The sequence below is a fragment of the Cupressus sempervirens genome, chromosome 2, assembly GCF_028749045.1.
Source record: "Cupressus sempervirens isolate cs-2001-9-10 chromosome 2, ASM2874904v1, whole genome shotgun sequence".
Lineage (NCBI taxonomy): Eukaryota > Viridiplantae > Streptophyta > Pinopsida > Cupressales > Cupressaceae > Cupressus > Cupressus sempervirens.
In genome coordinates, this window is record NC_143119.1 from 91,678,136 (window position 1) to 91,822,314 (window position 144,179).

Genomic DNA, 144,179 nt, shown 5'->3' on the forward strand with positions numbered 1-144,179 from the left:
CCCTTGATCTATAAAGATCATATGCATCTCTATCTAAAGCTTTCTCTTTCCAACTACCAAAGGAAATGGTATTTGGTATTGAGAAAATGTCCTCCTCCAACATCTCATTTGATAAAGGGGGTTCATTTTGTAGAACCTAGTCTTTCTATCCCAAAAATCAAGTTTCCCCAACCCTTAAAGGAACTTAACTTTCTTCCATTAGAGCTTGGATAGAAAACCCAAACAGAAGGCCAACAAGTTTTGTTCCAACACTTCCATTTATTTCACCATCTTCCATCTCATTGACATGTTCCTTACTCACTTATTCAATCTATCCATAGGAACCTCCATGTTTAGCCATCTTAGGGGATATCTTGTTTTCACCACTCCTAATCCTCACCCGATCCACACCGTGTTGAGAAATAACAAAAGAGGTTTTAGAATTTGTTCCTTCCTTGTTTAGAATCTGACACTCCCCTTCAAGGTTGTTACATTGTTGAACATCTTAAAATAGTTCTTTAGCTAATTACTCCTTCTCTAGCACCTAGTCTTTCTATCCCAAAAATCAAGTTTCCTCAACCCTTAAAAGAAACATAACTTGCTTCCATCAGAGCTTGGATAGAAAAACCAAATAGAGGGTCATTGAGTTTGGTTCCAACACGTTCATTTATTTCACCATCTTCCATTTCATTGACATGTTCCTTACTTATTCAATTTGTCCATAGGAACCTCCATGTTTAGCCATTTGGGGATATCTTCTTTTCACCACTCTCTAAATCCTCACCTGATCCACACCCTGTTGGGAAATAACAAAAGGGGTTTTAGCATTTGCTCCTTCCTTTTTTAGAATCTAAAGATCCCTTCGTTTGCTAGATTTTCTCAGCCATTACAATATCATCCTTTATTTATTTCCAAATTTTCCTTACTTCTAGCTTTTGATTTTTATCCTAGGATCATCTTCTCGTATCGACTTTTTTAACTTTCTTTGGCTAATCTTATTGCAAACAAAGCATGCAGAGGGAAGGATTTCAAAGTCCACCTCTTATGTCTATTTCCCCAACTTAGAGTTAATATTAATAATCATGGGAGATTTTTAAACTGCCACACATTGATACAGATCCTAACAAACACCAATCACATCCTTGAAGTACCATAGGATCTATGGACACCATATGCCCAAAGGATGAAGCCAACACTTTGAACACCTCCTCATTCCAAAACCCAAGTGGGAGGTATGGAAGCCTAATTATCATTATAGTCCCATTTTGTACCCCATTCCCTGAAAGCCACTACCAATTTTCCAAACATCCAAGGACCCCTACATAGGACACAATATGTATCTTCTTTATTTAAAATATAAAGGAAAGATGCCTTCTTGGTAGGACAACAATATCCACTTGACCTTTTAGTTGCCATTTCTTTTTGGCATAAGACCTAACCAGCTCAGTATTTGGACGAGCCCCTAGAAATTTTCCCACTAACGATATATCCATAACAAACATAAAGTGATCAACCAAAGGATCCGGGACAAAAATTGAAAACATGCCCTTTTGTTGATCCACCTTAATAGTAACCTCTAGAAGGAAGACTTTCACAGGGTTTGACTCCAAATAGAGCAAACCATTTCTTAAGTTCATGCTACAGACCATTTGTCTTGGAAATCGCCAAAGGGTCATGAGACACATTATCTTGCAGTCCTCTCCCATCAAATGGGTCACCCGGGCAGATTTCCACCATCAACATCCTCCATGATCAGAGTACCCTCTCTTGTTCCCTAATGCAAACCTTAACCGGACACTTGTGTTAGCAACCCTTGTGCATATCACAAATTTTCCACCAGGGTTGGTTTTCATGTTTGCTCTCTCAATTCATAAAAGTTTGGTCCTCGTAAGTGATAAAAAAAAATGTATTCATGATGTAATTTTTTTTTTTGTTGTAAGAGGCCGAAGCTATGATTCATTATTATTGTGTATTGTGATTAATTATTATTTATTCATCTCAAGTAGATTCAAACCCAAGACCTCCCAGATAAGAGGCTCACAATTTACCATTGTGTTGTAGGCTCTTGTGTGATATAAATGTTATTTTGTTATACTATCTTTAATAGAAAAAAAATACCAAATCACATGACATAAACTAGAACCACTTATTATCCCACATAAAAATACTACCACATTTTCACTTCTCAAAAAAGTATAATAAAAACTTAATTTATTCACAAATATAACAAAAAGAAGAATGGAATAAGATTGCTCATTCATTAAATTTATTACTCCACTATAACTAACTCTCTACAAATGAAGGCTTCTTTTAATCCAACCTCCACACAATATGTAAGTAAACTTTTGCTTCTTTTGTATCTAAAATGTGATGAATAGAAGAAAGTGTGGGGAAGGAAACAAAGGGGTGTCCCTCCAACTTCAAGATTTCCAATGGATGAAAATGGTTTTTTTCTCTTCCAAAAATTTTGAGATTCCAAACACGAGAGATCTCTCCAAAACTCCATTATAAAAATGCTAAAATGACATGCTTGGATTCCAATGTCAAAGGAAAGACTTAAAAAGAGTGTAGTTTTGCTCAACCAATTGGTTAGAACCATATGACATTCCAAAGTTCCATACACTCAAACCTCTTACAAACTAAGGCCCCCTTGCACAAGTTGTGTATCATAACTCATTAAATCAATTACCTGAGACCCATTACACAAATTGTATACCATAACTCATTAAATCAATTATCTAGCACAATAATAAAACTTGAATTCTAATGAATCACAAAAGGTCAAATATTCAACTAACATAATCTACCCTAATGACACCTTGGAACCAAAAATAGAAGTTGGGTAACAAGTGACTAAGTATAAAAGGTGTGATGGAGATTGTAAAATAGACGAGCCTTACAAATGTGTTCTATCATGAGCCACTCGAATGAAGTATTTCAATAAATTTAAAGAGTATACTAAATGAACTTTATAAACAAATTTTGAGCCTGACATATTTACATTCTAATTTTTTGATATAATTCTAAAATTGAACACCATTCTTTTCCTCTTTTACTTTGTGTGTGTGTCCTCTTTGCTCTCCACATCATGAATATTGAACTTCTAGCAAAGCAATCCAAATGGCATTCTCGAAACAACAAGTAAATAATTTCAATTAAGAATCATTTTTTCTTCTCTCTTTTCCAAACTACTAGATGCCTCTCGACAATCACCTCCACTAATTAAATTGTGATTGATATATGCTTTTTTTACTTCCTCGCCTCTAAACACTGCATATTTATGCCTCTCTTTTAACTTTTGTTGTTCAATACATGTCTCAAACTTATGCTTATATTGTTCTTCCAATGGTTATGTTCCAACACTTGGGTGTTCAACTACGTGACAATTTGTAAGAAAAATACATCAATTTTGTTTTATACAATTAGTTGATTGTGTTTCTTTGGAATGAAATCTTATCTTTTTAAGCTTATATATCAATTATTTACACGAGTGTTGAAGCCACCCAATAACACAATATTTTAGGTTTATATAATTAAATTTACAATGCACTAACTTATTTACATATTGTAGAATCAAAATTTGCACACCTCCATTTGCAATTTAGGCCACACTTTGGTATCCACTTTAGTGTTTGTTCCCCTAGCATTTGTGTAGGTCCATTTCAACCCTACATCATCATTTTCCCTCTCAAGATGCTTAGAGTCCTTGTCAACAACTATATTTTAGTGCCACCCTTTGCATTAATCATGTATTATCCTTGCCACCTATCATGTTTGAGTGTGATTTGTTTGGACATTAGCGCACTATGCAAATGTTTGTGTGTTGTGCATTAGTCCACTAACATCTTAATGTTCAAATATCAATCTTGTGCATGTCTTCCACTTGCCATTTTCCTTTGTCAATGGGAATCTTCTATATCTACTCAAAAACCTCTTCTTCCTCCTCTTCTTGCCTTCAAATTCAAGCTTGCATCTCCATTCAAGCTCTATAGAAATTCTCTACTCTAGAATCTTTCAAAGTTATTTCTCTCAATATTTCATCACAGGGCTTCTGGTAGCTGCACAGATCAGTCATTGTTGGACTTTTTCCCTGTCAAGACGGATACCTAATCTTTTCCATGATGTTTCCTTCTTTCTTCTTCTTTTGTTGTGCTTGTTCTTTCCTTTTTCGACACAGTTTGGTGCTCCGTTTGTCTGCTTTTTCCTTGTTGTAAGCTTCCAGTCCCATAGACCCACGTTGTGGTCTTTTGTTGGATATTAATAAATTTATCTTATCTTATCTTGCATTGTCTCAACTTTCACAAAACACTTTTTTTTCCTCCCATGCTTGCTACAATGATCTCTTACAACATATGCGGTAATGTCTATCTATCTCACTTGTGTCTTTAAGCATCTTGAGATTCACCACATCCATTTCTATCTATACTATTATTTCATGCAATATGGGTTTTCCTTCACTGTGAGGGTTTGTTTCTATTTTCTTATCTCATGTAATAAGGGTTCTCCTCCATCTAGCGAGATTTGTTTCTATTATGTTGTCAATTATTTATCATTGTATATATATATATATATATATTTGTTGTTATGGAGGTGCAAACACCAAAGCAAGGAATTAACTAAAGCAAGTCTCCAAACAACCCTAAATAATTTTCCCTCTTTTGTATGTGTATAGGTTTATGGAAGCGTTCAACCGCATGGAAGTCTTCTTATATTTAAACATATTATTCATTTATTTTATTTATATTATATAGTGTTTATCATCAAATTTCTAATTTTATGATTTGTAGGTTGTCTGAAGTGTTCATACCTAGGTTTTGTCTACATAATACGCACATTTTTTCATAGTTTGTATAGGGCTACGATGCATTGCACAAACGTATGTGCATTGCATTGGCATACTTGGCTGAGACACCTAGGTTTGGACTAAAGACTCTTTGTCATTTGGTCTTTCTATTTCTAGAACCAAAATGTTTCTTCACCTTATCAATACTAAGATGTTTCCACTGGTTTATCTAGTTTGGAGATATCTTAATGTATGTTGTGATCTTGGTTCTCAAGGGAACCTAGTCTTCCTTTGGCAAGGTCAAATTTATGACATCACATGTATTCACCATTTAACTACACTATACTAATTATAATCTAGTAGCTTACAACATTTACATCATTTGACTATGGTACAATAACTATAATCTACTAGCTTGTAACTTAAAAATAATATATTGTTTAATAATTCCAAACATTTACATTACAAACACGGCATGACTACTACCAAAGTAGTCTCTAATGCTTCTTCAATCTATAGACCCTCATATGTGCTTCTTGGAAAACATTAAGTTTCAAATGTGGATATAATTACAGGGGGCAAATTTGTCAAATCAACAATTGAGGGGAAAACTACAAAACTTATACTACATTTTTTTATATGATCTACTCCCTAAAATAAGTTGTAAGCACAATTCCATCCCAAGGATCAATAACAATATAATATATTTGGGTCATGATCTCTATATAATACTAGATCTATGTTTCTAGCCTTTCGCTCCAATGTGTTAGTCAATCAAAATCAACATTTCTTCATAATCCAAATAAGTATTCTTTCTTAGCTATTTTTTCCCCTCTGTCTTAAGTACTCAAATCATTTTCTTTAAGCTTGATACTTCTTTGTTTAAGTTTAATTGATTAAGGCTAGAAAGATGTTTTCATTATATAAGGTGATCTGTTTTATTTTCATACAATAATCAATCATATTTGTCTATTATCTTAGATCTTCAATAAATTATTTCTTTTAATAAGTAGTTGTTGATTTGGAAAACCTTGACCCCTTATTCTCTCATATATTTAATCCATACAATTTCATATATGTTTTTGATATTAATAGCAACCAAAACAAGGGGCTAGCACTTAGTACATTACCATGGACAAACCATTCACTGACAACACATTAACAACAAGACCTTACCAACACATTGATTACTCATTTCTTAATATCAAAAATAGATTACTTAACGCAACAATATCGAACTAGATGCTAGTAAACATGTTATCCCATCTACTAGTAACAGACACAAAATTAGTAGTAGATGACATATAGTTATTATCCCATCTACAAGTAATAGAAACAAAATTACTAACAGATGACATAATGTTCTTCTAGCTTAAAAACATATTAACTATACTACTACCAATATATCTATTAAAATGTTTTAACCAAAATAATAACTAGTCTTTAAGGCCTAGCAGCTAGATCAGAAAAGTAAAGGTTGGATAATTCCAACAACAGAGGTCCATAAAGAAACATAAAATAAAAGCAAAGGCTTAAACTTTGGCCTCTTCCTTTACCTTCTTGGCCAGCAAAGTTTTGGCCCCGTCGCCAACCAAAAAACCATAGCGTTTCCCATAGTCCTCTGCACCAATATCATCCTCTGCATTCTCTTGATGCAATAACTGGAGAGTAGTGGTAGCGACATGAGCCAATTTTAGAGAAAACTTGGATAGAGTCGGGAAGCTCTGATTCAAAGCATTAAGTGCCTCCTCCCACTTCTTGTCCTTAACCAAATCAAAAAACTCCTAACACTCAGCACAATTCTCTTTCATTGTCTCCATCGTCTGCACATGTATCAACATAGGGTTAGTGGAAACCATTTTCTTTTCTTTTTTCTCTGCTCGCAATGGGGAAGTACTTTTCATTGGTGAATTATCTTTTGGTTTCTCCAAAGAAGGAACAAAATTACTAATAGATGACATAATGTTCTTCTAGCTTAAAAACATATTAACTATACTACTACCAATATATCTATTAAAATGTTTTAACCAAAATAATAACGAGTCTTGAAGGCCTAGTAGCTAGATCAGAAAAGTAAAGGTTGGATAATTCCAGCAACAAAGGTCCATAAAGAAACATAAAATAAAGGCAAAGGCTTAAACTTTGGCCTTTTCCTTTAAGGCTTAAACTTTGGCCTTTTCCTTTACCTTCTTGGCCGGCAGAGTTTTGGCCCAATCGCCAGCCAAAAAACCATAGAGTTTCCTAGAGTCCTTTGCACCAATATCATTCTATACATTCTCTTGAAGAATAACTAGAGAGTAGTGGTAGCCACATGAGCCAATTTTAGAAAAAACTTGGATAGAGTCACGAAGCTCTAATTCAAAGCATTAAGTGCCTCCTCCCACTTCGTGTCCTTAACCAAATTAGACAACTCCTAACACTCAACACAATTCTCTTTCATTGTCTCCATCATTTGCACCTGTATCACCATAGGGTTAGTGGAAACCATTTTCATTTTATTTTTCTCTGCTCGCAGTGGGGAAGTACTTGTCATTGGCAAATTATCTTTTGGTTTCTCCAAAGAAGGATAGCTTTGGAGGTGAAATCCATCGTATTCATTGTAAAGCTTGCAGAGACATTGGTTGTGTCTTGACTAACATTTATCTTCTTTTTCTTATTTGCTTTAATCTCCGCTGAAAAAAAGCTATTATACTCAATCGTCATCCCCACATCTTCTTCCTCCTTCCCCATCATTTTCTTCTCCTTACTCCCTTTTTTCTCACCAGCTTCCGATTTTGTCTCCTCAATCATCTCAATTTCTACAAGCTTTTTGTTTCATTCTAGCCCTACTTTTGGCTATTCTCCCTGATCTCCTTCGACCCCCATCATTATCATCCCCAAAGTCAACAAGGTCAATTTCCTCCATTTTTTTCATTTTCAATTTTTGCATTTTTTTGGGCCCCATTCAAAATTTTGGCATGGAAGAGGGAGAAGGTTGAGGAATGGGTCACAAAGCAACCCCCACTATTACCAGCAAGATTGGACAAGGCCTGGTTATTATCTAAGGCAACGCAATGAAGAGTAGGGGCCAAGTGGAAATTATAGAGCCGGAGGATAAGATCCTGGTGTAAAATAGTATAACTTTTCTGTTTTTTCCTTCTATCCAACATCAGCAACAATAGCTTCTAAATCATGTAAAAGAAAGAACAGAATGGAAACCTCATTATGGTGCCTAAAATGGTTTAATAGTGGAAAATGGTAGTAATAGCAGACACCAAATCTACCCTCTAGAATCAAATATTTCATGAGCACAAAACATACTTCATTCTAATAAGACGGGAAGCTATCACGGCTAAACCCGCCTCTAAATCTCACGACAGAGAGGAGGTCTGAGCTTCAGGTGGTGTGCGTGGTTCTGGTGGAGTTGCTTGTTTGATTAGAGATGATCTGTTCAGTAATACCACATTGGTTCTTTCTAACACTTATGCCAGATTTATGTGGATCCAAGTTGGAGGTACTAGTCACCGTCAAAAAGATATCTTCATTGTTGTTTGTTACTTCCCACCGATTAGCTCACCTTACGCCATTCATAGTGTTAAGGATGGGAACCCTTTTTCAGACCTATTCGAGAGCACCTCCAAGTTTGGGGCTACGGGCGACATCATCATCTTAGGAGATTTTAATGCACGGACTAAAGATCTCCAGACCCCCCAATATGATCGTGGGTCTGATTTGATTTGTACTACTGAGAGGGATCTTACTAGTATGGGGCTTCAGCGTTTATCCGAGGATCACAGTGGACCTCTAAGTCGCCACCTTCTCCAACTCTGTGAGTCCTCCAACTTGGTGATTCTGAATGACCTCTCTTGTTTCCCAGGCTCTGAGCTTTTTATGTGTTGGCCTCATAGTGGGGGTGGGAGCGTGGTGGATTACATCCTCGTTGTTGCTTCCTTCCTCCCCTCCATCCAAAATTTTACTATCTCCCATCTTCCCTTGGCTGATCATGCCCTTATTAGCCTTTCGGTCCATGTTTCTTCCCACCCTTTATCACCCATCTCTACTCACCCTGCCCGATTTCGCCCCCACACTCGTTGTTGTTTCGAGGATAGTGATCAAGACCTCTTCATTTTCCATTTGAGAAGATTCCTCTGCCCAGCTAGCTTCACGAATCACAGTCAGGTGTCCACCATGTTTCACTCACTAGCTAACGCAATTTGGGAGTCGGCTCTCCTCTCTATCCCTCACCGCTCCATTTCCAGCACTCACAGATCGGCTCGACGAAATACTTGTCCCATGAATCAGTGGTTTGATGATGATTGTAAAACTTTCCACCGCTCCTTGCGCTTAGCTTTTGATACTCATTCCCCCGCTTTCACCAATTTACGGCTCTCTTATAAACGCTTTCTTCGCAATAAGAAGCGATTATTTATTGCTTCACAGGGCAGATCCCTCCGAGACACGCTTATTCAGTATCCCAAGTTGTTTTGGCGCATCATGTTCCCCAGGCGTAGCCAACCCCAGTCCACCCCCGACCTTCATCTCCTTGCTTCCCATATCTCCACGTTGTATGACATCCCGAGTCAGCTCGCCCCCCTTTCCAACCCGCTCCCCCATTGTCACTTATTCTCCACCTCCAGCATTTACGAGGCCATCAAACTTTTGAGATGCAGCAGGGCGGTTGATGAGGAGGATTTTCAGGCGGAGCTCTTCAAACTCGGTACCACGATCTAGGGCCCTTATCTCTCTACGCTCTTTAATAGAATGGTTTGTTTTGGTTTTTCGGACTCTTGGTCGAGACACGTTATTCACTCGATCCATAAGTTTGGGTTGACCTCTGATCCCGAAAACTATAGGACCATCATGATTGGGCATACATTTGCCAAACTTTATGCTACAGCTTTGAATACTATTTTATCCACTGAGCTTGATAGGAGGAATTGCAGGGCTAAGGGTCAAGCAGGATTCAAGACAGACTACCAGACCATAGATCATATCTTTACACTACGAGCTATTATCGAGGAGGCTTGACATCACTCGGAAAAAGTCTACTATTGTTTTGTGGATTTTCGTAAGGCTTTTGATTCCATCCCCAGAGCAGCCCTTTTTCAGAGACTGAGAGATATTGGTATTTCTGAGATCTTATTGACGGCTATTATGAGGTTATATGAGACTATGATTTGTAGACTCGGGACCACAGAGGGCCTCTCTGATCCTATCCAGAGCACCATTGGGGTGAAGCAGGGTTGCCCTCTCTTGCCCACCTTGTTCGGGATCTACATTGATGAACTCGAGGCTTTTCTTAGTGACTCCTCGCTTCCAGGTGATGGTTGTCATCTACACCAGGTATTGATCTCCATCCTTCTCTTTGCTGATGATGTGGTTCTTCTTGCTTCCTCTCCTGAGGGTCTTCAGAGGCTTTTAGATAGACTTGCATTTTTTTGTGATATGAGACAGTTGGTTGTGAACCTTGAGAAGACTCAGGTTATGGTCTTCAATGGTCTGAAGACTTCACATCTCCATTTTCACTTCCAGGGTTGGCAAGTTGAGATTACATCATCTTACACATACCTTGGGGTTAAGTTTTTTGGATCTCGTTTCAGCTTGAGATCAGCTATTCAGCCTCGGATCAGTAAAGGGTTGGGTTCCCTCGCCATACTCGAGAGACAGTGCTTCAGACACCACTTTTAGGGTACATCGTCTAAGCTATCCCTCCTGGATTCCTTAGTAAGACCAACAGTGCTCTATGGTTCAGTGGTTTGGGGTCCTTCTCTTTTACACTCGAATTGGGCCATGATCGAGCGTACCCAAATTATGCTCCTCTGTCGGATTACTAGATGTCACGGTTCTGCCCCCCACAATATTATTTTGGCCAAGTTCGGTGCTCACCCATTCAAACTTGCAACCATTTTTGACTTGATCTAGTTTCTCCACCGTCTTCGTGGCTTTGTTGACTCAAAGGAAGGCCAACACAGATACCCTTATTTAGTCTACTACTCCTCAGTTGCTATTGTTGACGTCGATCCTGCCACTAGAGCCCGCGGTTGGTATGCTCAGGCTACTATCCTACTGAGTTCAGTGGGGATCGACATTGATCATCTTCCTCCCTACCAGTTCTCATTGGATGCCCCTGCTCATCTACTCCCTTCTCGGCAGGAGTTGAACGGGCATGTCAGACTTGACATTTACAAGAAGTATATCACACGGACTTGGGTGGATCCTCTAGGGGGACTACGTCCAAGGATGGCTTTCTACGCTGAGCACTTCTTAGTTATCCGAGATGGAATTATTGTACGCCCTTAGTACTTACATAGATACTGGACTCATGCCCTGCGTATCTCCCTTGGCTCCTTTAGGGTGGGCTCACACAGACTTCGGATTCAGGTTGATCACCATATTGCTAGAGAGGATCGAGTGTGTACACTTTGTACCTTAGCAGAGGCGGAATCTGAGATTCATTTTCTTTTCAAATGCCCGATATACTACGAGATTAGAGGGAGATTTTACTGTCTATTTAGAGATTGCAGATCCCTCTCAAATTTTTTCAAGTACACCGATCAGCGTTGCATTGCACTCTATCTCCGCAAGTCCTTACAACTTCGTGACCATACTTTACAGCTTTCATTTCCCAGGAGTCAGACCTAGGCATAGCTTATTACGACCTTCTTCTCGCCCTTAACTCCAGCTCGGGGTGTGAAGCGACCGTACAGTTTCCCTAACACGAGCTGTTCCAGATCGGTGAGACCCCGCAGGGGACCTTTTTGCCAACGACACTCCTCTCGTGGCACTCAGCTTCATCACAGGGCTTCTGGTAGCCGCACAAATCAGTCACTATTGGACTTTTTCCTTGTGAAGATGGATAACTAATCTTTTCCGTGATGTTTCCTGCTTTCTTCTTCTTTTGTTGTGCTTGTTCTTTTTTGGACACCGTTTGGTGCTCCGTTTGTCTACTTTTTCCTTGTTGTAAGCTTTCAGTCCCATAGACTCACGTTATGGTCTTTTGTTGGACATTAATAAATTTACCTTATCTTATCTTATCACCCTTTTTAAAGAGTCTATTCATATATGTTTCCACACTATTCCACACTATCTCCCACTATTTCTTCTTTACATAACCTCTTTATGCTTCATACCACCTTTGCATCACATCACACACATCCCACTTAATTAACTTGGTCTCACGAACTCCCACTTAATTAAGACTCGCGAATTTACCTTGTATAATTATTTGTTCTTTTATAGCTTATTTAGACATGGTAGGGGAGTTTTAAGGCTATTTAAAGGGTATAAACTGAATATATAGCCTATTTAGACATGGTAGGGGAGTTTTAAGGGTATTTAAAGGGTATAAACTGGATATATAGTCCATAAATGAGCCAAATGACCTCTTAGTGCCTCACAACCCTATTTCCTTAAAATAAAATAAAAATTGGTTTTATCTTTTTTTATTAGTTTATAAACACGTGTTATTTGAAAAAAAAAAGTTGGTTTTGGATTGTGTCAATCTGCACTACTTAAGATATGGATCCGTTGATCTCAGTTTTGGGTGACTCAATATGGGTTGGTTGCCAATGTTGAAAATCTTAAAAGATATAACTGTTACTTTAAAAACAAATCGTAATACCGTTTTAAAATTATGTTTTCCTTAGGTCGATTGTCTAATTATATTCAGAGAATGCTTTGGACAAAGAAACGACTTAGGTTGGAATCTGATTTGAATTTTCTTTAACGAGGGCGTGTAAATAATTGAAATTTGGTATTTGAAGAGACCTGATTAATATCAGAAAGGAGATAATTAATAATATTAGAGGCAACTTCACAGAGCCATGCCAATGAAATTGCTAGTTCTTTTATTTGAGATTTCATAGCATGTGCGAATTGTTTGAAAAGATATATATGTATTATCAAGCGCTGGATTACAAAGCAAATCCTGTTGGATAGTAAATTTCAGCTTCCACGCATGCTCCCGTCAAGTCCTTAGAGCATCGTACTCTTTAGGGAACGTGGAGAATCATGGGGCATTATAAAGCGCCACTGAACCCAATTGATCTTCCATGGAAGGAAGCTAAGGACGGTAGATGAGAACGGAATCTTGATTGCACCTTGACCTTCACAGTTTGCTCAAATGTCATAATCAGAGGTCCTGCTTATAATAGTCCACATTAAGTACATGCCACCCAAGTATAATCTACAAGAGTTCATACCATCCAGTGATTGTGAGAAAATTTTCAATAATCTACTTACGTTAGATGTACAATATGCTTGTTTTGTTTCCTTTTACAATTAAAACAAGCATAACAAAGAAACTAAGAAATAAAAAAACTTTATAAGAAATTAATTCTGTATTTGCTACTTCGAAAAATTCCAATGGCCAAGAGCCACAACAAATATACACGAGAGTAAATCCCCTCTAAATAGAAACTGCCCCTGCATAATGTTATGTACATCTCTCGATCTTCGAACTTTTACTAATGAGGAACAAACAATCCATAAACTGACCAATAGTTATGGATTAATGTAGCCTAAATAAGTATGACCAATGATATTTGAATCCATGATGAGTAAAATGAATTTTAAAGATGATACTCGGAAAGTGAAATATGCTGCAATTTTAACAAGATACATAGTCAAATCATATGTACAAAGCAGCAGCTTAAGCCTCGTTTGAACCGAAGGAAGAATAAATTTATAGCCTCAAAATAATACCTGCTATTTATTCAGTTAAAGAGAAATCTAGGTACATGCTTGTCAAGGACTTTCACTAAACACCATTTCCTGGACCATGGTAGCAAAAGATGATTATCAGTAACCGCTGAAAGAATAAAGAAAGTGCATTTCTTCTAAATTTTAGAAATGAACATGAAAGTGCAAAAGCAGGATGTAAATTTTGGAAAATAATGTCGAGTACTTCAATCCAAACAGGCACACACATTATATGAATAGTCCTTCCAACATCTATCGAAAGATATCAACTCCAAATATTACAAATTAAGGACAAGCTTAGCTGACCTTATGCAATATCTTTGAACATTATGATATCATGAATGTCGCCATTTATGGGACAAAAAAAGAATGTCGCTTTGAGATGCTACTGGTATAAAAAGAAAAGCCCCAAAAATATTTCACCAAAATAGGTCAAATCAGAATGTATATGGAGAAGAAAACATTCTGATCTTATTTGTAGCAAATAATACTTCAAATCACCACCAAAATAACCAGGAATCCTATTTCACTGTTTACAATCTTCTTCTCAAATCAGACTTTAAAGTGAATAATCACCATGAAAATATCTCAAACTGTAGAGAGCACTCAAAACCCACATTTTACACCAAAGAAAAAATCTTTACCCCAATTGCTTCAATAGATTAATGTTTTTCAAATAGCTTTTAGACAAACAAATATATAGATTAGCAATGCATCAAAGAACACGATTGAATACCCATCATAAAAAATGCAAAATAGAGTAATGGATAATAAGCACTTCAATGTGGTTAATCAATTACACTTGAATAACTTGCTATATTTATCAAACCACTTGAATAAAGCTAATCTGAGTTTTCTTTCTAATATTATTCTAAATTTTATATTCCATTATAACATTTGGGGCTTTCATAGTGAACCTTAAGTTTCATGTGGACAAGTGGATTGGTCATCTATGTTGCTTGGAAAGATAATATTGACTTAGAAGTTGGGACTGAGAAAACACATTTATCAACATGCATGCATGTTGAAAGTTAGCATATAGTGCCTAATGGGATAACACCATAATGGTGATCTTTGAAGTTAACAATTACTTACTTTGATTGTTTCTTTCAATCACTGAGTACCACAGCCAAAGTTTTTCCCTTTTAAAATAATCTTAGGTCCACAATAAAAATCTAGTTCGTCTTCTGTCATGATCCCACCCTTCAAATACAAGTATACTTCATGAGCATGTGCTCTAAAATTGTTATGGTACACAATTGCTGTCATATTCAACTCTTAGTCTGCAATTCCACAACTCAAACAGAAACTTTGGACCTAACAAATTTTATGGCACCTACAACCCTGGAATCAGATGTGATTTGTTTTGAATTCAGAATTAGGTTTGTTTCCTGTGGGTGTGGCCTAGTTTCTGCTAATTCAGGGCACAAACATTTGAGTACATCCATGGACGTACCTAGGTGATTTTGTGCTCCATGGGTCTGTTTATTCTTGTTGGAGTAAAGTATTATTTACTCTCACGCTCAAGTTTACCTAGGGATAATTAGGTGCATATTTTAGTTACTAGCAGTTGTATGGTTACTCCCATATACCAGATTATTCCTCATCTTTATAGGCAAGGTCCTGTATATTATTTTGTGTAATATCTCGGTCTGGATATTCTCTCGCAAAACTTCCCAAATAATTTTCAAACTGTAACATATAAATTATGCATTATAAATGAGCAATAGAATAACTTCATAACACCAAAAGCAATCTTACATGCGGTATTACAGTCAGATTAGAATACTAAGAAAAAAAACCTGGAAAGCAAGGTGAACTTCATCACAAGTCCACTCTAAAGATGAACAGAGTTTTTGTCCAATCCACCAAGAATCCTGAAGGTGTCCATCCTCAGGCTTCAGCAAGAGACAGCAAGAAGCTTCCCAAAATTCTCCAAAGGGAAATCAAAAAATCAATCACAAATCCAGGAATGCTGAAAATGAGCTCCCTCTCTTTTTTTAGCACAACCAAGTGATTTCCTATTCCCTTGCTTGTCTCTTCATTTTCATTCTCTTTTTCTTTTAATTGTCCTTATTTCACATAAGAAAATAATATGGCCTTATAAAGATAAAGGGACATTAATTTTTTCAATTGAACCAAAACTCAGAATCGGCAAGGCTGACTTAACTCATGAATCACCTACAAATCGGCTATGAATCGGCGAAGTGAAAAAACCCTTGAAATTTAGAGATTTTAACGATTTTAAACTTATTTCAAGCACCCTATATTGAACATAACTTAAAAACACTATAACATCATCAAATGGGAGCTAACATACATAAACAAAGAACATTAATGATAAATCCATCACATACATAAAATGTAAATTGTAATTTGTAGCTGAACTAAATAGAAAATATAGGATCATATGACATAGATATATCGAATTATATATGTGGTCATCTCATAAATGTATGTAAGATGAAGATCCATGAAACATATGTCTATCTGGAAACAAAATGTTAAAAAGAAAGTCTTATCTGCTTTATAGCTCTAGCTCAAGTCTATCTCTCACTTTTCCTGTCTTTTTGTCATACTCAACAAATAGAAGGCCTTTAGGGTTATAAGAAAGTTAACTGTTATAAAAAAATATTGAAAAAAGTTGCTTTTAATTTTTTAAGGTTGCCCAATTGGGCTGCCCAATTTTTTGAGTCGATTCATGCAGTTAATGGCCAAAAATTGGTGATATGATTCAATGGCTTGTCAAAAATCGCCCAGCATGTTTCCCGAATCACATGAATCGCTGTGATTTTTGGTTCTCTGATTTTTTCCCTTTAAACAAGTCACTTTATTAAAAGAATTTAATCTTTAGGGATTAAAATAGATAATCGATTGGACTCAGATAACCATGTATAATTATTTGTCAGAAAGATCTCAGCAAGATGCTCCAAGTCCAACACTGCAAAACCAGAAACAAACCCTTATTGACCTACTATAAATAGTAAGTATCTGGAAACCCCAGCTGTATCAACTCCAATTGGCCTGAATCTGATGGTGCCGAGGCAAAATCTCATACTAATCCCTCTAATAATGTATCAGAAAATAATAGCTAGAAAAAGGGGATATTAAATCTGTATCTCGATGTAATCATCTATTTCATGAATTAACATATTCTTGTGTGATGGTATACTTTTCATTTGCAAGTTTTGGAAGGTTGATCTTTCCTACATGGTATCGGAGCCATCTTACAGTAACTCCTTCCACATCTGAGAATCTTCATCAATGTTTGATTGAGCAGTATCCACTGTTTTTTGGAAATAAATGCAAGCATTTGATCAGAGCTATATTTCTTCCCTGACAATGATTTCATTGAAGGACGATTTTCTTCATTTTTCTGAAAAAGCTATCACATCCAAAACAACACTAATCTGTTTTGACTAGAAATCAGCAATATTTCTAAGGAGCGATAGACAAAGCCATCATATCTCCACCGATAGTTTTCAGGCAATGGCATGTAGCTGATAAAAGAGTGCTATGCTCTTTTTACCAGCGATTTGATGCTCAAATCAGCAATAGATATATCTTTGGCAACGGCATATCTGTTACAAAACAGCCATAGTTTTCTTGGCTCGTGCTTCCTTTGATTGGTTGCTTGGGAGTTTTTTAATCTCTGCTCACAGTCTAAGCTTGGAGGTCCTGAAATTTATTTCTTCTCACAGTTAATGATGATTTATTTTTCCCTGGATATTGGAAGCAGCTTCATTCTTCATTGGCAGTGACCTCACTGATGGTGATATTTATTTGATTGCCTTTGACAGCATTTTTCTACATTGTTCCTTGTAGCTGTGCCAGACTTTTTATTTCCAGTAGTCAGCTCTCATTGTTTTATGGTAGAGTTCAGCTTTCATTGGTATCTGGATCTCCACACTCATCTGCAACTTCCTCTTGTGCAGACTTTTGATCTTTGTTTGTTATATTTTTTATAAAAAAGTTAATGCAAAACATTTTGGTAGTTTAGTTAATTCTAATGCCTTTCAGGTTTGATTCATATTTTGGAGTTGTTAAGGTGGGCCCATAGAAGATCTGAAGGCTTCCATTAGACTTTTAATTCCACATGTACCTCTGCCTAAGGATTTCATGTTTTAAAGTAGCTCAATCCGTGGTTATGGGGTGACCAGGAGGTTGCAGGAACAGTGTCATTCTCTCCCTTGTGAGTGGAGGTATGCATTGAAGAAAATTGAGTTGTGGTGAGAAGACTTATGCTTTGGTTGTCTCTTGCACTTGTAGTGTGGTTTCTTGGTACTAGCTGATATTTAACTTGCATGCCTAACCGCCAAAATATCCTTCTTAAGGGCCCCACATTATTTTTGCTGCAAAATTAGGTTTTTAGCCTTTAGAATATTATTGTTTGGAAGATTTATTTTTATGTGATGGCATATCTCCGATTTTGTTTGAAGAATTATTGTTGAAAATGGGTTTTCCTTTTATTTTGGAGAAAGAGAATTATAAAGAATGGAATGATTTCATAATCACTCATTTGAATGAGCTCCATTTATTGTCCTATTTGTAAGAGGTTATTGAGGTCAAATACACTTGATACACTCAGATAAACAAAAATGCACCACAAGAACCATTATCACAACATAATCTATCCTTTACTCTAACTTAGTCTTAATGCATTATACAATAAAGTCTACCATCATATCACCATGACTAATGTAGGTTCATGAGAAACATATATTGGAACCAATTGTAAATCTATGCACTGGTCCCCAACAGTGGTTGATTATGCCACCTAACCATGAGGTACCCTCAGGCCCTGCCCATCGTGCTCATGGAGATAATCATATAACCCCACCAATCACACTGATCAAACATGCAGTTAGGCTTACAATACACAAGTCCACATCTACTCACACCATATACAAGTCATACGAAGACCAAGGTCATATCACAGGTAAGAACATGTAAGAGGTCATACAATCACTCAAGGTCATGCCATGCAACCCAAGACGACGAGACCTCAACATAAGAAAGCCATGGCTACACAACGAAATCATCCATAGACCAAGTATACAACAATCCAAGTATTTCTAACCTCACAAGTACCAAGAGTTTCCAAGGCACTAACCCAAGGATCGTAATTCTCAACTACATGGGCTAGGGATGGATACATAGTATGGAAATGAGAGTATCATCAAATGGCCATGATGTGGGTAGTGGAATGTGTGATCGCATAACCACATCATGACTCATGTGGAGCGGAGCATACCTCTCGTGGCAACAAGGATGCTTGACTTGCTTATTATGTCAACCCTTCTACCAATGTCTCCTTAGTCTATGGGAGCACAAAAAGCAACAAGGAATCATACTTTTAATTATTTTTGTTATGTTATATCCATTCATTTAAAATTATGTTTTTGCTTGATTAACCAATTCTTCGATGGGCTACCTTCATGGCCACTTTGTGCCTTGGTCCTTGCATTGAGAACCACTCCCAAAGTTGGCCCTACGCCCACCAGAGGTACAAATCCATGGAAATGTATGCCACAATAAAAAATGTGCTACCAAACACATTCAAGGCTAATAGGCATTGTCAGCCGACTGGATTGTCGTTGGTGTTTCTGTAGCCAACGGGATGATTGTCGTCGGTGTTTCTGTAGCCGACGGAGTGATTGTTGTCGGTGTTTCTGTAGCCGACGAGATGATTTTCGTCGGTGTTTGTGTATGCTGTAGTTGATAGGTAAATAGTTTGTAGCGGACATAATAGTTGTGGCCGACGAACTCCTTCGGGAAGGTTCGGCGGATAGTATTTATATCCCGTCTAGGATCATTGTAATTCATCTTCTATCATTCATCTTATCAAGCATAATGTATGTCTGGCATATGCGAATATAATTCTGCTATTCTGTTCCATTGTCTGTATACATTGATTTCTTTACCAGTACGGTAAACATTTGGCGCCGTTGCCCTATGGACCTGGAAAGATAGGAAAATCAAGAGTAGTGCTGAATCAACTACAGAAGAATAAGGGCAACCTGAAGGACAAGGACGAAATACGCACGGCACAAGCAGATCTAATTTTAGCGCAGCAAGCTAAGCGCCGAAGGAGGTTCCAGAAGATTATTGCCAACGCACGCAGAAGCACAAAAGAATTGTTGGAGGAGACTCGACAGCGGGTGGAGTTGGTGGAAGAAGCACGGGAGGAGTTCTTGAATTTTTGTTCGCCGAGGGAAGACAATTCTAACGAAAGAGCATCGACTCGCACGGCTCGGAGTGTTGAAGGAGCACGAGCGTAGAGTGACCTCTTCATCCTGGATACACTTCCGCGGGAAACAACTTCAAAAGATCCTTCTTCTTCACCAAGGTTCGCAGCTATTGAGTCTGCCGGTGTGGGAGTGCAGTCCGCCGGTGTGGGAGAACAGACCGCCAATGTGGGAGTGCAGTCCGCTGGTGTGGGAGACCAATCCGCCAGTGTGGGAGTACAGAACGCCGGTGTGGGAGTGCAGTCCGCCGGTGTGGGAGACCAATCCGTCGGTGTGGGAGTGCAGTCCGCCGGTGTGGGAGTACAAACCACCAGTGTGGGAGTGAAGATTGTCGGTGGGGGAGTGAAGAGCGTCAGTGTTGCAGGACCGAGCAACGCCTATTTACAAAAACCAATCATGATGGCGAGACCAAAAGAGAAATTGCCGAAGTTCAATGGCGATGGTACGGCCGATCCCATTCGACATTGCAAAACATGTGAAACGATCTGGAAGGCAAATGGGATAACTGATGAAGACGACTGGATGAGGCAATTTCCGGCCACCCTACGAGGCGTAGCAATTGATTGTTTCACTGATACGGATCCACAAAAGCTAAACAGTTGGGATAACATTAAAAAGGAGTTTTTGGCAGAATTTAAACTGTTGCGGGATGATAATGAAATTGTAGCAGAAATCTTCAATACTAAGCAGGGGAAGAACGAAACCATCCGCGTTTACGCCAGGAAATTAAAAGACTTGATAAACAAAATGGAAAGTAAGTCGGCAGACGGACTTCAGAAAAGATGGTTCGTGGAAGGCCTACGCTCGAAGTTGCGGAGGAAAATGAAAATTGTGCCACCGTCATCATATACGGAAGCTTATAACAGAGCATTGGACCTCGAAAGTGAGCTGAAGACAAAGAAGAAGAAGAACACTAACTCATCTGATTCTGATGACGATGAGCCTGCCAGAGAAGATAGCAGGGATGATGAAGGCGGTAGCAAGAAGGTTCGTGCCCTACAGAAGGACATGATCCACATGATGAAGGAGTTTAAAAACATGCAAAAGGAGCCAAAAGGCAGTGAGCTATGGTGCACGGAGTGTAAGACTGACGGTCATACTAAAGGATCGTGTCCAAAGAACCAATTCTGTGACATTTGTCAGATCATGGGCCATTCGACAAAAGAGTGCCCCTTTAACATGAAGACAAGAGGATCTTCGCAAGTGCTTCTTACACAGGAGGCTTCACCGTCGAGCAGTAGCGAAAATACGAATAGCGCAGGTGCCACATCCGGAGGGTTCAAGAATAATAACAGAGGGCATAATAACAACAATGCGAACAATAACAATAATAATGGGAGCCGAAGTCGAACCCAGTATGATGCAAACAGACGGCCGATCGTTCAATGTCGACCATGTAATTTGTGGGGTCATTTTGCGCGGGATTGTACAGCGGCAAACACACTAAAATTATTATGCACATGGTGCGGACCCGGCAACCATGAAGATGCCAAGTGTCCAAAGTCTGGAGTAAGCTTGATCACTGTCAGCACGTATGAAGAGGAAGTTCTAGCAATTACGCGGAGGCAAGCAAAATTGCTAGCGGAGGAAAAAAGAAACTTGGGGGAAGCACAAGCAGAAATTGGAAAGGCATCGTCAGCAGGGACATCTCAGTTGAAGGACATCACCGGCACCTTGGCAAGGAATTTCGCAAAACAAAACATTGTATGACAAATCTTACAAACAGAGATACCGGTCAAGATAAGTGACCTCCTTCTCACAATGCGCCAGTTACGGACGGCCATTCTAAATCATACACCATTTCCGAAAGCAACAGAGGACACAGGAAGGGATAGTAGTTCAACGACGGCAACAGACCCAATGCTGTTGGCACTCACATCTGGATGGCATCCGGCGGTCGTCGAGATGGGGATTTTGGGGAATGTTCTGACAAACACAATTGTCGACGGAGGGTCCAACGTGAATGTATTGCCGAAGGATACTTGGAAGAAGTTGGGAAAGCCGACGCTGTGGCCACCTACATTCCAATTGCTCACGGCGGACCAGCATGGGATCAAACCGTTAGGAACCTTGAGGGCGCAACCAGTAACCATTGGTACGCAACCATTTTTATTGGATTTTGTGGTCATTCCATTGAAAAGAAAAGGACATGATGCTATTCTCGGACGGACTTGGTTGGTGCAAGCAAAAGTAAAACATGATTGGAAACGAAATACCCTATCAATGGAGCGTGGAGGCAAAAGATTCATAATTGACCTGCACACACAAATGGTAGGTGAGGAGGCAGCATTGTCAGACTCAGAAGGTGAAGGCGACAGTGATGACGAAAGAAGTCACGACGAAGGAAAGCAGAGAATGGAACTGGATGAAGGAATATTAAGACTAGAAGGGGGATCAAATGATGACGACCTAGACTTGGTGAATGGCCTTTTACCACTGGCAAATAGAAGACTACGAACTCTTTTCGAGTTGTAATATGCTAAGGGTCGACGAAGGTGAGGAAAAGGAGAAAAATGAGTGTCTGAAGGAATACAGAGAAGCAGATGACGCAAAGGAGGTTATGGCTAAAGAAGGGAAGGACATACAATACAAACCTAGAAAAAAGAAAAATTCCACCGTCTGGTACACGGTGAACGGACCGCACAAGAAGAAAAAAATGCATCGCACCATAAAATTGGTTGAAGGGTGCCAATAGCAAGGAAATAATCTAGATGCACGACGACCACAAGAACAGTGGGCAATGGAAGTGACACAGAACAGGCATAAGGCGTGGCATGACAAACTCAACAGGTTTTAGCCGAGGCAGTTGGTACTCAAGTACGACGATCGGAATGAAAGCAAACAGGAAAGGTTTAAGGCAAGATGGGTTGGACCATATCAGATCCGGAAGGTTGGCAACAATTGAGTGGTAAAGTGTAATGGGCACCCCTAGATGTCCCAAAAAACTAAACCAATTTGCTGAAAGGAATTTTGTCAAACAGTTTGCATTCAACCTCTTATTTCTCCGTTTAATGTTTTAAACCCTTTATAACTCCAAAAATCAAACGTTTATTTGTTTATTGTGTTTTGTGCATGGAATTGGTATCATACAACATAAACAAGAAAGAAACTACAATAATATGCAGATTTATCAACTCACTAATTACTTCAGCAGTATTGACATAATACTCCAGCCCATGCTTTCGAACTTGCTGCTACAGTGCTTTGTCCTTCAATCAATCCACTACTTTCGTAATATCATTCCCTCAAAGCAGCATAAGCGTCAGAAAACTAGTGAAGAAGATATGAGCAAAATACCAAATCTGCCTGTAGCTAGAAATGCCACTAAATTGCCTGATAATGAAGCCAATAACAAAGAATTCCAAAGGCCAAACCCCAAGGGAATGACGTCTAGAATGTTACAAGAGAGGATAGACGTCCTCAAATGCCAAGAACGGAGCTACAACTCACACACCAATTTCTTCTCATATTCAACCTGGCTAATGAAGCCACAAATGCTTCCTTTTATTCTATTTCCAAGGGTCCGCTCAACTCATATAGGCAATGTGGGATAAAAGATGTGTAGTATATAAAACATATATTAAAATACCCCTTATGTCTCCCTTGGGTACACATCTCCATAAAATAAATATTAAAGTAACACTTTAATATTTTACAATTAAATTAGACGTTACTTTAATAAAACTTCAGGCATTAAAATATATTAGCAATCGGACTCCGAATAATGCGAGTGATAGCTCATCGAAAAGCTCTCACCGAGGAGTATCAAATCCAATCACCAAAATTGACCTGCACTGTGTCCTGCCGACTTACTAAAAATAGTAAGTATGCCTAAAACTGAGTAAATCAACTTCGTTTTGGCCCAAACTGGATATGACTAGGCCAAAACACTCCAGGATCCCATTAAACCCTTCGTTAGCCCTCGGGATCATGTAGAACAAGGCTAACGCACACACACTTGGTCAACTGCTAAAATGGGGACATTACATAAAGTTGGGGACGTTGGATGCGCAAGAGGTACCTCACACAGTCAACGGATCCTACCGTGCCAGGAAGATGCTGTTGCCGTCGCCGTCACAGAATGATCAGATGATTCCCTTGTCGTCGTCGTTGCAGAATGGCGACGCCTAGAGGCAAAATTGAGGTGCTGTCTTTTTATTTTATTTTATTTTTGTCAAAAAAAAAAAAAGAATTAGAAAAAAAACAAAAATTTGTAAAAAAACAAAAACCAAAAAAAAAAAATCTGCGGGAGGTGCTCCGCAGGCATTTGTCCGTGGGCACCTGTCCGCGGGAGGTGTTCTGCGGGGTTGTCAAGCAGCAAATTCTATATCTTCCGCGAGTTTCTCTTCGTTGCATTTGGTGGACCTGTTCCTGCGGCATTATTTGGAGGCCGCAGATTTCAATCTAATTGCAGCAAGTGAAAAACAATATACCGTCGTTGTTATTATTCCATGCCATCTTCGCTGCAAGAAAACTTCACATGGGGGAACATTCACAGATTGTTGGATGAAAGTTTTTGTTCCAGTTCAGGAAGGGTTTGTTTGTATGTCAAGAGATCCAAAGCTCAGGTTTCAGCGAAAGATTATTGGAGTTCTGTTTCTCATTTGCGGAGGAGAGATTATTGGAGTTTGTGTAGAAGATGGGTGTGAGGGGTTTTCTTACCAAAAAAAAAAAAACGATGACAGATTCAAGTTGTTCGGAATGAATAGCAGATGATGCCAAAGGGAAGGGGAAGCATCAGTGGTTGCCAAAAAGAGAGTAGAATCGGCAGAAATAAATTCGAACAGTTCGAAATGAGTAACGCATGATGCCGGAGGGAAGGGAAACACATAAAAGGTAGTAAAACATTAGTAGTTGCCAGAGGGAGTGTGGGATTGATAGAAAATCACGAAAATGGTGTTTTGTGTGGCTTCGAAAGTGCTAATTTGGTCTTGGCGCTGCCCCAGGACCCCGCGGGGGCGCTGCCCCTCGACCCCGCCGGGGGCGTTGCCCCCTGGACCCCCAATCGTTGCAGATATCAGTCGTGGGAGTCTGACCAGTTGAGAAGAGCTGAAGTTGCTGCAGGCATGGACTTTCTGTGTACCAAAGGCACTGGGAGTAGGTGTTGACCAGGAGGCTGTCTTGGTGGATGTGTAGAGAGCTCAGGAGGAGCTAATCATCCAGTTGGAGGCAGTGCAGCGACACTTGGCTCAGGGTACCGAGGAATTGAAAATAGAGAAAGCAACACAGGTGGCTATCAAGGTCAGCTTCATTAAGGAGGCAGTGTTGTGTTAGCAGAGGCTACAGGCACGGGACGAAGGTGACAGTGATGTGTCAGAAGCAAATTTATCTTGTTGTAATTAGTCCATTAATGTATTTTGCTTGTTAATTTGTCTCAGATATTTTGTTAGTCGTCAAGAGATGACTTTTCTTTTTGGGGGGGATGGTGTCAGCCGACTGGATTGTCGTCGGTGTCTTTGTAGCCAATGGGATGATTGCCGTCGATGTTTCTGTAGCCGACGAAGTGATTGTCGTCAATGTTTTTGTAGCCGACGGGATGATTGTCATCGGTGTTTATGTATTCTGTAGCTGACAAGTAAATAGTTTGTAGCGGACATAATGGTTGTGGCCAACGGACTCCTTCGGGAAGGTTCGGTGGATACTATTCATATCTCGTCTGGGATCATTGTAATTCATCTTCTATCATTCATCTTATCAAGCATAATGTATGTCTGGCATATGCGAATATAATTCTGCTATTCTGTTCCATTGTCTGTATGCGTTGATTTCTTTACCAGTACGATAAACAGGCATAACATATTGCAGGCACATTCCTTGGAAACCATGCAATGATCCCAATCTTGTATTCAACCAAAGGCAGCTTCATAAAGGAATTCATGAGTCTCATCGTTGTCACGCAATCACAATCAAGCACATAGATTAGGCTACATCACAATACTGTGATTTATTCATCATCACAATCTGCTCAACCATATACCAAAGAAACATTAAGAGCAGCATATTACATTCCACATTGTGGTTCTCAAACAATGGTGCATTTACCTAAAACCCAAACTTTGAAAACCATTGAATCAAAAACTACTAAAATTTCAAACTCGATTAATTGAAAATCTTGAAAATGAGATTTTCCCTCATGCCCATCTCATCTCAAGAACACATTTATTTATTCAAAACACTCATGCAATAAAACCCTAGCACTCATATAAGTAAAATAAAACCCCTCATTTCTCAAGTCTCCTAAAAAACCATCAATTTTTCATCAAGTTGTTTCAAACAAGTTTTGCAAAAGACTTAGATTCATAAAAGAATGCTATTCCATTTATTCCTCGACCAGTAAATCCAACTTTCAAGAGTGAAAGAAGAGAAAATGTCAAGAACATACCTTTACCAACAAAAAGAGTAAAACAAAGGGAAGATTGCAAATCACCACCGAACAAAATGAGATTTTGGAGACAAGAAGATTTTGACGTGGAGAAACCAATGATCAAATACCCACAAAAAGATTCTTCCTCAAAATTCCTCTACGAGCTAATTTCAAATTTCTAAGGGTTTTTCTGGAAAAGAACTTAGAGAATTTGAAAGACCAAAATTGTTAAAAATGAATGAATTTGCACTTTTCATTAAAGTTGCACTTTGGAAAGGGAGACAAGCCCCATTTTCATCAAAGAAGGGTTAGCAAAGTTGGTTGAGGATTTGAAAGGTCCTTTAGGATTAGGGGTCACCCTCCCAAGTACGGGAGGTCCCGATTGTGCGAAAGTATTAAGGAAGCGAGGGCAGAAATCCTTGCAAGAACTACACCTAAAAGATGGGAGAGCTAAGGGTAGAATTAAATTAACCAATATTATTAATGTTGGGAAAGGGAAGTTCCTTCCCCAGGCACCATGAATGTCTTAACTTGGAATGTTAGGGGCCTCAATGCCCCTAACACGCAGCGGCTCCTAAAATGCGGCAATACTAACACTAAAGTTGACATAATTATTCTTCAAGAAACAAAACTTAATAGTGAAGAAATGAATAAGTTCAGAAGATCACTAGGTTGTAGGGAGATAAAAGATTCCCCTGCTGAAGGGACTTCTAGAGGTCTTGCCATAATATGGGATCCTAGAAATGTATCGATTTCATCTATAGAATTTCATAAAAATTGGATGAGTGATATGGTGAAAGGAATTAGATCTTAAATTCGCTATAGGTTGTTTAATGTCTATGGTCCAATTCATAATGGAGATTAAGCCAAGTTATGGAAAGAGTTGGAAGACGGGCTAACATTAGAAAATGAAGGTCTATCTATTCTAGGAGGATATTTTAATGCTATTCTTCGATCTTCAAAAAAGAGAGGAGGCAGCAACACCTGTCCCATTAGCATCAAAATAATTTTTTAATTGGGTAAATAAGTTAGTTCTTCTAGAGTTGGCTAGATCGGATCACTATCATCGGTATCAATTTCATTTCAATCTAAAGTTAAACCAATATCAGGATGGGATCACTATCTTGTGGAGCTTAAAATTCTAGAAAATAAATGGCCTAGCAATTGTCCTTTCAAATTCAAGCAAATGTGGCTCAAAAATGATAATTGTATCAATTTTCTTATGAAATGGTGGGAGGAAACTTAAGTCTCAGGATACAAGATGTTCCAGGAGTTAAAATAGTGGATCTTCGATAGATAAACAATTACAAATAATGCTTGTAGATAAGTTCTGAATTAAATTATGCAGAATATAAGTACTTGTCTCTAACTATGACTTGCAGCAAAATCTTTAACAGTCTTCCTCCTTCAGCAATGGTTAAAGCTCTGGATCACTGTATAACAAAAATGGTGAAGGTGATAACAATAATATTAAACAATACTGATATTTTCCTGCAGGTACTCGGATGCCTTGAATTGATGCTTTTCCCTGCGGCAGTGAATGAGTATATATATATATATATATATATATATATATATATATATATATATATATATATATATATATGCGGTGAAAGACATGACTCCGAAGAGTCATGTCTCTACGTGGCCCAAAAGCCACGTAGGGACATGCCTCTTCGGAGGCATGTTAGTTAATAACAACTGCCCAAAACATGTTTATAAGCCGTCACCCGATAACAACTCAAGGGCCCGATAATGATCAATACATAATAAAGGCAAAGCATGGGGTATGAAACCCGATACAAGCAATATAATAAGTCATTGATAATATGAAGCCCGACCAATATAAGTTGGTCAACAATATGCTTACTTAACTATCAATAATTCAAATGTATGATAGAGATATATGTATGCATACGTCAGTATGTATATATGTACGTATGCATATATCTCTGTAATGCATATCAGATAGTGGTAGCATAATTCTGATGTTTATATCTTTGTAATGTATAGCAGATAGCAGTAACAAAATACAGACGCTTATATCTCTGTGATGCATAACAAACAGTGGTAGCATAAGCGATTCATGTTTTGCTTCTTTTGATGTTAAACATTAACACTCCCTCTTTAGCTAGCGAGAAGTAAAACATTAATTAAATCAGAGTCATCATATAAGCAACACAATATAAACAGTAAATGATATCTACTTGCACTTAAGCAATGTCTAGAGATAGCACATATAATCTCTACTTGCACTTAAGCAATGTCTAGAGATTGCTCATATAATCTCTATTTGCACTTAAGCAATGTCTAGAGAAGACTCACATAATCTCTACTTGCACTTAAGCAAAGTCTAGAGAAGCCCAAAAATAATCTCTACTTGCACTTAAGCAATGTCTAGAGAAGCCCAGAAATAATCTCTACTTGCACTTAAGCAATGTCTAGACAAGCCCAGAAATAATCTCTACTTGCACTTAAGCAATGTCTAGAGATGCTTATACCTTGTTTTGTTATTCATGACTTCTGATAACATAGTCATAATAACAAGCCTATCATTTGTAAGATCGTCACCTTACAAAGATTACCTTTTATTTGTTTGTTATCATGGTGTCCGGCAAATTCCGGCCCAAAGAACCATGATAACAGGCCTATCATATGTAAGATCGTCACCTTACAATGATTACCTTCTAATTATATATGCCAATGAAAGATCGTCACCTTTCATTACATATCTAAAGCAATAATTATATAATCACATATAAATTGAAATTAAATACAATATTCAACATTACAATTTGATCATATCAAGTTTACCTGAAATATTCCAATATAACATTGACAAGGGGTTCAATAAGAATATATGTTGTTTGCTCATTTGTTAATCAATCTTGATATACCATATCTCTGATTGAAAAACTGAATCAACATTGCATATGTCACTAATGTATTTGGAAATGTATCATTCTCCCTCTGATTCCTCACTTTGGGATCTTATCTCTGTTTAACAACTTAAAATGCATGATTTTCATCCTTTTCATACTCAACTTCTGCTAGGGCTGCTTGTATTTTCTCTCATTCTGGACTTATGTTATGAATGTGACCGAATTTGTCACATTTAAATTGGTACTGACTTGAAGAGCTTGAAATTCTCCCTCTTGATTTGAAATGATTCCCCTCATAATTAATCTTGATTCTTCTTGAGTACATTCATTTTTAAGAGACTCAAACTTGGGTAACTCAGGTCGGGAGCTTAAACCTCGAATAAAACTTTCCCATGAAAGAGGAAGACCTCTTAAAGCGATCATGCTTAGCTCCTTGTCATCAACTTGATTTTTCGTAGATGTGAGTTGATCCTTTAGTTCAGTAATCCTCAAGAAATACGAGGTTATGGATTCTTCATTTTTAATTTTTATGTAAAGTAGATCTTGTTTTAAACTTAATAATCTACTTGTATTGTTAATTTCAAATGTATTTTGAATGGAGAAGAACATTTCAAATGCAGTTTTAAGATTAGCTATAGATGGAAGTATATGATCCTTTACTGACTCTATGATGATTTTCATTGCTTTATTATTATGCCTTTTCCATGTTACTTTCTCGGATTCATTTTCAAGCATGGGTAAATTTGATTCAATGTAATTTTCTAATTCCATCTCTCTTAGAACTATTAATAGCTTGGTTTTCCAAGATGAGAAATTTGATGCTCCATCTAGCCTGTCTTCTATTCTTACATGATTCACCATTTTTAATGCTAGATAAAAAACTTTTCCTTCCTTTAACTTTGACTCAGTTTTATAATGAGTATTTTGTAAGAGTTTTCTTATCAATACTGCTCTGATACAATGTTAAAATAGTGGATCTCTGATAGATAAACAATTACAAATAATGCTTGTAGATAAGTTATGAATTAAATTATGTAGAATATAAATACTTATCTCTAACTGTGACTTGCAGCAAAATCCTTAACAGTCTTCCTCCTCAAGCAATGGTTAAAGCTCTGGATCACTGTATAACAAAAATGGTGAAGGTGATAACAATAATATTAAACAATACTGATATTTTCCTGCAAGTACTCGGATGCCGTGAATTGATGCTTTTTCCTGAGGCAGTGAATGAGAATATATATATATATATGCAGTGAGAGGCATGACTCCAAAGAGTCATGTCTCTACGTGGCCCAAAAGCCATGTAGGGACATGCCTCTTCGGAGGCATGTTAGTTAATAACAACTGCCCAAAACATGTTTATAAGCCGTCACCCAATAACAACTCAAGGGCCCAATAATGATCAATACATAATAAAGGCAAAGCACGGGGTATGAAACCCGATACAAGCAATATAATAAGTCATTGATAATATGAAGCCCAACCAATATAAGTTGGTCAACAATATGCTTACTTAACTGTCAATAATTCAGATGTGTGACAGAGATATATGTATACGTATATGTATGCATACGTCAGTATGGATATATGCACGTATGCATATATCTCTGTGATGCATATCAAACAGTGGTAGCATAATTCTGATGTTTATATCTTTGTAATGTATAGCAGATAGCAGTAACAAAATATAGATGCTTATATCTCTGTGATGCATAGCAAAGAGCGGTAGCATAAGAGATTCATGTTTTGCTTCTTCTGACGCTAAACATTAACACCAGGTAGTAAATTGAAAGTAATTAAACGCAAGTTAAAAGAGTGGAACTCAAGATTCTTTGGAAATATCTTTGAGAAAAAGATAACTTAGAAAGACAAACTAGAATTGTTAAACAAGGAAGTTATGGAAAATGGAATGGGAGAGGCTTAATTCCTTGAAGAAAGAAAGCTTATGCAACAATATGAAGAAGTTCTAGCTAAAGAAGAACTTTTCTGGAGACAAAAGTCGAGAGAAACATGGTTAGAAGCACAAAATAATAACACCAAATATTTTCATAATAGCTCTAAACAAAGAAGAGCTATTAACTGAATTACTTCTATTAAAGGAATGGATGGGAATCCAAAGAAATCGGCTGAGGATATCAACTTAGAAGCCATTTCTTACTTTGAAGGTATTTATAATGACGGTGTAAGTTCTAGTTTAACAACTCAAAGGAGTGTTCTCTCTAACATTTCAATATTAGTCTCTATGGAACAAAACAAAATCTTGCTGCAGAAGATCACCAAACCAAAGGTTGAAGAAGTCCTCAAAAATATGAATCCGGACAAGGCTCTAAGTCATGGTTTTCCAAACTTTTTTTTTCAAATATGTTGGGACTTCATAGAAGAAGATGTAACGAAAGCCTTGGAAGGAGTCAGGAACTCTGGCAAACTACTGAGAGAAGTCAATAATACTTTTATAGCCCTTAATTCCAAAAAGGATAAGGTAGAATCTTTCAATGATTTCAGACCCATAGCTTTATATAATACTCTCTACAAGCTCTTTACTAAAATTTTGGCCAGTATACTTCAAAAGATACTGTCTAATCTTATAAGTGAGGAACAAACAGGTTTTGTCCTAGGAAGATTGATATATGATGGCTTCATTCTAGCCTAGGAGGCTATTCAATCGGTTCATAATAATAAGTTACCCAGTATGCTCATCAAATTGGATATTATGAAAGCATATGCCAAGGTAGACTGGGGCTTTTTATGCAAATGTCTTGAAGCTTGTGTTTTCTCTAAACAATGAATAGAGTTAATCTTTGAATGTATATATACTCTGAAAATGTTTGTTTTGATAAATAGCAGTTTTTCAGTATTTCTCATGGACTAAGATAGTGAGACACTATTTCTCCCTTTCTATTTATTCTAATGGTTGATGTGTTAGGGAGGTCAATTACGCAAGCAAGAATGGAAGGAGCCATCAAAGGTGTCCCAATAACCAACGGGGAGGAACCATCTACACATCAGCATTTTGTAGATGATACAATGTTATTTGGAGAAGGATCAGGTACAAAGGCCTATGCCTGTAAGGATATTCTGGGTAACTATACCAAGGCATCAGGTCAGGAGATTAATAAATATAAATCTGAGATCTTTTTCTTCAACACTTCCTCCAATTCGGAAGCACAAGTTTGTGCCATTTTAAACTTTAACAAAGGTATTTTGGCTTACAGTACTTGGGTCCCTCTCAATTTGGGTCACAATGTCTCTAAACTATAGGATCCCCTAGTAGAAAAATTGAAAGTTAAAATGGTTGGATGGAAAGGTAAGTGGCTTTCCTTAGCAGGTAGACAGACTATTGTTTCTGTTGTTTTGTTAGCGTAGCCTATTTACCAGCTTTCATGTATGGATCTCCCAAATAGCAAATTGTTTGAAATTGAAGGTCTTCTTAGAACCTTTTTTTGGTAGGGTAATGCAGATCAGCATAAGTTTTCCTTTCTTTCCTAGGACCAAATATGTAGGTCTAAAAGTCTAGGTGGAGCTAGTATCAAAAATATCAGACTTCAAGGAATAGCCTTAGGAGCAAGGTTACTATGGAGGATGGTTAGGTTCCCAACCTCAAATGGGTTAGAATTCTTTCCCACAAATACCTTTCATCCCCCAATCCAGTCAATATCATTAGGGAGGTCAACCCTATTGAATTATCTAGGATCGTCTTCTGCAAATGTAATAACATTGCCATTGTAACTGGTGTGTTCCAAATGCATATTTGAAGACTTATACATATGAGAGGAAGAGACATGTCTCAATGGTTAATCATCATTAGATAATAATAATATATTAACAATAATATGAATAACTATATATATAATATAATATATCATATATATATATATATAGGAATATTTGTCTAAATGATGATTTACCATCAACAATGTATCTCATGATCAAATCAATCCTACTGAAGCTACAAACTTGACACTCCCTCTTAGCTAGGGAGGATTGTTATAGAACACATTATGTTGTCAAGTATATGAAGAGATATCATGTCAATATGATATTCCTAGAATGACATATTTAAGGAAATCAACATATCCATCAACTTAGATGTTATTTTTTTCAATATAATCCGAAGTATGTTTCAACAAGAAATATCAATCATATGATATTCATCATACTTATATTCTTTTGGTATGTGCACTGGCATCAAATCCTTGATGCCTACCAAAAGATTATGTTATATCCTAGTAGGATATGAGTTATCTGATTTCCGACACTCTGGGACAACAACTTAATAAAGTCGATCAGACAACTAGTCATCAACATGTCATGAAATCTATCATGACAAGTATCATGATCTCTAGCACTCTAGGACAGCAAGTTAATGTAGTTTGATCATGATATCTTCGTTATCATTACTACCGACACTCCAGGACAGCAACTTAATGTAGTCTATCATGATAACAGGTCAAGCTATTGATAAGATTGTCAACTTAAAATAGCAACCCTCCAAATATATATATCATTAAAAGATCATCACCTTTCATGACATAATCCACATATGCAAAATAGTAACCACCATGAACCAAGTCAGAGAGTGGAACAAAGCCTTTCACCTCAACTTCTCTTTCATAGAGAAGAATGCATTACAAGGAATTTCAATTACAACTTCTCCCTCATAGAGAAGATAGCATTAACAAGGGATTACATTTCAAAATTCTCCCTTTGAACAATGATCCTGAGAAGTCAGGTCATGTAGTTACTCCCTTAGAGGCTCTCTTCACCCAAGGATGCCTATCGGACTCCCTTTGGATCTAATATCGATCTTCCAACTTTCTAGTGATAAGTCATTACTTCCTCATGATGTACACAGGAGTGGGCACATCAAAATCATGCAGTCACACACATGTATTCCTAGACTCCCTCTGAATATCAATCTTCTCAACTCGTACATTGCCTTTGCAGAAGTGTTAGACTCCCTCTTAATATAGAAGGATACTCATAATTTCAATCATCGTGGATATTTTCTTCAAGAGTCTCACCTTATCCAGCCTTCTTTTTTTACAAGAACATCCCCAGACACAAAGAAAAAGATCAAGGCAAATAACTCTTATAGTATGTGTAGAATTACAAATAAGAGAGAGACTACAATAAGTAAATGTAAAAGATAAGAACACTTATCTGCACATGAGCATCCTTCATACAAGTTGCTCAAATGAAGATCCATGTGTATAAAATCAAAGGATGATTAAAATGCAAATGCAACATCGGTTATTATTCCCCACCACAATGTGAAATTCTCACTCATTCCATTTTATAGATTTTTTAGTCACTTTCAAGACCCGAATTGATTTAAAACTAATGATCACAAATTTATTGATGGAGGAAACAGTGAGCAGCCCATCTGCAGAAAACTCAAACTACGCAAAGACTTTATCTGTTTCACTACAAGACTTGGCTTTTAGAGAAGTGGAAACGATGATCAGAGAGATCATGTGATTTATGTGTAGGACCTCTAAGTCTTTGTTTCTACCATTTACAAGAACACCAAGAATTGGAGCAAAATTTCTTATAGAATTCCCCTTCTACTTCTCCATGCATTTTAGCTTCAACTGTATTGTTCAAGACATTTGATGTGCCTTTACAAATTCATTATTCAAATATATATGGTTGAATGATCTCATTGATATCCCTTGAGTTTGTGTTATTTCCTGCCAGCCCATGAAATGAAATGCTCTGGTGAATGCCCAAACCATCTGTATATTCGACAGTCTATAGAAGACCATTGCCTTAATACCTCACTTTCATTGTAGATAATATATATGTCTCCTTTGATAAATTTATATAATTGATTAATTTAGGATTGATAAGGGGCTTTCTAATGAATGGTTCATAAGGCACAACACTTGGTGAAGGTTTTGCAAATGGGGTTGCAAGCTTTGGGTTTAACCATGGAGGAAACTCTGTAGTTAAGCGCGCTCAGGCTGGAGTAGTACTGAGATGGGTGACCTCCCGGGAAGTCCCGGTGCTTCACCCCTGCGAGCATCACCTAGATCCAATGAGTGCTAAGTGTTCCATTTATTCTCATGAGAGATGGATTCATGTTGAATCACTACTCATGAAACATGGGTCAATGAGTTTGACTCAAAAATATCACAGTTAAATCCTGATAGCAATATCATAATTTAGGATTCCCATAATCCGGATCTTGAAGTCAATCTACTTATGAACCTTGTAAATATTGATGTCTCTGCACCAAACTACCTAACATTGTAAGACTATATCGGCATATATCTGGTAAATGAATGGCTAAATTTCATGCAGCTAAACTATGGAATTAATTCACTAATATAGGTGTTGACACACTATTCCATGTGCGATAAAATATTGCTCTTCAACAAGGGAATGATTGCATATTGTTCTTAATCATCCAACACTCCTTGTGCAGCTTTTGGATCTTTTACAGCCTGTCATATTAAGTACTGCTAGATTTCTATGCAACCTGTAACACGTATAGCTATTGCCCTCTCTTGGCTCTTTTCTGGCCATATTTTCATCATATTATTTTTATTTTATTTATAATTATATCACCTACTGGTGAACATAAGCTCCACTGGTCATATCATTTTCAAACCAGAACTTATATAATTATAAAGAAAATATCAATGCCACTGGACTTCCTGACATCCAACATACTCCCTAGCATTTTTGCTTCATTCTGAGTTAACATATTTTGGGAGTATGATGTGCCTCAATATTCCAAAAAAATGATACAACCACTACGCATTTCTATATATTGAATAATGTCATCTATGGTGATTCTGAATGCCTTCACTAACACAAGCGATTGGAATTGGTCCAAGCTAGGATGACTGCAATCTTGTTTGTGCGATACAAACTGGTTAATAAATGTGTTACCAATGATTCTGGGTGATGCCCATTTGTTCGGCTCATTATATTCTCATGTGTTGATGTCTTTCTATGACTATAGTGAACGTTTGTAATCATTCTTTCTTTCTCCACAGTAATTCCACCAATTGGTATTAACTCTTATCTGTTGATGCCTTATTCGATTCAATGGATTTCTTATAAATTCGTTCAATACTCCTTTGATGGTGGATGTGTTCCTTCCTATTTGATTCTTACCGTAATCTTCACCTTGGTGCCATCTGTTGTGCCAGTAGGCCACGGTGACCAGTGGTTGAATGGATTCATCATATATCTATATCTTCCTTCTGTGCTAGTCGATGTGGAGGAGAGTGATTCTATTTTCTTTGGTGCTTGTGTTTGTATCTGCTGTGAAGAATATGTTATATGCTGATTAGCTTGTGTTATATGCATCTTCACGATTTTTCCCAGATCAATGTCCAAAGTCTATCTCTATTTCCTAATATGGAGCTTAGCATGAAATCTCCAGTAATATATGTATCAAATGATTTTTCATTTATGAAATTTTCTAATGAAGTCACTCCTTATTTCCGAGTGTACTTGTCATCCCTGTCCAAGAAAATCTCTACAGAATATTGCTAGACACCCAAAATATCTCAAAAGTCTTTCAAATGATGACCTAGATATCTCTGACCACAAATGTCGTACCACAATCAAATGCCAAAGCCTCAAATATAAATTTGAAAGCCAAACACATAACCAAGATCCAAATTCAACATATTTTCAAGATAATTTATAACAACTCCAAGCAGGTGAACTAAAATTTCTTTGTTATCGATGGATCAAACCAAGACACCATGCGTCTACACAAGTTGGATTTTGGTGCTCCTTGTGCCAAATCCTCGCTCAATTATCCTATTGCAATTATCAGTCGTTTATCTGCCTAAATATATTCCCATTCTTATTCCATTCATTCCTACCTTTGTCCATATCTCCATCATATAAAATGGCAGAATAGATAAAAGAGATGAGCATCCGCAATATGGAAGAGGGTTAAATCAATAACAACTATAATATTGACTTTCTGGTCCAATAGATGTTTTGTAGTAAATGTCTGCTTTGCATTCCTCATTGGCATAGCACCTTTCTCATGATCGTTGATCGGTTTGTTAACTCTTGACTGAGATAAAACTGTCTTTTCCATATAGTCGCTTCTTGTATTTCTTTCTCAAACTTTCTTACTAATCCATTTTTTACACTTGCAGCGTCGCTCTAATACCATGTTGAATTATCTAGGATCATTTTCTGCAAATGTAATAATACTGTCATTGTAATCGGTGTGTTCTAAATGCATATTTGAAGATAAATATGAGAAGAGGAGAGATGTCTCATGAAGAGACATGTCTCTATGTTTAATCATCATTAGATAATAATAATATATAAACAATAATATAAATAACTATATATATTATATATTATTTATTTATTATACATTATATATATAATAATATTTGTCTAAATTATGATTTACCATCAACAATGTATCTCATGATCGAATCAATCCTATTGAAGCTATAAACTTAACAAACCCTCCCAAAGGCTTAAGATTCTAAAATTTCCTCTTGAAATGTAGAAATATTTTTTGGAATAAGCTCTCATGGAATCTAGGGGATGGTAAGGAGGCTTTTTTTGGGGAAGACTCTTGGGGTGGCTATAAGCCCCTTGTTTGTTATCCTTCCCTTCTAAAAGGAAAATCTTATTTGGTAGAAAGATGGGGAACAAAGGCGAAGGACATTGTGATTTTTGGAGAAGATGGACTGCATTGGAAGTGGAGAGATCTTGATGATGAAGACATTCCCTTAGAAGAGAAAATTCTTCTTCAGTCAATCCTAAGATCCAAAGTGATCTCCTTTAAGGGAGGGGAGGACATTCTCATATGGGATTAGAGCAAAAATGGAGAGTACAACTCAAAAATGGGCTATTTGTATCTTGAATCTCTTCAAGGTTTCTCTCCATCTCCTTTCCCTCTTCGTCTGTGTTGGGATAAGTTTTGCCTTCCCAAGGCCGGATTTTGCTTGGATTATCTTTCATCAAAGGGCCCTTATAGCATAAAGGCTTAAGAAGTTTGGGATTTAGGAGCCTAGCAAATGCCCATTATGTGAGTCTGATGAGGAAACTGCAGACCACCTCTTTCTTAATTGCCCTTACTCAAGCTCATGTTGGCATTGGCTATGTCCACAATTGGGAATCATGTTGGCTTTTCCAAATTCAATCAGGAGTATGTTGACTTATTGACCTCTGCTGAGAACAGATAGTATATATAATAGCCTTTGGATTACGTCTCCTTCCATAATTTTATGGGAACTATGGAAGGAGAGGAATCGTAAAATCTTCCAAGATAAGTAGATGCATGTTGACCAACTAAAGAAAAAGATTGAAGTCTCTATCATTGAATTAACTAATAACACATTGCTTAATTCTCTCGCAAAACACACTACGATGACTTTTTGGGATGAAAGGATGAGAGGTAGATGGATTGATCTGAAAATTCCTCCCTTTCTGGGTGATGGAGGGACTATAGGTAAATTAAAGAGATTAGAATGTGTTTCGCAAGCTACGAAGGATGGTTGGTCCAAGCTCAATTTCAATGGAGCCTCCAAAGGAAATCTGGGTCAAGCAGGCATAGGCTGTTGCATTCAAAATGATCAAGGGGCATAGGGTGTTGCATTCACAATGATCAAGGGATTCAAGTAGCTAACTTGGCCAAATACATAGGTGAACCTACTAACAACTGGGCAGAGATTTCTGATCTAGTGGAGAGCCTTTGGTTGTGTAAATCCTTAAATGTTAAACTTTTAGAAGTTGAGGGGGATTCCACCATTATAATTAATGCCCTTAGAAAAGGTTCCCTACCTAATTGGCGAATAGATACTAAATTGGCTATAGCTTTAGAACTTTGCAAATATTTTGACACAATTATTTTCAATCATATCTATCGGGAAGGTAATAAGCGAGCAGATGAGTTAGCAAATATTGGGATTAATGCCTTTCTAGCATTGAATGTTTAATAATTGACTCATCCTCCTTATTAATTATTAGTTGCAAGGCTTGATTTAGTTGGTACGTACAAGTTGTCTTTTAAGTATGAAATGAGAGATATCTTTAGTTTTTGTCTTTTATCCCAATGGCGGTGGATGAAGTCTTGGAGGTGGAGGATCCACCATCACATGTTCAAATGTAGGCGGATTGATTCCCCCTCTCTCCCCTCTTTCAAGCTTCTTGCCTTTCTTACTCTTTGTCTAGTCGGATTTTTAGATATATCGATCTGATTAATTTCTATTAGTATTTAAGATGGTATTATGTGATGATATTAATCAGGTCTGGGTCTGTTGATGTTTATTCGATTCGATGTCTTGCTTTTTTGTTTAAATGCTCCTTTAAGACTTATGAGTTTCTTCTCTTCAATCTCTAGCTGATGACCTCTTACAGTTTCATGCTTTTATCTTTTCAATTGTATCTTTATTTAAGTTTTTCTAACCCCTAACAAAGAAATATGGAGTTGTCTATTTTGGTTAGTGTTTTTGTGTTGTTTCAGGTAATTTAATACACGAGCGGATCTCTTTGGAGAATATGGAAAATTACAACCATTGGATGTGGAATAAAGGTTATCTTTTTTAAAATTTAGGCTAAACTGAGGGACCATCACCCAACTCCGTGCTTTCAATACCTCATGAGTTGGGTTGTACTCTTTTTATATTTAATATATGGCTTCGGCCTCTTGCTTATCAAAAAAAAAATGTAAAATGACTTGAACAAAACATTAGAATACCATCAAACTTTTAAAATATTAAAGCCAAGATAAATAATGAAAATCCCAATTAATTAAAAACCTTTGCCAATACTTGCCAACAACAATAGAAAATAGCATATAATACCAACTATCGACATTGACTATCAAGCACATATATATATATATATATATATAGAGAGAGAGAGAGAGAGATAGAGAGAGAGAGAGAGTTAATAAATCAGTTCTTTGTCGTTTCATCACTTGCTTGAGCCTCACTCAAGAATATAGATAGATAGATAACGCACCGACTGGCATCTGTTACAAACGACAAGAGCAAATGACATAAACACTAGTCTCTTTTGTTGGAATATATAATTTTCCCAACTTGTTACTATAGCGATTACAAAGGTAGCAAGTTCTAACTCTATGCACCAACTCCACTTTGAAACATACCAAAGTTCTATTGACAAGTGGACAGATATGAATGTATGGATGTTGTCATTTATGGAAACACTATCAGAAGGTAAGGTCACATGGATCAAAGTATAGTTTTGGTTTTGATTTAAGATGAAAACTGCCTAAGTATGATCGAGGAAAACTGTCAAGAGAGGTATTGTTTTCATCAACGAAGTTAGTTGGGTTATGATCATTGGCCACAATTTTGGATACTAATAGCATAGAGTCTATATATGAGTTAACTATGTTCGCCAAAGTTAATATGATAGTTAGCATATATTCTGGATGGACGAATTGAATTGCCTTGTCGATTCAATTACTTGGCAATGTAGAGAAGACATCCTAGATGTTACCCCTCAATTAGCAAGTTTTGGTAAAAAAATTGGATAAGTGTTTACACATTTCATCATCAAGGCCAACTAGATAGAATTATCAAATAGGGATATAATAAGGATATTTTGATGATGCGTACTATGGTTATGTTATGCAAATGATATGCAAGCTTCATGTATGTTAGTATAGCAATGTTTTGATGGTCTTGCAAACAGTTGTTGCATGGGCATAATCAAATGCGAGATACACAAAGGACTAATTGGATATTGAAGATATCAATACAGTTAGTTTTGTTATAGTATCTATAACTCATTGTATAGATTATATATCATTGCAAAAGCAGTGAACTCTTGTGTATTACAACTACTAACAGGGTTGAGACCTCTAACAAGGTCTACTCTCGCAAGGACTCATGTACTAAATGTATGTAATAGACTCCTAACAAGCTCAATTCTCCTAACCGAGAACTTTCAAATTAGTGCATTGTTGTAGGTACCATCCCCATCGAGGTTTTCCCTTGGCCAGGGTTCCCTTGAAAACAAATCATCCTGTGCTTTACTTTTCAGTTTATTCACTTATGCATGCATCCGGTTAAGTGTTGAAATATATAGTTGGGCGAAAAGTGTTGGAATATTGATTCACCCTCCCCCCCTAGTATTCTCTATTTCTAACAAGTTTGCCCTTGTGAAGTATGCTGACATGATAAAGCAGGCTCTAGATGGTGGCTCATGTGTTTGAATTTGTTGTTGATGTGGTGTGAAACACTGAAATATACAAGCTCATGATGTTTGGTGAAAGCCCATTTGTGTTGATTCTTGGCAAGGGCATCAAATCTACACAAGCAAGAAGGATGCACCTAACCCAACATCAAGAGTCTTGGAATATATTTGAGAGCAAAAGAAAGCAAAAGTACTTGCCCCTAGATCAAGACATCACTTTCGAAGAGAGATTTTTTATTAAGAAAGCCCTCTCTTTCCCATCTCATAGTGATCTTGAAATTGCAAGTCTATATGGTGTCATTTTGGAGGTTAGAAAAATATGCACTCATACATTTTAAATTCTGATATCCGAAACAGCAGACTGAATTGTTTATTTCAGTTGTTTTTAGTTCTATAGAAAGAGAGCCAACTGTTTGTCAAAATACCTTAATAATCTATGAATGATTGTATGAATTTGAGATGAAATATGATTTATAATTTCAGCTACAACTAGTCTAAGTGATTCCAGTCAGGACTTCTTCATAATAGATTGCAAGAAAATTGTTTGATGAAATGTCTGCAAGCCAAAATCAGAAGTATTGTAGGCTTGTGACATAATTTTGTTGGCAGATAGTTGTCAGTAAAAAGTATTGTAGCCGACGGGTAGAGTTGTATCCGAAAGGGCGCATGACGGTTAAGTCACCCCTTCGGGAAAGTATATTATACATCGTCCGGATGGACTATTTGATATCATTATCCTTGTAATTGTTGCATATTGCTTATATGAATAAAGTATCCTGTTTTGTGTTACATTCTAATACCTTAATGCAATAAGTATGCGTTTACCCTGTACGGTAAACATTTGACATCGTTGCTAGTCAAACCTGGTATACAAGAGGTGTTATGAAGATTAATGCCAAATCTGCTCAATAAAGATAGGAATAAAATAAAAGACAAGGATGGTATACACACAACACATGAAGCATTAATATTAGCACAACAGGTGAAGCGTAGACAAAAAGTTTCAGCAGCTTATCGACAGACACCGAGGGGGTGAAGGAGCACTGACGAGGGAGTGCATTCACCTAGCAAACCAAGGAGTGCCAAGGAATTGCTCGAAGAAATGCGGCAAAGATTGAATTTGGTGGAAGATACAAGGGAGGAATTCCTTAACTTATATACGCCAAGGGTAGAGAACCCGAACAGAAGAGAATGTATCCACACAACTCAAAGTGCTGAAGGAGCACAAGCATGGGGTGAACTCTTTGTTCCGGAGACACCTGACGAATGGATACAGGTAGAGAGTCGAACAACTTCGCTTGAAGAAGATCCCTTCACACCGAGTAATGCGGTTGTCCAAAGTAGGGCGGTTGTCCGAAGTAGCACGGTTGTGCAGAATAGTATGGGTACTCAGAACAGCGCAAATACTCGGAACAACGCGGGTACACAGTGATGGAGCCCGAAAAATTAAATTCCATTTCTGTTAGATTTGAAATTTGAATGTAACATTAATGGCACAAATGAAATAGAGAATGTGAAATATCAGCATGCTGAAGGTGTTTATTTAAAGAGCAAAGGCTAGCCATCATTGAACTGACCATGACAGGGTATAAGTAGTCCATACTATTGTTTCAAGAGCCTTGCACCACAATGTTGTTGGCCATGGGTGAAAATCAAAATATATGAAAACAATGGGGATCGTGCACTCCTATCTACAATACACTTGCAACACAGATATAACTAAGTAACTATTGTGAGTCATCCTATGCAAAATATACAAAAGTTTGATGATCAAAAATAAGCACATGAAAGACATTAAATATATCTGTCGCATCCTTTTTTGATAAGGATTGATTTGATAAAGGTTGAAATATAATGTTCAGTAATACCACTGGAGGCAAACACTTGAGCAACATATATATTGTTCAAATTCGTTTTTATGAGGATGTAAAGGATTCTGATTTCTAGATTGATCACAATAGAAAATTTCACACTACAACTGCGAATATGCAAAAGTATCATACAACACTTCTCTGTACATACTCGATCTTTAGCAATCACCTGTGGAAGATAACATGATGATCATATCCGATAAGGGAATAACAAGCATACTGAAAGTCCCAGGATTTTGTTCTAGCCAGTATTTGTGATTGATGGAATATATCTTCAATTAGGATAATGTAAAGAACAAAGATGAGCGGATTTATACAGGATATATACAACTTTAATAAGGAAAGCTGAAGTTAAAAATCATAGCAGAGAAGATATGACTGGAGGTTCATATGTGTACCAAGATGTTTGAAGATCATAGTGAAAACAAATGTATATAGTATTGAGCACAGATCGAAAGATCATTGAGGGAACATTGGAACAACACTGTGTTCGAGAAATATATCATGAACTATGCTTCTTAAAGACTATTGAGAAGAATTTATGTCACCACCTTCTTGCGGCACTTGCTATGTTTTAATCTTTGCCTTGTTGTATCTTCAAAACCTTTTATCATAAATACGGCACAAAACGGTAGCACAGATATTTGATGAAAATGCAACAACCACTTAGATAGAACTAGAAGGATATATGGATTTCCGAGATGCTTAGAACCCAATACAGTGTGGGCGGGTTTTGCTGGAAGAGAGCCATTAAATGTTATTTTTTACCAATCATTGTCCAGCAGTTCATTTCTAATGTTTTCTTTTGTTTCATTGCAGGAGTTATGGATATGCGTGTTGGGAGGATTTCACATGAATTAGCATTATGCAAATTCAAAGCATTTCTATGTTTGAAGGAGCCCACGCTTATAGAGTTTGTCAGTTCTGGCTGTGATGTGATCCTCTGCAAGTAGAAGAAATGCGAAAATCTTTCTACAGGAACACGCTCACGAGAAATGAAGGAAATCACATCAAATATTACAAGGCAGGGGAGAGATATAACTGCCGGCTAAAATTTGAAATATATTACAAATTAATTAAACATTGTTTAATGAAGGAATTATAAAACCGCCAATTATAATACAGGTCATATTAAAAGAATTAAACATTGGTTAGTTGTATTATAAAGAGGTGCAAGGTTTGGTTGAATAACCGATGCCTTTTCAATCTCTACCAGTATCTAATGGAAAAATCAAAAAAAAAAAAAACTTACCATTGACACTTATTCTAAAATTTTCTGCATTCCTAAAGCATACAAGTTATTATAATTCCTTTGCTGGAAGAGATCAAATTTGAACTAAGCTCCTGGATGTTGAAATATTGAGCATACATTGCGATATTGTGTGAAATATAATTTTGTTGAGTGGAACATTTACATTTGAGTGTCCTCAACACAAACTTCTCCACAGTATAATCAGTAAGAATTTTATTTGTTTTAGAGTACAATTATTATATTGTTTGTCCTTTGTGATCATTTTAATTTTCTATCAATAATCTATTATTGGGATAAGTGGATTAAATTATTCATTGCTGTTTAAACCTAATAAATACTAATATTGTGGAATATTATAATTGTTTACTTATTTGTATCTATTTTGTTCTTCTAAAGGTTAAAACATTATAGACTGGTTTGAATATGCATAAAACAAAATAATTGGACGCATCTTGATAATTGAATTATTCATAGATTTAATATTCATAATATCATAAAGTTGTATGTGAAAACTTATAATATTGACTCTATCGCCCATTTAAATTTCAGCACTGATTCTTAACTCGCTCATTTTTCTCTATCTATTTGTTGGCAATATTCGGATCTTTTCTGTTAAGGGTTTAATATTTATTTGTTTTAGTAATTCATTTTTAATCTTATTACAGCGTTCTCAAACTTATTAAAGCAATCATAATTCGAAGAATAATATTCACCATTCGTAATCCAGAAGTTTTTCTTAAAATCTTGCCATTTAAGGAAATTGTCTTTGCATTACATCTATTCGCTATAAACGTCTTGGATCCAAATTTTGTTGTCCACGATCAAGTGTGCAGGCCTTGGTTTTGCAGAGCCAAAAGCGCAAAGGATCTAGATCGAATTGATCGATCCTATCAAGTTGGCCATAACCAATTAGAATTCCCAGCATCGAGCAGGCAAGGCTCATAAGATTCTAATCAATAGTTTCGATAACCAAAAGATTGGCAACTCTGTTGGGGAACTTACAAGTAAACTTTGCATACTTACTCCATCATACTGGTGTAGAGATTCATTTAAAACACGATTTTGTGAAAGAAACATTTTTCAAGTTCTAGTTATTATTGGCATTAACTCTGTTGGGTAAACACCTAGACATTTCTTTCTTTCTTTTTTAAAAGAAAAAGGCGACTCTATTATGTTTCATTAATATATTTTATTGAAGAGCATTTGTTTGCTTTTGAGGTGTATGTGGGGAAGAAGATCAGTGAATCCCCAACCTAAAAGGCTTGAGCAACTAACTTTTGAGAAAAAACCAAGAAATAAGAAATGCAAAAATCAAAAGTCAAAAATGTTTTACACAGGACACAAAAAATTTCAAGAAAGGACCAACAAATAAACTAAAATGAGAGAATCAAGTCATAATAGTCCTGAAAAGCAGGAAGAAAATTGTATCCATTTTTTCACATTCCTAGGGTAGATGAAGAGTCGGATTGCAAGATAACTCGTATTGAGGATGACGAAAAGCATGAACAGATAATGCAATGGGATATGATTATAAAGAAAATGGTTGAAACAACAAATAGCAGTGGTGCAATATTAGTAAAAACATTAAAAATGCAGCCAAATTAGATCCTTGAAAAATTAGGGATATCAAAGGATCTTATTGCTTCCCCACTTAGAAAAACTTTTAATGAAGATAAGTCAGATAGGTGGAGAGAAGAAAGGTCAGATCAAATGCAAAATGAAGTAAATATATCATCAAAGTATAATCCACCTCATAGAAAGAATCTAGAAACACAATTCGCCACTAGCCATGTTAATCTGTTATATGAGGACAAAAAGGATAATAATCAAAATAACAATTTTAATAGGCATTTCAACAATAACCAACGGGCTTGGAATGCTAGACAACATACGAGAGGAGTTCTGCAAAGCAGTGGAAACACCAAACAACCTTATGGTATGAATCAAAATAATAACAATCAAAACACCCAAGGTTATATGGTGCAAAATCAGGGCACTACGAATCAATAAATAAGGTAGCCAATGACAATTGAGAGATATAGGCGGCTTGATTTTGAAGGGATTGGAGGATATTCAAATCCAATATCTAATGATTTAAGGAATACTATTCCAAAGTTTTCAGGAAATGGGATAGAATCTACTGAGCGGCATGTGATTAATTTGAAAAATGTAATCAAAGATTTTGAGGAGGATCATGAGGATTTATTAATGAAACTTTTTGTACAATCATTAACTGAGGATGCCGCTGAATGGTATAAAAATTTGTCGGATGTATCCATTTCTGGATGGTGTGATTTTGCTGATCAATTTATTAAGCAATTTGGTGATCATAATGACACTCTTTTGCATCACATGAATTGACAAGTATTAAAAAGATTACAAATGGATCAGTGTCAGAATTTAATAAAAGATTTAACAAAGTTTTAAATAGAATCCCTAGAGAGACTAGACGGGTGGATTTGTTTCTGATTGATTTTTACTTAAGTGCATTTGATAGTAAAACTCATTATGAGATAAGATCTCAAAGACCCTCTTCACTGCCATAAGTTTTCAAAGTTGCTATGACAATTGAAAATGATAGGAAAGTAGGCGACAGAATCAACAAAGGGGATGACCCAAAATTATATAATCTTAAAAACCCTAAGAAGGATGAATTAAAAGAGATCATGGACATGCTCAAAGATATGAAGGTTAAACAAAATGGAAATTAAAGGCCATCATTCCACAGAAATGATAGAGTGAGACTTCAGGACATGCCTTACAATACAATTGGAAGGATGGGAAACCAGAAAGACCGAATTATGTTAAAGACACCCCTGATCCTTTAAAGAAAATCAATATTGTTGAAGATGGACCATGGTGTGATGTATGTAGGCTTCCCCATGATCCTAAATATTGCATTGTTGCACAATTTGTTTTTAAAGACGAAGACCAGGAAGGTGAAGGAAAACCTGTGGGTAACACCATATCATCAGAACCATTAAGGGGTAGAGATGAGGATGATTCTACAGACAAAGACCAAAATTCCGATTATCACTACAAGAGCTTTAATCATCAACGTTGTATCCAACAGATGCTTTCAAATGAGAAAGATATACCTATTTTATGGAAGTTGATAGCAGAAGAAAGGAAAGCTTACACTATTGCAGCTGTAGAACATGCTAAACACACATATCAAAGAAGAAATAAAGACAACACTGTTGATCAAGGTAATCTAGCTGGTATATTTGCAAAAAATCAGCAGCAAGTAGAAACATCCAAAAACTCTGGTAATCAAGCTCAAGCTAAGCAAAAAAAAATGTAATCAATCTCTTAAGCTAACCAAATGGCTAGTCAAGCACAATAGTGCGAGTTATGGCATGTTGTTATCAAGACTATAGTCGAATTTGGTTGGTGGTCATGTATAGCTAGATTTGTCTTATGCTACTATACTAGCAGGGGGCAAAGAAATCAGAATTGAGAGGGAACCCCAGTCATATTACTGGGTTGAGGATTACATTTTGAATCCTGAAGTCAACTTTTGCCATTTTGACATGGATAATTTCCAGGTAAGTATAACTAAACCTACTTTTGAAGTTATTAATCCAATTTCAATACATGCAAAAGAAGATTGTAATAACATTTGGCAAATGTTCTTTGACGATGCTTCTAGTAAGGAAGGAAATGGGGCCGGTGTTATATTTATTTCACCATCAGGTAAAAAAAATTAAATTTTCTTTTCTATTAAATTTTGAGTGTACTAACAAAATTGCTGAATATGAGGCTTTGATTATTTGGTCTTGATATTGCTAAGATTTATGAGATTAAATTACTCACTGTTTTAGGGGACTCAGATTTGATTGTTTCCCAAATTAGGCATAAGTTTTCAACTAGGAGGCCAAGATTAAAACAATATCGTAATTATGTATGGGATTTGTTAGAATTTTTTAATGCTTTTTTTATAAAATGGATTGATAGGTCAGCCAACTACTTGGCTGATATAATGGCTAACCTTGCTATTAGACAAATTGATCTTCCACTTGATGAGGTTATTCAAGTAGAAATGGAAAATAGACCTTCAGTACCAAAGAACGTACAAAACTGGCAAGTCTTTGAAGATGACAAAGATATTATTAGGTTTTTAACTTGTGAGGAGGATTATGAAAATTGGTTCATTGATTGGAACAGATGCGTGGAAGAAGAGGATGGCAAGGAAATGTCATTTGGAAAAGAAATAGTTCAATTAAAAACAAACAAAATACCTAAGGGTCTAGTAGCCTTAGAAAGAATCTTTGATGAAAGAGAAAGTGCAAAACCTAGCAGGTCCACTAAGATCTAAAACGATATTGAGGAAATAAACTTAGGAAGTGAAAACTCTCCAAAAAATGTTTATATAGGAAAGAAATTATCATCCAAAATAAGGGCTGAGTTGATCTCTTTGTTAAGGAAGTACAGACATGTTTTTGCTTGGAGTATGATGAACTTAAAGCTTATAGGGAAGACTTGTTTCAACATGAAATACCATTAAAACCCAATGCTAAGCCTTTTAGGCAGAGACAATGCCCAATCAATCCAACTCTATCCCCAAAGATGAAAGATGAACTAATTAAGCTGAGAGATGTTGGGATCATTAGGGTTTCAAATTTAGGACCAGTCAGAAAAAAGAACGGCGATATTCGATTATGTACAAATTTAAAAAATTTGAACATATCTTCCCTAAAATGCAATTGTGTTACCTAATATGGAAATCTTACTTCAGATGGTAACCGGTAATGAATTATTATCAATGATGGACGGATTTTTGGGTTATAATCAAGTTAAGGTTAAAGAGTCCGAACAGTATATGACTGCTTTCACAACTCCTTGGGGTACTTACATATATGCTAGGATGCCTTTCGAGTTAACAAATGTGGGAACCACTTTTCAAAGGGCAAGGGATGTCACCTTTGATGGACTAATTGACTTAATTATGGTAGTTTATCAGGATGACCTCACTCCCTATTCTAAAAGAGCGGAAGATCATTGTAAGCATTTGGAGAAAATTTTCATAAGAGCTCTTGAATTCGGAATTTCTTTAAACCCTAAAAAATGTCATTTTGGAGTCACTAAAGGGAAATTATTAGAGCATATTGTTTCTAAGGGGTGAGGATAGATCCAGAAAGGGTAGCAGTCACTGATAACATCTAGATGCCTAAAACAACTAAGGGTATCCAATCATTCTTTGGGAAAATTAACTTTGTGAGAATATTTGTTTCTAATTTCGCCAAGATTATTAAACCTATCACTAAAATGCTTAAAAAATGAGCAAAGATAACATGGGATAATGAAGCTATAGGAGCATTTGCTAAGATAAAGAAAGCAATAAAGGAAGCTCCAGTTCTTAAATTCCCTGACTTTAAAAAACCTTTTCAAATATTCTCATTTGCTTCTTATCATATTATAGCTGTCGTTATGTTGCAAAAAGAACGATGAAGTACATGAGCAGCCGATTGCATTCTTTAGTAAGAGTTTACACGCTGTTGAACTTAATTACGATATAAATGAAAAGCAGGCTTATGCTCTTGTTAATGCAGTTAAATCTTTTCGACCCTATTTAGTCGGAGCTGAAGTCATTGCTTATGTACCTAATGCTGCCATTAAGGATATATTTAGACAATCTAAAACTACCAAAAGAGGATGTCGTTGGATAAATCAAATCCAAGAATTTAATATAGAGTTTCAAATCACAAAATTAGCCAAAGGGCAGGGATTGGCTAAACTTATGGCAGAATCAAACTTGGAGGTTGTACAGGTCAATCAGATTACTGACAGTCGTACTAAAGTTAGTATTGAGAGATGTCCTTGGTCTACTGATATAGTTTACTATTTACAGCATACGAAATGTAGAGATAATCTGAGTGACAATCAAAAAAGAACTACTAAATTACAGGCCACTAAATATGTCTTAATTTAGGGAGATCTATATTGGAAAAATCAAGATGGAATTTTACTTTTTCTGTTTGGATATTGCTCAATCTGTAGTTATTCTTAGAGAGATGCATGAGGGGGTGTGCGGCGGTCATTTTTCAGCTAGGACCACAGTGCATAAAATATTGTGAGCAAGTTACTACTGGCCCCAGCTTTTTAAAGATTGTCATTCTTATGTGCGAAGGTGGAAAGGTTGTCAAAAAATCTCTGGTAAGTTAGAATATGATGGTGCCCTTCCCTTAAGAACATTACAAGCAAAAGAGTCTTTCCAAATGTGGGGAATTGATTTTATTGGAGAAATTAGTGATAAATCGAGCAGAGGACATAGTTGGTTTCTAGTGGCGACTAATTACTTTACCAAGTGGGTAGAGGCTATACCCACTCGACAGTCTACAAGTCAAGTAGTAATTTTCTTACTGATAATGTACTAACTAGATTCGGAGTCCCTAAAAAGATCATAGCAGATAATGGTATGTGTTATAGATATAATGAGTTTGCTGATTTTTGTAGGAAATATGGCATAACTATGTCATACTCATCTCCATATCATCCCCAAGGCAATGGACAAGCTGAGTCTAGTAACAAAAATATCTTGAAGATTATCAGAAGGATGCTAGATAATAACAAGCACGCTTGGGATTCAAAGCTGAATTTAGCATTGTGGGCAAATAGAATCACAGTGAAAAAGTTTGGTTTCTCTCCTTTTAACCTAGTTTATGGCAAAGAAGCAAAGCTTCTCGTAAGTAATTTACTACCTGTTTACAAATTTGTTACTAAGGAACAAATAGAGGATATCAACTTCATGGAAAATAGATTAAACGCATTAATTGAGTTGGATGAAGTAAGGAGACTTGCGCAGGAACAGAATATTAATAAACAGCAACAAGTTAAATTTCTTCATGACAAGAAAACTCTAAACCGATCTTTCAAAGTAGGTGATTGGGTCCTAAAATGAAACGCAAAAGATCAAGACAAAGGGAAGCATGGTAAGTTCAAGGCTTTATGGATAGGACCATTTATCATCTTTGAAAAGGCTTGGGAGCACTCTTATTTTTTGCAAGATACAGACGGTCGCATGCAAGATTTTTCAAAACATGGACAATACCTTAAGCCATTCTTTCAATGAGCATAAAAAGGGAGTTCTTTTTGCTTTCTTTATTGTATTCCGTTTTTTTTTTGTAGATTTTTTATCTGTATTATTTCATGAACTGATTACTCCTTATGTTTTGGCAGGTCTGCTCCTCCAGAGACAGCTAAGGTTCTCATTATGCCCTTAAGGGGCCTATGTCCCTAGCAAGAGTCACTGATGGAGCCCAAAAAATAAATTCCATTTGTGTTAGATTTGAAATTTGAATGTAACATTAATGACACAAATAAAATAGAGAATGTGAAATATCAGCATGTTGAAGGTGTTTATTTAAAGAGCAAAGGCTAGCCATCATTGAATTAACCATGACAGGGTATAAGCAGTCCATACTATTGTTTCAAGAGCCCTGCACCACGATGTTGTTGGCCATGGGTGAAATCCAATATATCAGAAAACAATGGGGATCATGCACTCCTATCTACAATACACTTGCAACACAAATATAAGTAACTACTGTGAGTCATCCTATGCAAAATATACAAAAGTTTTATGATCAAAAATAAGCACATGAAAGACACTAAATATATCTATCGCATCCTTTTTTGATAAGGATTGATTTGATAAAGGTTGAAATATAATGTTCAGTAATACCACTGGAGGCAAACACTTGAGCAACATATTTATTGTTTAAATTCGTTTTTATGAGGATGTAAAGGATTCTGATTTCTAGATTGATCACAATAGAAAATTTCACACTACAACTGCGAATATGCGAAAGTATCATACAGCACTTCTCTATACATATTCGATCTTTAGCAATCACCTATGGAAGATAACGTGGTGATCATATCCGATAAGGGAATAACAAGCATACTGAAAGTCCCAGGATTTTGTTCTAGCCAGTATTTGTGATTGATGGAATATATCTTCAATTAGGATAATGTAAAGAACAAAAATGAGCGGATTTATACAGGATATATACAACTTTAAAAAGGAAAGCTTAAGTTAAACATCATAGCAGAGAAGATATGAATGGAGGTTAATATGTGTACCAAGACATCTGAAGATCATAGTGAAAACAAATGTATATAGTATTGAGCACAGACCGAAAGATCATTGAGGGAACATTGGAACAACACTATGTTTGAGAAATATATCATGAAATGTGCTTGTTAAAGACTGTTGAAAAGAATTTATGTCACCACCTTCTTGCGGCACCTGCTATGTTTTAATCTTTTCCTTGTTGTATCTTTAAAACCTTTTATCACAAATACGATAGAAAACGGCAACAAAGATATTTGATGGAGACACATCAACCGCTTGGATAGAAGGATATATGGATTTCTGAGATGCTCAAAACCCAATATAGTGTGGGCAGTGATGGAGCCCAAAATTCTAGTCTCCGTTTTTAAATCTTAAAGAGTGAATATGAAGTCTGGAGAGAAAGAAGCAATGGTTGTATAACTTCTAAAGCTTTATTGATATCAGACATCATTGTATTCATAATAAGGATTAGATCAAAAATGTATTCAGCAGGACAAAATTAACAATCCAGAGAATCAGAGGATGCCTGAGGAAGTCTTTTCAGTGAATATACGAGAAATGTTTGGGGAATTGCATATTGATTATATTATATCAGGATTGGCTAATTGTTCTAAGATGTTGATTGGATGGATATAGTGCTGGATGTTTACAATGAAGTCGTCAAAGGTCATACAGTGACAAATTTAAAGCAGGATTTGCACACACAGCACATGCCTTCAATGGAGTGGCAGCAGTCATATACTGTGTCAAATGGCAATGAATTTTACACGCATAGATTCTAGTTTTTATGATTCTTGTATATACATTTGTAAGGAAATGGCAACCAGAAACTTTATATGTATATAAACTGCCACCCAGAAAGGGTTGTATCCAGCAACCAGTTCATACATCCAGTCTTTGTAAATTTTCAATCAAGCACTGGAGGAGATTGAACAATGAAATGGGTGTTTGCAAATTGTTAAGTTAATAAAATGGATGAACCTTATGCACAGTAGCCTAAGGAGGCACCAACAAACCTATGGAGAATTCATAAAACAGAGATAATATATCAGTAATGGGTCCTCTATAAGTTTGTATCAGATAGCAATAACCTATTCTGCAATCAATACTGCTAACCTGCAAGCGTGGTCAATCAAATACTTAGCTGTCGGTCTAGAAATCCAAAATTTATACTTCAGGCAGTCTTTGATGCAAAATGATGGAGTGTAAAACTTGCATTAGTGTGAACAGATGGCACAATTAATCAGTATCGCACTTATCATTTTCTGCACATCCAGATAGCGAATGATTAGAGAGATTTGTAGAATGGACCTTGTTTGCATTGTACAGACCTTTCAGTCATGCACGACATCAGAGTTATAAGCACAATCACAAGATTATGGTGATAGAGGAGCCTTCGAAATTCGGATGAAATAGATACCAAATTGCCAAATGTTTTTTACAGAGATTTTCGGTAAATATTTTCATAGGCTTACTATTGATATTGTTCACTTACGGTATTTCGTATGTTTGTGACAGGTGCGCGATTAAGGATATGGTCCATTCGCAAGAAGACTTGCGAGTTTTCTAGGGTTTGAAGATCGCGATTGGAACTAATTGCCGGCAGCTTCAGTTTAACCAAAATCATCTGAAACAGGATGAAGGCCTCCTCGCGTATGAGAAATGTCAAAGTTTCGGTCGCATGAGAGGGGTTCTGGGTCGTGAGCAGAATATATGCACGTATGTGTGAATGATGCCGTCTCTGTAGATAGTTAGGCGATTCAGAATGCAATCCGAGTCTCAGCGGCAGAAGCAAGTGTTGGAGTTTATCGGCATGGATGGAAATGTCCATATTCGAGTTTTAATGATTTAATCAGCAGGCAGGCAGTTGTAAAATGTTAGTGTTTTAATAAAAATTTATAACAATGGGCAGTTAGTCATTAGTTTTGAATAGTTGTGTTATTAAACATGACTTTTCAAAGAGACGTAACCTTTCAAAATATGACTCTTCGTAGTCTATATATATGTGCAATGTAAACCAAAGGGAGATGTAAAAAAAAAAAACAGGAACAAACTGGTCATTATTATTCGGCAGAGACATTACTGGTTTTCTTGTCTTTTTAAGGAGAAGCTAAAGTTACGAACTGGGCAAAGAATACTGTAAATTTCTGAGCATTAAGATAATCATTTTGTGGATCAGATTGTACTCAATAGATCATCAGATGGTTGAATGTCTTCAGCACGATGTGTTCAACAAATAAATCAGTAAGAAATTCTTTTTTATTTTGAGTTGGAGTGTATAGAACTTGTCCTTTATGGTTTTGTTGTCTGCTTGTTTCTAATTTAACAATTTGATAAGTACATTCAATTGTTTACTGTTATGCAGATTTGATCAATACAAATAGTGAAGGATATAGTTCCAATCCCATTGTTTGTAGCTATTGTGTCTGCATAATGGTTAAATCATAATAGACTAGTCTGAATACATTACAGCGTGGCAATTTGTGGCATCAAATTGGTTAAGTTGTTAACAAATGCTTCATCATCAGATACTATAAAGTTGTATGTAAGGGATATACATTTGACTCTATCACCCAATTGGAATTCAACACTGATCAAAAACTTGCTCATTTATTTTGGATTCAATGCTGGCGTATCTTTATCATTTTGCTTTGAAGATTTGAATTTATAGAATAACTCGTCTTAACTTTCCTGTTTCAGTATACAATTCTTATAAATTTTGAAGTTAATAATCACAATTCGAAGTCTGCTTTGATGCTTGCCAATTGAGGAGTTCATTTGAATGCAATAATCTGCTACAGATTATCTTGGAATTAAGTTTTGCCATCCAAGATTTAGGTAAACAGGCCTTGGTCCAGCAGAACCTAAAGCGCAGAGGATTTAATCCTGTCACGTTGGCCAAAATCAGTTAGATACCCAACATCGAGCAGGCAAGGCTCGTAGGTTTCTAACCTATGATTTTGATAACCAACAGGCAGGTTTTGCTGGAAGAAAGCCATTAAATGTTATTTTTTACCAATCATTGCCCAACAATTCATTTCTAATGTTTTCTTTTGTTTCATTGTAGGAATTATGCATATACGTGTTGGGAGGATTTCACATGGATTAGCGTTATGCAGATTCGAAGCATTTCTACGTTTGAAGGAGCCCATGCTTATAGAGTTTGTCAGTTATGGCTGTGATGTGATCCTCTGCGGGTAGAAGAAATGCAATGATCTTTCTACAAGAAGGTGCTCACGGGAAATGAAGGAAATCGCATAAAATATTACAAGCCAAGGGAGAGATATAACTGCCGACTGAAATTCGAATCCTATTACAAATTAATTAAACATTGTTTAATGAAGGAATGATACAACCGCCAGTTATAATACAGGTTATATTAAAAGAATTAAACATTGGTTAGTTGTATTATGACGTGGTGCAAGGTTTGGTTGAATAACCGATGCCTTTTCAGTCTCTCTAAGTATTTGATGGAAAAATAAAAAATAAAACAAAAACTTACCATTGACACTTATTCTAAAATTATCTGCATTCCTAAGGCATACAAGTTATTATAATTCCTTTGCTAGAAGAGATCGAATTTGAACTAAGCCCCTGGATGTTGAAATATTGAGCACAAATTGCGATATTGTGTGAAATATAATTGTGTTGAGTGGAGCATTTACATTTGAGTGTCCTCAACACGAACTTCTCCATAGTATAATCCTTAAGAATTTTATTTGCTTTATAGTACAATTATTATATTGTTCGTTGTTTGTGATCATTTTAATTTTCTATCAATAATCTATTATTAGGATAAGTGGAATAAATTATTCGTTGTTGTTTAAACCTGATAAATACAAATATTGTGGAATATTAGAATTGTTTCCTTATTTGTATCTATTTTGTCCTTCTAAAAGTTAAAACAATATAGATTGGTTTCAATACGCATAAAACAAAATAATTGGATGCGTCTTGATAATTGAATTATTCATAGATTTAATATTCATAATATCATAAAGTTGTATGTGAAAACTTATAATATTAACTCTATCACCCATTTAAATTTCAGCACCGATCCTTAACTCGCTCATTTTTCTCTATCTATTTGTTGGCAATATTCGGATCTTTTTTGTTAAGGGTTTAATATTTATTTGCTTTAGTAATTCATTTTTAATCTTATTACAGCGTTCTCAAACTTATTAAAGCAATCATAATTCAAAGAATAATATTCACCATTCGTAATCCAAAAGTTTTCCTTAAAATGTTGTCATTTAAGGAAATTGTCTTTGCATTACATCTATTCTCTATAAACATCTTGGTTCCAAGCTTTGTTGTCCAGGATCAGGTGTGCAGACCTTGCTTTTGCGTTGCCAAAAGCACAAAGGATCTAGATCGAATTGATCAATCCTGTCAAGTTGGCCATAACCAATTAGAAATCCTAGCATCGAGCAGGCAAGGCTCGTAGAATTCTAATCAACGGTTTTGATAACCAACACACAGCAAGTACCGTAGACTCAGAAGAAATTAACAATGGTAGGACTGAAAGAAAAACTACTGAAGTTTAATGGTGATGGGACGGTTGATCCAATGAGACACTGAAAAACATGTGAAACAATCTGAATAGCGAACAGTGTAACCGACTAAGATGACTGGATCTGACAGTTTCTATTACATCCCTAATTTTTCGCTGATTTTCAATCTAATCATAACTGTCGGTTTAACGATTTTTTTTTTCTTTCTTGATCATGTGAAATGAGTTAGTTATTTATATACGTTGTATCAACTGTTAACAAATTATTTCTTTTCCTGATCATGTGAAATGAGTTATTTATATACATTGATGAAATATCAGTAACCTATAACTGTTATTAGATGATTAGAAGTTGTTTGATTTGAATTAATGATCAATATTTTTTTTTTTGAAAAACTATGGAACTAATGTTTTGGCGAGAATGTTTTACATGGGTGATTGCTGGAAGAGATTGAAGAGAGGGGAAGCATTGCTAAACGTGATCATTGGAATGGGATGTTCATTTGGTTCAGTCATCAGAATTGGCAGGTATGACCTAAGACTTCCTTGAAAAGGATACGAAGACTTGTCTACAGGTTACATTATGGGACCGCATGAGCTATTAAGGAAACAATATAATAAAAACATAAAATAATCTAAATTAAAATATAATACACACCTTTTGAGATTGTTTATTAAATTTTATCTTATCATTATAATAAACACTTACATACGAACACATAAATATGAAAATGAAATGGCACCAATAAATTATAACAATATAATCTAATGATGTCACCTCATTAATATACTTATGTGAACGTATATAAGAACGTATTATAATAATAAAATAAAGTTTATAACTCTTCAACTCCTTATTTCTTTTCCCTCTATATTTCTCTTCTTTTCAAATCGAATTAATGTTTGAATTCGAATGGTCATCTTGGTAACCGATAGAAGCCAAGGAGTCTAGGCTAAGTCTTTAAGGGAGCCGTGAATCGACCATGCAACATCATTCTCTCCTTGTCTAATACGTTTCTCTTCTAAGCTGTGATAATAATTCTAAGCCGTGATACTCATTCCCAGCCTAGCCATTTTAAATCTGTTTGTTTAGTCAGTAATACAATGATCTATTCCTTATTCCAGCAAGAGACCAAGCTAGCAAGTGAAAAGAATTACCTACAGGAGTTCCAACCAAGGACGAGAGGAGCCACATCTCGACTGACTTCAGGCCAAACTCAGGTCATGATTTTTATGCATTGCATTTCCATATAATTTCTTCCTTCCATGAATATAAGACCGGCTACAGTTGGCCTTTACAATGCTAGGTGTATGAATTGTAAAACATATGTATTCGATTTTCATTCCTTTCTAGAGTAAAGGTCTGACTGCAACTGAACATAAATTGCTAGAACTGTGAATGAAACATTTCATGCAATTGAATATCATAAGTCTTCCTTCTTTAAGTAGCAGATTGAATGCAGCCAACATACTTATACCTTGCTGACAGTCTTATGCAATTCATTGAATCATTGAGATCTTTTAGTTTTTTGTAACATCATTATGAAATCGAATTGTACTTGTAATGAGTATTGAAATCAATATCAATAAACATGTTGTTATAATCTCCAAAACAATGAACAAAATACTCATGGATTCTGAACACCGCGGAATTCACTGGCAAGAAGCCATGAAATGGTGAAGAGGTGTATACAATAATATTAGAATGCTCATAATCTTACAAACACTAAGGAATTCACCGGCAAAGAAGCCATGGAATGGTGAAGAGGTGTAACTAATAACAGAATGATCATAATCTTTCAGGCACCTAGGATTCACCCGACATAGAAGCCATAAAATGGTAAAGAGGTGGAATTAACCTGCAAGAACCAATAATGAAATCAAACATGAACATCTAAATAATGAATAATTTGTAGCTCATGCTTGTTCTGGTAATGAAATATGTTGTCAAGTCGAGTGGTGGTGATCGGATCCATGAATTCATCTGAAATAATTGGCCAAGGTAGTTTATAGGCATATGTGTCAATCTTGAGATCACTTGTTTGTCCGTAGACATTAGTTATATAGGTATAACTGATTGGGCACTCAAACCACCCGATAGCTCAGAAGGCTAGATTGAAGAACATCCCAAGCCCGATCTCGAGGTAGGGAGGGTCATTCTAATAAGTTAGGATGTGTGGGGATAAGTATGGTCCGGGGTTGGGAGGTTAATCCTATGTTTGCTTCTCCCTCACCAATTCCAAAGCTTGAACAACCAGATAAAGAATTCTTCCGTTATTACTGTATGTTTCTTTTACACTTTTACTTTTTAATCCTTTAGTAGGAATAATTAGACAGTTTTATTTTTCAAAAAGAGTAAATATTTGTCATTTACATTGAATAAATGTTTATTTCAATTGATATAAATTCAATTAAGAAAGTTAGTTGTTACTTTATTCTTTCAGTTGAATATGTTGTCAGTTAGAAATGGTTAAATTGTTAGCAATGTATCTATATTTATTTTTCATTCTTGTTATATCAGCTGAACATGAAATACAGTTAGATTAGAAACAGTTACTTTTATCATAGTTATATTCAGTTAATAGAAGTCATTGTCATGTGAAATGGAATCAACTACTTATAAAATCAAATCATTAGGAGTTTTAAATTAGTTATGAAAATTCATTTGTTATATATGGTATCAAAGCGTTGGGCTCGACACTAAACCTAGGGCACACTACCTTCTATGAAAAACTAAAAGTTATAGACTGATTGCACAGGATGCAAGTACGTAAAACACCCCGCAAGAAGACTTGACATCCTATTTCTCCTTAATCAAAAACATGCCAAAATACGACTACACCTGTTGCTCCATACCCCAAGATAACGTAACTCTGAACCAAGCAATACAACGGATGAAGAAAGAAAGAGTCAAATGGACTCCTACTAGTAAGGCAGCATATAGAAACAAGTTGATTCAAACCTGAAACGCTCGACAGAGCAATCCTCTTTTGCAGTTTCACAGATCCTGGAGGATGCGAGATATGTACCAATCTGAGCCAAAATTAAGTGTTGTGAAGCAAGAATAAAATATTTTGATGTAAACATCCTCAATCAAGGAAAATATTGTAAATAAGGTTGCTCTAAGTGATGCAACAAAGTATTAAGGTTATTAATTCATATGTTCATGCATTTGCAAGACTTTTTTTTTTCTCTCTATTTGTGAATTTTTTTTTAAATCCACTTAATTGACACAAATTTGTAAATTAACAGGTCAAAATAATAAACATAAAATGAATAGCAACGAGAAGGTTGTAGATCAAGGCATAATTCGTCAGAACACTTAGTCTCCTAAGGACTTGTTCCTTCAAATCTTGCAAGAAACGCAACTGAAGTTGGAAAACATGGAAAGAAGAATGAACGAAATGGCAGCCCAAATGGGGCAGAACCACGAGTTAACTCAATCCTCACCTCCTCTTAGAGCAGAGATAGAAGTTTTCGAGCATAACAACAAAACCTCCTCACCCAAACAATCAAAAAAAAAAAAAAAAAAAAAACAAGAAATAGTGGCTGATTTGTCAACAGATATTAAGAAAATTAAACCACCCAAGTTTTCCGGTTCTGAGTCGGGGGAGGAAGTAGAAGCTTGGTTAACTAAAATGGCACAACATTTTGAAATTAGGAATTTCTCTGAAACCTCAAAAGTTGTTTGGGGAATATATCATTTCAACAGAAAAGCTGCAATATAAAAACCACTGAGATCACTTGGAAAAAATTTGTAAACATTTTCAGGAACCGCTGGCTGCATCAAACCTTTTATGATCAGAAACTTTTAGACTTCCAAAACTTAGAGCAAGGAGACCTGTCAATACATAAGTACTGGGAGAAGTTCACCCAACTGTTAAAGTATGTACCACCGTATCAACAGGATACTAATCTGAAAGTGAGAAAATTCATTATGGGTTTGAAAAATAGAATAGGTGGAGCTGTTGATGTTCTCACTCCTTAAACCATGGAAGAAGCTCTAAAGAAGGTTGTTTGGCAAGAACACAAAATCAAGAAGGATGACTCTATCCGAGACAATAAGAGAAAAACAACCTGGAATTCAAAGGGTGCTAATTTTTTAACCAAAAAAAGACAATTTAAGGATTTCAAGTACAACAAACCAAAGTCAAAGGGAAATGGGGTTAAGGATGTTAAAGGTAATTTCAATGCAAATAAGAATAACAAGAATAATGAAAAAAAGGGACCACTTGTAGGATGCTTCACCTGTGAAGGAGATAATTATGCTAGTAAGTGTCCCAATAAACCCAACACCAATCAGCCACAATGACCACCTCTTCCGCAACAACAGCAAGTCTTTCAGCAAAGGATTCATGCAGCCCTAGATAATAGGCAGGCAAAACAGCAGATAGGCTCTATTGAAACTCCGGGTAAGATCTACAGAAACCCTGTGTCCATTTTAATTGATACTGGAGCTTCTAAATGTTTTATATCACCTAGACTATTAAGTAGGTTTCTAAAAAAATCTAGCTTTATGGCAAAACCATGGATAGTCGAATATGTAAACCAATCAAGGGCTAAGGTAGAGTAGTACCTGTTTGAAGCTTGGGTTGACTTCCCAAATTTTTCAACAGAATTGAATTTGTATGTAGCACCTCTTGGGTCTTACAACATTATCATAGGAATCAATTGGCTCAGTGAACATAAGGCCAAGGTAGATTGTCTTGTCAAAACTCTAAACTATGTAGATGATAAATTAAAACAGATTTTTGCAATGCAACTTTAAAGATATGGAAGAAAGGGCTGTGAGATTTTTGCAGTCAGGATTGAGGACACAAGAGAATCTAAAACCACCACTTATGGAGACAACTATATTTATGAGGATGGGGAAATCAAAGAAAAGTTAAAAGAATCTTTCGAGGAAAAATATCCCTATTTAAAGAATTATCAAGATGTGTTTCCTAAAGAACTTCCTGGACTGCCCCCTTCCCGAGCCTTTGATTTTACCATAGATTTGATACCTAGAGCAGAACCCATATCTCGGACACCATATAGGATGACAACTACAGAATTAATGGAATTACAGATACAACTTCAGGACATGTTAGATAAAAAACTAATCCAGATCAGTGTCTCAACATGGGGAGCCCCAGTATTGTTTGTGAGAAAGAAGAATAGAACCATGAGATTATGTATAGATTACAGAATGCTCAATAAAGTTACTATCAAAAACCAGTACCAACTGCCTAGAATAGATGATCTCTTTGATCAAATGAAGGGCACGACAGTGTTTTCAAAACTTGATTTGAGGTCAGGTTACCACCAGCTTCGTATAAAGGACGAGGATATACATAAAACCGCATTCAGAACTAGGTATGGACATTACGAGTTTACAGTATTGCCATTCGGCTTAACCAATTCCCCAACAGCTTTTATGAACTTAGTGAACAACATATTTCAAGACTGCCTGGATAAGTTTGTATTGGTCTTTATAGATGATATTTTGATCTATTCTAAGAACGAGGAAGAACATCAAAGGCATTTAGAAATAGTTTTGCAAAGATTAAGAGAACATAAACTGTATGGGAAATTATCTAAGTGTGTTTTTTATCGAAAGGAAATTCAGTATTTAGGGTACATTATATCAGCTCAGGGCATAGCAGTAGATCCATAAAAAATAAAAGCAATTAAGGAATGGCCTATACCTAGAAATGTATCAGAGGTCAGAAGCTTTATGGGATTAGCAGGATTCTATATAAAATTTGTCAGAAATTTCTCAACGATAGCCTATCTGATCACATCGCTTCAGAGGAAGGGGAAGAAATTTATCTAGATAAAAAAATGTCAATCAGCCTTTGAGTTTTTGAAAGAAAAACTAACTACAGCACCCATATTAAAGGTACCTGATCCACAAAAGCAGTTCGTAGTTATAACAGATGCATCTGAAGAAGGATTAGGAGGTGTGTTAATGCAAGATGAATAGGTTATTGCTTATTAAATCTAGGAAACTGAAAAACTATGAACAGAATTACGCACCCCATGATCTTGAACTAGTAGCTATTGTGCATGCCTTGCAAATGTGGAGACATTACTTAATTGGAAAACCTTTTGAACTTAGATCTGATCATCATGATTTGAAATATATCTTCACCCAACTGAATCTAAATGCTAAAGAAAGGAGGTGGTTGGAATTTTTAGCAGATTACGAGTTCAACATAATATATTAAAGGCAAGGAAAACAATGTGGCAGATGCCTTAAGTCGGAGAAGGCGCATCTATTTGTCATTTACATTGAATAAATGTTTATTTTAGTTGATATAAATTCAGTTAAGAAAGTTAGTCGTTACTTTATTCTTTCAACTGAATATGTTATCAATTAGAAATGGTTAAATTGTTAGCAATGTATATTTATTTATTTTTCGTCCTCGTTATATTAGCTGAACATGAAATACAGTTAGATTAGAAACAGTTACTTTTATCATAGTTATATTCAGTTAATAGAAGTTATTGTCATGTGAAATGGAATCAACTACTTATAAAATCAAATCATTAGGAGTTTTAAATTGGTTATGAAAATTCGTTTGCTACAGTTTCCGGAGAGCCTATGGGATATAGCGATTGATTAGTTTTCACATACCAATCCTCAAAAATTAACATGGCCGAACGTCAAGAAAGAATTCATGGCAGAATTCTGACTACTGAGGGATGATAACGAAATAGTAGCAGAAATATATAGTACAAAACAGGGAAAGAATGAAACAATCCATGTATATGCAAGAAGGCTGAAGGAGCTGGTGCGGAAAATGGAAAGCCAACCAGCTGACGGATTAAAGAAAGGTGGTTTGTTGAAGCGCTATGAGCGACATTGAAGAAAAAGATGAAAATTATACCTCGAGCGTCATAAATAGATGCATATAATCGGGCATGGATATGGAGAGTGAGTAGAAAATGAGCAAAATGAAGAAAAACAAATCGTCAAACTCAGACGATTCATCTTCCGAAAGAAGCAGCAGTGATGAAGAGTCAAGTAAGAAGGTTTGAGCATTGCAGAAGTACATATCATAGATTATGAAGGAGTTCAAATATCTGAAAAAGAATCCTGACTCAGTGAAAGGGGAACTGTTGTGTATAGATTGTAAGGAGGGCCACACAAAGGGCTCCTACCCAAAGATACAATTTCGCAATATCTGCCAAATTGAGGGACATTCTACCAAGGAATGCCCATTCAATATAAAAAAGAAGGGACATCAGCAAGTGTTACTAATGCAGGAAGTGTCGACTACAAAAGCATGAACGAACATGAATAATGACGCAACCTCAGGAGGGTACTGTAACAATAACCAGCACGGACGGGGCAGTAATGTTGATGTCCGTTTTGTACCACTATATAACATATAGCAATTGAATACTTGATATGGAATATCAAACACTCAACCCTCTCTTGAAAAGTAAGTACTCATGAAGAACATGAGAAAACTCCAAGGTTCCTTACACTTGTGGATACTAACTCAGTTATATTAATGTGATTTGTTGGTTAATCATGTAGGCAAGCTTAATTATTCATTCGAAGATAACTTGGTGGTACCTCACTTTGCTTGACTTGTTCTTTTCTCCTTGATCACTTTCACTTTCAACTACTCCAACCACTAATTGCTTACTACTCTACTTCTACTCCTATGAATGGAAAGATTAGCAAATGAACGGAGATCAAATTTGATGAAAGCTTACTGGTGGCTCTACCTCCATAGATGCAATGATTCAAGGGGAAAAAAAATTGATTACCACACAAGGCTTTCTAACAAGCCATCAGGATGCTAGTGGCCTAGTTTATGGATCTCTATCAAACATCCACTAATATCACCATACAACTATCCATCTATTCTTACTCTTGCTTAACAACTTTCTTGAAAAGAAATCTACTTTAACAACTTCAAAGAAATTTAACTTTAACTATTGGAAGTAGAAACAATGCAATAACACCAAGTGTTCTTCTCACCATGCAAGTCACAATAATGATAAGAAAAGCAATTTTGGTATTATCTTAAGCAACAATTTTCTTTGACCTTTTACAAATAAGAGCAAATGGCCTTATATAGGGGCCAAAATTACAAACAATGGTAGAGATTAAGAGGCAAAATCAATGATCCAGATCAAATCCCAGAAACACTAATTAGGGTTGTCACACCATCGGCCAATGAGAAAATGCCACCTCATCAATGGACCAATTAAAAAAAGGAAAAGTGGCAACCAATGAGAAGGCACCAAAATGGTAGCCAATCAAAATCAAACACCTATCCTACCCAAGAAGGAGAATTTTCTACTTGAGCTTACATCAAATGATCCTCTAATATAATTCTACCCTTTTCTTTCATCTTTTTACCCAAGGCAATGAACTTGGCTAGCCTATCGTTAACTTCCTTCATGGGAGGGCAAGGCGTGTGCTTCATCCTGAGCTCAGTGAATTCATCATGTTGCTCGCTACTTGCAACGTCTTCTCATGATCCTTCTCATATTCTTTCACATATTCGATAAAGGCAATGAGGGAGGCAAGGGTGCCCAAATGCTTCTTCTTGATGGCAACCTTCCCAAACTTATCCAATCTTGATCCAAACTCTGTCTCATTGACATTCTCCTCTTTGATATCTTCAAAATCAAGTGCAACCCCAACATTGCACAACATGATTGAAATGGAAGTGTCAACGCTTGGGCTGTTCTGTGCAATCTCGTTCTGTATCTCCTCAAGTATCCTCAATCTGATGGTCAAGGCAACATACCAAGACTCCACCATCTCATTCCTCCTTGATCCCCCAACTTGGTTCTTTCCAAATATTTCTCCGGTAGCCCAATAAATGCTCGTAGCCCAAGAATGGCTAGTCCTTGACTGGAAGGAAATTCTTCCACTCCCCTTCAAATGTTCTGATTATGTCTCTAATAGCCACTAATGACCTGAATGTCGAGATAAAGGCAAGAAATTTTGCCCATCCTAAATTACATCACTGATCCAATCTTTGATTTCGTGCAACTGAGCCGATATCTCTTCTACGTTGCTCTCACTGTCTTGCGGAATGGCTGCCTAATGCAACTGTTGGATAAGCTAGCAATCTCTCCAATACTTGTTTTCGGCCTCCAACTTTACAATCCTCTCATTTGCCTTCCTCAACCTTTCTCTAATTGAAATCATGCCTTCCTGGATCTCCTCACACTCCATGTCATCTGTGATTCTTCCCAAGTTCTACTATCTCATACTCCTAAGCTACAATCTCATCCACTGCCTTACTAACCTTTGGTATAGCAATCTGAACTTTTCAGTGACTCTCATCATCGCTCTTGATTACCTTTGTCACCATTTTTGCAATTTGTTTTTGTTTCTCACTATCTTCCTTTGCCACTAACCCTTGAATATCTTCAACTGTTCGGACAATCACCACCTCGCCTCTGGGCATAAGCATTTGCCTTAACCATAGCGGTGCAGTGCATCTCCCCAAATCTGGATTCGGTTTGACTAACAAAGCATCACCAATGGTCTCAGGCGCCTGGCTTATTTCCTCAATATCAATTGGCCTATCCTCTTCTTCACTAATGACTGTCATACCATCTCCATGCTAGTTCTCCAAGAGAGGAGAGTACTCGATACTATCATTGTAACCACTTGATTATGAATCAGAACTCACCTCTACTGAGACCCTTTGTCCACTTGTAATAATCTCTTGGCTCCTAGCCTCAATCATGCTCTCCCCTAACGATGTTGCATTATGTCTCTTCGTTGGAGGCTCCTAATGTTCTTTACTTTCTCAACCTCCAAATTTATCTTCTTGCCCTTAATTGCTCTTTGTTGCTAGCTATTGCCCCCATCTTTCTGTCTGATTGACTCTACTGGACCTTCTTCTTTTGGTTTCATCTTCTCATAGGCAAGGTGTGTCTTCTGACTTTGCAATTGCCTTGACTTCTCATTATACCATGACTCGGTGTGTAGATCAATTGTCCTTGTAACTGCCTCTAAGGAAGGATCTTGATGATCATCCCAATCCACTAGACCCAACTCTATTCCATCCACTGTATCATAATCTTCTCTTAGCACATTTTCATCATCTTCCAGTTGATCAAGAATATCAAGGCCTCTCCATCTGATTGCCCTCATCATGCTCGCTAACAATCTTGAGAAAGCTAGTTTCCTCACATGAAAGTCATCCTGTGCATTAGCCCAAAAGTCTTCTATGGTAGAAATATGTTTGAATGTGTTTTTGTGAGATGTCTTGATAAGACCATTAGGATCAAATCCCCCTCTTGCTCTATACCATCCTAGATGATACCATTCTAACTCCTTTGCAACTATAAAGGCGACAAGATTGGGGCAAGTATCATTGCCTATTCCAAATGAGAAGGTAATCCCTATCTCACCTTTAAGTTTCATCATCTTGTCATAATGCTCAAGTTGCCTAGCCAACTCCATCAAAACTATCTTCTCGGGTGGGTACCTTGGAAGTCTCTTGGGACAAACTGTACTTCCTACCACTCTAATATATGTGAATTGGGGAAATTGGATGAACCAACTCCCATACTTCTAAACTTTTGCTTTCACTTCCAATGAGAGCCTCCTAGCAAGTGTCCCTTATAATATTCTTACCGACTACATGGCAAAGGTGTTGTAAAACATCTTATAATCTTTGGTGTTGTGCAAATGAAGCTGTGGATAACACTCATGCACCAAACATTGCCCCGGCCCATTGCCAATCACTCCTAAGGCCTTAAGTCCACGATTTTCATATAGTCTCGCAATCAGATAGAAAAGATAGGATCCCATATAGAATTGCTTTTGATTATGCACTGTCCTAAGTTGCAACTCTAAATTTTCACTTATAATTCTAGCCCAATCAAATTTTCTCTTTCCATTTTCAATCTCATCAATAAAATAATACATCTAGTTCTATAATTGCATACCTTGAGCCATGCCCATGATTCGGCTGAGAAGCACAATAAGGTTGTCATACTCTAATTTGAAATCTGACTTGGTGAGCTTTGACGACTTGGTAACTCCCTTCTTGCCTTCGTGTAACCAATTCTGCTTTAGATGAATGAAGTAGGCCTCCTGATTATCTTGAAAGAACTTGGTTGTCTGATCCATCATTACCACTGTCATGCCTTTATGCTGAGGAATATTGAATATTTCTTCGACCACTTGTCCATTGATGTCAGCCAACACTCTCTTCCCTTCATCAAACATGATGGACTTGGTAACAATAGCAAATCGGGAAGCACACTCCATTACCAATTTCGGACAAGGCAAGGTAGGAGGGAAAGTCGTCGAGTGTACAATTACGCTCTTGTAGATCTTCGCCATGGGGGATCGTCCTTCAATCTATTCTTCAACTATACCATGTTCACCGTGTCGATATTGGTCACTTATTTGCCTCACTTCCAAGAAGAAGGTGGTCTTAGGCATCATATCTTCCTTGTCTTTTTTGGTATTTGTTCCCTTTGGGTTCTTGCTTGCACTAACATCTACCATCCTAAACACTTATTTCTGCCCTTTCGTTCTAAATGATATAAACTACACTTATCAATCTCCAAACTTCTTTCTATCGATGGAATCTAGCTTATTTCTACCTCTCCAAATCGTATCTCTACCCTTATCAATCTCCAAACTTCAATCCTAGGGTAGTCTAGCTTTTTTCTGCCTCTCCATGTGACCTATCATGAAATCTACACTTATATCTCCCAACTTCAGCCTATCAATGGAAATGATGAAGTGGTGGATGAAAAGTTCAAGAAGAATATAAGGGAAATGAACCAAGTAGGAACAATGAATAAAATCTGCCTTTAAAACCAATCTTCACCTCTAAAAATGAATGAGAATCTTACCATAAATCTACCTTCTACCAATAATCGGGCCCCTTTAAATTCAGATCTCATCTCAGATATTTCAATCCTCCTTGCAAAATATGATGCCCTAGCAAATGAATTGCTTGCAAAATCTGCCCTAAATTAGAATTTCGACTTCCCAAACTCGCCCACAAATGCAAAAAATCAGATGTTATATTGCTTTGCCTCTTCACCAAATAAAAATTGCCATAGCTGGACGAAGAATTCGCAGCCAAAGGAAATCTCAGACCTCAAAAAAATCACCCAACCTTGCAAAAATCTGAACTACAACTCCAAAATCGCCTTAGGGCAGAAATCGTCCAACTTGAAGGAAGAAAATTGCTGCCAAAGAATGGAAAATCTGACCCCAAAAATCGCTGCTAAGGAAGAATTCGCCCAGCTAGAGGAGAAATTCACACAACCAAGGAAGAGGAGATGAAATGAATGAGGAAATAAGAGGAGGGAAGCCCATTCTTATATCCTCTAGTTGATCTCCAGAGTGGACCGACCTAGCTGGAGGGAAACAAAAATTAACTGAAACCTCCAAAGATGGCTCAGTTTTAAATAAAATGTGAAAATAACCAAGCCCCATAGTGAAATTAGCCCTTTTAATTGCCAGTTTGAGCCAAATTTGCAAAATAGAAACAAGGTAAGCCTAAGAGATGTCAAAATTTTCATTTCACAAAGTTTTGGCAGTTAAAATATCATTAAAATTGAATCTAGCAAGCCAAGATCAATTTTTAATTCCAAATTACCAATTTTCTTTAACATTTTTAAAATCTTCTAGGCAAAATTTCAACCCAATTAATGAGATTTTGCAATTTAATCCGATTTCAATTTCACAATGCAATTTCAATTTTTTAACAAACATAAATCCTTTTTCTGGCAATCGAAATTCAAACTCTAAATACAATTTCACTATCAAGACTTCTTTTCACCAAAAAATTTCAAGATTTCCAAAACAACTAAATTTAACAAATTCATTTTGAAAATGCTCAAGCTTATACAATTATATCAAATTTTCAAAAATTAGTCTAAGTGCAAAATTTGCAATTTTATCCTACCAATATCATTTTAACCATCGAAAAAATTGTTATTATATGAAACCTGTTAGGCCTAAGGACAAGATTACATGTTCACAAAAATCAAGTTTAGCACCAGGTAAAAACAAACTAAATCCCCTCCTAGCCTGAAGGCATCGAAGGTGTAAAAATTGTCAATTCAAAAAACTCTGGATCGCTCCAAATCTTGCTAATGCAACTGAAAAAATTCCAACACTCGTGAAAATTGCCAAGGCTTGCTCGAAAAGGGGTCCCCAAAAATTTTGGGGTAATGGTGTGAAAACCTCACAAGTAACAATAATAATAATAATAACAATAATGGGGGGCAAAGTCGGATACAATACGACTCAAGTGGATGGTCGATGATACAATGTAGTGCATGCAATCTCTAGGGACACTTCGCCAGAGACTGTACCACGAAGGAAACACCACAACTGTTGTGCAGATGGTGTGGTTCAGAAGACCACTAGGATTCAAAATGCCCTAAGCAAGAGGTGAACTTGTTAAGTATAGAAACATGTGAGGAGGAGACATTAGCCATCACTCACAAGAAAGCAAAGAAGGCAACGTATCCATATGCAAAAAAGAAAAAGAAAAGGTTGCAACAAGCACAAGCAGAATTAGAAAAACAAATGGAAGTCAAGAAATCACAAACAAAAGACATTGTCAACACCTCAAAGAGGAACTTGGCAGAACAAAATATTATGTGGAAGGTAATGCAAATGGAAGTTCCTATGAAACAAAATGACCTCCTTACAATGCCTCAGCTACAAATTGCGATACTAAAAATGACACTACTCCCGAAAGCAACAAAAGAGATAGCAAAAGATGGCAGCAGAATGACCGTGACAAACCCAATGCTACTGGCACTCACTAAGGGAAGACATCCTGCAGTAGTAGAGATGGGTATCAGGAGTAAATGTACTACCAGAAGATGTATGGAAGAAGTTGGAGCAACCTACATTGTGGCCACCTACATTTCAACTACTCACCGTCGATCAGCACGGGATCAAGCCTTTACAGACCTTGATGACGCAACCTGTAACCATCGGGACACAACCATTCTTATTGGATCTTGTGGTCATATCAGTAAAAAGAAAAGGGTACGACGCCAAAGATTTGTAATCGACCTACACACACAGATGGTAGGAGAGGTAGCATCGTCAAATTCCGAAGGCGAAGGCAAAGGCAAAGGTTACAACAAGGGGAAGAAAATAATGGAACCTGACGAAGAGGGAATATTGAGATTGGAAGGAGGGTCTAGCGATGACGACCTAGACTCGGTGAACGGCGTACTGCATTGGCAAATGGAGAACTACAAGCTCTTTCCAAGCTGTAACATGTTAGGGGTTGAAGAGGGAAATGAAGAGAATGAATTTCCAAAGGAGTATAGCGAAGTGAAGGAAGGAGAAGCACAGATAGATGAAACGCTTGTGCATACGTTTAGTGAAGAAAAACCTATTAAGCACGAAGAGCCTACAATAAAAATGATAAACTTAGGGGATGAGGCCAATCCGAAAAATATATTTGTGGGAGACGATTGGAATCCAGTCCTGAAAGAGGCAACATTCAAAATATTCATGGAATATAAGGACGTATTCGCGTGAACGCATAAGGACTTGAAAAGGGTACCGTTGAAACTATGCATCCACTATATACCACTAATAGAAGGAGCAATACCCGTATGGAAGTGGTTGTACTAGATGAACAAAAACTATGCTACACGGATTACTGATGAGATCAACTGAATGCTTGAAGCAGGCATTATTTTTAGGGTGCAGATGAGTGAGTGGGTATCACCGATTGTGATATCTCTGAAGAAGGACACCACTCAGACAAGAATATGTGTGGACTTTTGATGCCTAAATGCAGTAACGATGAAGGATATGTTCCCGAAACCATTCACCAATAGTATTTTGGAAGAAGTTACGAGGCATGAAATCTATTCATTTATGGATGGATTATCTGGATACAACCAGATATCTATCACGAAAGAAGATAGGCTTAAAACAACCCTAATAGTTGAAGATGGAGTATATGCCTACAATAGGATGTCATTTGGACTATGCAATGATCCAACAATATTTCAAAGAATTATCTTGCACATATTTGATAAGATGTCAGTTGGGAATTTCAAGGCATTTCTGGACGATTGGTCAACTTTTTAGTGCGGAGGACACGCATATAACCACACTCAGAGAATGCATAGAAAGATGCAACCACGTGAGACTGGCACTGAATCTGAAGAAGTGCAGATTCATGGTACCGCAAGGGAAGCTACTAGAGCACATAGTATGCAAAGCAAGATTAAAGACAGATCCTGACAAAGTCCGAGTAATCTTGGAAATGCCGCCGTCGACGGATGTAACAAAGGTAAAATCGTTCCTCAAACATATTGGATATTACCAAAGATTCATCAAGGGCTTTGCGAAAATATCCTACCTGCTTGACAAACTAACCTGCAAGGGAGAACCTTACAAATGGGATACAAAGCAAAATGAAGCTTTCGAAGGATTGAAAACAAGACTAGCTACAACGCCTATCCTAGCTTATCCGAACTAGGATAAAGAGTTTCATGTTCATGTCGACACATTGAATTATGCAATTGGAGCAACATTGGCATAGACAGGTGATCACGGATTGGATCATCCAGTGTACTTTGTGAGTAGACTACTATCTAAAGCAGAGAAGAATTACAATACAACAAAGCGACAAGCACTTGGAATGGTATACGTCGTACATAAATTTAGACATCTACTAGCGACGTTCGTATTTTATGTGGATCATCAAGCACTGCTATATCTCGTGAACAAGCCGATCATCCATGGAAGGATAAGCAGATGGCTATTACTATTACAGGAGTTCACATTCAAAATTGTGGTATGGCTTGGAAAAAGCCATGTGAGCACGGACCATTTATCAAGAATCAAATCAAGAGAACCACCGGAGGGAGTTAATGACGATTTCCCTGACACAACTATTCTAGATTGTCATACTACCATCCTGGTACACAAGTATCAGGGAATATCTTTCGATAGGACAGTTTCTTAGGGAAATGCTATCAAACAAAGTAGGAAACTAGTGCTGAGGAGTCAAACATTTCAGTTGATCAATGGGTTGCTATATAAGATGGGACTCTTCTAGATTTTAAGACGGTGTGTTCTAGAACAAGAAATACTAAAGGTTTTGAGGGAAGCACATGAAGGACCAAGAGGACACATGGGGTCAGATACAATTGCGCAGGAGATACTTTCAGCAAGTTTATGGTAGCCAACTGTACATGACACCAAGGAATGGGTTGTTGCATGCGACACATGTCAAAGGGATGGAAAATCACTAAAGAGGGATTTCATGCCTCAACCCTTCACACACACAGGAGTTATTTGAATGATGAGTGTTGGACTTTGTCGGACCCCTCAGAGTAAGTAAAACTAGAAGATGCAGGTACATCGTGGTAGCGACGAAATACCTTACCAAGTCGTAGAGGCACAGGCCCTACCTGACAACTCTACAGTAAGCACAACGAAATTCATTTACGAGCAAATCATCACAAGGTATGGAATTCCGCTACAATTCACAAGGGACCGTGGGGGACATTTTGTCAATCACGTCAATCGACTACTCACCACACAATTCAAGATATACCATTTCTTATCGAGCCTACACTATCCAAGAGAAAATGGACAAGCAGAAGCTACAAATAAAATCTTAATCAGAGTAATATATAAATCTTGCGCAGTAGAAGGAGAAGATTGGGAAGAAAAGATACCATCAGCGTTATGGGTGTACCATACTTTATACAAGGTAATCATGGGACACACTTTGTTTCCTTTGATGTATGGATAGGAGGCTAGGGTATTGAAGGTATTCATGGTACCAAGTTTAAGGATCGCAACCGAAAACAAACTAGGAGATATGGAAAGTCTGAGGGAAAGATTGTATACTTTAAATAAACTTAATGAGCGACGACTGCAGGCACAATGGGCCACGGAAGTTACACAGGACAGGCGTAAGGCATGGCATGACAAGCACTTGAAGTTGAACAAGTTTCAATCGAGCCAACTAGTGTTAAAGTATAATGGGTGCAACGAGATCAAACCAAGCAAATTTAAAGTGAAATGGGTCGGGCCATATAAAATTTGCAAAGTCAGTGATAATGGAACAATAAAACTGTAAATGATCGATTGGAAGGAAGTGCCCGATGCACTAAACGGGTCGAAGTTTAAAGTCTATCATGAAACAAATAGCATGCCTTGGCAAACAAACAACTCGGAGAGAGTATAAAAATAATAAGCAATAATGTATGTGTAAAATAAATGTAAATAATAAAGAATGTACAAGTAAAGCACATTCCCATAGTACGGCCATTCAAAAGACAAAAGGAGCCCATACGGTAGATAATGTATGTTAGAGCCTAAACGGTCATAGAGTCGTATGGCATAAAGTAATGTGACAAGAAACCACCGCACAACAAGAGAAACAAATGTGACCCGTACAATCAGAGGAAGCAACCCCGTATGGTCAGAGTAAGAAACCACGAGTTAAGCAACCACTATACGGTCTTCAAGACCCTACAAGAGATACTGTAAAGCCATTGGTTAGAAGAAAGATGGCATCATACGACTAGGAGAAGTATGGTTATAGAGGGCTATACATCATACCACTGTTCGAACTCGAAGAAGCAGGAATAACAATGTTGAATACTGTATAGCTTAGGAGAGAAGGATGAGATTTAAACAAAGAACCATAGAGAAACATAGGAAGCAAGATGGGTAGTCAAAATGACCACCATACGGCAAGATAGGAGAGGACGAAACCACCATCCAGCAAAGCAGGAGAACAGGAGTTCACCGTACAGCAAGCACAAATAGGAGTATACAGCATGGTTAAAAGGAAGAACAAAGTGGAATACCATACGGACTTGCACATTTAGAACAATATAGTACTATACTATACCGACTTAGCAAAGTAAGATAAGTCTACACCGTACAGCTACTAAGGAGATAAAAACCGTACGGTCATGAGATTAAGGAAGGAACATATAGAGTAAACATTAATAGTCACACATTGAAAGAGTACTTCCGTACACGGGCATGTAGATCTACAAAGTATAACCCTACTGTGCGGGATTGAAAAAAAGAGAGCCTAGACCAGCATCCACAAATCATTGTACACTGTACAGCCAAGGAAAGGGCCAAAAACAAAGTAGCATGGACACAAGTATAGATGCAAATAAAGTGAGGATTAAAGAGGTTATACAGCCATACCAACACAGAAGAAACAAATTTCAGAGGACTATCCCCAAGCCGTATGGCATCAAAAGAGCCATCAGGATAAGTTGTACGAAGGATTCCAAAAATTGACTTAACCGTTTTTGTATCCTTCACACAAAAAGACAAAAGAGGTAACAATATGCATTCAGCCAGAAAGAGAACATGGAAGAAGAAACTAGAAGAGGATTCATCAAGCAACACAATGAACAAGAATGTTCAATCTTTACCATCAGGTGTACGTATTGCAGGCAAACAAGCAAAAAGAAAGCTAAGGCATAGCCGGCTACAACAACACATCTCACACCTCAAAATGTGGCATTCGAGGGTTTGAACGGACTGGAGTGTAGAAAATGGTGGCAAGAGGCTCTAAATGATCACTTTGCAAAGGACAGCATACGGAGGGCATAGGTGGAATGGGTGTTGCGGATGCCAGTATTCTACATTTGTGACTTTGAGGGGTTTCTTTGTACCATGCTAGAAACCTACGACAGGTTCTCATGAATATGCTCATTTCCTTATCTAGGATAGAATTTGGTGATATCTTTTCGAGCCACAGGCTTCACCAGGATATTCGGCATACCAAGTCACGTGCAAGGAGGAAGGAAAATCAATAATAAACCAAAGAAACTCAACCGGAAAACTAAGGAGCAGTTGGTTGAATTAGTATGTGGGAAATGGCCGAAGGCAGAAAGCGAAGCATTAATGGATTCATCGAAGGCAAGAGGGTTAAAGAAATTTGATGTGCTAGAAGGACATTGGCGTTGTCTAATGAACTTAGCAAAAAGTAGACTCACTGGTCCGAGTAAGGCATCAGACATATCATTTCTGAAGGTGACCATAATGAACAATATCATGAATGGCATAGTGTATGATTGGACATCCTTACTAGCTGAGTGCATGCAGGAGTTTATATTGCTGCAACACAAAACATTTTGCATGCCACACTACGCCATCAACCTATTCCTCAATGCTACCACACGGATGATACCCAACGATAGGTTGGGGATCGAGCCAAGTCCAACAGAACTAGGGGAGCCACCGATTATGTAGTAGAGGCATCTTGGTACTCTCAGAGGGCAGAAGGACATCAGACAGAAAAGGATGCGACAGGAGGTAGAAAGTTCTGAACATGTGAACATGTATAGTGGGAGACAGGACACATCTTCCGAGGACACTAACGACTCAGAGGAGGAAGTGGAGGACAAGGATGATGAGGAGGAAGTCTAAGTTATTACAGCACTGCCACTACTATTTCTAAGGACCCTCACAGCTACCTCCCACTCGCACTTAGTTCCCGCAAGCATTCACATTCCTAGGTTCGAACAGTTTAGGCAGCTTGTTGTCATGACATTGGTCACCGTAGCACCCCAGCCATCAGCATGGCCAGCATCCCAGCCATCAGCACCTTTAGGGAGTACCGATCCTTCAGTCGATATAGCAATGCCTGATATAGTCGTATCGGAGGTAGCCATGGGGTTACCTAAAGGGGTTATCGGAGAGACTTTGCCAGTCGTACCAAAGGTAGGGGTTGAGATATACTGGATGAGGAGATGGACACTCTAGAGGGAGTGATGGAGATACCGGCAAGCAAGGGTTTGAGGAAGCCCGGTGTTCATTTGGATGTAGTGGACTTGGACGTAGTGGTTACGATAGATGCAACATTGCTAGCAATGCCTAAGGAGTTGAATATAGAAAGTAAATCTCAGAGGTTGAGCACATACTCAAGTACAAGGTTTAACCGTATACCAGCCCCACGGGCAACAGGCATCCTCACACCTGTCCAAGAAGTATCCCCAGAAGGAGATCCTCTACAGACACAGGTGGAAAAGAGTCACCCGACACAGACCAATGGAATACCACACTTCTCTATAGAGAGCACTATTGAGCGGATGGTAGAGGCAGTTAAGACGGCTATGGGCACCAAGTAGCCTATAGTGGGGCCAGATGCATCAATAGGAGAGGGTGTGGAGGCATTTATTACTAATATGGCAACTCAGGCTCGCCGAGCAATGGCCTCTGCATAGACACAGGCCTTGGATTCAGTAGTAAAGGAGCTAGAGCACGTCAAATCCCTCATGAGAGTAGGGTGCCCAACTACCTTTTCAATATACTTTGAGGAGCGCGAGTGGCCCAAAGTCGCGACTTCAGCAATGCAAAAGGATTGGGCCAACACGAGAGAGTCAGTTAGGGAGAGCCGCATAAAGGCTTTGACTCAAGAGTTAGCCCGGATATACAAGGATGCTTATTATGCCCTTCGGAGGAGCCAGGCAGACCAAGCAATGGCAGAAAGGGCTCGGGAGGAGTCAGCTACCAAGTTAGCAGCAATTAAAAAGCAAAACTAGCTGCAAAAAAAGGCAACTCGGGAGTTGGAGAGAGCGGCCTGGGAATCTAAGAGGACAACATTTTTGGCCCGGCAGAATCAGCTACAGCAAGTGGCAATAGAGGAGGAGACAGAATTTGGAGAGATTGTTGAGATGATGCAAACAACTTTGGAGATTCAAATGGCGGCTGAAGCAGATTTGAAGATACGGACTAGACAAGTGCGTGAGCTAGAGCAAAGCTAGAAGAGCTTAGAGCATGAATGTCTACTACACCAAGGATGCATCCCTCTTCTTAGTTGTCTAAATCTTGATGTAATTAGTTGTTTAGGTTATAGCTTGAGTTTTGTTGTAAAAGTTGTCTCTATTTTGTCGCCCAAAGACGACTTTACTTTTTGGGGGGACGATGTTGTCGATAAAAACTATTGTAGCTCATGTGTAGAGTTGTATCCGAAATGGAACGTGACAGTTGAGTCACCCCTTAGGGAAAGTATATGTCATAGTTCCAAGAATCACGGCGATTCATGCGATTCACGCGATTCGGCGATTCGATTCAAGCCAAACGATTTTTTGTGAATCGGTGAATCGAATCAGCGATAAAGGGTTTATGAAATAAGTTACTCACTAAATTTCAAGGGTTTTATAAATTTTCCGATTCATGGCCGATTCGATTCCGATTCATGGCCGATTCACGATTTGATTCGGCCTTGCTGATTCCGATCCGATTCCGATTCTTGTTACTTTGGTATATGTACATCGTCCGAATGGACTATTGGATATCATTATCATTGTAATTGTTGCATACTGCTTATATGAATAAAGTATTCTGTTTTGTGTTACATTTTAATAACTTAATGCGATAAGTATTCGTTTACCTTGTATGGTAAACACAGACTTTCTATGATGCCAGAGGACTTCATTTATTTAATACTCCTAAAGAGTTTATCAACAATTAAATCTTTCTAAAACCTTAGATACATTCCCCATTCTGTATAATTCAAAACACTCCTGTATTTATTTAGTGACACACATATCATGCCTCTTGCACTAGAAGGCTTGCGTATACTATGAGGCCCCTGAAAATTGGCAAATGGTATACATATTTACAAACATAGAATTAAGTGTACAGCTTTGTGTCCAAAACAAAGGCACCAAACCGCACTATGAGCCGCATCTTCTTTTATATTGTGAGAATTCTGAGATGTACCATTTTAATATGATTAAAATTCTGAGATGCATCTTAATATTTTTATTCATCTTTTATTATTTTCTCTTGCATGAAAGCATATAATATGAACCTTTTAGACAAAGCTTACAACACATGTTAAATGCATATCATATTGCCTGCAGCAGTTAACATATTTATTTGAAATTGAAAGAAAACTGTTCATAAATTGAGCATTTGCATATTTCTAGGACTTCTGTGTTGCTTGAATAAATAGTAACATTTTTTGAAACTGTTAATCTTTAAAAAACATGAAATAAAAATATGAAAACAATGCCCACGCCAGAAAGATACCTTATCACAGACAGGACAGTTTTTACTTCTTTCATTCCATTCATATATACAGCCAAGATGAAAATGGTGCCCACATTGAGTGGGAATTTTTGGATTTTCAGTATTATAGCCTGCAGACAACAAAATTTCAGTGATTGTGAGTGACCCCTTCCAAAAACTAACTTTACGTTATATTCATATGCTAATGTTTTCTAATTAAAGTTTTATAAAGTGTCACTAGGAATAGGACAAAAAATCAATGTTTATAAAAAAAAAATCTAGACCCATTCTAATCGAGTTTTGGAAGGAAATGGAACAAAAGAAAAAATAATATTAGATTCTTTCAAAAGGTTCTAAAAGGACCTAGATAAAGAAAAGGGCCATCTACTGTCTGTGAATAAAACCCAATTTATGAGATTGAACTCTTTATGTTCATTTTTCTGGCATAGGACGAAAAACTCTTTGACAAAATGGATTTGAAGAAGAAAACTCACCTATCTCCAAAGATAACTTGTTTGCCATAGAGTTTGGATTTGAGGGTAAAAAGTTAAAACCCTCATTACCATCAAAGTGATTCCATTCATGGACCACCAGTGTGCTGAAAAGATACGAGTTCTAGCCTTGAAGGTTTCTTCAGTGTTTAATATTCACATTTTCCCAGTGGTAGCAGTTGAGCAAATATTTCAAGTTTTTATAGATTTTATATTGATGAAGTTATCAGATATTTAGTTCTTAGAAAAAATTGAATTGCTACTAATATGATAATATGGCCACACGATTTGTATGTCAATCATCTGAGTAATCGTTAAGGGATGGTCATCGGGCAATATATACTGTTTTAGACTTTTTAATTCTAGCTGCCTAGTATGAAATCAATTATTTGCATTTATAATTTAGTCACAGCTATTTTATGCAGCCAATATATCTTCTTCCACCTACTGCATAAAAGGAATCACATTACTGGAATTTGTTACTAATCTTTGCTACCACATCATCCTTTATACCTAATTGTGTCAATCTGGGAAGAAATCGCTGCACATTTGGTTTGCATTGTCAGTTGTAATACCATCCATAACATTTCTAATAGATATAATGCAGTTTGGTGCAATATCCTAGGTTTGTTTTCAGCCACACCATTTATCGAAGAGGTCATACCTTTCTGTTTATAGCTTATCAGTTTTAACAGTTTTTCTGGTGATATTTGGACAGGCATTTGAGTCTGCAGATAGTGTTATTTCAATCTGGGCAGATTCTGTGTATTTGGTAGATCATTATCAGTATTTTGACCAGCCATTTGAGGATTACAGAAGAAGGTATATCAAACAGAGACAACTTCATTTAATATCAGTTATAGTTATAGTATATAATAATCGATTGGTTTCCATTTTGCCTCCACAGCTGGACACGTCCATTGGTAATTGACATTTCTTCATATCTTTGTTATTCAAAGCATTACCTTGATTTTAGCATTAACATTTTCGTTGTTTAGATCAGATTTATTACGATCATTTCAATATCACAATGATTTCTTATCAAAACTAGATGGTTCTCTGTCAATTCGATAAGAGTCGTTTCAATCTATAAGGCATAGCCAACATATTTTGCATTTGTATTGTCAGTATATATTGGAAGGTTTACCACCAGATCTCTGATCAATATTTACAGATTCTATACTGGCATTGTAACGTACATTGGATGGCAAAGCTGCCAGGATTTGCATTTCTTTATTCCAATTTAATACTTGCATGGTTGCTTTGAATGGCTTGCCAAAGCCAGCATATGTATCTTCCAATTTTTGCCCAAATTGTAAATTGTGCAGCTTTTTGTCATGCACCCGCCAGAAATAAGACTGATGAAAAAAAGAGGAAAAACTGAATTATATATATACAGCTCATCGCATCACAAGAAAAGCCAGCAGAAGGTTATGTTACACTAGTCGACCAGACAATAACAAGGTAAGGTGCACAAATACACAGCAATCCCAATAAATTGCGATTGCTACATACTAAAAAGGCTGACCAAGATAAAGTAAAGTGGTGATCAAAGTTGTATTAGAAAGGGCACTAATTATGTAATCAAACAGCAATTAATATATAAAGAACTCTGGCCAACTACCTTCCTGATATAAAGCAATTTGTATACCTGAACAAGGGTAGCAATAGCGATTTTGATAATGGTTGGCATTTCTTATCAAACAAAACAGTGATTAGGATGAAGGGTTGTAACAATTTCAAAAGAGCATTAGTGGTCAAAGAGTGTGATACCTCCACAAAGTGAGCTATAAAAAGAGAAAACTCAATTAAAAAAGGCATCAAATAATCAAGATATAGAGATCTGATCTGGATAATAAGGCAGTAAGAAATTGCAATTATAAAGAAATAATATACTGAATTATAAGACAGTAAGATACAGAAGACAATTATATTGTTGGAAGTAATTGGTACACCACATGTTTGATTCCAATATTTATTAGTTTGTGAAATAGGTAAAGAATAGATTTATTAACTTGCTCATCCATCAAGATTCTTAGAATTAGTAATCAATCAATTGATTTTCCTATAAGCAATCAGATATGGAATCAGTAAGGATCAGTGGTAGTGAGATGCAGTAGTACTGTTTGCCTCGATTAAGTGGACCACCCCAAGTTGATTTCCTTGTGGGCTAGAAGGTTGAATTGTCTTGGATGGATGTTGTGCGCCCTTAAGCTTAGTTGTGGGAACAGTGTCTTGGTTTGCCATCAAACCCCTAATATGGTTGGCTGTTGGAAAAACCTGTAAGGCAGACCCAAATGCATAGGAATCATTTTGATCATTTGTTTAATGTTAATTGATTATTTTCCTAGGTTCAATTGCTATTATGTAATTTAATGGAAGAATACTCTAGTTAATATATTATATCATTGGACACCCCAAAAGGGGACATTTCAGTGGTACGAGCCAAAGAACTTTAAGGGTACTAGACGGATTGAGAAAGAAACTTGCAGCAAACAATCACTCTACTCAAAATCATACAATGGGGGCACAACTAGGAGACGAATTGAGGGTTTCCATGGACCACAGTGAAAGAAAAACTTGAGCTTTCATGGAGAAAAATGAGAAGACGACTCAGTTACCCTACAAATCTTTCAAAATAGCAACAACTCAGTTAGCACTCCTAGAGTCAACCAAGCTAATGAGGGGGGTGCCACTTCCAATGATTCAGGAAATAATAATAGAGCTCAGCTATGGTCAGCACCTAGGATAACAAGACTGAACTTACCTATAAAGAAGGGCCAGCAAGAGAGGAAGAAGACATTGATACACCAATCCAAAGCTTAGATGAATATGTTGAAGCTTATTCAAGACTTGACCCTAAAGTCAGGAGAAATATTCCATTTAGTGAATATTGTGAGGTTGGAACAAGAAGCAACCCTAGAAGAGAGAGGGGTCAGCCTAATAAAGATTTACATCATAAATTGGATAAAATGGCTCTCCCTAACTTTGATGGATAAGGGAAAGTTGACGCCTATTCATGAACCCAAAACGTGGACACATATATGTCTCTTAGTCATCAAATTTGTCATCTAAAATTTGGAAGGGGTTGCAAACGAATGGTGGCACCATAGCTTGATTGCTCAATGTCACCAAAATATAACCATATACAACAAATTCACTCAAAGACTCATAGAAAGATTTGACGAAAAGCACTCCGCGATATTTTAAGGAATTGACTTAACTAAGACAAGGGTTCATAGAAGACAGTGGAGGAATTCCGAAGGATATTGGTCATGGACCCTAAGATTACCGAAAGAAGATTAAATTAACTATTTATTGAGGACTATTAGAATCTGTCCATGCCCTAGTAAGTGCCTTTGATCCACATCTCCTTGAGATAAAACCTTAAAGGCCCTATAACTTGAGACCACAGAAACAAGGGATAAAAGTTACTCCAAAATTATATCATCGCACGAAAAATGCTTCTATAACAAATATGGGCATCAAAAAACATTTCTTCCTAGAAATGATCAAGAAGAGCTTTGAAGAAAATTATGTCACCACTTGTTGTGAGGTTTTCGCACCATCGCCCCAAAACTTTGGGGAACCCCTTTTTCGGGCAAGCCTTGGCAATTTTCGCAAATTTTTTTGGAATTTTTTCAGTTGCCTTAGCGAATTTTTTGGGTTGGTCCAAAGGTTTTTGATTTGAAAATTTTACATCTTGGACGCCTTCGGGCCAGGAGGGATGCAGTTGCATTTATTTTTTCACCCAGTGCAAAACTTGTTTTCCAGAACATGTAATTTTATCCTTAGGCCAAACAAATTTCGAAGACAACATTTTTCGGTGGTTAGAACAAAATTCGGTAGAATAAATTTGCAAAATTTTGGACTCAAACGGATTTTGGAAATTGGATATAATTTTATAAACTTGAACATTTTCAAAAACAAATTTGTTAAATTTAATTGTTTTGGAAAATCTTAAATTTTTTTTTTTTTTTTTGGTGAAAGAGATTTTTGTGATACTGAAATTGAAATTTGAAAATCTATTTTGGTTGCTATGAAAGGATTTATTTTGTATAAAAAAGTTTTAAAAAATTGTAATTGCATTGCGAAATTGAAAGTGGACTTAATTGCAAAAATTTGCATTAATTTGGTTAAAATATTGCCTAGAAGATTTTAAAAATATTAAAGGAAATTGGTAAATTGAAATTGAAAATTGATTTTAGCTTGCTAAATTCGATTTTAATGATGTTTTAATTGCTAAAACGTTGTTAAATGCAAATTTTGACATCTCCTAGGCTTTCCTTGTTTCATTTTGCAATTGTTGATCAAAACTAGCAATTAAATGGGTTAATTTCACTTTGAGCTAAGTAATTTTAGCATGACATTTAAATCTAGCTTATTAATAAAACACTAATTTAATTTTGCTTTCCTCCAGGGCAAGTCGGCCAGCTTGGAAGGACAAGAAATTTTGGTATAGGAGGGCCCCCCCCCCTCTTATCTCCTCATTCCATCTTCTTCCTCCTCATGTGTTGGGCAAATTTTCTTGGAGAGGCAATTTCCAAACTAGGCGATTTTCTTCTTGGAGCAGATTTTCGTTGCTTGGAGGAATTTTTTTCTTCTTCCATCTTGCACAAATTTCTGCCCTAGGCGATTTTGAGGCAGATCTGAATTTTCTTGCTTGGGGCGATTTTAAAGTCTGATTTTTCTTTCCAAAGGCTGCGAATTTCTGCCCTAGATTTGGGCGATTTTATTTGATGAAGGAGATACATGATCCAAGGTCTGTTTTTTTTGGCAAATGTGAGCAATTTCAAATAGATCAAAATTCTGATTTTTGCTAGGGCATCATTATTTGCAAGGAGGCTTGAAATTTCCGAGATCTGATCCGAATTTGAATAATAAACGGGTCACCTCAAGGCTTCTTCCGAGAAGCAAAAGGGTAAGACAAAGAGATCCAATGCCACCATTTCTATTTGTCATAATGGCAAATGCACTAAAATCAGTCACCAAAATGAAATTACAAGGACAATGTGAAGGAATCAAATTACAAGATCTGCCAGCATTCTCCCATCAAATGTTTCTGGATGATACATTTCTGTATGGTGTCTCTACCACAAAAGAAGTGGAACATATTAACACAGTATTACAAGAATACACATACATCTCAAGACAGACAATTAATAAAAGCATGTCTAGAATCTGTTCAAAAAGGAATTGGAAAGCCTGGTATGGAAGACTTTAATAGCTTTTTGAAGAGAAAATGTCTATGTTCACCAATGAACAGTTGGAAAGGATCTTTGTGCTGAAATAGAGGCTTATGTTCCTATATCATCAGCTCTAGATTCCTGATGTAACTTCTGCTGTAATACTTACTTTCTAGCTTTTTATTAATATAGGGAATTACACTCTCTAGTAGCATTTTGCAAAAAAAATTCTATAGCCTACAGGAACCAGATGGGCTAATAAGTCCACCAGAAGCACTAAGCGGAAGGAGACATTATAGTTTTCTATAACATAATTGGAAAACCTTACAAGGAGCAATTAACCACACAAGTCAAGTAGAGAAGATTCTGCTCAGTCTCAGCGAAACTTTGCTGCCACATATCAACAATCAATTTGGATCCTGACCTGTAATAATGGAAGAGGAATGTAAAATAAAACAGGAAGGACTGCAGCTGAAAAGCGGAATGATGCCTGGAAGGGATTGTCCTTAAAGGATAAGGAGTTTATCATAATAAATGGAAGACAAAACAGGAGACCATTAAAATTTACGACCCTAGATGCCCTTGCTCAAAAAGTTCATAGCATCCTGAAGGAATGGTCCAAGGCACTTGGAAGCATGACTGAAAGGCTCTTTTGTCTCTGATAGGCTCCAGGACTCACCCAGCAAAGTTCAAGTGAAGTTTTTTTATAATCAGTTTTTTATATTCCTGGGGCTTATGTTATCAATATAGTTTCTATAGTCTATTGGGTTTATGTATTCATATCATGCCTATTTGCTTCTTTTGAATCAGAGGGATCTTTAGTGTTGGCCAGTCTATATTCCCAAGTATCAGAAATTATTTCTATTTAAGGGACTGGTCTTTGTACTCTGCCTCCTTCAATGGCAATTGCTCCAATCACTTTAAGACCAATTTTATAAATTTAACAGCTCTCAAAAGATACCTCTTACTTTGCTGATTAAAGAGGAACATTTGAAAATTAGAGATCAATAAAAAATTTTAAAGAGACTGCTACTTCTGCATGGAAATCAATTCAACTTTTTTAACCATAATTACTAATAACAATACGAATATGAAAGCAAAAAGTGTGAAATACCATCAAGACAAGTGGGGCAGACATCTTCATCTCCCATGAGGGATAGGCTGGATTCAATTCTCATCATTGCTTTTAAGGTCTGTCGTTTTCCAGGTGATTCAGGTTGATATCCTTGGCCTTGATCCTCATAATCTGCCTCATTCCAACTCTGCAAGGTTGTCAATGGCTCACCATCTCCATCACTATTGGTGCGTCTAAGGGGCTCAGACTCTCCATGCAAATGGCTACCAGTCTTGTCACGTCGTGAAACCAAACCATCACGCTGTAAACGGAGATACCTGGGGTCCATATCGTAGGGCAAGGGCCTTGGAGGAGCCCGATATGTATCAGGTGGGGAACTGTCAGGTGAAGTGACACCTAGGAATCCAGTTGAAGATGAAGGGACTCCTTGAATAGATGAAGAAACACTATTACCTTCAACTCTATAAAAAACTGATGAATACTGCAGAGAAACACATGGAAAAGAATAAACACACAAGTAAGCTCATGAAATATTTCCCTAGCTAATCAAACCTGCTTTCCTGCATAAATTAACAGAACCATGGTAATCTGAAATCTATGGAATCTAATAATACCAAAATAATAATATTTTCACACACATACACCACCAATCCTCTTAACATAGAAATGATATCTAGGTTTGTTTGGGGGTGGGGAAATTTTTTCACTCACTAACACTGTCTTTTATTTCGAAAGTCATCACTCTGATGATGACGACTATTTTTCACAAAGTAGTCATCTATTTAGGACCATTAGATCTATGGCATGCATTGGTAAAATAACCACAAGCAACTGTAACAGGAAAAACTCACAAATATCTCTAAGAATTTTTTAGTAAATTGATGACAATGGTTTTACTTTTTTAAGTTTTTAATATATTCTTTTGTCCATTGTCTTCTCCTTGTCTTGTGACTACTCATATAGGAAAATTACTAATCATGAGAAATAGTCATCCTGCCCCAAAAAATGATTAGAACATCAGGCACAATATGCTACTGGAGAAATAAGAATGGTTAAAATCAAGAGAAATGATTAAATGTACAATGATATTGTTCAATTAACTAATAGTAATACATTCCAATCTAATAATGTAAAGTGCAATTCACGACAGATTGGGCATCCAAACAGCACGCATTGCCAGTACTTAATAAAGAAAATTTAGATTTTTGAAGATATTCCCTTAAAACATACAAGCTGTTACATACATCATATTTAAGCTAGGCTACTGAATCATAATCAAGGAGGGGTATGGCTCCTGATATGGTAAAAATTATTTGGGGGCTGTGTACATTCTAGGTAAATCTGTACAAAGGAACATGTAAAAATCATATGCAAATATAAACATAAGTTAATACAACACAAGCTAAACAAAACTGCCATTAATATTAAAAGCTGAGATATTGCATATAATGTATTTTTAATATTTAACATCTATACTAGAATTAAAATGTTATAAAAATATAATTATAAATATTATAATCTATGTTACCAAATTCACTTGGTGACTAACCAAATTAAAGCCCACTTTGAATCAGAGAGAGCTACAATCTGGTCCAGTTCACAAATGGAATCTAACAAGGAGCAAACAAAATAGGCTGTACATGTTTACTGTACGGGGTAAATAGATTAATGCATACAGACAATAAACAAGAACATGTAACAGCAGTACTCTTTTTATTATTCGCATACATGCCGAAGAGATTACATAGTGCTTACAATCATGATTACAATGATCTCGAACGGTGTACATATACCTCTCCGAAGAACCTTCCCGAAAGGGTCCGTCGGCTACATGTCGGCTACATAATAAATGATTACCATCTACATGCTAATCTACCCATGGGCTACACAATATCTACTAACGACATCATCCCCCCCAAAAAGAAAAGTCATCTTGTGGCGACTTCAGAACTAACAAAATAGGAGACAAAAACATACAATATAGAAATAATATATACTAGGGAGGAGGCTGTGTTCTGAAGAGTTCTGTTGTTGGCGCAATTTGTACACTTGATCCGTTTGGATTCGCAAATCCTTCTTAGTCCGCGTATTAACCTCTATGGCTTCTTTCAGAAGAAGCATCGCATCCATAACCTAGGCCTTAGCTAATTGCAATTCCTGCTCAATTGTTTCCTTGCCCTGCAATAGTGTTGCATGCTCAGTTGCCTACGCTGCCTGCTGGCTAAGCAAGTCCACAGCTAACTTCTCTCTAGTCTCCCTCTATACTGACAGAGATCTCTCATCTGCAATCTTTTCTGATGCCCTGCCCGCCTCTGCACGCTTGTGAGCATAATAAACGCCTTTATACAACCCCACTATCTTGTGCACCAGCTTCTCTATTGCAGTGTTACATGGTCCCAACTCAAGCTCGGTGGCCCAATCAGCCAACATCTCCGGTGTCTGAACTGTTGACCAACCCCTGTCCTCAAAGCAGGAGCGAAACCGCTTAGGAAAAACCCCCCAAATATAAGCCCGAACGAAATGCAACTCTCTATGATGAGTCAAAGCCTATAATGCAATGGTGTGTCCTTTCTTCAGCGTAACCTACATGGCTCTGAGGTAGTCCCTGCATCTCTCTTCATCTGACCCATAATCCTCCTTTGCCACATCGTCCATCATCCATTCCCCATCACTCTCCATCTCTGCCTCACCTATGGCTACGTCCACATCCGGTGCTGCCTCCTCCTCTCTCGGGGCATCCTCGGATTGTGGAACTCCCACCCCCTGTGGCTCTGATACGGCAGCTAGTCCTGGGGATACCCCTACATGCCTTGGGGATTGAATGGACAGACCGACCTCTGCAGCAATGAGTCAGAACTGTTGTCGCAAGGATGCACTCGCTGTCCATCACCTCCATCTTCTTGGGTTGTGGTGTCTGTGTTGGCTCCATGCTCTCATCTTGTTGTGCTGGTTGTACCGACGGAACTAGTTGTACTGGTTAGGTTGACTGTGTTGGCTGAGCATCTGCTAGCAAGGAGGACGAGATGGTGACCACAGCATCAGAGCCAATCGCATCTAATCGAACCTGAGGTTCAGGCTCTAGTGCTAGCGACTCTACCATCTCTGAGGTTGGCTCTGCTGGTGCAATGAAGTCTAGCGAACAACTCTGGGAAGGCATCCCTCGGTCGTGGCCATTGGGGGAACAACATCCGCCGCAATCGTCGAGAAAACATCTGTCGTGGCCGCTAGTGAAACATCTGCTGCCATGGGTGGAGTCATAACGACCGGTGGATGTCTCTAGCCAAACGGGGGAATAAGTGAGGTGGTGGCGGTCAAGTGCGCCGAAGTTGGCAACTGAGGAGGGGCGAAGAATGTGGACCCGTTGCCCGCTGCCAACTTCCGCAAAAGTACTCTCTTCCTCGAACTCGGCCCTACTGCTCTCTGAAGTGTCTTCACGTTCACTGTTCGTGTCTCCGTATGCCTCCAATCCTTGGAATACCTTCTTTTGCCCGACTATTGTTCCACCCGTGTCCAAATGTCTCCAATAGAATATTGGAGGCTCTCCTAGTGCCAACTTTCCACTTGGTGGAACCTCAAAATCGTCGAGTGGTACTTGATTAACGGCTGCCTCCAAAAACAAACCAATGGCATGGTGTAGCATGAAGAACGTCCGGTGTTGGAGTGTCATAAACCCCTCCATCCTGTTGGAGAGGACCGTGGCCCAATCGTACACTGTGCCATTCATGATGTTGTTCATGAATGCAATCTGCGGCAAAGCTATATCCGAAGCCTAACTTACCCCTGTCAACCTACTTTTGATGACATCCATGATACATCTCCAGTGGCCCTCCCGAATAAAATCTCTCTGAAGCCCTCTGCACTTGGCACCCTTTACCACTGACTCCATTTCCTCTAGCGTAAGATCGTGGCCTACTCATTTCACCCAATATTCTTTTCGTTCCTGTGATAGCTTGCAGTTCTTGATCTCCACTTTCCGACCTCCTTGGCCAGGGATGCCCAAAACCTAGTGAAATCTTTCGGTTTGAAAGAAACTGTCATACGGTGCTTCTTGTACATAAATGTACTGGTTCTGTTGTTCCTATTGTATGATTCTATCATGGTTACAATCGAATAGAAAATACTGGAAGTTGTATGGCCCAATGCACTTGTGCTCGTACCAGAATTTGTTTGATTACCTCTATGTCTAGAGTTTCTTGACACCATTTCCGACACTCGCTGTCATTCAGTCCTTCAAACTGAACTATAAGGTGTGAGAGGTCAGCCCTTACTTTTTGCTTCTTACTGCTGGATGTTGTTGGCCCTACAACTCGAATTCCAGGTTCTTCTCCATATTTGTCTTCAACTGTTTTTTCCACTACTTCCTTTTCCCTACGGATTCCATAAAACGGCTTCTTGCTTTACCTTTATAATGTAGGGTTTCTCCTCTTTTCTTCTATCTTCCGCGGCAAAGGTTCTGACAATTTCCACTTAGCTGTCCAGAACTTCCCCAGAATCCCTTTCTTACCTTAAGACTTCTTTTTCTCCCATGGTGTGGGGAAGGAGTCTGCACGATGCTTGTTCTTCTCTTGGTAGGTTTTCCTCGGATTAATTTGCAGACACAATGCCTTCTTTCCGTCACCGTTACCTTCCTTTAACACACTCTCGCGGAAGGAACCGATCTCAAAATGGGAGGTAGTCACCGCTTTGGAGAAGGCATGTCATCTTATCTCAAAATGGGGAACCCACACAATTCGACCGAAGTGGGACATCAAAAGTTAACAAATTTGTCTCCAAAAGCTTTAACAAAAATGGCACGTATAGTACACACACTAGCTAGCAATTCAGAGACTACATTCTCACACGGTCCTCAAGCAGAAGGTTTAACACGAATGCTACGTTGTTCACAGACAGAAGTTGTCCCTGAAGTAATCCAATCCATACAAGGAGCTCGTGCAGAAGTTGTCAGCTACATAATAAATAATTACCATCTACATGCTAATCTACCCGTCGGCAACACAATATCTACCAACGATAGTACAAACCTGAGCAAACCCAAGAAGGATTCAAATAGATCATAGGGAAACCATCAATATTGGAATGAAATTTTTTAGTTTTTAGTTTTTACCTTTGACTTTGACTTGGTTACCCTGAATCAAATCTCCATACCCCAAAAAAACCCACAAAAGCATATCAAACACATACAGACTCAATTTAGCTTACTTTGATTGCAAAATACAAATACAATTCCAAAAGTATGTTTACCCTAAGTCAGTTTTATATTCAGTCAAGCGTGTGAAAGCATTTAAGGTTGACTGAGCAAAGTTTTATTAATTTGCAAGATATAAGTAAAGATTTTATTTTGCGCAAATAATAGGAAGTGTAGATGTGATGCAAACAATTGTGAAGAAAGCTTATATGATATGCGAGCCTTATGCGATGCGAAATCTAATATATGATCAGAGCAAGTGTGAGATACAGCAGTAAGACAGTATTGTATGTATACCTATTCTTGTGAAGAACTTTATTGTATAATTGCATATTAGGGCAGTGGGCTCTTCTTGCATACATTGTATTTGATCTACCAACTCCTAACAAGGTTGAGGCTTTTAACAGGGCCTAGTCCTCTAACAAGGACTCGAGACACCATATGTATTTCACAGACTCCTAACAGGGTCAATATCCTTAATAGCATTCTTTTGTTTAGTGGATCATCTTGTGGGTACCATCCCCATAGGGGTTTTCCCTTGGCCAGGGTTTCCCTAGTTAACCAATAATGGTGTTGAGTTCTCTTTGTGCATGGTTATATTTATTATTCAGCATTGTTGGTTTACTTTCATATGCAAGTTATAAAGTAATTAACAATATTCAGTTATGGGCAAAAGTTTGTAGAATACTAATTCACCCCCCCCCCCCCCCCCCTCTCTCAATATTATCTATTTCTAACAATGTTCATATGAGTGAAAGCATGAGCTTGGATAATTAAAATATTAGCATTCCATAGAATTGATATAATATTAGGTGATTATGAGACCTCAGGATGGAATTTATTAATGTCGTATAAGGAGAATAAGTTATCTAAAAGACAAACATTATCATGCATCAGGTTTTTCAAATTGCTAAAATAATGTAAGTGTGTTGGGGTCCTTGAACGATGGACATTGGCACACTCATCTAGTGGAAATGGATTTATATTCTTTAGTTTTAAATCACCACTCTACCATGAGAATCTATATCATATTGGCTCCTAGATGTTGCTCATGTTATTTGCACAAGTGACTTTATTTTGTGAGAGATTTCAATTTAGCAAAAACAATACACATAAACATTGAATTGGGCCTTCACAATCTATGGCTTCCCCAGCACTACACATCCAACCAAAGTTCCAATTCTTGATTCAAGACAAAAAATTATTAAAATTGCAAAAATGAAATCCAAATTGTTTATTGTGTCACTAAGGCTTGTATCACAAGTCATGTAGCAACTAAGTAGGTGTGAACTTCTGGGAAGAAAAGTTCCAAAGTAGATGACATCACCACATATGTACCACCAAATTTTGTCTTATTAATAATGAAGTTTGAACAAGGAACCTGTCATCCATAATGTTTTTTCCTTGCAATTGGCAATCTCCAACCTTAACCAAGCATTAAGCACAAATAGCTACGATACTAATGAAGAGGCATGTGGTTAAACTTAAAGATGAAATGTTTAGTTTGAAAGAGATACCACTTTTAGGTTGCAAGTTATTGTCCTTCCCCAGTGACTATATAAAGGTAGAATTTTACTTACGAGAGGAAGGATTAAAAGGAAGAAAATAATCTTACCAACAAAAACAAATATAGTCAATAATATTAGACTATGTTTTCAACATATTTTTGCTATCTTTTCTATTGGCTATTCCTTAGCCAGTTTTTAGCTTTCTCTTCTTCCCTCTTTTGTCTATCATTTTGTTGCTCTAGCTCTAAGTTGCCCTACGATTTATCTAACTTTTTTGGATCTTATATGTGTGTTATTCTTTGAGCCTTTTCCCTAGCCTCCCCCCTTTTTCCTTTTTTTTTTTTTGTTGGGTGCTTCCCCTCCTAGTTCTTGATAGAATTTTTTGTTTTTGGTTTCCTTTTTCTGTTTTTCCTATTTTTCTTACCTCCCTTATGTACCCTCGGTTCTTTTTCCTCGATATTTTCCAGCTTTGTTGGTTCTCTGTCTTGCTTAATTCTTATCCTTGTGGTGCAGGATTCTTTCACCTTTTGTTGTTATATCCATAAATGCTAAAGGGTCTATAGATATATCCATAGTTGGAAAACTCGCCAAGCCCCCCAAAAGTTTAATCGGGAAAAACTCAGCCATTTTTTAAAAAAACTCAGGAAAACTGGAGAACCTTAAAAAACTACTAAAATTTAATTCAAAATACATTTTTTTGCAAATTTCAATGAGAAAATGCATCTAAATGAGTTCATTATAGAGAACACAAAAGAAACAAGCAGGAGTTTAGATATATATAAATACATAGTGGATACAAAATTGCATTCTCATGCCGAATGCTGATGGCGGGAAGCATAATAGTAAATAGTTTGTGTCAAACCAGAAGTAAAAGCATCATTACAATCACATTTTCCTCTTCCTAGCTCTACTAGCATACTATAACTCTCTATCTTACATAATATATATAGGCTTTTTGGCTTTTGTTTTTAACTAAAAAAATTTAAAATTTAAAAAAAGAGTTTTTTCTAAAAAACTCGCCGATTTTTTGCAAAAACTCGGCAATTTTTCACAAAAACTCGGCAATTTTTCTTACAATTAAATTTAGGAAAAACTCACCAGTCCCAAAAACTCGGCGATTGGTAGAAACTTGCCGATTGTTCGGCGATTATACCAACTATGGATATATCAACTCAAGGGAAGCATCCTTCCTCAAGAGTTGTCTTGAGGTTAGCAAAGTTATTCTTCATTCTTTGTCAATCATAGCTAGCTATTGTTTTCTCTCTTCTTTTTTCCTTCTCTTATAGGTAGGCTTTATTTAGTTTAGATTATTTCCTTCCTTCTCTTGTTCTGCTAAATTCAGAGTCGTTCAATATCTCATATCTAGGAATTATTTAAAGCAATTTGAAATATTTAAGTTTGTTTTCTATATTATGTTAATAATACTAATATTGATCTTAGTCAAAGCTCTGAAAGTATGCAGATTATATCGGAAGAAATGTGAATTTGTGAAGACAAGAAGAAGATGATAAGGTCTTCTAGAATAAAAACTAAATGTATCAAAAAGCAATTTGATTCCAACACTGGAGCAAAAATAAAGATGTTAGAACAACAAATTTCACAGAAAAGCAACACAAGTATGTATGTAGTAACCATCAAATTCAAGGAAAGGGCCGAGTCGGTAACACTATTAGAAAGAAAGTAAAATACTTGATAAAATGATTGTAAGTTATGAAATTGCTCATGTAAGAGAAAGTATGCCTTTTCAAAGTCCTTTACGACATTAAAGTCAAATGTACCATACTATTGGCAGGATGCTTGTGTCCCGGGCTAGTCTGGGTTTTTCTTCCCCTTCTTTTGCCCCCCATGCCTGCACTTTGAACGGGAATAACTTCATTGTAAAATTTAAAATTAATTAAAACTTGGCAAAAGCCTTTTACCGATCAAAAAAAAAGTATAGTAAGCATTATATATTGTGGCATGGATTTCCATACATAATGATCAAGTGAATAAAGGCTTACTTCCTGAATTGTTGTGCATGATTCTCTGACTGTTAATTTATTTTAAAGATGATTGGATCTGTGTAAACATCCATACTTCTCTGAATCACTTTATATGATTATCTAGTTGTTTATTTATACCGAGATGGTTAGACCTACATAAATTTGCATTGCTTCTGAATTACTGATTATCTGACTGTTTATTTGCTTATGATTGTCAGAGTTAGCCTACTAGAGATATCTTCTTGATTCAATAATGGTTTAATATATGAAACATATAACAAATGTTATGCCTCTGACTTTTGTAATGAACCATAGTAAGGAAAATGAGGTAGTCACAATTGGGAGGATGGTGATGAGGCCACCTTCTAAGCATGCCACCTCATGATTGTGACTGGGGAGTCATGGGGTCAAAGGTAGATAAAGTGGACTGCCTTTGGGCCTAGGAAGCATAGGTTTTCGGGGCTCCCTTTAATAAATGCTCCTCATAGTCCCAAAATGGTAATGGGTGTTCAATCATTAGAAGCAAGTTAGGAGAGTGAGATGAAGGAGAACATGATAGGATCCCACACTAGATACATCGCCTCACATGTATGTAAGGGCCACATGAGGCCAAGAGGGATAATGAATCCGCTCTTGGGCCTAGGGTAGGAGGTTTTTGGGATACCTCATCAAGTCACCCTACATTAGCACTTCTATGGTTGGGTAACCTCAAGTTAACTCCAATGAAATATCCCAAACTCAGATACAGACTCAAATCAGATTTTGTATTCAAATCTTGACATGTTTTGCTTCATTTCATTGCAAAATAACAACATGCAAGCATGCAAGAAAACAATATAAAGTTCCAAGGAAATAAGCAATTTCAAGACAAATCTAATGAAAAAGATACTGATATAAAACATGAACGGACATTACATCAAATATATTGTTGTTACAATACTAGAACATGCATAAAATTAACATGCAACAAACCCACATGATTCCACTCCAATATCATCAAATCCCGTAAGATATGATCATGTGTAGCATACTTAAGAAGATTGAATGACATGCAAGAAGAGTGACAAATACATAAGTGTTGTTGTAGTTGTGACCATACCCACAAATAGTAGCACAAATATGAGTAACATAACAATGTAATGTGCTTGTGAATCCTAAGTGAATCCAATGAGGGGGCTGACTTGGGTTTTCATCCAAATCACCAAACCATTTAGGGCTCATTTGGCAAGGGGAATACGGCTAGAATAGGCATTTGTCTATTCTTGAAATCTCTGAATTCTCTGTTTGGGTGCAGCAGCTAGGAATTAGGAATAGGCATACAATAGGAATATGTATTCCATTTATGCCCAAAAAAATGAGGATCTCAATTGCACCTAAATAGGTGGAATTGGAATACTTATTCCTATTCCACTTTTTTACTTTGTTAAAAAACAAAAAATTTGGAGTTTGTGAAAATTGTCGCTCATTTTTTGCACTCAAGCTTGCATGGATGCGGCAGGGTCCTTCATGATCTATGCTCCAGTAGACATTGCAGCCATGAATGAGGTGCCAAATGGGGAAGATCCAGACTATGTGGCCATTTTGCCATCCAGATTTGCCATATTACCAGATGGGCCCAAGTGTATTATTAACTCAGTGAGTAATAGCAATAGCCACAGCCATAGCACCAATGCAAATGGAAATGGCAATGGGAACGAAGAAGGTATTGGAAACCCAAATGACAGATGCAATTTTGATAATCTATCTTCTCTCTTCCAATGTTGTTGATAGTTGCACAAGTGCTGATTTCTTTCATATAAAACTAGGAGTCACACTTCGTTGCCCACATACTTCAGATTTATATAAAACTCTAATTTCATTTTTACCAACAGTGGTCTCTACATACTGAATGATCTATGGTCAACAGTATCAGCAGTGACATCAAAATAATTCCACTCCTATCTTGATGGGGCTTTGACTACAATCAAGTGCCTCTCTCTTTGTTGCTCAACGCAGCTATTGAACACTGCCAAAAACTTAAATTCAACACAGATATAGACAAGGACAACAAAAAATCCACGTTTCCAATTGTTGATTATGATTAGTCGAAGTGTATTACTCCAGCTCATACAAGTTCCTCCAATATTAAAGCAGCATTACTTGCAACTGTTGTGTGCATGAAGTTCAATAAAAAAAATTATCGGAAATTGTGGTTGAAGAATACTTGACAGATATGATCAGTCGTTCAGTTGTAACCGTAAAAATTCTTATACATTGATATGACAGTTGTATTGTCTGATTGGGCTGAAGCTCACATCTATGTCCTATGATTTTCAAGACTGTGATGATGAGTTTTTTTTTTTTGCTTGGATGAATTTTTGTATGAATAAGATGTCGAAAATAATCTTATTCTTATTCCAGTTTTACACAACCAACCATGGAATAAATATATTCCCCATCAAATTCCTGGTGAACCAAACATAGAATAGCAATACATATTCTCATATTGTATTCTCAGATTAACAAATCCAAATTCTTAGATTAACAAATCCAGAATACATATTCCTATTCCTGTAGCCAAACGGGTCCTTAGGGTTTATGTCCTAGGTTTTACTAAACCTTCAAGCAAAGCTTCAAGGTCATAGAGAAAAGACTCTAAATAAAAATAAAAATTTCCAGAATGCCTTCACTATTCCCATTTTCCTCCTTTTATAATAGCTTTTTCCCTATTTTGAGAGAGATACTTTATTTTATTTCTTTTAGTTTGTTTCCCCCCAAAATGTAACTTTATGTTATAATTTAAAGTTGATATTATAATAAAATAACTTTGCTAAGTGACTTTTATTGATACTTGTTTTATTGAAGTCACTTTTAAATAGATTAATTAAAAATAAGCCATCCTTCTAATATTTAATTTATTTGGACAACTTTAGAATAATTAATTTAATCTATTCATTTCGCCAACATTTGGGGACATTAAGTCCTCCCTTCTCAAAGATTGCTTGCCCTCAAGCAATCCACACCTGCATGTTGAACTAAATAGCTGGATCCCAGATATAGAACCTGTACCATGAGCTAAAGTAGTAGTAGTCTAGTACCAAAGCATCATCATCCGTTATTCAACTATACTTGTAGACCAACCAAAGAGTATATTAAGAAACTCTCACATATTCAAATATCAACAGCCACCACATATTGTTGTTATATCTAAAACCAGCAACAAATAGGATGGCAATGATATGATACCAAGACAAAAGTAGAAGACTCATCTCATGAGGATTTCCCATCATGTAATCGTATTCCAATGCATAATCATAGCTGATGTAGACTTGAACAATTCTAAAAATGTAGTGAATAGCCACATAGGACAGTCACTTGTCCCTAAACAACCCATGTCATTTGGCTCAAATGCCAACAAAAATGCAGCTGTACCATCACAAGAACTAGGTGCCAATATCAAATTTGGAATGTAGATGCCATCACCAACACCCACAATCAACTCATGTGTGGCTGATCCACTCACAGTAACAACTCATGTGTGGTTGATTAACTAATAGTAACTTCCATAGAATCATTAAGTCTACCATTAATAGTTATATGTTGCAGGAGAAATTTGGCTCATTGGGCTTATCAAGTTAACTTTCTTTGCCTTCCCAATCCAACTCTAAACCATTCTTTGGGACTGATTTAGTGTTGTTGTTCCAAGGTGAACAAATTCAGTCCTCTTAAACAATGCATCATCAACTGCCGACTCGTGTCATCTTTCAAAACTAGAATGCCAACATTAGTGACTCAATTGCATTAGCTTCTCCATGATCATGGGTTGCATGACCTTGAGGATGAAGAGATATAACGCTGTTGCCATAACAATCAGCACAACTATCATGCATTTGTGTTCTACCTTCAACTTTTACAAGCAACTCTTCATCGGAAACTTGATTCTCAATACTTGCGTTTTAAATACCATGTTGCAATTTTTCTTCATGTGCATAAATTACATTATCAATGGAATCAACTAATACACTAGAAGATGCATTGTGGTCACCCAATGAATCCATGCCATTATTATCCATACCAATCTCATGCTTAACATCAAGAGAATTCATGTTTATCTCTCTTCTAGAATTCTCTTGTAAATCATCCCACGGAGATGATGAAGCCTCATGTGATTCAATCCCCAATACTTTTCTTTTTTCCTCGTGAACTAAATCTGCGTGTTTATAAAATTCTCCATGTAGATTTGCATAACTCCATTGAATTTTCTTTTCTCTTATGGTGCTGTTTTGAACTTTAAGATGATTGTTCTTCTCTTTTAAGTATAAAAGTAGGTTGAAGTGGTCTATTAGACCTTGTGTTTGTTGTCCTAACGACATTAGAGGCTGCTCCAGCAGAATTCTCCCGCCTGCCTTGACTTCTTTCAACATCTAGATTTCTTGACTGTGGTTGTACTCTTAAATTACCAATTGCAGTCAAAAGTTGTTTCTGTGACTTCATGAAAGTCTACATCATTTGTTGTTGTTGTTGTTGAGAAAAATGTGCCAAAACATCCTGTCTATTAGGCTGACCATTCCCACGATTATTCCCTTGGTCTGCATATTCAAAGGATCTTGTTCTTCTGCTTCTTCTGGTAGTGCATGTTCTTGTTGTTTCCCTTTACTTCTACTATAATACTTGTGTAGACCAAACTCTTAAGAGCTTATATAATAAATTCAAACATATGCACTATTTCTGTTAATAGCTACCATCTGATCCAAATGCAACTATTAAATCCAACATGCAATAGCCCAATTTCGCAAACTGATTAAAAGTGACATGCAACCATCTAGGTATCCACCAAACTAACATGCAATGCAAATCCACTCACTAGGATTGTTCAGAAATAACATGCAATGGTAACCCTCTTCCTAAATTTCTCTTAAACTGTCATTCAATCATCTGGGTATTCACCAAATTGTCATGCAATATCATCCAACAAATGCAACTGCAATATCTGTCATGTAATTGAAACCCTCACAGGCTGGCAGGGTCACTGCCCTTTGATACCACTGAAATATCCCAAACTCAAATATTGTCTCAAATCTGATTTGGGTATTCAAATCTTGACATGTTCTGCTCCATTTCATTGCAAAATAACAACATACAAACTAAAATATGCAAAGAAACAATGTAAACTTCCAAGGAAATAAGCAATTTCAAAGGCAAATCTATTGAAAATGATTCTGATATAAAACATGCATGGCTTTACATCAAATCTATTGTTGTTACAATGTTAGAACATGCATAAAATTTACATGCAGCATACCTACCTGATTCCACTCCAATATCATCAAGCTAGTGTGAGATATGATCATTTGTAGCATACCGAAGAAGATTGAATGACATGCAAGAATAGCGACCAATAAATAAGAGAAGTTGCTTCCATAAACATACCCACAAATAATCACTGCAATATGGGTGACTTAACAATGTAATGTGCTTGTGAATCCTAAAGCGAATCCACCATGGGGGCACACCTGGGTTTCCGTTCAAATCCCCAAACCATCTAGGGCTTTCTTCCTAGGGTTTTACTAGACCTTCAAGCAAAGCTTCAAGCTCATAGAGAAAAGACTCAAAATAAAAATAACAATTTCTAGAATGCCTTCACATTTCCCTTTTTCCTCCTTTTATAATAGCCTTTTCCCTATTTTCAGAGAAATACTTTATTTCATTTCCCCCCAAAATGCAACTTTATGTTATAATTTAAAGTTGACATTATAATGATTTCACATTATTAATCAAGCGACTTTTAATAATACGTATTTTATTAAAGTTGGTTTTAATTAAATTAATTGAAATAAAGTCAGCTTTTTAATATGAATTTATTTCAGAAACTTTAAAATAATTGATTTTATTTATTTATTTCGCCAACATTTGGTGACATTACATCCAACGATCTATCAAATTGATTATAAATGAACCATAATTTTGTCAATTTCAATTTATGGATTTCCATAATTGAAGAAACCCTGTAGACGGTATAAACTAACCCTAATCTTCTACAATTGTGAATTTTGGGCAAATTCTAGGGCACATTAGGAAAGGGGCATTACAAAAGTATACAGTTGTGGAATAAGAGAATATAGTTGTTGTAATATCCCTTGCCCAAACTGACTGATTTTCGCTCAAGGAATATTGTCAAACACTTGTATGTTGCCTTTCTCTTTTCTGATTTTTTTGTGTTTCAAATTGTTTGATATAGTTTGAATGATGCTAAGAAATTTAGAATAATTGCAAATGATATTACAATACCTCTTACAATGAACTAATATAAGAGTGCAGTTCTTTTTTGGTATTTTCAATGCATATACATGGAAACTAGATATGGAATGCATACCTACAGCCAACTGACATTTTGACAAATAATTGGCTAGATGGACATTTCGTCAAACAAATAGTATGCAATGTATATCTCCTTTACTGAATTCATTCCCATGTACAATGCTGCTATGAATTTGCCAAGACAAATGGGCTTACAATAATGACTACAGCAATGCCAAATTTGTTACTGAGTTATCACTTACAACAGCAAAATTATATGCCTAATGCTAACTACTAATAGTTGCAAGAGGAATCTGATAATAGTGATGTCCACGGATGGAGATGACAGTTGTATAAATACTGTAGCATGGCATTGTTCACACGTACTGTAGCAGCAAGGAAAAATACGATTACTAATCGCTGTCAAAAATGAATCTTCAAATCTGCACTCAATAGTCCTTCAATATTCTTCAAACCCTTCGGTTATTCCTTAACTTTAAGTGCAAATAGAACTCCAGAATGAAGCTCTCCTAAATGCCAAAATCAGTGGATATTTCACCACCTCAAATGGTTGCAACACTGAAGAATTAACGCTCTCCAATGGCTAACTGAAATCAGAAACCCTTAGTTTCTTCTCCCAAGTTCATATCAAATACAATTAACAATAATCGGATGCCTAACAATAAAGCTCTCGCCTCTATTTATTCTTTTCCTTCACACTTCTAGAATGAAATACAATATTATTTAATTGCACTGTCTAGAAGCTTCCCCCTTTCCAATACAATAATTAGTTGTGCTTCTAGAAAATGCACTCTCTAGAAGCTTCCCCCTTTCCAATACAATAATTAGTTGTGCTTTTAGAAAACTAAATTAATTAAATATAAAGTCAACTTTAGATTTATTTATTTATTGACTTTAATTTAATTCATTTCTCCTTATTTCTCCACTTAGCCTTCCGAGAATGAAAGGCTAAGAACTCCATTGAGGGCCTAAAAGATGGGGGTCATTATAGTACACCCTCCCTGAAATTGCTTGTCCTCAAGCAACTTCAACTCCAGGTGCTGCAAAATCTCCTCATTCTCCCATGTCACATCCTCTACTGCCAAGTCCTTCCATTTAACTAGATACTCCCTGATAGTACACCACCTCAAGTTCCTTTCCTTGAAATCAATGATAGCCTGTGGCACCAATACCAATTTTCTCTCATCATCCAAGGCTGGAAGTACTGTAGAAGGAACAATATGGTGTCCTTAACGCCTTTTTGAGATGTGACACATGAAAGACATTATGGACTTTACTCTTTGCTAGCAAATCCAACTTGTAAGCCACCTCTCCAACTCTCTTGATCACCCTAAAAGGCCCATAATAACGTGGCTTAAGTTTCTCGACACCACTCCTTTTGAGAGTAGACTAGCGGTAAGGTTGCAGCATCAAATATACCATATCACCTACCTCAAAAGCTCGCTCAATCCTCTTCTGATCAGCATACTACTTCTGTTGATTTTGTACCTTAGGGTATTCTCCTTAAGGGCCTTTACAAAGTCTTGGCTCTCCTATAATAAGTCTCCAACACTGGGTACTCTACTATCTGATAGCAACAAATCCATGAAACTAGGTGCCTCATATCCATATAATGCCATGAATGGTGACATTTGGATAGAAATGTGATAAGTGGAATTATAACAATATGCACATAGATATATCCACTTAACCCAAGCCTTTTGTTGCCCTGCTATGTAATTCCGAAGGTACCCCTCCACCCATTTGTTTATTATCTCTATCTGACCATCTGTCTAGGGGTGGTAGCTAGTACTCAGAGTGAGCTTTGTCCTACACAATCTGAACAACTCCTACCAGGAGTGACTCATAAATTTGATGTCCCTATCGCGGACAATGCTCCAAGGTAAGCCATGCAACCTAAATAACTCTCTAAAGAATAAATCTGCCACCTGCATAGCATAGTAGTGTATGTAGCAGTGATTGGGAAGAAGTGGGAAAACTTCGTAAGCCAATCAACAACAACATATATACAATCTCTGCCCTGGACTCTTAGTAGTCCTGTAATGAAGTCCATGGACAAACACTCCCACTTCCTATTAGGAATTGAAGTTGGTTGAAGTAAGTTGGTTGGGTAAGAGTGCTTCTATTTATTTTGCTGGCAAGTAAGACACTCTAACATACTACAACACCTCCGCTTTAAGCCCTTTCCAAGAAAAACGCTCACGAATCTGCCAGTAGGTTCTATAAAAACCTAGATGTCCTACCATAGGTGAGTCATGATAAACTCTCAACACCATTCTCCTCATCTCTAACCCTAGCACTAAACAAATGCACCCTTTGTAAATGATGAGCTCATTCACAAGGGTGAAATCACTATTCTAGATCGATCCATCTATGAATCCCGATGCCCATGTATCCTTTGCATACTCTGCAAGGATCAAATGTCTCCAATCCTCTGATTTATCTGTCATCAAGCTCGAATGGGGTCTTCGTGACAAGGCATCTACTACTACATTTTGTGTCCCCTTGAAATAGGTAATATCAAAGTCATATGCTTGTAATTTACTCACCCATTTATGTTGCCTATCATTAAGATCTCGCTGCCCCAGGAAATGTTTCAGGCTATTGTAGTTGGCCTTTATGCTAAATTTGCTACCCACTAAATACTGCCTGAATTTGGCCAAAGCATGCATTATGGCCAACATTTCCTTATCATGAATGTTGAAGCTCCTCTCGAGCCCCCTGAACTTCCTACTCTCATAAGCAATCGGGTGCTTGTCCTACATAAGCACTTCTCCAACACCTTCGCCAAATGCATCACAGTGCAACTCAAAAGGTTTGCTAAAATATGGTAATGCTAGCACTGGACAAGAAGTCGTCAGCTCCTTGAATGTATCAAAATACTCCCATGCCTCAAAAGTCCATACAAAAGCCCCCTTTCTCATCAAGTCCATCAAGGGTGTTGCATGCCTAGAATGTCCACTAACAAACCTCCTGTAGAACCCACACAACCCCAAAAATCCTCTTAACTATCCCAAGTTCACTGGAGTAGGCCACTCAATAATAGCACAAATCGTTTCAGGATCCATGTGTACTCCCTAAGCACTGATAATGTGACCCAGATATAATAACTTTGATAATCCCAAATCACATTTGGACTTCTTTGCATACAAGGACTCCCTGCTCAAAATTCTCAACACAGTGTCTAAGTACCGCACATGCTCATCCCATGTCCTACTATACACCAAAATGTCATCAAAGAAGACTAAGACAAATTTCCTCAACTGATGCTGAAAGACCCTATTCATTGTGGACTGAAAAGTAGTTGGAGCATTAGTTAGCCCAAATGGCATAACTACAAATTCAAAATCGCCACAATGACACCTAAATGTCGTCTCCTCTTTATCCTGCTCTCTGACTTGGATTTGATGATAGCTTGATCTCAAATCAATTTTGGAGAAGAAACCTGCTCCATGTAGCTCATCTAATAACTCATCAATCCGTGGGATGGGGTACCTATTTTTGACAGTCTTCTTGTTTGGACCTTGGAATCTATGCACATCCTAAGAGTTCCATCCTTCTTCACCAAAACCACAAAAGTAGCGAAAGGTGACTTACTTGGTCTAATGTGCCCCATAGCAAGTAGTTCCTTGATGGTTTTCTCGATCTCATCCTTCAATCTCTTTGGATGCCTATAGGGTGTGATCATGATGGATTTAGCACCCTCCTCTAACTCAATAATATGTTCAATACCTCTATCTGGAGGTCTACCAAGTGGTATTTCACTGAAAACCTTGTAGTGCCTGATTCTCAATTCCTGTATGTCGGAGTCATATTCTGATTTTTGCTGCTCCTGTGATGGCATTAAATTGAAATGGGTTGCCCACTCAACCTAGTCATGTCTCAACAAGCTCTCCATGCATCTACAAGACATCATCCTAAATCCAGTGTCACGAATGGCCTTAAGTATATGGATCTTCCCTTCTTTAGAAATTCCATCTCCATATCTCTCAAATTGAGAGTGAACTCCCCTATATCATGTAACCAAGTCATACTCAAGACTAAATCTATACCACCCATGTTAACAACATAAAAATCTTCTTTAAAATCAAAATTGTTGATCTTTTGGGGTAGACTTGTAGTCTTCCTGTCACATTTGAGGATGTAGCCATCAGCTACCCTCACTCTCAGACCCTCAAATTGCTCTGTCTATATCCCACGCCTCTCAATCAATCTGGAATCAATAAAATTGTGAGTAGCACCTGTATCAAGCAAAGTAATAACTTGTTGACCAGCCAATACCCCTCTCATCCTAAATGATCCCTCTTGTTGTACACTAGTAAGACGGGCCTCCTTAAGTCTACCCTCGATCTTCTCATCACCTATATTATCTGTACCTTCCTTTTCTTCAATTGATTCCTCATTTTCAGATTTCTGATCTGAATTTTCAAAATCGAAATCCTCATAATAAGCCCACATAACCCTATTTACTTTACCTTTTGGCCTCAAAGGTCAGTCATGGTTCATGTCATAGGGTCCTTTGCAATAAAAACAAAGTTTTCTCTTCCTTAAATCATTCAATGTCTCTCTATCCAAAAGAGCAAATGATTTAACTTTATTTTCAACCTTTGTTTCATCCCTCTCAGGTTTCTTGAAGAATGGTTCGTCTTTGCTAGATGATGCACCCTTTGACTGAAATTTATTTACTAGGGCTGCTTGTTTCGTACTTCTAGCCTTCTTAATTGCTTCTTGCAAATTGAGATCAAAGACTTTTACCCAACCTTTCAGTGGTTCGGATAATCCCTCAATGAACAAAACAACCAATCCCCTATCTGATATATCTGGCACCATAATGGATAGCCTCTGAAAGTCACTAATGAAATACTCCAATCCTCCTGTCTGTCTCGATTGTGCCAACTCCCGGAAGTAGACTTTTGGATCCTTCTTAACAAACCTCTCTACCAACCTGTCCATGCAGCCCTGATATGAAGTCACATGGTTATGCTGAAGGGTAACCATCCCATGGTACCACCAATCACATGCAACTCCCTCTAAATGTAGCGTCGCATATTTTATTGCTCCACTTCTATCATAGGTTTCAATGCTAAGAGGGTATCAAGCTTGTGAATCCAAGCTTGCGATGTCATTCTACTACTCCCATCAAATGTGGTCAAGGAAAGCTTCCCTATAGCCCGCTTTAATTCATTATCCTTGCTATGAGGTCTCCTATTTTGTCGGACTGCATGGTAGTGTTCTCTTCTTTGGTTCACAAACCTCTCAAAAGTCAGTCTCTCTCATACCTGCAGTGCCAATAATTCTCATTCATCATTAGCAGCCATAAGGATATTTGCAAATGTCCCATCCTCAGCTTCCTCTGTCGATTCCTGTTCTGGTTCCTCTCTAACAAAGGTAGGACGTGTGGGCCTGTCTTTTGTTCTAGAAATAGTTCTATGAGCTCTCCGTGATCCCACTACACTCCCGTTATCCCCTTGTTCCTGATTTTGTCTGTCCTGTAGGTTCATCCACTAAACCATGGTGGTGAGTACCTGCAAAGCCCGAGCCATCTGCTCCTGTCCCGTAACCATTGCCCTGAAAAACTCCCTTGTTTACTAATCCTCATTCCTATTATCTCTTGGTGGGCTACCCTCTTGCCTATCACCCATGGTGTCCGGCTGCCTATCAAATTCTTGTTCCTTATCAAACAAAGCTCGCCTACGAATGTAAAATCTATGAGAGCCAACCCCTCGCTGCATGTGATTGCTAAACACTCAAGATGACAGGATTTACCTCTGATACCAATGTAATATCCCTTGCCCAAACTGACTAATTTTAGCTCAAGGAATATTGTCAAACACTTGTATGTTGCCTTTCTCTTTTATGATTTTTTTGTGTTTCAGATTGTTTGATATAGTTTGAATGATGCTAAGAAATTTAGAATGTTCGCCAATGATATTACAATACCTCTTACAGCTAGTATAGATATCTTAAATAAATCTATCTAAAGAAATGCCGATAGATATCCACTACAAAATCATTATAATTTAATTTACTACATCTAAATTTATTTATATTTCCTTTATCTCTATTTATTTATTTATTTACTAATTTAAGCTTTTTATTTTAATTTCTTAAAAAATAGATGATTTATATCTACAAATATTATTTTAAATAGATATTTTATGTTCTATTTATTAAATTATTTTTAAAAGTATATTCTATTTATAATAAGATTTAAACTTTTGACATGGACATGTCAAATTTAACCTAGAAGAATAAAAGTTAACATTAACACGCTCACACCATCTCACTCCCCCATTCTGCCATTGTAGAATGCCTATCAGCATTAATGAACTAATATGCAAGTGCAGTTCTTTTTTGACATTTTCAATGCATATACATGGAAACTAGATATGGAATGCATACCTACAGCCATCTGACATTTTGACAAACAATTGGCATACAACTATCATGCTGATCATATATGCTATTGATGGACATTTTGTCAAACAAATGATATGCAACATATATCTCCTTTATTGAATTCATTCCCATGTACAATGCTGCTATGAATTTGACAAGACAAATGGGCTTACAATAATGACTATAGCAATGCTAAATCTAATATTGAGTTATCACCTACAATAGCAAAATTATATGCCTAATGCTAACTACTAATAGTTGCAAGAGGAACCTGATAATAGTGATGCCTACAGATGGAGATGAAAGTTGCATAAATATCATAGCACAGGTACTATAGCGTGGCACTATTCACTCATACTGTAGCAACAAGGAAAAAAATGATTACTAATGGCTGCCAAAAATGAATCTTCAGGTCTGCACTCGATAGTCCTTCAATATTGTTCACACCCTTCAATTATTCCTTAACTTTAAGTGCAAATAGAACTCCAAAATGCAGCTCTCCCGAATGCCAAATTCAATGGATATTTCACCACCTCAAATGGTTGCTACACTGAAAAATTGATGCTCTCCAATGGCTAACTGAAACTTGAAACCCTTAGTTTCTTCTCACAAGTTCATATCAAATGCAATTGACAATAATCGGATGCCTAACAATGAAGCTCTCGCCTCTATTTATTCTTTTCCTTCACCCTTCTAGAAGGAAATAAAATATTATTTAATTGCACTCTCTAGAAGCTTCCCCCTTTCCAATACAATAATTAGTTATGCTTCTAGAAAATTTAAGTAATTAAATAAAGAGTCACCTTTAGACTTATATATTTATTAACTTTAATTTAATTTATTCCTCCACTTAGCCTTTCAAGAATGAAAGGCTAAGAACTCCATTGAGGGCCTAAAAGATGGGGGACATTATAGTTGTACACATTTTTTTATCAAAGGAATGGCATATGACTCCACACAAGTGTCAAATGATGACATACAAAGAGTTTAGTGAGATCACTTATTAATCATTGTTTATTAATAATGTTTTGAGAATGAATTCTAATTTCAAAATTATGAATGCATATTGAGTATTGACAATGAGTTCTAATTCTTGAATGAAATATTATATGTTGGGGTTCTCTAATATACGTATATGTGTGTGCGTGTGTGTGCACATTTTATCCATGTTTTCATATTAATATAATTTATATATGCATGAATTATCCATGTTTTTGTATAAACATTCAAAATTTCCCTACATATTTTAAATTTTCCTTATATTTATATAGTCATCACATAGCCATCCCCAATCTCGGTAGAAAAAAAATTGGCATTCTAGTCCTCTCATCCCTTGTGGTCCCCATCCCAGAAACTTGGGGTAACCTTGTTAAAGGTTGATTATATTTTCTCCAACAACCGCCATGGAGGAAAGACAACTTATGATAGTCCCCAACATTTATAGCACTTATTAATGGTCATAACTAGAATCCCCAATGTTCATTAAGGGCACATTTTCTCATGCTTTGGAGCTGTTCATTAAAATGGAGGCACTCCAGGAGTGGCAAGAGAAGGAAAAAGTGTTCCCTCACCATTCCCCACATCCACTAGCATAGCTCCTGCCCACAGCCTGCCCCCACTTTGCAGCTTGGCCAACTTGTGAAAACCTTTATAAACTCTAGTGATCTTCCAAACCAAGGAGAACTTATTGAGATCATAGCAACTTACACCTACTTCAAATTACAACTTTGTTTTTGAAAATATTCAATTTCAATCTGTCTTTGCAATAGCATATTTACAAAGATATCCTTTTGTCTGGAAGTGCTGGTGTTTTTTAAAACATTTCTAGGATATTCTTAAAGCTGTCTTTATTCAATGTAGTGGTTAAGCCTAAAGTTCAATGCGTGATTTGTCACAAACAGGCAGCTCATCATTTCATTGTCCATTTTAAGTTTACCAGCCTTTTTCACCCAATTCCTTGAGAAATCTTTTAGGCTTACTTGTATTCATGTATCCTAAATCTTAGGTGACTCAAGCTTACATTTAAATGGTACCCAAGTTTGCCCTCTGATCTTCTCTATTGTCAACTTCCTCCATTTAGGTACTTCTTAGATGCCCTCACTCCCCCAAACTCCTCTTGAAGGATGTCATCAAAACAAAGATGTTAATCATCAACAAGAGCCTGCTTCCTAGCTGATGATGACTGCTTTCTTGTATGCATTTGCCTACTATAGCATTGTGTTTAACATGCAAAAAAAGATAGGTCACCTTTATTGTGTTAATAAAGTAATGAAATACAGGGCTGAATCATGTCAGTAAATTAAAATGAGTGCACTTGGTGCCATGAAATTAGGAACTATAATGTTATATAGATGAATAATGGTTTATGTTTAAAACATTAAATTCAATCCATGGTAGATATGCTTCAAGCTTAGTACCTCTTTAAATCATGGATTCCCTGTGCTTTTTACCCTCATAGGATCAATAATAAAAAGCCCTTTGCAACAATTTTAACCAAGTTTCCAATTTCAAACAAATGTTTGTCGAGAAAATAATAAAACAAATGTTTATCGAGAATACCATGTTGAGTAACCAGGGGACACAAAAGCTGAGACAATAACAATGTTGTAGCATACGTCCATTTGGATAACCAGTGTATTCTTCAAAGTCTTCCTGATTTAAACAGCAGCAGAAAGCACCCATGATTCACTTTCACAGATGCTACAAGTCCCCAGTATAAGAAATGATTCAATGTTCATGTAATGCTGGTTGGCGCCTTTTCCTAACAGCAGCAAACTGCAGATTATATCATAACAAACCAGACAATAAATCAAATTTCTTGGAGAGCAGAATTAACAAATACATCTTCTTAATTATAACAACTGTCCAAGAACCTTCCTGTCTCATATCAGATACAGGAAGACAGCTTCAACTCTATCAAATTCTTCCGTTGTCACAAAAGAAAGCAATGATACTCATAAATCCCAAAACCTAATAGAAGACCTAAGAACCAGAGCTATATTTTGGTGCTAGGATTTTCACATCCACCTTTATCCACCAAAGACAATTTGCTGATATTAATATTTATATAGCCTTTAATTGATAGCAATCTTTTCATCTTAAAAATCTTATTAAGAATTCAAAAAGGTATAAATGTGCATTGCTTTCTCTTCTGACAAAGATTATAAGAATATCCAAACAAAGTACCCAAAGCCATCACATATCCAGAATTATGGACCAGAACACCAGACTTTTTGAAACGGTTTGTGAGTCAGAACTCTCAGAAGATCATGCACCTAATTCCTATCCCTTATCAATTAAATAGATGATGTCCTGTACATCACGTCCCATACATCAACGCACCTATGTATTTCACATGAGGAAGGGCTCATCAAAATTTAAATGCAAGATTATTTACATTATCAAAATTTATTCTTGGTAATCTTTACAAACCCTTTACTGTAGAAAAACACCAATTCAAACTCAAAGATTTTGATCCCTCACACAGAAAATACATTTTGTAGTGAGCAAGATAGGCTTAAAGGACATTGATTGCTACATTGAGCAATTGGAACAAAGAAAATTAGGCCTCTGTTAACAAAAAAACGGGTGTCTTCTGGCATGACTTAATAAAGCATATTCAAAGGAAAACCAATATATCTAGTGTGAAAAACATAGATGTGTTGCTTTAAAAACCTAAAAGCAAGATTGCATGACATCTCGTTTCATTGTATCTTAACTCCAAATGGTCCATATAATGGAATGTAAATCTCTAAGTTTCCTTTATCAAAAACTATATTCAGAAATTCTTTTGGATTTATAAATTATATGCATAGCTCTAAGTTTGTTTCAAAAAGCATTTACCCTTTTCTCTTCTGCTCTCTTGATCAGTAAAGATTATTTTTCAACATTGATCATACTCAAACTATGTTGAAACAGATAATTTGAATCACATATAAAAAGGCCTTTAGGATTTAAACAATGCTCATGAGGGATGAATTCATGTGAACCACTACTCAAGCAGCATGAGTCAATGTAGATTGCCTAAGGCTAGAAACAACGCAGCTGAATTCTCAAAAATCATAGCACATAATTCTTTTGCAGGTATTATTGAGGAATGTCAAGTAAACCAGTTAAATGTCAGACAATCACATACAGATCACTGTTATAAGTATACATTTATAAAAATTCAGAGCAAATATTACATTTGCAAGAATTATGTTACTACTTATCTAACCAAAGAATTACCTAATGCACCAATAAATAAAAAATGCAAATGCTTCTATTTTTTTCAAAACATAGAATTACCCAGCCATGATTAACTTTTTTATGGACCTATTAAGAGTGAAACCTAAGACCACCTATTTATTGCTGCGCGCTCTACCATTAAGTTACCTGCCAGCTGTGTGACAGGTCCATCCATAAATCATACGTAATTCAATTTCCAAAACAACTGAACGCTAACTTTGAAATAAAATATATGTATAAGCAAGGATTCCGATAATTGACCACGAAATTCTATAAACTATAAGATAACGAAGGTGAATCCAAACAATAGACCGATAAATTCAATAAATTACAAATAAATCAGCTAGTGTTCAGGCAAACGACAGTAAAATTCCAAAAATTATGCATGAAGCAATAGGAAAGGATCCAATCGACTTCAAAGTTCTAACCAAATGCGCCACTCTTATCATTACCTTCAGCCGCGGAATAAATTTAACTACTTTCCACGCGGCCCACAGTGCAATTCCGCTTCTCCGCTAGACGCACCAACAATGTGTCAAATTAAATTCAAATTCCTCCACATTGACGAACACCGTACTATAATCATAAGAACCAACTGAACAGGAAGGAAACGGGAATTCAGAAGCCCACATTACGGCCAAAAACCCATGCGATGAGGTACAATTTGGCCTGAGGTTTGACAGCGCCGAAGAAAACAATGGCCGAATTTTTCTATACAGATAAAGAAGACTTCTTCCAGGAAATTTGTCGCGAAATGCTAAGGAAGCCCTGCAATAACGTAATAGTCATGATCCAGATTTTAAGAAAATCAACAGTAGAGGACAGCAAATTGGCTCCTTCCTTGATCGCCGTTAAAATGAGAAAAATGTCAGTAAATTGCAAAAATCAGAGACCAGCTGTTCGCCATTGCCGAATTTCGCAGCAACGTCTGCGGATGCCAATGTTTGGTGCAATTCAATTTAGTTTGACGTGGGGTTAATTCTTCCATTGATTGATAAGTTGGAGCAGATTAATCGAATTTAGATTGTCTGGCCTGCACGGTGGCGGGTCCCACGTGGAATTCGAAAAAGTGACTCCAGAATTAAATGTGGCCGTTGCTTTCGTGGAAATTGGTATAAATTAATTTTATTACAAATATTAATTGCATTTATTGGGGGACAGCAATTTCAAGGCACTCGTAGAGTATATTATCATTATTATTATAATTCTCAATTCTAAAGAGATCATTATTGATATTAAATTATTATTATAATTCTCATTTCTAAAGAGATCATTATTGATATTAAATTATTGTTGGGCTAGATTATATTCGTTGCCCAAGTGGCTGTTTCTTTTATTCGAGTAGTTTTGTATTCAGTGGTTGAAGATACAATGATGTATTGGTGTATTAGGTAAGTACAAAAAATTATAAATAAAGTTAATAAGTAGGAAATATTTTAACACCAAGTCAAATCAAATTGGGTATTACTATGAAGATTCAATTTTGTAGTTTTTTTTAGTAAATTGATTGACCTATCTTTCCTGAGTGGTGGTTCACACGAACTATCTCTCGTGAGAATAAATGGAACATTTAGTACTTATTAGATCTAGGTGATGGTCACCCGAGTATTGAGATGGATGACCTCCTAGGAAGTCCAAATGCTTCACCACTATGAGTGTTGATCTGAGTTTTGTTCTACTATAACACACAGAATCAAATACTCAATGTTTATTCAATCCTCTCTTGAATAAAGTCATCCCTCGTGCTAAGCTTGCAATGTAATATCATGTGATAACTTCAAGGTTCTATTAATCATGGATACTCGGTTAGTGAAGTGATGTGATATGTTGGGCAACACTTAGGGACTTACGTTGTTTCTCAAGATTTGACAATGCACTTCTAATGATATGGTATCTCAATGTGCAATGAAATTAGTGTTTTTAAGTTTTCAATGCTTGTCTACTTAACTCACTTCATCTTAACTATTGTATCTATTCATGAGATTGAGTGCAAGGACTTGTGAATGGCTTGGTCTCTACTAGATGGAGCTTAATCAACAACTCGACTAACTTCTAATGTGTACTCAGATGGTTTTCTTATTGACATCTCCTCTTTAATCTCATCAATTGGATACAAATTAAAGACTCGACAGCAAATGAAGTTAAGTATTAACATTCATCAACTTACCACACAAGGCACCCTTACAATCCGTAAGAAGCTAGTGGCTTGAATTTGTTCAAGTGCAAGTGAACATCTACAACTACTTTCATTCAACTAAACTAAATCACGTGAGATAACACCAACTTGATCACATATATCACCATGCAAAACATAATAATGATAAGTAGAGCAAATTTGGCATTATTGTTGCAACAATTCTCCAACACCTCATTTTACATATGAGGGGAGGAGCCCTTATATAGGGAGCTCAAATACAACGAACGACCAAGATTGATTTGAAATGAAGGGCCAAGATTAATCCACATAAGTCTTATTTAAGGTTTCATAACCACAACTGCAGATATTAAATGTCCACCCAATTACAATGAAGCACCATCTTGTGGACCAATGAAAAAATTACACTATCTTCATGGGCCAATGAGAAAATTCAAATCCATAACAATAAGATAAGGATGAATGACACATGAACCAATGAGAAGAGAGCTCATTATAGACAACACCTCGTCACTTTGGGAAGTGTGTCACTTATCCTGAGGCAAACAACCATTTGTAAATAATTATAAAATGTTAAATTATAACTCCAGTAAGCCTTAAAAAACCATCACAAGCTTTCCATGTTAACTATCAATAAAAAATAATTTAATGGGGTAAAGCAAATTTGATTGGAAAATATTTAATTTATTACTGTTTATGATTTATTTTTCATCAATTTAATTTCTCATTTGTTAAAATCGATGTCATTTGGATTACTTCAAAGTGACAATAGATGCATTAATTATTTCATATTTAAAATCAACCCATATTTTGTAAAATTGAGGTAAATTCAATTCTCGTCTCAATTTAAAACCCATTTTCATCTTTTTTTATTTTTTATTTTCATTATTTTCTCTCTCCTCTTTTTTCTAATTAATTAGTAAAATGGGTCTTACCTTAATTCAAATTTAATTTATATCAGGATTTATGTCATTAGAAATATTTAATCCAAATTAATTAGTAAAATGGGTCTTACCTTAATTCAAATTTAATTTATATCAGGATTTATGTCATTAGAAATATTTAATCCAAAGCCCAGTGCAAAATTTAATTACATCGAATGTTTATCTTTTAATAGTAAATTCAAATTTTAATGCTCCACGCTCATACAATATTTTCCATTGCCTTGAATTTTGGGTCCAATGTCATTTCAAAAGATGATTGCACGCATTTGCAACAAACTTCTAGGCTCAACTTCCTATTTCAAGGTTTAAATATCATTGCTCTAAGATTAGGTTGCAACTCAAAGGCTTGAGATAAGATGATGTTTCCTACACTTGCATTAAGATGAGACAAAAATTTCACAGGTAGAAAAAGGAGGCTCGGGTCAAGATGAGACACAAAATTAGAGGTGAGGAAAAAGATTTGGCTTTAAGATGAGATAAAATTAACACAGGTAGAAAATCATCAAGTCTCAGTTTGAGACGAAGCAAAATATGTCTCAGCCCAAGATGGGGCAACATTTACATGGGTAGCAAAATAAGTCTCAACTCAAGATGGGATAACATTTACATGGGTAGCAAAATATGTCTCATCTCAAGATGGGACAACATTTACATGGGTAGCAAAATATGTCTCAACGCAAGGCGGGACAATATTTACATGGGTAGTGAAATATGTGTCAGCCCAAGATGCATTTTATACTTAGCCAAATTTAGCTTTGCTTTTAGCATCACTCTCAAATTTGTTCCATCTCTTTGATTGAGCCAAATCCCCACTACAATCCAAACACAAACCCATCCCTTCACACCTAAGCCCAATGTCAAATCTATATAACCAAACGACTATAATAGTCCAAGTAGAATGAAAAAGAGTAAGGGGGGCATCAATGATGGGGTGGTGTGGTGAAACCTCACAACATCTAGCAACTCTATTGAAGAAATGTTATGAACATTTCAAGTACAAAATTGATACGAATCTGGAACTTTTGTTAGTTCTACTTTTGCCTATCCAACAACTAGGAAATATACTCAAAATGGGTGGAACCATACATCAAACCAAAAAAATATGTGTTTAGTAACTCACATATGTGTAAGTTATTTCCAGCTCAACAAGAACCAAAGAGTATCTTAGATTCATTAGGTTTAGCTATTTTAATATCCTTACTCCAAAAGAATCCTTGATAAAATTTCACTGCCAATCAGGTGTCCATAGCCTTGATGAGGTTATCATTATGATCAACCATAAATATCTCTCTACCTCTAGTGATTAGTTTTATAGCACCAGTAGAGATATTTACACACTAAAAGCCAAAATGCTTTATTTTCTCTTTTCATTTTCTCTTTTCTTTTGATATTGAATTTTTGCTCATTCACAAACTTTTATTTGGCATACTAAAGCCTATAAAGGGTTTGGAAAACTACAATGGCATTGAAGTAGGAGTATGGTTTTCACTAATCCCAACTTCACTTTGACACTTCCAAAGAACTCGAAGTAATTAAGTATGAGGAAGATGTTATAACCAAAATACTCAAATATCTCACGTGATTTATTTCCCACTCAACAAGAAACTAGAGAGTATCTCAAATCCATTAGGTTTACCTATTTTCGTATCCTTGCTCCAAAAGCATCCTTGATAGAGCCTCACTACCAGTCAGGCATCCATATCCTCAATGAGGTTATTGCTATGGTCAACTACACGCATTGCTCTACCTTTAGTGATTAGTTTTATAGCACTGGTGAAGATATTTGCACACTCAAAGCTAAATCACTTTATTTTCCTTTATTTTCTCATTTTTTCTCTTTTTATATTCCCTTTTCTTTCGATTTTGCATTTTTTCTTATTCTCAATCTTTTATTTGGTCTACTGAAGACTGTAAAGGGATTGGAAAACCATAATGGTGTTGAAGTACGTGTATGATTTTACTAATCCCAACTTTATTTTGATACTTCCAAATAACTTGGAGCAATTAAATATGAGTAAGATGTTGTAACCAAAAGACTCAAATATCTCATGTATAACCAATGAATTCAATTCAAATTTAGTACAAACCCTTTTTGAAGAAATGGAAATTAAGAACAAATATGAGTTCATGAGACCTCATAGGAGAAGTTTGAGAAATACATAGGAAAAGTCTTGCATGAATCACCATGTAAAATCAACACAACCCCACCTTAGTCACAAACAAGGTCTCTCCACTGCCAAAAATCTTGCAACACAAGAAATCTAATCTTATACAAACTGACAACAACTACACCTAAGGAAAACCAAACTCGAAGCAACTATGACTAGCATCAAGGGATCCCAAGAAAACCTAAAGCTAGGACAACTAGCTAAAGAAGACTATCTAAAACTACCCAAATCAACAGCCAACACCCAAGGAAAACAACCAAACTCAAAAAGAGTTGCAAAATCTCCTCAAGCTAATTGACCTAAAACATTAAACTCCCACAACATCTAAACTAAGAAACCAAAGGGAAGCCACTCTAAACTAGTTGAACCAAATGGTCCAACACATATGCAAACCTAATCTAACTGGATACAATAAGACTCCAAAAGAAGTCCTAGGTTTGAAAATATTGCTTGAGGAATAGCCTATTGACAAGCAATGGGACATCCTTTCCAGTTAAATTTTCATCCTGAAAGAATTTTCTTCTAAAATCTTTGAAATCATATCCAGACCTTTGAACATCTTGTCAAACTTGTTGTGATTCCCTCATTTATCATGTACCTTATCCTAGTATAAAACTGGGTTAGATATCCTAAATGCTTTGATCCTTACTTACATGTCAAACCATCTCTTTACCATGCTCTGATATTTTTCAAACTAATTGTAGGCATTGTCTCTCTCCTCATCTAGTTGCATAAGTTGTGACAACATTGATTGGACCCTATCCTCTTGGTCATAGTATTCTTATCAAGATTGTAAAGTTATGATTCTTATTTGAATGGGGAAGATTGGGTCTTGTCTATATACCAGACAATAAGAAGTTCCTAAGGAACTTTTTCTATCATGTTCTATTTTCCCATAAAGAAAATTTCAATTGGGTATGCCAATCTCTTGGGTTCTTTTCTAAAAGATTCTTTAGGACAATTAAGAGGTTCTTGTTAGTTGAGTTTGCTTGGCCATTTCCTTAGAGATAATAATTAGATGAAAAGTTTAAAATAATTGGATGATCAAATACACAATTATGAAATTTAATGAAACAAAATTAGAACCATTATCACAAACCAAAGAATAGGGACATCCAAACCTCGTAATGATTTTATCATCAAGAAATTTAATGACAATATCAATGGTAGAATTATTAAGTCTTGGGCTTCTTTCCACCAAGTACAGTAGTCAGTAATAGTTAGAATATACATGTATTGAGTAGAGGAAGGTGGATTTATCATACTAATGAGGTCGAGCTTCCACTTCACAAATTGTCTCACCTAGATCATGAATTATAGTGGCATTGTTGGATTCCTTTCTTGAACAACACTAGTTTGACAAACACAACAAGTTTTAACATGCTTGTGTCTTTCCTTGAATAATGGTGGTCAATATCCTACTCTTAAAATATTATGCATCATAGCTAGACTCATTCCATGTCATGTCCCAAACTTATCATGGAAATACTCCAAAATGCTTCATACATCTTCCTTTCCCACACATCTTAAATATATACCTTCACGATCTTTATTACTTAAATCGACCCTTGAAACATGTATCTCTTACTCTTCAATTTTAAATTGTTCTTCTGCACTGGGTTCAAATGTGAAGGACATTCATGGTTCAATAGGTAGCAGATGACATCTTTGTACCACTCATCTGAGTACAACTCTCCCAATTCATTAACATGTTGCATCAATCCTGGACCCTCGTATGAAATTTTATGTCCTAGATTTTAACCTCTTACTAGTTTCATTTTCTCTATATCATATTCTTGAATTATGATGACCCACTTTTCTCTCCTTTCACCAAGCTCATTTTGCATCAATAACATTTTTACAGTGATATCAGGCACATTGTTGTGTACTCTACTCCTTCAAATATAATACCTAAACTTCTTGATTGATTTCACCAAATTTTAGGCTTCTTTATCCACATTAGGGTAATTAAACTATGTATACTTAAAATGTGTACTCACAAAGGCTATAGAGTGCTCGTCACTTCCCTCAATCCTCTAAGTAAAAATTTCTACATATGCATGATGTGAGGTGAATGAATATATGTAAAAATTCTTCTTATAATTTGGACTCACAAGAATCAGTGCCTCGACAATTTCCTCTTTAATTTCTTCAAAATGTCTCTTAGATTTTGGCTTCCAATCCATCTTTCCATCCTTCTTGAGCATGTCATTCATGGGTTTCACTATTCCACAAATCTTGAAATGATCTTCCTCGCAAGTTAATATTTTCAAAGAAATATTTCATTTCATTCTTACTATCTGGGAGGCTTAGTTTCGAGATGACCTCTACACTTTTAGGATCTGTGATAATTCCATTTTTTGAAAGAACATGTCCAAGTAATTTCCTTTTGTCACTCTAAACATACACTTCTTCGAATTGAGTAACACCCCAAATTTCCTACACCTTATGAACACTTTCCTCAAATTCCTAATATGTGTATAAGATGAAAATATGGTTGATGAATAGGGTTTAGAATAATGGACATGAAAGAGACCCTAAACCCATATTTTACACATACATATAGATTATTATGATATGGGATGTAAATATAGGAGATCAATATTGAAATGAAGAATAAAGGTACTTACCTCTGGAAAATAACATGCTGAAAACCTTCTCAAATAGTCTCAAAAACTATTTATTTTAGCGATCCTCAACCAAAACTGCAAGATCTTCAATACCTAGAAATATTTTTCTTTTCTAAGGGTAGGTCAACCTTAACCTAGGACGACAAAGTTGACGTTGACCCAAAGGTTGACCTTGACCTGCATTGCTCCGACGAGAATTCAATTCATGGATTCCAACAGTTTGTCAAAAAGGATATCCAAATATGCTAAATCAAACCCCAGTTTGGAATTAACCTTGAAATACAATTGAAATAATATATGCATAAACAAAGTAAATAGAACTATTCACCTTGCTTATGTGAAAATCCTTGTGAAGGATTTGAATCCTTGAATCCACAAGTACGAATGCTCCAAATGTATGTAGGATGTATGTAGGATGTCTCAAATCAATTGCATTAGATCTTCCACACCAATCTTGAATGGATCTTGGATTAGGAAGATACTTGAAAGGAAATGGGTGAATCTTCAACAAGAGGGCTCCATAGAGCTTGAATCCTTCAATGGCTACTAATGGATCTCTTTGATGAATTGAATGTTGGCTTGGACTTGATAATACTTGAATGATTGATATAATATCTCCTCAAAGCTTCATAGTAAGTGGATGCACAAGATAATGGTTAGACAAAATGAGAGAGGAAAGCTTCCTTATAAAGAGATCTAGGGCACAAACTTCTAGAGAAGGCCAACATAGGAGCATTAAATACCAATTAACCTTAACCCCTAGAAATGGACTAAGATTAAATTTAATTTAAGATTTTACCATTTCGAAGACAAACAACCAAACTAGAAGAGGGAAAATAATTCTCTCTAAAACTCGACATCCAGAAATCATGGAATTTTGAAATTTAGACCCGGGGTCAGGGACAAGGTCAATCTTGCCCTAGGCCAGGGTTGAGGTTGTCCTTGACCTAGATTAGGGTCGAGGTTGACCCTGACCTAAAAGGTCATCCTTGACCCAAAAGTCAAGAATCTCAGGATTTCAATCCAGAATGCCAGAAAAGTACAAAAAGAAAGTGGAAAAGGGGTCAGAATAGGGGAAAAATCCATATCCAAGTCAAAGACCCATTCAAGGCACTTGACATGACCCCAAACCACTTACTCGAAGGGCTAAACACTCTTAACATGGAAGTGCTTCCATTTTAAGACAATACATTTAGCCCCCACTTTAGCAAGAGTATGGACTCGATGCAAAATCTTGGTAAAGTAGATCATAATGAAAAGATAATATTATTAAAATCAAAGGGATAAAGAGATCCTTAAGCCCCCAGGGACTCAAGTCTTCTTCAACTCGAAGATCACAACAAGAGAGACATCACTAGAAAAGAAAGAGAAGAGGGATAGAGGAGTGGCTAGCTTGCCCAGTAAGATGTGTATATCTCACTGTGAACCACAAAAAGGATAGGATGGCCTACCAAGAAAAATCTTGATAGTCAGCCCATAAATTTGTGCGCCTTCTAGCAACTTTGTGCATATATGTAGTGTGTCTTCTGATGACTTTTATAAAGTATCGATGAATCAATATTCTCATATCACCATAGAATACATTTGTAAAATGTGAATCTCTTTAGCATTTAGCAACTTATGTGCATTACCTTCCAAGGATTTAGCATATTGAAAAATTAGAAATGCTTGTCTCTTTAAGAATTTTCAACTTATGTGTGTTACCTTCCAAGATTTAGCATATTGAAAATTTGATAATGCATGTCCCTTCAAGTTTTAGCAACTTATGTGTGTTACTTTTGGATATTTAGCATGTTACAAAACAAAAAGGTTAGAACAAAAAATGCATAATATAGATTGTTTAGCCCTCCAAGTAAGTGGTCTAGGGTCATTTCAAGTGCCTTGAATGGGTCTTTGACTTAGATCTGGCTTTTTCCCCTATTCTTCCCCTTTTTACACTTTCTTTATGCACTTTTCTGGCATTCTGGACTGAAATCCTGAGATTCTTGACTTTTGGGTCAAGGATGATCTTTTAGGTCAAGGTCGACCTCAACCCTAACCTAGGTCAAGGTCAACCTCAACCCTGACCTAGGGCAAGGTCGACCTTGTCCTTGACCCCAGGTCCAAATTTCAAAGTTCTATGATTTTCGAATGTCAGGTTTCAGAAAGAATTATTTTTCTACTTTTGGGTCGGTTGTTTTAGTCTCTGAAACGGTAAAATATTAAATTTAATTTAATCTAGGTCCATTTATAGGGGTTAAGGTTAATTAGGATTTAATGCTCCTATGTTGGCCTTCTCTAGAAATGTGTGCCCTAGATCTATATATAAGGAAGCTTTCCTCTCTCATTTTATCTAACCATTATCTTGCGCATCCACTTAATATGAAGCTTTGAGGAGATATTATATCAATCATTCAAGCATTATCAAGTTTAAGCAAGCATCCATATTCAAGCATTCAATTCATCAAAGATATCCATTAGTAGCCACTAAAGGATTCAAGCTCTATGGAGCCCTCTTGTTGAAGATTCATCCATTTCTATTCAAGCCTCTTCCTAATCCAAGATCCATTCAAGATTGGTTTCGAAGATCTAATGCGATTGATTTGAGACATCATACATACATTTGGAGTATCTATACTTATCGATTTAAGGATTCAAATCCTCCACAAGGATTTCCATATAAGCAAGGTGAATAGTTCCATTTACTTTGTTTATGCATATATTATTTCAATTATATTTCAAGGTTAATTCCAAGTTGGGGTTTGACTGAGTCAAACCCCCCATCCAACAAAAAAAACCATTTTTCTTGTAGGTACAGGTGTGGAACAATGAATATCAGTGCAGATTTAGATACCCTTTACGACGAAGTTTGGGAATCCGCAAATAACATTCCCATTGGAGCAATGCAGGTCGAGGTTGACCTCTGGGTCAATGTCAAATTTTTGGGTAAGGTCAACTTTGTCATCTGGGTCAAGGTCGACCTACCCTCAAAAAAGGAAAAGATTTTTGGGTTCTAAAGATCTCACAGTTTTGGTTCAAGTTGGTGAAAATCAACGGTCTCTAAGGCTATTTAATAGGGTTTTCAACAGGTTCTTTTCTAGAGGTAAGTACCTTTATTTCTTCATTCAATATTAGTCATCTAGATTTACTTTCCATATCATAAGAATCTATATGTATGTGTAAAATGTGGGTTTAGGGTCTCTTTCATCTGCATTATTTTAAACCTTATTCATCAACCATATTTTATCATATACAATATGATATTCTATCTTCTTTGTAAATATTGTAATATCATCCATGTAAATAATGATGCATTTGTATTTTAGGTCCTTAAAATCATAATTCATCTCTCGTTGAAATGCTTCCCCTACATTGATCAAGTCAAATGACATCTTTCTATAGGCAAACGTTCCTCGCTTGGTGGTGAAAGTTGTGTTTAGTCTATATTCCTCTTGAACTAGGACTCAGTTATCTCACAAGTACCCATCCATTAAAGTCATCATTTGGGAACCATTCACTATTTTTAATACTATATCTAGCAATGGCATTGTATAGTTATCATTTTATACATAACCTTATCTATCTATTTTTATTTCTCGCTAGGACCAAATTGGTAACCCACATTGATTGGAAAACTAGAAATATGAAATTTGTTTTCGACAAATTCTTCACTTCCTAATAGATCAATTATTCTAGCACAGGGTTGACAAGCCATTGGCACTATCTAAATGGTGTGTTTCCTTCCTTCAATGCTATGGTATACATTATAATGGAAGGATCATAAGTTTTCAAATCATCATAGCCCCAAGCTTTCACATTTTGAAATAACTTTATTATCTTGATAATACCTTCTCTCTCCTTAGAGGTGCAAACCTTTCTAATGTACACTATCTTAGGTCCCTCTTCCATTCCCTAGTTCTCTTTCTCGCATTCACCCCCTCTACTATGTTAGTATTTGAATTTTCTATATTGGTATGTATGAAACAACTTCTCCATTTGGATCCTCCCTTTGGAATAGTATTTTCCTTCAAGTACATAATTTCATTTGGATTAATCTGCACTTCCTTGATTTTATCTTCATCAATTTTTTGGGTAGTGAATACATTTGAGTTGGTAAGGAAATATAGTGTGTTTATCATCTTCAAATTCTTGGAAGTTTACCACATTACCTAGTATTGATGGAACTGACATAAGTTCCAATTTGAATTTCTTCAAACCCTCCAATGAAAGTGGTGCCAACAAGCTCACTACCTAGCCAAGGAGTTTGCTACTTCATTGTTGGATCTATACCCAAATTTGATTCCAAAGGCATCAAAGCTATCAATTATATCCTACACTCTATTTATGTATATTTTCAACCTCTTGTCATGGCATGCATTCTCTTGTTGAATTTGGAAAACCACCAAGTGTGAATATCCCCAATACATGATAAATTATCTTTACTCCCTTACTGATGATGCAGAACAATCCCATAATTATAACTTTATATTCATTCATGCTATTCTTACAAGGAAACTTTAATCAGTGTGTTTACATATACGTTTACCCTATTGGAATAGTCAGTACATACCCAACTCTCGATCACACTTTAGTTTTGGAGCCATCAAATTCCAATATCCACACTTTATTAGTACCTTGGGGGATATTTTGAACTAACTTCAATGGGATAGACCTCCTTCCTATCCTCTCTGCATTACATTCTAATATAATTTGATCATGATTTCTCTATTCTCCCATTCTACTACCTCTGACCTCATCTACCTGTGGAGGCATGCCTTTTTTCTTTGAGTCATTTATTTGGACATATTGTAGCTCATCTTTCCTCAATGCTCTTGGGATCCTTTTCTCTAGTTACTCCAATATAATATTATACATGGAGCAAGATAGTTTTGAATGAAATGTTTCATGAATCCTACACCAGTTGGGTAACAACAAATCTCTCACTGAAGTTTGACTTCCCAATTCTAGCCCTTGTCTTACTATTCTCAATACAAAGTTCCTAAAAATTTCAAACATCCCGTCACCTTCATCAAAAGAGGAGTCATTATCACTCTCAAAGAATACTTTGGTGAAATCTTGACCTTTTGATAACTCTTCCCCTTTTCCACTACTTGAAGTAGAAACATCAAAACTTTAGAATTCTTTGGTTTGTAAATGCCCGAATTTGTCTCAACAAACAAATATCAACTTCTTCATATTTAGTTATAGTTAGTTTTAACCTTGGAGTTCTATCAATTTGAATTTTGTATGGAAAACCCTCACTTTGACAACCACACGTGTGAGAAGTCATTAGCTACATAACCATTTAACTTTTTACTCCAGTTGCTACCCAACAATAATCCATAACTATCTAGAATATCAATGACTAAAATATTGATGTGTTTCTCCACTATGGATCAAATGCTAGTTAAATATGAATTTTTATTTAATTCATTGATAAAAGGAACTTTTGTTCTATCCAATTGTATAACTTTCTTGTTTATGTTCATTGGATGAATCTCCAATCTTTTACAAATAGCTAAAGTCATGACATTACTTGATGCTTCTGAATTAATAAAGTAATTGTGCAATATCTTCCCAAATATTCTTACTGAAAGTAAAAAAGGATTTGGTTCATCATTTCCTTGATCAAATATGATAGGAGTGTTGAATTGTGGTTTTAGTGTTTTTTCCAATTTTCATCATCTTATTAACTCCATCCACTATCATATTCACTTGCCCTCAATAATTGCCTCTAGTCTTAGGTGCTTCATGGTTTGGACTTGGAGCATCTTTAAGTAAACATATTGGATGTGATGGGTCCCATTCTAGATGGATGCATTTTAATCATCACATTACATTTAGTGTGATATTGGATGTGTTATAGGCGTTCTTTCTAGAACCTTGAGATGTATTCCTCATATTTTGGTTGGAAGATCCCCAATCCATTTTGTCTCTTTTAAAGTGTTGAGGAATGCACCCTTGATTTGTGTTATTTTCATCAATTCAAAAGTGACAAATTTATCTTTACTTTCCTTAAATCTTCCATCATACTTTGTCTTGACTTCCTCAAATTGTCACCACTTGGAAGGTTGCCAACTTCTTGTTCCTTGTTGTTTCTTTGAATGTAACTACTTCTTGTGTATTGCTAGCATTTTTTTTGGCATGTTGGTTATTTTTATTGCCCTTCCTATATTCAATAGAATCCATAACATAGTTAGACATGTTTCTCGCATTTGGATGTGGAGATGTGTTGAAATTGTTTGGAGGGATGGATGAAGTCAAGGGTTCATTGTTTTTATTACTTATTTGATAAGGACTAAACCTGCTCCCCTATGATTGTTAAAATCCACGCACCTCCTTTGTGCCTTGAACTAAAATAATATTATTCAATAGAGGAAAGACATGACCTCCTTCACTTGATGGTTCATTTGATCCTAGTGGAAAATAAATATATAGCATCTTCACTAAGCCATTAGTTGATACTAGTGGGAATATCCCTACATGTTCTTCATAAAATTTAGGAGGAAAGGAATACCCTTCAAAATTCAAGTAGTATTCATATCTCACCATTGGGATGAGCTTGATTTTTGTCATTGAGGGTTTTCTTGATTCACAGTCTCATCTACCACCTTTTGGAATACATTTGTAGCTTTCTTGAATTCCATACAGTATAGTTCTAAATTTTTTTGGATTCATGTATCCTACACCATGTTGATGATGCAACTTTAGCTAGGAATATCTTGTTGGTTGGTTTTTTCTTTGTAGCTAGTGGATTATCGATAGGCGACACTACATTTTCATTGTTTGGCTTTATATTTAAAGCCCTTGTTTAATTTTTACTATATCCATGATTGTTTGGTTGAGCACTGCTTTTATAATTTCCTCCTTGATTATTTATTTAGTAATCATTGTCTTGATTAATCCTTTGATTTCCTTAGTAATTTCCTTGATTATCTTGATGGTTAACACCTTGAAAATTCTTTTGTATGTCTTGTAGCTAATTGCTCTAATTTCTAATGTAGGTGACTTCCATAGATTATTTATTTATTTGTTCAACTAAATCTCTAATATCATAATTGTCTTCTTTTATTATTGTGGATGTGCTTTGTTGTTGAAGTTATACATGTAACATTGGAGGACTTGAGATAACAAAACCCATAGATGAAGCACTAGTTGATTGAATGGATATGTGATTTATAAAACTCGGTTGCTTTGGAATCTCATATTCATAGAAGGCCCACATATTTGTTGCTTCATTTTCTTTCCCACGACCATTTCTCTACCATAGGCTTCATTCAAGTAGGTAGGATAAGGATGTGACACTCCTATGAACATGAATATTTAGGAATCCAAAGCATTATAATACATATCCAATGCACTTTCATCTTGGACTATATGTGGAGCCTATAACCTTGTATATGATTTATGGAAGTAGCCGTTGAATGAATTGATTAGCTTATGCTCATATCTTCATATATTTGTAAACTTCCTATGCAACTCAAATAGAATGATAGGGGCACCAAACTTCCCTATTTCATTTTTTCCTTCAATTAGTTCGATCTAGTTATAGATGAATCTAGAAATTTCACAAACCATTAATTCCTCAAAGAGTGAGGGAAGAACCTACATGCTACATCCTTATATTGAAACCTCCTATTACATAATAAATATTTGAATATTTTCTTTTGTTGTTCCATTGTTTGGTTTGGATCCTTGACATGGAACACAAAGCATAAGTGTTATGGATTCTTTGGAAAATCATTGTACTATTTAAATATAAGAGGTGAAGCATTATTCTAGAACCATAGTGCTTGTGACATCACTACTTTAGTCTATCAAACTACTTGAGCCTGAGTAGATTGAATTTGTGAAACTTGAATCTGCAAAATTTGAATTGAATTATCAAAAGGACTTGCCTAACTTGAAGTATTGGATACCAAATGATTTATTCATTTATTTTGAAATCACAACTCAACCAATTCTTCGTCTTCTTATGGGATATATCTCAATATCCTTTGCCTTCTTTAACACTATAATGTTTCAAATCTTTAAGGGGAGAAAGATCCAATTTCTTATCTAGCTTTGATTTCTAGCTCTAATCTTCTTTGAGGATTGATTGTGCTAACCTTTGCAATTTTCTCTCTCTTTCAAGATTCCTTTGAATTTACCCTTGACATTACAACCTCCTTTGGATTCTTCTTTCAATTGCTCGTTCTTTTATTTCTTCTCGATTCAACACCTTACTATTATGCAAATATTCATTGTTATCTTCTCTATCTTCCCATGATACTAAATGTAGTGTGGCAATGATGTGATATTCAAGTGTACCCCAAGTTTTTGTAGGTTGTGTTGGTATCTCTAAGTTTTTTTGTCTATTAGTGCCAAACACATAGTCATAAATAAGGCAGATTTAGTCGTTCATCATTGCAACCGAGTTACTCTATATAGGTTGAGTCATGTAAAGACTTGTAAATAATCATGTATATGTCAATATTTGGTCATCGAGTACTTTCAATATAAGCCAAGTAGAGTGAGTGTCAAGCAAACAATGCACATAGATGTCAATTTATATAGAAGGAGCCAAACAAATTAAGGTTGAGCAACAATATGAAGAACGATTATGATAGAGCATCAGAGACAATCTGTGCCAAGTAACATAGAGAGAACATAAATATATGGAATGGTACAAACTTTGAGGTAAACCATTTAAAGACAACATGTAAATAACATTTAATGATCATATATTTTGTTATGTTGGTTGTTACACATTCTGACATGGATCATCAATCCCTATGAGGGATGGACAACCAATTAGATAAAGAGGCAAAAGGGAAACATCTAGAAGACTCTGTAGATGTCTTTAAATAGTTAGATCCAAAGTCTATTTCAATATGATGATGAGTGTGGATGAGAATGTGAAGTATACAAGGGAAGCGAAGGATTGTGCAAAGGAGTTAAGTTTTGGATGTTGCATGCAAAAGTGGTGAAGAATAGAGTTAGCAACCTAATGAAGTAGTGAAGGAAATAATAAATACATATCAAATAAGAGATCATATTAGAGATTGGAATGGGGAAATCTGTGATCAACAATTGTAAGTGTAGATTGCGAGATCAAGTACTGAATTAGTTTTGACAAATTAAATCAAGGAAAATCTCTTAACTAACTCGTTTTAACAGACCTTTGTAAATCTTCTAATAGAATCCTTACTTAATTGTAAGTGTTAAATCCTTTAATCAAGGTAGACCAACAGTCTTTTATAAATTTTAATGGAGAAGACCTCTCATAGGGTAGATCATCATAAGTGATCAAATTTGTGCTCCTAACAAGCTAACTTTGAACTGTAGTAGTGAAGATTTATGGGTGTCATTCCCATTGCAGTTTTACCTTCACCTTGGAGGGTTTCTTGGTTACCAAAATCTTTTGTGTTATGTGTTTACATTTCATGGATGTGATGCATGGTTAGATTTATTTCAACATTTGATATTTCAAGTTATGTTATGCATAAGCTATATATGAGATGGTTAATATGGTGAATACAATTAAGTTGTTTTGAAGAATATAAGTTTTATAGATCTTGATTCACCACCCCTCCAACCTCTTAGTATCTCAATTTCCCAATAAACTTCCAAAAATTGGTATCAGAGCATTGGTTCTCTTCAAATAAGTCTAAAAACTTGTGAGTTCAGATCTTCGAGATGGAGGCTTCCAAATTGGGAAAGATTATTGACAATTAAGTGATTGAAATCCAACTCACATTGTAACAAATTGAAGTTGTTAGCATGAATGTTGATGTTATTCCTTTGGGGGAGTATCCTAAGCATTGCTAGAGCATGTGGGATATTATTAGCATGACTGACATGTTGCATTCATGATTATGTTTATCATTTATGTCAACATAGCAGTATTTGATGTAGGAGCATCCTGGGTTTCCTTGTAGTCCTACACTTTTTTTCATTCTGCTAGTTATTTCCAAGTGCTAGTTGATGTTGAGTTCTAGTTGCTACCAAGTTCTAGTTGCTTCCAAGTTCCAGTTGTTGCTGAATTCCTGTTATTGTTGAGTTCTAGTTGTTGCTGAGTTCCAGTTGCTTTCGAGTTCTAGTTGCTGTTGAATTCCAGTTACTATTGAGTTCCAGTTGCTACTAAGTTCCAATTGCTATCGAGTTGTCCAATGTTGGCCAAGTGTTCCTTCATGTGCTGAGTGAACATGATATTGTTGATGCTCGGGTCCTTCATTGACTGAGTTTCCTTGTTTTGGTTCTTAGTGGGAGCCGACTTTCGTATTTAATTTGGATCAAGAATTTAATGATAGGATCTTATTTAGGGATGAGTGTTGACCATTTTGGGGTTGACCTTTCTTTGATGTAATGTTCTAGAATCTTTTGTAAGTTCTTTTGTCAAGTATAAATAGAGTGCTTAGGCTCAGGTTAAAGGTAGCACTAAGAGGGTTTTGAAAGTGGGAGGCATATGTGTTTGGAAGTGTGAATTCGAAGCTAGATCATGGATCTTGAATGTATTTTGTATTTGGTCACAATTGAAAAGGCCTTATAGATGGGCATGTATGTTGATCACTTGAAAAATCAATAAAAGTGTTTTGTTCTCTCTCTCATTGGTGTTTTTCTCTATTGTTTTCTCCCGTTGTATTTACTCTACAAGGTGGTTGAGATAGTTGGGTGTGCCCTTGGCCCTAGTTATTTCTTTCCTCCTTGCAACACATTTCATACCATGTAAGAAGATATCAGATGTTGAGCATGTTGCTGAAATTTTCTTCAAAGAGATTGTTAGATTACATGGATTACCAAGAAGTATTATTTCTAACAGAGACAGTAAGTTTGTTGGTTATTTTTGGAAAACTTTGTGGAAAAGATGCGTAGTGAATTGAGATTTAGTTTTACATTCCATCCACAGATAAATGGAAAGACATAGGTTGTGAATAGAAGCTTGGGTAATTTGTTGAGATGTTCAGTTGGAGATAAATCACATAATTGGGAGCTAGTATTGGCATAGGCCGAGTTTGCATATAATAATTTTGTGAATAAGAGTACAAGGAAAACACTTTTTGAGATTGTTGCAGGAATGCAACCTAGAGGAGTATCAGATTTGAGGGATGTTGCTGTTGAAGAAAAGAGAAGTGTAGCAGGGGAAGAATTTGCTGATTTAATGGAATCTTTACATAAGGAAGTAAAGTTGAGGTTGGAACAAAGTAATCATAAGTATAAGGAGAATATTGATAAGTCTAGAAGACATCATGTTTTTGATGTTGGTGATGAGATGATGGTTCATTTGAAGAAAGGAAGATTTCCTATTAGAACATACAGTAAGTTGAAGATGAAGAAGTTTGGACCTTGTAAGATCTTGAGGAAGTTTGACAATGGTAATGCTTATGAAGTTGAGTTACCTAATGACATGGATATATCTCCTATATTCAATGTTGCTGATGTGTATAAGTATCATGAGTTAGATGAAGAAGTTTTTGTATCAAATGATTATCCTAAGAAATAGATTGAAGAAGTTGAATAGGTATTGGATTAGAGAGTTGGTAAGAGCACAAGAGGAAAAGATTACTATGAGTATGTTGTAAAGTGGAAGAACATACCGGTTGAAGATGCTACATGGGTTTCTCAATCTGAATTAGATTCAGCTCAATTTATGACACTTGCATGATTTAGGAGAATCATTTCTTTCAACCCTAGTTGTTTGATGTAGGAACATCCTAGGTTGCCTTGTAATCCTACACTTTTTGTTCATTCTACTAGTTATTACCAAGTGCCAGTTAGTGTCGAGTACTAGTTACTATTGAGTGCTACTTGATGTCAAGTTCTAGTTGTTATCAAGTTCCAATTGCTATCGACTTCTAATTACTGTCGAGTTCCAGTTGTTTTCAAGTTCCAGATACTTTTGAGTTTTAGCTACTGCCGAGTTCTAGTTGCTATCAAGTTGCAATTGCTACAAAGTTCCAATTGCTACTGAGTTGTCCAGTGTTGGCAAATGTTCCTTCATGTGTTGAGTGAACATGATATTTGTTGATGCTTAGGTCCTTCACTGACGAGTTATCTATGTTTTGGTTCTTAGTGGGAGCTGACTTTCGTATTTAATTTGGATTGTGAATTTAATGATAGGATCTTGTTTAGGGATGAGTGTTGATCATTTTGGGGTTGGCCTTTCTTTGATGTAATGTTATAGAATCTTCTGTAAGCCATTTTGGCAAGTATAAATAGAGTGCTTAGGCTTAGGTTAAAGGTAGAACTAAGAGGGTTTTGGAAGTGGGAGGCATATGTGTCTGGAAGTGCAAATTTGATGTTGGATCGTGGATGTTGAATGTATTTTATATCTAGTTGTAACCCAGAATGCCTTATAGTTGGGCATGTATGTTGATTACTTGAAAAATCAATAAAAGTGTTTTGTTCTCTCTCTTCTTGGTATTGTTCTCTATTTTTTTCTTCCATTATGTTTACTCAGCATGGTGGTTTGGATAGTTGGGTGTTCCCTTAGCCCTAGTTATTTCTTTCCTCCTTGCACCAATATTTTTGTGAAGACTAGCAGAGTAGCAGACAAAGATCAAGGTCGTAGGGACAAAAATTTGATGTTCAGGTCAAGCATAGTTAAGGACATGTTCTACACTATGTCTTGATGACAAGGTTAAGTGTGCATGAAGTAAGTCGAAGACATGCATAAGATATGATTGATTTATAGAAATAAGTAAGCATATAGAGTATCTAAGAAGCAATTTTTGATGATTGATTTGTATCTCTTAATGATATAGAATCATGATATATGAAGTTATACAATGACAAGATAGTCTGATGATGATGTCAGTGAGTGCGCAAGGTCTAGAGTAAAGACTATGAGACAAAACTATTGTGTCATTGTGAAATAATTAATTATCTTAATGTGGTCCTATTATAATTAATTAGGGAAGCTTTAAGGCTGACTCTAAGAATTTTTTTGAGGACATGGTACAAAGGAAGGTTATTTTCCTTTTGGTAAAGTGTGATTTGGATGTTGATGAAGTGTGAAGTGTGCAAACTAGAGCAAAGTTTGGGAAATGTGAGCAAGCAATCCAAGGAATTATTGGATGCGAAGTTGGTAATCTAGTATCAAGACTAGAAGAAGAAGAGAAGTCCAGTTGATAGGAAAGAGGGAGAGGATGTACAAGTGCAATTCATTTCTATGATTCTACAAGGAATAATATAGAGATTAGTTGGATAGTGAGTTCAGTGGTCTTTCCCCTGAAGCTATTTGGACAGTGGGTCCATCTGCCTTCTACAACTCTTAACAAGGTTGGTACAACTTTTAATAGGGTCGTAATCTCCCAACATGGATTCAAAGTCTCCTAACAAGGATTAATATGTACCAAATGTATTTCATTGACTCCTAACAAGGTCCATCCTCTAACAAGGAACTTTTATATTAGTACATCATTTGTGGGTAACATCCCCACTGAGGTTTTCCCTCTGATTATGGGTTTTCCTAATTAATGTATGTGGTGTTATTATGTATGAGTATCTTGTTATAGTTGTTGATTATATTTCTCATATAGTTAAGGATTAAGAAGGATGATAATTGCTATAATAGTTGCATAACTAATTTATCCCCCCTCTTAGTTATATTGGTGGACTTTACTTTCTAACAATTGGTATTAGAGCATCTGGTCCTTAAAGAGAAATCTTAAAAACTTTGGAAGATCAATGGTGAGTCACTTTAGAAAAGTGTGATAGAGAAAATTTTGACACTTAGAAGTGGAGTACATTGGTGATATATCACAATTATGCACAAATCAAGAGATTGGATTTCCAGATCTAGAATCTTTTTGTTGGATACAAAAGAATAGAAGCATAAATGAAGATAGATTCAGATCTAAAGAAGACAAGAAATTGAAGAAGGTATTGCTCTACTTATGAAAAGAGAGTTAGAAGGTATGAAATTTTTGTTTGCTGGACATTAAAGAATTTGGGCATTTTTCATCCAAATGACCTAAGAGAGTAAGGAGAACTAGAAAGAATTTGCTTTATGATTATAATGAAGAATTTAAAGCAAGTATGGAAATATTCTTAAATGATAGTAATTATGGTGAGCTTGAATTGATTGAGAGAGAAGAAGTAATGGAAGAAATAAATTTAGTAACTATTGTTGATAATGAAGAAGAAGATAATCCTAAATTTGTTAGAGAGAATATTGAAGTTTCTTTGAGACTAACAATGATTTGTAGAACGATGTAAAAATTGCTGAGCAAAGAGGAGAATAGAGAGCTTAACCAATAGAAGAGATAAGAATTGAGATAGCAACTCCTACACCTAACAAGAATTTGGAAAAGAATCACCTTGCAGAATAAATTATTGGAAGTAAAGACAAAGGAGTGATGATAAGAAATATAGTAAATGAGGAATTATGTTTGATTTCTTAAGTTCAACCTAAGAGCACAAATGTGGTATGCAAGGATGATAATTGGATTCAAGCAATGAAGGAAGAACTAGATCAGATTATTAAGAATGAAACATGGGAATTGGTTCCTAGGCCTAAAGACAAGAATGTTATAGGAACTCAATGGGTATTCAGAAATAAGATGAATGAACAAGGTGAAGTTGTGAGAAACAAAGATAGATTGGTATGTAAAGGATATTCACAACAAGAAGGCACAGATTATGAAGAAACATATGCCATTGTAGCTAAAATGGAAGTAGCAAGAATGTTCTTTGCTTATGCAGCAAGTAAGAAGTTTAAAGTGTATCAAATGGATGTTAAGTCAGCCTTTCAGAATGGAGAACTTGAAAAAAAGTTTTACATTAAGAATCCTAAAGGATTTCCTTTGACAGAAGAAAAAGACATAATATACAGATTGAAGAAAGCACTATATGGACTAAAGTAAGTTCCTATAAGCTGGTATGATAGATTTGATAAGTATTTGGAAAGCTAGTATTTGCTAAGGTACAACAAATAGTAATTTGTATTTGAAAGAAATTGAAAATGGTTTGTTGATCATTCTGATACTTGTTGATGAAATAATATTAGGAGGTAACGATGAAGTAAGTGATAATTTTTCTAAAGAAATGAAGAATGAATTTGAGATGAGTATGATTGGTGAGATGAAGTTTTTCCTAGGTTTACAGATTGTGCAAAATAATGATGGTATTTTCATATCACAAACTAAGTATTTGAAATACTTGTTGAAAAGATTTGGCTTGGAAAGTTGTAAGCCTTTTGGTATACCAATAGTAACTGGTCACAAGTTATCTAGAAAAAATGAGACACCTATAGTTGAGCAAAAGAAGTATAGATCAATGATTGGACTTTTGCAATATTTGACTCACACTAGACTAGATATAGCAAATGCATTTGGGATAGTAGCTAGACTTCAAGTTGATCCTAAGGAATCTCATTATGTAGCGGTAAAGATGATATTCAGATATTTGAAGGGTACACTTGATTATGGATTATGGTATGATAGATCAAGTGATTTCACTTTATGTGCTTATACTAATGCATATTGGAAAACAATATGGATGACAAAAAGAGCACTTGTGGTGGAGCATTTTTCCTTGGAGGAAGGTTGGTTTCTTGGCCAAGAAAGAAACAAGATTGTATTTCACAGAGTACAACTAAAACAAAGTATGTTGCAACAACAAATAATTGTAATCGTATCATGTGGATGAAGAAAATGCTAAAGGATATATGGATAGAGTTTTCAGAACTTGTTATTATATATTGCGATAACATAAGTACAATGAGTATGTCTAAGAATATTGTATTGCATTCTAAGACCAATCATATATCTATTAAGTATAATCTTTTGAGAGAGAAATTTGCAAAAAAAAGAAATTAGATTAGAGTATGTAAGTACAAAAAATTAGATTGCAGATATCTTTATGAAGCCTTTACCTAAAGATACATTTGAGTATTTGCAAGTTATTCTTGGGGTTATGACCTTGCCTACTTCTGAGTAGATGATGCAGAGATTGCATCAGTCCAGTGGTACAAAGCATTGTTGTTTGACTGGACTGAATGCTAATTCTTCCTCTATGGTGGAGTATCTAAGATGAGCAGATTCATCAAGGACTCTTGGCAGTTGATTTAAAATAGTGTCTTTGGACACTTGAGCTGAATGAAGACTTGGAGCATATGACTAACATAATGAAGCCTTTTTCATTGATGTCAATGGGGGAGAGTATGTATGAAAAACATCTCCTTAGTACTATGGGGGAGAGATTTCATAGAGTAATATCATGTATGGGGATAATATCCCTCAATGGGGCAGAGGCTGAGATTTTATATGTATAAGGTTTCAATGGGGAGATACATTAAATGGGGGAGAAGTTGAGAGTTGTTCAATGCAAAGAACTGATGTTGATCCTAAAGAAATAGATGAAGAACATATCAATGTTCCAATGAGTTTCATATCTAATTGATGAAGAGGATTTGAAAAGAAAAGAAAAACAACATTTACAAAAAAATGTTGTTTTGGTATTCTTGGAACTTAGATGTTTTTTCATCTATGTTGCCATCAATACCAAAAGGGGAGATTGTTAGCATGAATGCTAATGGTATTCCTTTGGGGAATAATCCTTAGTATTGCTAGAGCATGTGGGAGATTGTTAGCATAATTGACATGTTGCATTCATGATTGTGTTTGTTGTTGATGTCAACATAACATTATTTATGTGAAGACTGGCAGACAAACATCAAGGTCGTATGGACAAAAAAATGATGTTTAGGTCAAGTGCAATTAATGATGTGTTCTACACTGTGTCCTAGTGATGAGGTTAATTGTGCATGAAGTAAGTAGAAGACATGCAGAAGATATGCTTGATTTATAGAAAGCAGTAAGCATACAAAGTATCTAAGAAGCAATGTTTGATGATTGATTTGTATCTCTTTACTCAGATAGAATTGTGATATGAGAAGTTATACAATATGATGATGATGTCAATGAGTGTGCAAGGTTTGGAGTCACATGTGTGAGAAGTTGTAAAGACTATGAGTTGACAATAATGTGTCATTGTGAAATAATTAATTATCTTAATGTGGTCCTATTATAATTAATTAGGGAAGCCTCAAGCCCGACTCAAGAAATTGTTTTGAGGACATGGTATAGAGGAAGGTTATTTTTCTTTTGGTAAAGTGTGATTTGGATGTTGATGAAGTGAATAGTGTGCAAACTAGAGAAAAGTATTTTGGTAAATGCAAGTAAAGGGATTATTAGATGCGAAGTTAGTGATCTGGTATTGAGATAAAAAGAAGAAGAATAGTTTGGTTGATAAGAGAGAGGAAGAGGAAGTACACGTACAATTTATTTCTATTATTCTGTAAGGAATAATACAAACATCAGTTGGATAGTGAGTTCAGTGGTCTTTCCCCTGAATATGTTTGGACAGTGGGTCCATCAACCTTCTACAACTCCTAATAGGGTTGGAATCTCCTAACAAGGATTCAAAGTCTCCTAATAGGGACTAATATGTATTGAATGTATTTCATTGACTCCTAATAAGGTATATCCTCTAATAAGGAACTTTTATATTAGTACATCATTTTACTGGTACCATCCCCACCAAGGTTTTCCCTCTGATCAAGGGCTTCCTAGTTAACATATTGGGTGTTATTGTGTATAAGTATCTTGTTATGGTTGTTGATTATATTGCTCATATGGTTAAGGATTAATAAGGTTGATAATTGTTATAATAGTTGTGTAACTGATTCACCCCACACCCCACACCCCCCCGGCACTATTATATTGGTGGACTTTTCTTTCTAACAGAATTAGTAAGAGAGGAACTAATGAAATCCCTTAGAAAGAGAACAGATATGTAAATTCAATAGAATGATACACTTTATCAAGAAGTTGATACACAAGGATTTCTTGATGAAGGAAATTCCAATGAAAGTGATGCAACCATTACATATCTATTGGAAAAGAATAATATCGTGAATGAAGAAGTTAGAGGATTGAAAAGAGAACATGAAATCCAGTTAGTAAGGCTATGTGAGTGACCAAAAAAATCGAGAAAGTTGAAGAAGAAAAAGTTGTGGTTGAGGAAGAAAAAAGACAAATGGTTATTAGATTTGAAAAAAGGTCATTTGATGTGCAATATCTTACAAATACTCAGCTAGACATGATGAATCAACTAATGCTTACAAATCAAGAATTGAACAGGAAAGACATGGAGATAGAAAATGTGAGATCATAGAGTGACCTACTGATGAATGAGTTAAGAAATGAGAAAGAACTTGTGGAAAGGATGAAAAAGCTTAGTAAAGTAATAAGATACTTTGAATAACTAATGAGATCACCTAGGTCATTTGGAAACACTTCTAGACTAGGACATATAAAGCAACATTCATCTACTAAAAGGGAGAATCATCCAAGAGTGGGGAGCTAAGGAATACAAAAGGAAAACTTACATGCTATCATTGTGGTAAACTTGGACATATTGCAAACATTTGTAGAGGAAGGAATGGTATGCAAAAGCCTAAACCTAAGTTTACTGATTACTATTTTTATTGTAAGAAGCAAGGGCACCAAATACATGAGTGTAGATCAAAGATGAAAAATATACCTACTACACCTAGATTTGAGGGATATTGTTACAATTGTCAAAATTTTGGACATAGAGAATATGAATGTAGATCATAGGCAAAACCTAGCTGGACAAACATAATGCATGTCATTACACTTAAGAAATTTTGTTCTATTTGTCACAAGGTTGGACATGTGAATAAGAACTGTAGGACCCAAGCACCAGTACCAAACAAGGAACACATCAAGGGTAAAGACAAAGTAAATATTGAAACAAAAAAGAAGAAGACAAATCAAACCTAGAAGAAAAAGTTAGAAGGTGAAAGCAATGGAACAAATGAAGTCAAGATTGATTGTTGGTAGATGGAAAAAGGAGATCAATTTCAATAGCATCAGAATAAGGAGTTTCAATATAACACATGTCAGAATTAGATTTCTAATCTGAGCCTCTTCTTCTCTATATATCCTTCTTCTTTTCTCTTTTTAAGGGTTCCAGTTTTCACTGTGAGACCATAAGGTTCTGGTTCCATTGTTTGCAACCGTGAAACCACAAAGTTGGTTCCAGTTCCATTTTCTAGTTACTCTGATACCATTTCTTAGTATTTTCTCTGTTATCAACAGTAGTGTAGTGTTCTTTGAAGCATTCATATTACACAGTCATTCCTTGGTGTGTTCTTTGAGTATTTTGCTTACACATGATGTATTGATTTCAAGAGAATGAATACATAACTTTATTTGAAATTTCATTCTAAAGTTTATCTCCTTTTCTGTGGGTCTGTAGTTTTATGTGATATATGCCCAAAGTGCATATTTTTTAGTTGCATCTTGTTTTGAAGTTGTATGTCATTGTGTGTCTTACTATTAGGTTAAGGACTTGAGTAATTTGCTTGATATTGCATTGACAAAATTGCAAGGATCATAGGAGGATCTGATAATTACAAATTTCATTTGAAGATTGATGTCTATTTGCAAGGTAGATAGATAGATTTGATGTCTAGATAGATGAGTATATTTCAGGTATCCATGTGTATGTTAAGACTTAATTAATGCCCAATGGATAAGGGACTAGCCAGCTTGGAGATTACATGTTTTTTGCTATTGCATACTTGGGTTATGTTGATTCAATCATTAATTGAATATATTTTTTAGTTTAAGAGTTGAGAAGAGTTTCCCTCACTTAGTTTATCACATTCATAGGTCATGTCAGTAGCTATCTCATGTATGTGATTGGTTGCATAAACATAAAAGATTTAGGGGTTTTTATCTATTATCTAGATTCAGTTATATGTCTTTACGCTAGTACCATATAAAGAATTTGAGGTCCACCTGCCTAGGTCTTGTAAAGCTTGAAGTGAAAAAGGAGAGTTAAATAGCCTTATAGTTGGCCTTGGTGTCTGAATAGGTGCCTTGAGGATGGGAGTTAGTTGCCCCTAGGTGTAAATGTTTTTATCATTAGGTTATTCAAAAGTTGTCAATTTAGATGCCAAAAAAATGGGGACTCTACTGGGGAGTATAAAATCTGAAAGGTGATTCAATACGATTAGAAGAAAGGCATGTACAAAGTTTTTTATCAATAGCAAGGTCATGCTGAAGTTTCATGTCACCCTAGTAACGTTTTATCTAGGACATCAATGCTTTGAAGGTTGAATGAAGATTGCATTGTTAACTAGTGTTTCCATCATCAGTCAGTTTAGCTGAGAAGTGTTTTCAAAGTGTTGTAGTGTTTAGAGTCAAGAATCAACATCACGGTTTGTTCTTGTTTTCAAGATTGTAAATCTACAAGAGTGGTTTGATGTTTGCATGTTTCCTGTATTTGAAAGTCTGGTTCAAATTTTGTCAAGTGATAAATTATGTTTTATTCTCACGTTTGTGAGTGGTGACTTGATATCTCTATACTAGTGTATCCTAGTTGATTTCATCGTAATATTTTGAAGGACTTTCGAGTTGTATGGGCAGATCTGAAACTCTTGATAGTTTCTTGGAAAATAAGTATTTCTTGATAGTGTTTAGTGTTGTATTGCATCTATTGTTGTAAGAAGTGACTCATTTTTCCTCTTCATGGAGGTGGCGACTCTACAAGGTTTTGATCAATAGTGTGAAATATTTTCAATTCGCACTCATGCCAGATCAGCCAAGGAAAGTTTTGCATCAGCACTAAAAGGTATTTTACTTTTCATGAGTTCCATTTTGATGAAAGTTAAGTGATAGAAATTAGTGGTACCTCTATTTAGTGATTTTCAACACTAGGGAAAGAGGTAGAAGTTTTGTATTAAAATGGAGTCATAAATCATATCTAAGGTTAGTCTACCGAGTTCTAAAAGTTTGGGAACTATGGTTAATAACATTGCCATATTGAACATGAAAATCCACAGTATGATTATCAGTATAGTAAAAGGGGCAGTAGGAAGTACTCAGGGTCTAAATCTTGATCAAGTTTATACAAAGTTTAAATCAGTAATCAACATGATGCCTTTTCATTCTAGACTTGAGAAATCTTCCCTACCTAGTGTTTTCCTTAATAATCTTGTGCCTGATTCAATTAACTGGCTAACACCTATAAGATTACAAGAGATTTTGCAAGCTGAAGCATTCATTGAGAAGATGGAAAGTGATAATAATATTGTTCATGTTATGTCTTTTAATGATGATAATAAGCCTGCTAAAACTCAAGGTAGTAATGATTATAATGAATCTATATATAATGATAATATCTATATATAATGATAATCTGTCTTCCAAGTGTGAAGAGATGGATTCAAATGCTAGTGAATCACATGATTGCAACCAGCATAAGGAAGACAGATATAAAAGTGAAAATGAGTCTTGTGACAGTGAGTATGAAGTTGAAGAAGTGTATAACAGTAACTTACGAGTAGTTCTTGCCATGATGAAAATGAATGTTGTAATGATTTTGATGTTTCAGATTTTGTTACTAATATTTCTACTACTATGAGTTCTTCATGTCATCTAGATAATAATCACATCTAGGAGAAGATTTACGAGGTAGTCTTCTTGATCCCTAATGAAATTTCAAATTTGTTGGCTTGTGATTTTGAGAAATATGTAAGTACTTCTAAGGATGTTTGTATTTTCCCTTATAGTGTTTCTTCATTCAATCAAGTCACTTCCCCAAAGTTTGATATGGAAAAAGATATAAAATCCAAACTATCTTTATCAAACTTTGGAGGTGCATATGATAGTACCTCAAATGTATGTGCACATGATGACTTGCTAAATGCAAGGGATGTGATTGAAGGGAATTTTAGTACTGTTTCAGATTCTTCTCATATTGGTATTGCTGCAATATGTTTTGATGCTTCAGGTGATGAGAAGGAAAACAATTAGGGCTGTAATTCTAATTTTGGGATTTCATTCTATGCTAATAAGTATTGTAATGATCATTTTGATGATTTTAAGGTTCCCTCTAACAATTTGTTAGATGAAGACAATGATTGTGATCAACATATTTTTTATCAGCATTTTCAAAATAGTTTTTCAAGATTGGTGACTAACCAATTTTTCAGTGTGAAGAGGTTTTAGCGAGTGGTAAATCTGATTTGATGAGTAACATGACTACAAGTAGGCAAGGATCATATTTTATGTACTCCTCACACCCAAATACACAAGGTGAGTTGCATTTTCTCGACATGTGTAACTTTGTGAACAAAGTGGAATATGAATAATTTGTGTTTCCTCTTGATAGCATGCATCTGTCATATGTTCATGATGGTTCTCAATCTAATTTTTGTATTCAAGAGCATGTTGATATGAATTTTCATGGTGAGCAAGATGAAGAAAGTGATTCAAGTTTTTTTATGCACTATGAGAATGATTTTGTTTCACCTAATCAGCTAATGAGCAATTCTGATGTGTATGGTGAAACTGATGAAAATGATACTTATAGCTTACCTTAGAGATATGTAAATCAGAATCATGTTTATGACAGAGGTAAGAGGTTTTGTGAAGTTTTCAGGGCCCGAGGCTACCATCTTGTATAGTTAGAGTAGATTTCCTGCTTTCAATAAGCTGTTTGAGAGAAAGTTTTTTAGATTGGTTTGCTTCCTTTAGAGATCTAAATCCTTGCCATTCCTAAAAGGGGCATGCATCCCTAGATAGATCCATTGATTGGACTCAAAATTTCATTCCCGTTTTGAGTACCATTCCAAAAGTTTGAGTCATTTTGAGCCCTATAAACACATTTTCTTGCTTGTGTACTGACTGTCATTTTAAGGTCTGGAGGTGTTTTATGTTTCTAACACCTTGCATTCAGCATATCCATGTATCCTATAATGATAAACTATCATCCTGATTCATTCTGTGAAGTTTCATATTGAGCAATGCTTAAATTTGCATTTTTGCCTAAGTTTCAAATAATGACAAAAGGCCTAGTTTTCATTTGAATAATTTGCACCTAGTTATGTTTCATGACTCACCACTTTGTGAGTGTTTTGTATGAATATTAGTGAACCTATGTTTCAATTTTAATGTCATTTCAATATGTTTTGACTAGGTTTTGAATCCCTCAAAGTTGGTTACTTATCTCTATCATGTTGATGCAAATTGCCTTGAATTCTGGGAAGCCCTGTTTGACCAGTTATAACTTTGACCTAGTTGATCATATTGAGAAAATTAATTTGCATTGCATTCTAGAGGTCAAAAAAATTCTATGTTCCATATTTGAGCCTATGAAAAATCTGTTTGATTAGTTTTCAACCGCGATTCCAAATATAATTTATAAATTTTTAATGGTGTGAAGAAATGAAAATTGATCAGTACCCCTGTTCAGGGCGTTGTAACTCTGAATCCATTATTGTCTGGATCAAATGGATTATACCACTATGTTCTATTCCAAGAATCAAGAATTTTACTTTGAATTTTTTTTTAGTCGGACCCACTTTGGGGCCCGACTGATTTCAAATCAGGATGCTCAAAAGTTTTTGTGGAACATGTAGTGCATTGAGAAATTTTAAGTAAGGCTAATCATGTTGTGATCTAAGGTTGATATCAAGGAAAAATAGTGTTCTTAATTCAAGATAATGAAATTATTTTGAATTTTCTAAAAATGACTATTGAATATGCACACCCTCATTCTTTGTACAAGAAAAACCAATGGTTACACATGACTTCATGATGTGAGAAGCTAAATAAAAGGGGTACCTTGTGATATCATCTTTTGAATAAGATTTGAATTTTTCTAATGTCATGCTTCTTCCATAAAACAATGCAGAGAGCATTTAAAATAGTAGGAGGGAAGAAGAGTGGAGGGCGAAAAGAAGTTGATAATCTCTAGACTATTAAATTATAAACTAATAGAGACTTTTAAAGCTCTCAATGAAGATGTGATGCTATTAACAAAATGAAGTCTTAGAGCATAAAATGAGATCATGCATCCGATGCCATGGTTAAATGCGATGATAGATTGGGGCCCGGGTAGTGTCAAGTGCACACAACACATTTTAAGTAATGATTGCACGTCTTTTAATAAGCCTAATAACTACATCAAAATTAAAAAATCATCCAACAAAATATATGATAAAGTGATATCAACATCCAAAGGTGTGGCTTTTTTGTGCTCTATTTTTAGACCTAATCGCAATTTCACTCCATCAATGTCTTTGTATAATGTGATGTGGAAGTTAATAAATGATAATAGTATTAAGATTTCTCCTATAAAACCAATTGACCCAAATAAACCTCTTCTTATATCCCTTGATTCTAATTCCTTTTACCAATACCACCATTAACCTTGATAATATTAAAAAGTGTTATTATTTGAAGAAGATATTGAAGATATCATTGATTCTAATTATATATCTATTTATGTTGATAATAATAATGGAAATAAATATGTTTCACCTCCTAAATAGAATTTTCAAATTTGCACTAATCCCTATCATCCCGTTCTACTAATGTTATTGCACAAAAACCTTCTTTTGCTACAAATATTATTTGTGATGTTAAAGTTGAAGAATCCAACTATGTTGTTAACCATGTTGAGCATATCCAACCTAAACCTAAAATTTTCATCAATTAGATCATGTTGAGACAATTAAATCCCTAATGGTCCTCTTTACATAATTGCTAGGGTTGTCAATATTCCTTCCCTTGGTATACTTATTGACTCTTCTTCCATGATGAATGTCAGAATTGAAGAGAATGTTTTTAATAAAAACTTGATAATTGTTTCTATGATACATCTTATTCTTGGATTCAAAATTTTAATGTATTCCTTTATCATCCCCACGGTTCTAAAATTCTTCTCGTATAACTTAGTAAGAAAATTGTGGATACTACCTTCATTGTCATTCCTACTTCTAATCAATTTCAAGTTAATCTTGGTATTCCTTGGATCTCCTCCATGAAAGTTGTAGTTTATTTTATTCACAAATTCCTTAAGTTTCCTCATGATAGTGTGATCAATACCATTAACCATAGTCTTTATCATCATTCCTAGCCTTGTTACTTTGTTGGCCTTGATTTATTTTGGCCTCCTATACCTCCATATCCTCTAACTTTTCCTAACTAACTCTTCTAATCATATAAAGATTTCAAAGTTAATTGATCTTACGTGTTGTATTCTTCTATACCACCTATTCCTCCCATTTCATCTTCTCCACCTCAAATTATGCATCCTCATGTTACAATTTCTTAACCTAAT

The 144,179-nt window shown here is 36.2% G+C and overlaps 1 protein-coding gene across 6 annotated transcripts; it reads right to left on the minus strand.

The window, feature by feature from the left end:
* Positions 1 to 12,512: 12,512 nt before the first annotated feature.
* LOC149571182 (E3 ubiquitin-protein ligase At3g02290-like) lies at positions 12,513 to 112,106 on the minus strand. 6 transcript variants are annotated; one of them, XM_089812755.1, is made up of 6 exons: positions 111,610 to 112,106; positions 109,490 to 109,705; positions 85,599 to 86,040; positions 78,829 to 78,938; positions 13,445 to 13,513; positions 12,513 to 12,846 (listed from the first exon to the last, which is right to left on the minus strand). In XM_089812755.1, exons 2-5 carry the CDS (start codon positions 109,610 to 109,612, stop codon positions 13,487 to 13,489), a joined length of 702 nt encoding a protein of 233 aa, XP_089668881.1. In that variant the 5' UTR covers positions 109,613 to 109,705; positions 111,610 to 112,106; the 3' UTR covers positions 12,513 to 12,846; positions 13,445 to 13,486. The 6 variants fall into 6 exon arrangements, with proteins under 6 accessions (XP_089668881.1, XP_089668879.1, XP_089668877.1 ...); XM_089812753.1 differs by having other exon boundaries at positions 12,513 to 12,881; XM_089812751.1 differs by having other exon boundaries at positions 12,513 to 12,926.
* Positions 112,107 to 144,179: the final 32,073 nt, after the last annotated feature.

Bases quoted from the DNA above. Each gene is read 5' to 3' on its own strand.
- LOC149571182 (XM_089812749.1), bottom strand. From the start codon at position 109,612: ATGGGTGCTTTCTGCTGCTGTTTAAATCAGGAAGACTTTGAAGAATAC. The intron at 86,041-109,489 runs GTATTCTCGATA...GTTTCTCTGCAG, and splicing joins TCCCCTGGTTACTCAACATG to TATTCATCAGTTTTTTATAG. The intron at 51,738-78,828 runs GTATCTTTCTGG...AGTGTATTGTAG, and splicing joins ACTGTCCTGTCTGTGATAAG to ATAGGAGTGCATGATCCCCA.